This window comes from Meriones unguiculatus, chromosome 5 (assembly GCF_030254825.1).
Source record: "Meriones unguiculatus strain TT.TT164.6M chromosome 5, Bangor_MerUng_6.1, whole genome shotgun sequence".
In the NCBI taxonomy this organism is placed as follows: Eukaryota; Metazoa; Chordata; class Mammalia; order Rodentia; family Muridae; genus Meriones; species Meriones unguiculatus.
The window spans coordinates 56170488-56311293 of record NC_083353.1 but is presented as its reverse complement, the minus strand read 5'-3'; positions in this window follow the sequence as shown (position 1 = coordinate 56311293).

Genomic DNA, 140806 nt, shown 5'->3' with positions numbered 1-140806 from the left:
TTCCTGGATAATATCGTTGGAAGAGAATTTTTGTGTTCTCCGGTCTTTTCGATGGAAGCAAATTTTTGAAGTAGGGGGTCATTTCTTTGGAAGCGTGTTTTCTGTGCTCTGGAGTCATTTGGTCGGAAGCGATTTTTTTGTGTTCTGGGTAACTTCGTTGGAAGCGAATTTTTTGTGTTCTAGGGTGATTTCGTTGGAAGCGAATTTTTCGTACTCTGGGATGATATCTTTGGAAGCCAATATTTGTGTTCTCAGGAGATTTCATTGGAAAAGAATTTTTTGTCTTCTGGGGTAATCTCTTTGGAAGAGAATTTTTTTGTTCTCCGGTTTTTTCAACGGAGGCAAATTTTTGAAGTAGCGGGTCATTTCGTTGCAAGCGTGTTTTCTGTTCCCTGGATTCATTTTGTTGGAAGTGAATTTTTTGTGCTCTTGGGTGATTTCTTCGCAAGCGAATTTTTTGTGTTCTCCGGTTATTTCGTTGAAAGGGAATTTTTGTGTTCTAGGGTGATTTCATTGGAAGCGAATTTTTTTTTGCTCTGTGATGATATCTTTGGAAACGAATATTTGCGTTCTCAGGAGATTTCATTGGAAAATAATTTTTTGTATTTTTTTAAATATCGTTCTTGTCTTCTGGAGTAATTTCTAAGGAAGCGAATTTTTTGTGTTCTGGGTTAATTTTGTTGGAAGCAAATTTTTTGTGCTCGGGGGTGATTTCGTTGGAAGCGAATTTTTTGTGTTCTGGCGTGATTTCGTTGGAAGCGTGTTTTCAGTGTTCTGGAGTCATTTCGTTGGACGTGAAATTTTTGTGTTCTAGGGTGATTTCTTTGGAAGCAAATTTTTTGTGTTCTGGGGAGGTTTTGTTGGAAGCGAATTTTTGTGTTCTGGGGTAATTTTTTGGAAGCAAATTTTTTTGTTCTGGGGTGATTTCGATGGAAGATAATTTTTTATGTGCTCGGGTGATTTCTTTGGAAGCGAATTTTTTGTGCTTTGGGGTGATTTCGTTAGAAGCGAATGTTTGTGTTCCTGGGTGATTTTGTCGGAAGCGAATTTTTTGTGTTTTGAGGTAATTACGTTGGAAGCAAATTTTTTTGTATTCTCGGGTGATTTCGTAGAAAGCGAATTTTTTGTGTTCTACAATGATGTCGTTGGCAGCGAATTTTTTGTGTTCTGGGGTAATTTCTTTGGAAGCGAATTTTTTGTGTTCTCGGGTGATTTCGATGGAAGCAAATTTTTCAAGTAGGGGGTCATTTTTTTGGAAGCGTGTTTTCTGTGCTCTGGAATCGTTGCGTTGGAAGCGAATTTTTTGTGTTCTGGGATGATTTCTTTGGAAGCGAATTTTATGTGTTCTGGGGTAATTTCGTTGGAAGTCTATATTTGTGTTCTCGAGTGATTTTGGTGGAAGGGAATTTTTTGTGCTCTGGGGTTATTTCTTTGGAAGCGAATTTATTGTGTTTTCGGGTGATTTGATTAAAAGCGAATTTTTTGTGTTTTAGGGTTATTTCGTTGGAAACGAATTTTTTGTGCTTTGGTGTGACTTTTTGGAAGCGAATTTCTTGACTTCAGGGGTAATTTCTTTGGAAGCGAATTTTTTGTGTTCTCAGGTGATTTCGATGGAAGCGAATTTTTTATGTTTTAGGGGGATTTTGTTGGAGGCGAATTTTTTGTGCTCTGGGGTGATTTCATTGGAAGCAAATATTTGTGTTCCTGAGTAATTTTGTTGGAAGCGAATTTTTTGTGTTCTCCGGTTTTTTCGATGGAAGGAAATTTTTGAAGTAGGGGGTCATTTGGTTGGAAGCATGTTTTCTGTGCTCTAGAGTCGTTTGGTTGCAAGCGAATTTTTTATGTTCTCGGGGGATTTCGTTGCATGCAAATTTTTTGTGCTTTGTAGTGATTTTGTTGGAAGCAAATTTCTTGTGTTCTGGGGTAATTTCTTGGAAGCGAATTTTTTGTGTTCTGGGGTGATTTCGATGGAAGCAAATTTTTTCTGTTCTGGGGTAATTTCATTGGAAGCCAATATTTGTGTTCTCGGGTGATTTTGTTGGAAGGGAATTTTTTGTGCTCTGGGTTGATTTGGTTGGAAGTAAATTTTCTCTATTTGTGGTAATTTCTTTGGACGTGAATTTTTTTGTTCTCGGGTGATTTAGTTGAAAGGGAATTTTTTTGTGTTCTGGGGTGATTTCGTTGTAGGCGAATTTTTTTGTTTTCTCGGTGATTTCGTTGGAAGCAAATATTTGAAGTATGGGGTCATTTCGTTGGAAGCGTGTTTTCTGTGCTCTAGAGACATTTCGTTGGAAGCAAATTTTTTGTTCTCTGGGGTGATTTAGTTGTAAGCGAAATTTTTGTGTTCTAGGGTGATTTCTTTGGAAGCGAATTTTTGTGTTCTGGGGTGATTTCGTTGGAAGCGAATTTTTGTGTTCTGGGGTAATTTCTTTGGAAGCAAATTTTTTTGTTCTGGGGTGATTTCGATGGAAGCGAATTTTTTATGTTCTAGGGTGATTTCATTGGAAGCGAATGTTTTGTGCTCTTGGGTGATTTCGTTGGAAGCGAATGTTTGTGTTCCCGGGTGATTTTGTTGGAAGCGAATTTTTTGTGTTCTGGAGGGCTTTAGTTAGAAGCGTGTTTTCTGTGCTCTTTAGTCGTTTCTTTGGAAGGGTATTTTTCGTGCACTGGGGTGATTTCCTTCGAAGTGAATTTATTGTGTTCTCGGGTGATTTGGTCGAAAGCAAATTTTTTGTTTTTTAGGGTGATTTCGTAAGCAGCGAATTTTTTGTGCTTTGGTGTGATTTCGTTGGAAGCGAATTTCTTGTCTTCTGGGGTAATTTCGTTGGAAGCGAATTTTTTGTGTTCTCGGGTGATTTCTATGGAAGCGAATTTTCAATGTTCTAGGGGGATTTCGTTTGAAGCGAATATTTGTGCTCTGGGGTGATTTCATGGGAAGCGAATATTTGTGTTCTCAGGAGATTTCGTTGGAAAAGAATTTTTTGTCTTCTGGGGTAATATCGTTTGAAGAGAATTTTTTGTGTTCTCGGGTTTTTTTGATGGAAGCAAATTTTTGAAGTAGGGGGTCATTACATTGGAAGCATGTTTTCTTTGTTCTGGAGTCATTTCGTTGGAAGCAAATTTTTGGGGTTATGGGGTGATTTTGTTGGAAGCGAATTTCTTGTGTTCTGGGGTAGTTTTGTTGGAAGCAAATATTTTGGGTTCTGGGATGATTTCGTTGGAAGCGAATTTTTTGTATTCTGTTGTAATTAACTTGGAAGCCAATTTTTTGTGTTCTCGGTTGATTTCGTTGAAAGAGAATTTTTTGTGTTCTAGGGTGATTTCGTTGGAAGCCAATTTTTTGTCCTCTGGGATGATATCTTTGGAAGCAAATATTTGTGTTCTCAGGAGATTTCATTGGAAAATAATTTTTTGTCTTCTGGGGTAATATCGTTGGCAGCGAATTTTTTTGTGCTCGGCGGTCCTTTCGTTGGAAGCGTGTTTTCTGTGCTGGAGTCATTACGTTGGAAGCGAATTTTTTGTTTTCTGGGGTGATTTCATTGGAAGCGAATATTTGTGTTCTCAGATGATTTTGTTGCAAGCGAATTTTATGTGTTCTGGGGTAATTTCGTTGGAAGCGAATTTTTGGTATTCTCCGGTTTTTTTGATGGAAGAAAATTTTTGAAGTATGGGGTCATTTTGTTGGAAGCAAATTTTTTGTGCTTTGTGGTGATTTTGTTGGAAGCAAATTTCTTGTGTTCTGGGGTAATTTCTTTGGAAGCGAATTTTTTGTGTTCTGGGGTGATTTCTATGGAAGCAAATTTTTTCTGTCCTGGGGCAATTTCATTGGAACCCAATATTTGTGTTCTCGGGTGATTTTGTTGGAAGGGAATTTTTTGTGCTCTGGGTTGATTTGGTTGGAAGTAAATTTTCTCTATTTGTGGTAATTTCTTTGGACGCGAATTTTTTTGTTCTCGGGTGATTTCGTTGGAGGCGAATTTTTTGTGTTCTCGGGTGATTTCGTTGGAAGCAAATTTTTGAAGTATGGGGTCATTTCGTTGGAAGCGTGTTTTCTGTGCTCTAGAGACATTTCGTTGGAAGCAAATTTTTTGTTCTCTGGGGTGATTTAGTTGGAAGCGAAATTTTTGTGTTCTAGGGTGATTTCTTTGGAAGCGAATTTTTTGTGCTTTGGGGTGATTTCGTTGGAAGCGAATGTTTGTGTTCCCCGGTGATTTTGTTGGAAGCGAATTTTTTGTGTTCTCCGGTTTTTTCGATGGAAGCAAATTTTTCAAGTAGGGGGTCATTTCGTTGGAAGCGTGTTTTCTGTGCTCTGGCGTCGATGCGTTGGAAGCGAATTTTTTGTGTTCTGGGGAGATTTCTTTGGAAGCGAATTTTATGTGTTCTGGGGTCATTTCATTGGAAGTCTATATTTGTGTTCTCGAGTGATTTTGTTTTAAGGGAATTTTTTTGTGCTCTGGTGTAATTTCTTTGGAAGCGAATTTTTTTGTGTTCTGGGGTAATTTTGTTGGAAGCAAATTTTTTGTGTTCTGGGGTAATATTGTTGTAAGCGAATTTTTTGTGTTCTGGGATGATTTCGTTGGAACCCTGTTTTCTCTGTTCTGGATTCATTTCGATGGAATGAAAATTTTTGTTTTCTGAGGTAATTTCTATGGAAGCAAATTTTTTGTGTTCTGGGATGATTTCGTTGGAAGCGAATTTTTTGTATTCTGTTGTAATTAACTTGGAAGCCAATTTTTTTGTTCTCAGTTGATTTCGTTGAAAGAGAATTTTTTGTGTTCTAGGGTGATTTCGCTGAAAGGGAATTTTTGTGTTCTCGGGTGATTTCGTTGAAAGGGAATTTTTGTGTTCTAGGGTGAATTCGTTGGAAGCGAATTTTTTTGTGCTCTGGAATGATATCTTTGGAAGCGAATATTTGTGTTCTCAGGAGATTTCGTTGGAAAAGAATTTTTTGTCCTCTGGGGTAATATCGTTGGAACAGAATTTTTTGTGTTCTCCGGTTTTTTCGATGGAAGCAAATTTTTGAAGTAGGGGGTCATTTCGTTGGAAGCGTGTTTTCTGTGTTCTGGAGTCATTTCGTTGAAAGCGAATTTTTTGTGCTCTGGTGTGATTTCTTTGGAAGCGAATATTTGTGCTCTCAGGAGATTTCGTTGCAAGCGAATTTTTTGTCTTCTGGGGTGATTTTGTTGAAGAGAAATTTTTGTGTTCTCGGGTGATTTCGTTGAAGGGGAATTTTGGTGTTCTATGGTGATTTTGTTGAAAGCGAATTTTTTGTGCTCTGGCGTGATTTTGTTGGAAGCGAATTTTTTTGTTCTCAGGTGATTTTGTTGAAAGGGAAATTTTTTGTGTTCTGGGGTGATTTCGTTGGATGCGAATGTTTTGTGGTCTCGGGTGATTTAGTTGGAAGCAAATTTTTGAAGTAGGGGGTCATTTCGTTGGAAGCGTGCTCTGGGTTGATTTGGTTGGATGTAATTCTTTTCTATTCTGGGGTAATTTCGTTGAACGCGAATTTTTTGTGTTCTCTGGTGATTTCGTTGGAAGCAAATTTTTGAAGTAGGGGGTCATTTCGTTGGAAGCGTGTTTTCTGTGCTCTGGAGTAATTTCGTTGAAAGTGAATTTTTTGTGTTCTGGGGTGATTTTTTGGAAACGAATTTTTTGTGTTCTTGGGTGATTTCGTTGAAAGCGAATTTTTTATGTTCTAGGGTGATTTCTTTGGAAGCGAATTTTTTGTCTTCTATGGTGATTTCGATGGAAGCGAGTTTTTTATGTTTTAGGGTGATTTCGTTGGAAGGGAATTTTTTGTGTTCTGGGGTCATTTCATTGGAAGCGTTTTTTCTGTGTTCTGGAGTCATTTTGTTAGAAAGAATTTTTTTGTGCTCTGGGGTGATTTCACTGGAAGCGAATTTTTTCTCTTCTGGGGTAATTTCTTTGGAAGCCCATTTTTGTGTTCCTGGGTGATTTTGTTGGAAGGGAAGTTTTTTGTGCTCTGGGTTGATTTGGTTGGATGTAATTCTTTTCTATTCTGGGGTAATTTCGTTGAATGCGAATTTTTTATGTTCTTTGGTGATTTCGTTGAAAGCGAATTTTTTATATTCTCCGGTTTTTCTCAATGGAAGCAAATTTTTGAAGTATGGGGTCATTTGTTGCAAGCGTGTTTTCTGTGCTCTGGAGTCATTTCGTTGGAAGTGAAATTTTTTGTGCTCTGGGGTGATTTTGTTGGAAGCGAATTTTTTGTGTTCTGGGGTGATTTCATTGGAAGCGAATATTTGTGTTCCTGAGTAATTTTGTTGGAAGCGAACTTTTTGTGTTCTCCGGTTTTTTTGATGGAAGCAAATTTTTGAAGTAGGGGGTCATTTCATTGGAAGCGTGTTTTCTTTGCTCTGGAGTAATTTTGTTGGAAGCAAATTTGTGGGGTTCTGGGGTCATTTCGTTGGAAGCAAAATTTTTGTGTTCTGTTTTGTTTTGGATGGAAGCAAATTTTTCTTTTATGGGATAATTACGGTTTTTTCGATGGAAGCAAATTTTTGAAGTATGGAGTGATTTCATTAGAAGCGTGTTTTCTGTGCTCTGGAGGCGTTTAGTTGGAAGTAAATTTTTTGTGTTCTCTGGTGATTTCGTTGGTAGCGTGTTTTCTGTGTTCTGGATTCATTTCGTTGGAAGCGAAATTTTTGTGTTCTGGGGTGATTTCTTTGGAAGCGAATTTTTTGTGTTCTGGGGTGATTTCTTTGGAAGCAAATTTTTTGTGTTCTGTTTTGTTTTGGATGGAAGCAAATTTTTCTTTTATGGGATAATTACGTTGGAAGCCAATTTTTTGTGTTCTGGGGTGATTTCTTTGGATGCGAATTTTTTGTGTTCTCGGGTGATTTCGTTGGAAGCAAATTTTTGAAGTATGGGGTCATTTCGTTGGAAGCGTGTTTTCTGTGCTCTGGAGTCATTTCGTTGGAAGCGAATTTTTTGTGTTTTGGGGTGATTTCGTTGGAAGTGAATTTTTTGTGTTCTGGGGTGATTTCCTTGGAAGCGTGTTTTCTGTGCTCTGGAGTCATTTCGTTGGAAGCGAATTTTTTGTGTTCTGGGGTGATTTCGTTGGAAGGGAATTTTTTGTCTTCTGGGTTAATTTCGTTGGAAGTGAATTTTTTGGTTCTGGGGTGATATCCTTGGATGCGTGTTTTCTGTGCTCTGGAGTCATTTAGTTGTAAGCTAAATTTTTGTGCTCTGGGGTGATATCGTTGGAAGCGAATATTTGTGTTCTTAGGAGATTTCGTTGGAAAAGAATTTTTTGTCTTCTGGGGTAATGTCGTTGGAAGTGAATTTTTTGTGTTCTGGGGTGATTTCCTTGGAAGCGTGTTTTCTGTGCTCTGGAGTCATGTCATTAGAAGCTAAATTTTTGTGTTCTGCGGTGATTTCTTTGCAAGCAAATATTTGTGTTCACCGTTGATTTCGTTGGAAGCGAATTTTTTGTGTTTTGTGGTAATTTCGTTGGAAGCGAAAGTTTTGATTTCTGGGGCTATTTCGTTGGAAGTGAATTTTTGTGTTCTGGGGTAATTTCTTTGGAAGCGAATTTTTTTGTGTTCTGGGGTGATTTCGATGGAAGGCAATATTTGTGTTCTCTGGTGATTTTGTTGGAAGCGAATATTTGTGTTTCCGGTAATTTTGTTGGAAGCGAATTTTTTGTGTTCTCGCGTGATTTCGATGGAATCAAAATTTGGAAGTATGGGGTCATTTCGTTGGAAGCGTGTTTTCTGTGCTCTGGAGACATTTCGTTGGAAGCGAATTTTTTGTTCTCTGGGGTGATTTCGTTGGAAGCGAATTTTTTGTTCTCTGGGGTGATTTCGTTGGAAGCGAATATTTGTGTTCTCAGGAGATTTCGTTGCAAGCGAATTTTTTGTGTTCTGGGGTAATTTCGTTGGAAGCGAATTTTTTGTGTTCGCCGTTTTTTTCGATGGCAGCAAATTTTTGAAGTAGGGGGTCATTTCGTTGGAAGCGTGTTTTCTGTGCTCTGGAGTCATTTCGTTGGAAGCAAATTTTTTGTGCCCTGGTGTGATTTATTTGGAAACGAATTTTTTGTTTTCTTGGGTGATTTCATTGAAAGCGAATTTTTTGTGTTCGAGGGTGATTTCATTGGAAGCGAATTTTTTGTGCTCTGGAGTGATTTCATTGGAAGCGATTTTCTTGTCTTCTGGGGTAATTTCGTTGGAAGCGAATTTTTTGTGTTCTCGGGTAATTTCGTTGGAAGCGAATTTTTTGTGTTCTCAGGTAATTTCGATGGAAACAAAGTTTTGAAGTATGGGGTCATTCCGTTGGAAGCGTGTTTTCTGTGCTCTGGAGACATTTCGTTGGAAGCGAATTTTTTGTTCTCTGGGGTGATTTCGTTGGAAGCGAATTTTTTGTTCTCTGGGGTGATTTCGTTGGAAGCGAATATTTGTGTTCTCAGGAGATTTCGTTGCAAGCGAATTTTTTGTGTTCTGGGGTAATTTCGTTGGAAGCGAATTTTTTGTGTTCGCCGTTTTTTTCGATGATAGCAAATTTTTGAAGTAGGGGGTCATTTCGTTGGAAGCGTGTTTTCTGTGCTCTGGAGTCATTTCCTTGGAAGCAAATTTTTTGTGCCCTGGGGTGATTAATTTGGAAACGAATTTTTTGTTTTCTTGGGTGATTTCATTGAAAGCGAATTTTTTGTGTTCGAGGGTGATTTCATTGGAAGCGAATTTTTTGTGCTCTGGGGTGATTTCATTGGAAGCGATTTTCTTGTCTTCTGGGGTAATTTCGTTGGAAGCGAATTTTTTGTGTTCTGGGGTAATTTCGTTGGAAGCGAATTTTTTGTGTTCTCAGGTAATTTCGATGGAAACAAAGTTTTGAAGTATGGGGTCATTTCGTTGGAAGCGAATTTCTTGTGTTCTGGGGTAATTTCGTTGGAATTGAATTTTTCTGTGTTCTCTGGTGATTTCGATTGAAGCGAATTTTTTCTGTTCTCAGGTGATTTCAATGGAAGGAAATTTTTTTGTTTTCTGGATTGATTTCGTTGGAAGCGAATTTTTTGTGTTCTGGGGTAATTTCCTTGGAAGAGAATTTTTTGTGTTCTGGGGTGATTTCGTTGGAAGCGTGTTTTCAGTGTTATGGATTCATTTCGTTGGAAGAGAAATTTTTGTGTTCTAGGGTGATTTCTTTGGAAGCGAATTTTTGTGTTCTGGGGTAATTTCTTTGGAAGCAATTTTTTTTTCTGCGGTGATTTCGTTGGAAGCGAATGTTTGTGTTCCCAGGTGATTTTGTTGGAAGCGAATTTTTTGTGTTCTCCATTTTTCTCGATGAAAGCAAATTTTTGAAGTAGGGGGTCATTTCGTTGGAAGCATGTTTTCTGTGCTCTGGATTCATTTCGTTGGAAGCAAATTTTTGGGATTCTGGGGTCATTTCGTTGGAAGCAAATTTTTTTGTTCTGGGGTGATTTCGATGGAAGATAATTTTTTATTTTCTAGGGTGATTTCTTTGGAAGCGAATTTTTTGTGTTCTGGGGTAATTTCTTTGGAAGCGAATTTTTTGTGTTCTCGGGTGATTTCGATGGAAGCAAATTTTTCAAGTAGGGGTTCATTTTGTTGGAAGCATGTTTTCTGTGCTCTGGAGTCATTGCGTTGGGAGCGAATTTTTTGTGTTCTGGGGTGATTTCTTTTGAAGCGAATTTTATGTGTTCTGGGGTAATTTCGTTGGAAGTCTATATTTGTATTCTCGAGTGATTTTGTTGGAAGAGAATTTTTTTTGCTCTGGGGTGATTTCTTTGGAAGCGAATTTATTGTGTTTTCGGGTGATTTGTTTGAAAGCAAATTTTTTATGTTTTAGGGTTATTTCGTTGGAAGCGAATTTTTTGTGCTTTGGTTTGATTTTGTTGGAAGCGAATTTCTTGACTTCTGGGGTAATTTCTTTGGAAGTGAATTTTTTGTGTTCTCGGGTGATTTCGATGGAAGCGAATTTTTTATATTCTAGGGGGATTTCGTTGGAAGCGAATTTTATGCTTTGGGTTGATTTCGTTGGAAGCGAATATTTGTGTTCATGAGTAATTTTGTTGGAAGCGAATTTTTTGTGTTCTCCGGTTTCTTCGATGGAAGCAAATTTTTGAAGTTGGGGGTCATTTCGTTGGAAGCATGTTTTCTGTGCTCTAGAGTCGTTTCATTGCAAGCGAATTTTTTATGTTCTCGGGGGATTTCATTGCAAGCGAATTTTTTGTGCTCTGGCGTCATTTCGTTGGAAGCGAATATTTGTGTTCCTGAGTAATTTTGTTGGAAGCGAATTTTTTGTGTTCTCCATTTTTTTCGATGGAAGCAAATTTTTGAAGTTGGGGTCATTTCGTTGGAAGCGAATAATTTGTGATCTGGGGTGATTTCATTGGAAGCGAATTTCTTGTCTTCTGGGGTAATTTCTAAGGAAGCGAATTTTTTTGTGTTCTGGGTTAATTTCGTTGGAAGCAAATTTTTTTGTTCTGGGGTGATTTCGATGGAAGATAATTTTTTATTTTCTAGGGTGATTTCTTTGGAAGCGAATTTTTTGTGTTCTCGGGTGATTTCGATGGAAGCAAATTTTTCAAGTAGGGGTTCCTTTTTTTAGAAGCATGTTTTCAGTGTTCTGGAGTCATTTTGGTGGATGCGAAATTTTTGTGTTCTAGGGTGATTTCTTTGGAAGCAAATTTTTTGTGTTCTGGGGAGGTTTCGTTGGAAGCGAATTTTTGTATTCTGGGGTAATTTTTTGGAAGCAAATTTTTTTGTTCTGGGGTGATTTCGATGGAAGATAATTTATTATTTTCTAGGTTGATTTCTTTGGAAGCGAATTTTTAGTGTTCTGGGGAAATTTCTTTGGAAGCGAATTTTTTGTGTTCTCGGGTGATTTCGATAGAAGCGAATTTTTTGTGTTCTACAATGATGTCGTTGGCAGCGAATTTTTTGTGTTCTGGGGTAATTTCTTTGGAAGCGAATTTTTTGTGTTCTCGGGTGATTTCGATGGAAGCAAATTTTTCAAGTAGGGGGTCATTTTGTTGGAAGCGTGTTTTCTGTGCTCTGGAGTCGTTGCGTTGGAAGCGAATTTTTTGTGTTCTGGGGTGATTTCGTTGGAAGCATGTTTTTAGTGTTCTGGAGTCATTTGTTGAATGCGAAATTTTTGTGTTTTAGGGTGATTTCTTTGGAAGCAAATTTTTTGTGTTCTGGCGAGGTTTCGTTGGAAGCGAATTTTTGTGTTCTGGGTAATTTTTTGGAAGCAAATTTTTTTGTTCTGGGGTGATTTCGATGGAAGATAATTTTTTATGTTCTAGGGTGATTTCTTTGGAAGCGAATTTTTTGTGCTTTCGGTGATTTCGTTAGAAGCGAATGTTTGTGTTCCCAGGTGATTTTGTCGGAAGCGAATTTTTTGTGTTCTGAGGTAATTACGTTGGAAGCAAATTTTTTTGTATTCTCGGGTGATTTCGTTGAAAGCGAATTTTTTGTGTTCTACAATGATGTCGTTGGCAGCGAATTTTTTGTGTTCTGGGGTAATTTCTTTGGAAGCGAATTTTTTGTGTTCTCGGGTGATTTCGATGGAAGCAAATTTTTCAAGTAGGGGGTCATTTTGTTGGAAGCGTGTTTTCTGTGCTCTGGAGTCGTTGCGTTGGAAGCGAATTTTTTGTGTTCTGGGGTGATTTCGTTGGAAGTCTATATTTGTGTTCTCGAGTGATTTTGTTGGAAGGGAATTTTTTTTTGCTCTGGGGTGATTTCTTTGGAAGCAAATTTATTGTGTTTTTGGGTGATTTGATTGAAAGCGAATTTTTTTGTTTTAGGGTTATTTCGTTGGAAGCGAATTTTTTGTGCTTTGGTGTGATTTTGTTGGAAGCGAATTTCTTGACTTCTGGGTTAATTTCGTTGGAAGCGAAATTTTTGTGTTCTCTGGTGATTTCGATGGAAACGAATTTTTTATGTTCTAGGGGGATTTCGTTGGAAGCGAATTTTTTTGCTTTGGGGTGATTTCGTTGGAAGCGAATTTCTTGTGTTCTTGCGTAATTTCGTTGGAAGCGAATTTTTTGTGTTCTCGGTTGATTTCGATGGAAGCGATTTTTTTATGTTTTAGGGGGATTTCGTTGGAGGCGAATTTTTTGTGCTCTGCGGTGATTTCATTGGAAGCGAATATTTGTGTTCCTGAGTAATTATGTTGGAAGCGAATTTTTTGTGTTCTCCGGTTTCTTCGATGGAAGGAAATTTTTGAAGTAGGGGGTCATTTCGTTGGAAGCATGTTTTCTGTGCTCTAGAGTCGTTTCGTTGCAAGCGAATTTTTTATGTTCTCGCGGATTTTTTCGGAAGCGAATTTTTTGTGTTTTCGGGTGATTTGATTGAAAGCGAATTTTTTGTGTTTTAGGGTGATTTCTTTGGAAGCGAATTTTTTGTGCTTTGGTGTGATTTTGTTGGAAGCGAATTTCTTGTCTTCTGGGATAATTTCGTTGGAAGCGAATTTTTGTGTTCTTGCGTAATTTCGTTGGAAGCGAATTTTTTTGTTCTCGGTTGATTTCAATGGAAGTGAATTTTTATGTTCTAGGGGGATTTCGTTGGAGGTGAATTTTTTGTGCTCTGGGGTGATTTCATTGGAAGCGAATATTTGTGTTCCTGAGTAATTTTGTTGGAAGCGAATTTTTTGTGTTCTCCGGTTTTTTTGATGGAAGCAAATTTTTGAAGTAGGGGGTCATTTCATTGGAAGCGTGTTTTCTTTGCTCTGGAGTAATTTTGTTGGAAGCAAATTTGTGGGGTTCTGGGGTCATTTCGTTGGAAGCAAAATTTTTGTGTTCTGGGGTAATTTTGTTGGAAGCGAATTTTTTGTGTTCTTAGGTGATTTCGATGGACGCAAATTTTTGAAGTATGGGGTCATTTCGTTGGAAGCGAATAGTTTGTGCTCTGGGGTGATTTCGTTGGAAGGGAGTTTCGTGTGTTCTGGGGTAATTTCTATGGAAGCGAATTTTTTTGTGTTCTGGGGTAATTTTGTTGGAAGGGAATTTTTTGTGCTCTGGGTTGATTTGGTTGGAAGTAAATTTTCTCTATTTGTGGTAATTTCTTTAGAAGTGAATTTTTTTGTTCTCGGGTGGTTTTGTTGAAAGGGAATTTTTTGTGTTCTGGGGTGATTTCTTTGGAAGCGATTTTTTGTGTTCTGGGGTGATTTCGTTGGAAGCAAATTTTTGTGTTCTGGGGTAATTTCTTTGGAAGCAAATTTTTGTGTTCTGGGGTGATTTCGATGGAAGCGAATTTTTTATGTTCTAGGGTGATTTCTTTGGAAGCAAATTTTTTGTGCTCTGGGGTGATTTCGTTGGAAGCGAATGTTTGTGTTCCCGGGTGATTTTGTTGGAAGCGAATTTTTTGTGTTCTGGAGGGCTTTAGTTATAAGCGTGTTTTCTGTGCTCTTTAGTCGTTTCGTTGGAAGGGAATTTTTTGTGCTCTGGAGTGATTTCCTTGGAAGTGAATTTATTGTGTTCTCGGGTGATTTGGTTGAAAGCAAATTTTTTGTGTTTTAGGGTGATTTCGTAAGCGGCGAATTTTTTGTGATTTGGTGTGATTTCGTTGGAAGCAAATTTCTTGTCTTCTGGGGTAATTTCGTTGGAAGCGAATTTTTTGTGTTCTCGGGTGATTTCGATGTAAGCAAGTTTTTTATTTTCTAGGGGGATTTCGTTGGAAGTGAATTTTTTGTGCTTTGGGGTGATTTCGTTGGAAGCAATTTTCTTGTGTTCTGGGGTAATTTCGTTGGAAGCGAATTTTTTGTGTTCTCGGGTAATTTCGATGGAAGCGAACTTTTTATGTTCTAGGTGGATTTCGTTTGAAGCGAATATTTGTGCTCTGGGGTGATTTCATGGGAAGCAAATATTTGTTTTTTCAGGAGATTTCGTTGGAAAAGAATTTTTTGTCTTCTGGGGTAATATCGTTGGAAGAGAATTTTTTGTGTTCTCCGGTTTTTTCGATGGAAGCAAATTTTTGAAGTAGGGGGTCATTTCATTGGAAGCATGTTTTCTTTGCTCTGGAGTTATTTCGTTGGAAGGAAATTTTTGGGGTTCTGGGGTGATTTCGTTGGAAGCGAATTTCTTGTGTTCTGGGGTAGTTTTGTTGGAAGCAAATTTTTTGTGTTCTGGGGTAATATTGTTGGAAGCAAATTTTTTGTGTTCTGGGATGATTTTGTTGGAAGCCTGTTTTCTCTGTTCTGGATTCATTTTGATGGAATGGAAATTTTTGTGTTCTGGGGTGATTTCTTTGGAAGCAAATTTTTTGTGTTCTGGGATGATTTCGTTGGAAGCGAATTTTTTGTATTCTGTTGTAATTAACTTGGAAGCCGATTTTTTGTGTTCTCGGTGTATTTCGTTGAAAGAGAATTTTTTGTGTTCTAGGGTGATTTCGTTGAAAGGGAATTTTTGTGTTCTGGGGTGATTCCTTTGGAAGCAAATTTTTTGTGTTTCGGGATGATTTCGTTGGAAGCGAATTTTTTGTGTTTTACGGTGATTTTGTTGGCAGCGAATTTTTTCGTGCTCGGCGGTCATTTCGTTGGAAGCCTGTTTTCTGTGCTCTGGAGTCATTACGTTGGAAGCAAATTTTTTGTGTTCTGGGGTGATTTCGTTGGAAGCGAATATTTCTGTTCTCAGAAGATTTCGTTGCAAGCGAATTTTATGTGTTCTGGGGTCATTTTGTTGGAAGCAAATTTTTTTGTGCTTTGTGGTGATTTTGTTGGAAGCAAATTTCTTGTGTTCTGGGGTAATTTCTTGGAAGCGAATTTTTTGTGTTCTGGTGTGATTTCGATGGAAGCAAATTTTTTCTGTTCTGGGGTTATTTCATTGGAAGCCAATATTTGTGTTCTCGGGTGATTTTGTTGGAAGGGAATTTTTTGTGCTCTGGGTTGATTTGGTTGGAAGTAAATTTTCTCTATTTGTGGTAATTTCTTTGGACGTGAATTTTTTTGTTCTCGGGTGATTTAGTTGAAAGGGAATTTTTTTGTGTTCTGGGGTGATTTCGTTGGAGGCAAATTTTTTGTGTTCTACAATGATGTCGTTGGCAGCGAATTTTTTGTGTTCTGGGGTAATTTCGTTGGAAGCGTGTTTTCTGTGCTCTGGAGTCATTTCGTTGGAAGCAAATTTTTGGTGTTCTGGGGTGATTTCGTTGGAAGCGAATTTCTTTTGTTCTTGGGTAATTTCTTTGGAAGCGAATTTTTTTGTGTTCTCTGGTAATTTTGTTGAAATCAAATTTTTTGTGTTCTGGGGTAATATTGTTGGAAGCGAATTTTTTGTGTTCTGGGATGATTTCGTTGGAAGCCTGTTTTCTCTGTTCTGGATTCATTTCGATGGAATGGAAATTTTTGTGTTCTGTGGTGATTTCTTTGGAAGCAAATTTTTTGTGTTCTGGGATGATTTCGTTGGAAGCGAATTTTTTGTGTTCTGGGATGATTTCGTTGGAAGCCTGTTTTCTCTGTTCTGGATTCATTTCGATGGAATGGAAATTTTTGTGTTCTGGGGTGATTTCTTTGGAAGCAAATATTTCTGTTCTGGGATGATTTCGTTGGAAGGGAATTTTTTGTATTCTGTTGTAATTAACTTGGAAGCCAATTTTTTGTGTTCTTGGTTGATTTCGTTGAAAGAGAATTTTTTGTGTTCTAGGGTGATTTCGTTGAAAGGGAATTTTTGTGTTCTGGGGTGATTTCTTTGGAAGCAAATTTTTCTGTTCTGGGATGATTTCGTTGGAAGCGAATTTTTTGTATTCTGTTGTAATTAACTTGGAAGCCAATTTTTTGTGTTCTCGGTTGATTTCGTTGAAAGGGAATTTTTGTGTTCTGGGGTAATTTCTTTGGAAGTGAATTTTTTGTGTTCTGGTGTGATTTCGATGGAAGCAAATTTTTTCTGTCCTGGGGTAATTTCATTGGAAGCCAAAATTTGTGTTCTCGGGTGATTTTGTTGGAAGGAAATTTTTTGTGCTCTGGGTTGATTTGGTTGGAAGTAAATTTTCTCTATTTGTGGTAATTTCTTTGGATGCGAATTTTTTTGTTATCGGGTGATTTTGTTGAAAGGGAATTTTTTGTGTTCTGGGGTGATTTCCTTGGAGGCGAATTTTTTGTGTACTCGGGTGATATCGTTGGAAGCAAATTTTTGAAATATGGGGTCATTTCTTTGGAAGCGTGTTTTCTGTGCTCTAGAGACATTTCGTTGGAAGCGAATTTTTTGTTCTCTGGGGTGATTTAGTTGGAAGCGAAATTTTTGTGTTCTAGGGTGTTTGCTTTGGAAGCGAATTTTTGTGTTTTGGGGTAATTTCTTTGGAAGCAAATTTTTTTGTTCTGGGGTGATTTCGATGGAAGCGAATTTTTTATGTTCTAGGGTGATTTCTTTGGAAGCGAATTTTTTGTGCTCTGGGGTGATTTCGTTGGAAGCGAATATTTGTGTTCCCGGGTGATTTTGTTGGAAGCGATTTTTTGTGTTCTGGAGGGCTTTAGTTAGAAGCGTGTTTTCTGTCCTCTTTAGTCGTTTCGTTGGAAGGGAATTTTTTGTGCTCTGGGGTGATTTTCTTGGAAGTGAATTTATTGTGTTCTCGGGTGATTTGGTTGAAAGCAAATATTTTGTGTTTTAGGGTGATTTCGTAAGCAGCGAATTTTTTGTGCTTTGTTGTGATTTTGTTGGAAGCGAATATTTGTGTTCTCAGGAGATTTTTTTGCAAGCGATTTTTTTGTGTTCTGGGGTAATTTCGTTGGAAGCGAATTTTTTGTGTTCTCAGGTGATTTCGATAAAAACAAATTTTTGAAGTAGGGGGTCATTTCGTTGGAAGCATGTTTTCTGTGCCCTGGAGTCATTTCGTTGGAAACAAGTTTTTTGTGCTCTGGGGTGATTTCCTTGGAAACGAATATTTGTGTTCTCAGGAGATTTCATTGGAAAAGATATTTTTGTCTTTTGGGATAATTTTGTTGAAATCGAATTTTTTGTGTTCTCGGGTGATTTCGTTGAAAGCGAATTTTTTATATTCTAGGGTAATTTTGTTGGAAGCGAATATTTTGTGCTCTGGGGTGATTTGGTTGGAAGCGAATATTTTGTCTTCTGTGGTGATTTCGATGGAAGGGATTTTTTTATGTTCTAGGGTGATTTCTTTGGAAGGGAATTTTTGTGCTCTGGGGTGATTTCCTTCGAAGTGAATTTATTGTGCTCTCGGGTGATTTGTTTGAAAGCAAATTTTTTGTGTTTTAGGGTGATTTCGTAAGCAGTGAATTTTTTGTGCTGTGTTGTGATTTCGTTGGAAACGAATATTTGTGTTCTCAGGAGATTTTTTTGCAAGCGAATTTTTTGTGTTCTGGGGTAATTTCGTTGGAAGCGAATTTTTTGTGTTCTCAGGTGATTTCGATAAAAACAAATTTTTGAAGTAGGGGGTCATTTCGTTGGAAGCATGTTTTCTGTTCCCTGGAGTCATTTCGTTGGAAACAAGTTTTTTTGTGCTCTGGGGTGATTTCTTTGGAAACGAATATTTGTGTTCTCAGGAGATTTCATTGGAAAAGAAATTTTTGTCTTTTGGGATAATTTCGTTGGAATCGAATTTTTTGTGTTCTCGGGTGATTTCGTTGAAAGCGAATTTTTTATATTCTAGGGTGATTTCGTTGGAAGCGAATTTTTTGTGTTCTGGGGTCATTTCATTGGAAGCGTGTTTTCTGTGCTCTGGAGTCATTTCGTTGGAAGTGAATTTTTTGTGCTCTGGGGTGATTTCATTGGAAGGGAATTTTTGTGTTCTCGGGTGATTTCGTTGAAAGGGATTTTTGTGTTCTCAGGAACACAAAAAGAATTTTTTGTCTTCTGGGGTAATTTCTTTGGAAGCGAATTTTTTGTGTTCTCGGGTGATTTCGATGGAAGCAAATTTGTGAAGTATGGGATCATTTCGTTGGAAGCTTGTTTTCTGTGCTCTGGATTCATTTCGTTGGACGCCTATTTTTTGTGTTCTTGGATGATATCTTTGGAAGCGAATATTTGTGTTCTCAGGAGATTTCCTTGGAAAAATTTTTTTGTCTTCTGGGTTAATTTCTTTGGAAGCGAATTTTTTGTGTTCTCGTGTGATTTCGATGGAAGCAAATTTTTGAAGTATCTGATCATTTTGTTGGAAGCATGTTTTCTGTGCTCTGGAGTCATTTCATTGAAAGCTAATTTTTTGTGTTGTGGGGTGATTTCGTTGGAATCAAATTTTTGAAGTATGGGGTCATTTCGTTGGAAGCGTGTTTTTTGTGCTCTGGAGTCATTTCAGTGAAAGCGAATTTTTTGTGTTCTGGTGTGATTTTTTGGAAGTGAATTTTTGTGTTCTCCGGTGATTTCGTTGAAAGCGAATTTTTTATGTACTAGGGTGATTTCTTTGGAAGCGAATTTTTTGTCTTCTATGGTGATTTAAATGGAAGCGAGTTTTTTATGTTCTAGGGTGATTTCGTTGGAAGGGAATTTTTTGTGTTCTGGGGTGATTTCTTTGAAAGCAATTTTTTGTGCTCTGGGGTCATTTCGTTGGAAGCGAATTTTTTGTGTTCTGGGGTGATTTCGTTGAAGGAAGCAAATTTTTTCTGTCGGGGTAATTACGTTGGAAGTGAATTTTTTGAAGAATGGGGTATTTTCGTTACAAACGTGATTTTTTGTGCTATGGAGTCATTTCGTTGGAAGCGAAATTTTTGTGTTCTGGTCTGATTTTTTTGGATGTGAATTTTTGTGTTCTGGTGTGATTTCATTGGAAGGGAATTTTTGTGTTCTCGGCTAATTTCTTTGGAAGCAATTGTTTTGTGTTCTGGGGTGATTTCGATGGAAGCAATTTTTTTCTGTTCTGGGGTAATTTCGTTGGAAGCCAATATTTGTGTTCCTCGATGATTTTGTTGGAAGGGAATTTTTTGTGCTCTGGTGTGATTTCTTCGGGGCAAATTTTTACTATTCTGTTGATTTCGTTGGACACAAATTTTTTGTGTTCTAGGGTGATTTTGTTGAAAGCGAATTTTTTGTGCTCTACGGTGATTTCGTTGGAAGTGAATTTTTTGTGCTCTGGGGTGATTTCGGTGGAAGCAAATTTTTTCTGTTCTGGGGTAATTTCATTGGAAGCAATTCTTTTGTGTTCTGGTGTGATTTTGATGGAAGCAATTTTTTTCTGTTCTGGGGTAATTTCCTTGGAAGCCAATATTTGTGTTCCTGCGTGATTTTGTTGGAAGGGATTTTTTTTTTTTGCCCTGGGTTGATTTGGTTGGAAGTAATTTTTTTCTATTCTGGGGTAATTTCGTTGGACACGAATTTTTTTTGTTCTCAGGTGATTTGGTTGAAAGGGAATTTTTTGTGTTCTAGGGTGATTTCGTTGGAAGCTAATTTTTTGTGCTCTGATGTGATTTCCTTTGGAAGCAAATTTTTTGTCTTCTCTGGTGATTTCGATGGAAGCAAAATTTTTATGATCTAGGGTGATTTCGTTGGAAGCGAAACTTTTGTGTTCTCGGGTGATTTTGTTGAAAGCGAATTTTTTTTTTCTGGGGTGATTTTGTTGGAAGCGAATTTTTTTGTGTTCTGGGGTGATTTTGTTGGAAGTGAATGTTTTTGTTCCCGGGTGATTTTTTTGGAATCTAATTTTTTGTGCTCTGGCGTGATTTCTTTGGAAGCGCATATTTTTGTTCTGGGTGATTTTTTTGGAAGCAAAATTTTTGTGTTCTGGGGTGATTTCTTTGAAAGGGAATTTTTGTGCACTAGGGTGAGTTCGTTGGAAGTGAATTTTTTGTGCTCTGGGGAGATTTCGTTGCAAGCAAATTTTTTGTGTTCTGGGGTAATTTCGTTGGAAGAGAATATTTGTGTTTGCGTGTTTTCTGTGCTTTGAAATCACCCGAGAACACAAAAAAATTCGCTTGCAACGAAATCTCCTAAGAACACCAATATTCGCTTCCAACCAAATCCCCCAGAGCACAAAAAATTCGCTTCCAACGAAATCACCCTAGAATATAAAAAATTCGCTTTCAACGAAATCACCCGAGAACAGAAAAAATTCGCTTCGAACGAAATTACCCCAGAAAACAAAAAATTTGCTTCCAACGAAATGTCCTGAGAACACAAATATTCGCTTCCAAAGAAATCATCCCAGAGCACAAAAAAATTCACTTCCAACGAAATCACCCTAGAACACAAAAAATTCCCTTTCAAAGAAATCACCCGAGAACACAAAAAATTCACGTCCAACGAAATTACCACAGAACAGAAAAAATTTGCTTGCAAAGAAATCTTCTGAAAACACATATATTCGCTTCCAAAGAAATCACCCCAGAACACAAAAAATTCGCTTCCAAGGAAATGACTCCAGAGCACAGAAAACACAATTCCAACAAAATGACCCCCTATTTCAATAATTTGCATCCATGGAAAAAACCGGAGAACACAAAAAATTCGCTTCCAACGAAATTACCCAGAAAACAAAAATTTCTTTTCCAATGTATTCTCCTGAGAACACAAATATTCGATTCCATCGAAATCACTCCAGAGTACAAAAAACTCGTTTCCAACGAAATGACTCCAGGGCACAGAAAACACGCTTCCAAGGAAATGACCCCCTACTTCAAAAATTTGTTTCCATCGAAATCACCTGAGAACACAAAAAAATTGCTTCCAACGAAATTACCCCTGAACACAAAAAATTCGCTTGCAACGAAATCTACTGAGAACACAAATATTTGCTTCCAACGAGATCACCCCAGAGCACAATAAACTCGCTTCCAACGAAATGACTCCAGAGCACAGAAAAAACGCTTCCAAAGAAATTACCCCATACTTCAAAAATTTGCTTCCATCGAAAAAAACGGACAACACAAAAAATTCACTTCCAATGAAATTACCCCAGAAGAGAAAAAATTCGTTTGCAACGAAATCTTCTGAGAACACAAATATTCGCTTCCAACAAAATCACCCCAGAACACAAAAAATTCCCTTCCAAACAAATCACACTATAACACCAAAAAATTCCCTTTCAAAGAAATCACCCGAGGACACAAAAAATTCGATTCCAACGAAATTACCTCAGAACACAAGAAATTCCTTCCAACGAAATCACCCCAAAGCACAAAAAATTTGCTTCCAACGAAATGACCCCAAACTTCAAAAATTTGCTTCCATCGAAGTCACCCGAGAACACAAATATTCGCTTCCAAAGATATCATCCCAGAACACAAAAAATTCACTTCCAACGAAATCACCCTAGAACATAAAAAAATCACTTCCATCGAAATCACCACAGAAGACAAAAAATTTGCTTCCAACCAAATCACCCCAGAGCACAAAAAATTCGCTTCCAATGAAATCAACCTAGAACATAAAAAATTCGCTTTCAAAAAAATTACCCCAGAACACAAAATATTCGCTTCCAACAAAATTATCCCAGAACACAAAAAATTCGCTTCCTCCGAAATCACCACAGAGCACAAAAAATTCGCTTCCAACAAAATTAACCCAGAATACAAAAAATTCGCTTCCAACAAAATCACCCCAGAGCACAAAAAACTCGTTTCCAACGAAATGACTCCAGGGCGCAGAAAACGCGCTTCCAATGAAATGACCCCCTACATCAAAAATTTGTTTCCATCGAAATCACATGAGAACACAAAAAATTTACTTGCAACGAAATCTCCTGAGAACACAAATATTCGCTTCCAACAAAATCACCCCAGAGCACAAAAAACTCATTTCCAACGAAATGACTCCAGGGCACAGAATACACGCTTCCAAGGAAATGACCCCCAATTTCAAAAATTTGTTTCCGTCAAAATCACCTGAGAACACAAAAAAATCGCTTCCAAAGAAATTACCCCTGAACACAAAAAATTCACTTGCAACAAAATTTCCTCAGAACACAAATATTCGCTTCCAACGAAATCACCCCAGAGCGCAAAAAATTTGCTTCCAAAGAAATGACTCCAGAGCACAGAAAAGACGCTTCCAATGAAATGACCCCAGAACACAAAAAATTCCCTTCCAACGAAATCACCCTAGAACATAAAAAATCGCTTTCATCGAAAACACCACAGAAGACAAAAAATTTGCTTCCAACCAAATCACCCCAGAGCACAAAAAATTTGCTTGCTATGAAATCTCCTGATAACACAAATATTCGCTCCCAAAGATGTGATCCCAGAGCACAAAAAATTCGCTTCCAACCAAATCACCCCAGAGCACAAAAAATTCGATTCCAACGAAATCACCCTAGAACATAAAAAATTCGCTTTCAACGAAATCACCCGAGAACAGAAAATATTCGCTTCGAACGAAATTACCCCAGAACACAAAAAATTTGCGTCCAATGAAAAGTCCTGAGAACACAAATATTCGCTTCCCAGGAAATCATCCCAGAGCACAAAAAAATTCACTTCCAACGAAATCACCCTAGAACACAAAAAATTCCCTTTCAAAGAAATCACCCGAGAACACAAAAAATTCACGTCCAACGAAATTACCACAGAAGAGAAAAAATTTGCTTGCAAAGAAATATTATGAGAACACATATATTCGCTTCCAACGAAATCACCCCAGAACACAAAAAATTCGCTTCCAAAGAAATGACTACAGAGCACAGAAAACACGATTCCAAAAAAATGCCCCCCTAGTTCAATAATTTGCTTCCATCGAAAAAACCGGAGAACACAAAAAATTTGCTTCCAACGAAATTACCGAGAAAACAAAAATTTCTTTTCCAAAGTATTCTCCTGAGAACACAAATATTCGCTTCCAACGAAATCACCCCAGAGCACAAAAAACTCGTTTCCAACTAAATGACTCCAGGGCACAGAAAACACGCTTCCAATGAAATGACCCCCTACTTCAAAAATTTGTTTCCATCGAAATCACATGAGAACACAAAAAATTTACTTGCAACGAAATCTCCTGAGAACACAAATATTCGCTTCCAACGAAAGCACCCCAGAGCACAAAAAATTTGCTTGCAACGAATTGACTCCAGCGCACAGAAAACAAGCTTCCAATGAAATGACCCCAAACACAAAAAATTCGCTTTCAATGAAATCACCCTAGAACATAAAAAAATCGCTTCCATCGAAATCACCACAGAAGACAAAAAATTCGCTTCCAACCAAATCACCCCAGAGCACAAAAAATTCGCTTCCAACGAAATCACGCTAGAACCCAAAAATTAGCGTTCAACGAAATCACGCTAGAACACAAAATATTCGCTTCCAAAGAAATTACCCCAGAGCACAAAAAACTCGTTTCCAACGAAATGACTCCAGGGCACATAAAACACGCTTCCAAGGAAATGACCCCCTACTTCAAAAATTTGTTTCCATCGAAATCACCTGAGAACACAAAAAATTCGCTTCCAACGAAATTACCCCTGAACACAAAAAATTCGCTTCCAACCAAATCACCCCAGAGCACAAAAAAATTTTCTTCCAACGAAATCACCCTAGAACATAAAAAATTTGCTTTCAATGAAATCACCCGAAAACAGAAAAAATTCGCTTCCAACGAAATTACCCCGAAAGACAAAAAAATTGCTTCCAAAGAAATGTCCTGAGAACACAAATATTCGCTTCCAAAGAAATCATCCCAGAGCACAAAAAAATTCACTTCCAAAGAAATCACCCTAGAACACAAAAAATTCCCTTTCAAAGAAATCACCCGAGAACACAAAAATTTCGCTTCCAAAAAAATCACCCCAGAGCACAAAATATTCACTGCCAAAGAAATGACTCCAGAGCACAGAAAACACGCTTCCAATGAAATGACCCCCTACTTCAAAAATTTCTTTCCATCGAAATCACATGAGAACACAAAAAATTTACTTGCAACGAAATCTCCTGAGAACACAAATATTCGCTTCCAACGAAATCACCCTAGAACACAAAAAATTCCCTTTCGATGAAGTCACCGAGAAAACAAAAAATTCATGTCCAACGAAATCACCCTAGAACACAAAAAATTTCCTTTCAACGAAATCAAACTAGAACACAAAAAAATTCACTTCCAACGAAATCACCCCAAAGCACAAAAAATTTCCTTCCAACGATCTGACTCGAGAGCACAGAAAACAAGCTTCCAACGAAATGTCACCCTACTTCAAAAATTAGCTTCCATCAAAATGACCCCGGAACACAAAAAATTCGCTTCCAAAGAAATGACTCCACAGCACAGAAAACACGCTTCCAACGAAATGACCCCCTGCTTCAAAAATTTGCTTCCAACAAAAAAACCGGAGAAAACCAAAAATTCAGGTCCAACAAAATTACCACAGAACAAAAAAAATTTGGTTCCATCGAAATCACCACAGAGCACAAAAAATTTGCTTCCAACAAAATCACCCTAGAACACAAAAAATTCCCTTTCAACGAAATCACACTAGAACACAAAAAATTCGCTTCCAACGAAATCAGCCCAAAGCACAAAAAATTCCGTTCCAACGAAATTACTCCAGAGCACAAAAAACAAGCTTCCAACGAAATGACCCCCTACTTCAAAAATTTGCTTCCATCGAAAAAACCTGAGAACACAAAAAATTCACTTCCAACGAAATTACCCCAGAACACAAAAAATTCGCTTCCAACGAAATGACTCTAGAGCATAGAAAACACACTTCCAACGAAATGACCCCATAACACAAAAAATTTACTTCCAATGAAATGACCCCAGAACACAAAAAATTTACTTCCAACGAAATGACCCCAGAACACAAAAAATTGCTTCCAACGAAATTACCCCAGAACACAAAAAATTTGCTTCCATGAAATCACCCCAAAACACAAAAAATTCGCTTCCAACGAAATGACTCCAGAGCATAGAAAACACACTTCCAACGAAATGACCCCCGGCTTCAAAAATTTGCTTCCATTGAAAAAACCGGAGAAAACAAAAAATTCGCTTCCAACGAAATCTTCTGAGAACACGAATATTCCCTTCCAACGAAATCACCCCAGAACACAAAAAATTCGCTTTTAAACGGAATGACTCCAGAGCACAAAAAATTAGTTTCCAACATAATGACTTCAGAGCAGAGAAAACACGGTCCAACGAAATGACCCCATATTTCAAAAATTTGTTTCTATCGAAATCACTCGAAAACACAAAAAATTCGCTTCCAACGAAATTACCCCAGAACAAAATAAATTCGCTTCAAACGATCTCTCCTGAGAACACAAATATTTGCTTCCAAAGAAATCGTCCCAGAGCACAAAAAAATTCGCTTCCAACGAAATCACCCTGGAACAAAAAAAATTCCCTTTCAACGAAATCACCCGAGAACACAAAAATTTCGCTTCCAAAAAAATCACCCCAGAGCACAAAATATTCACTGCCAAAGAAATGACTCCAGAGCACAGAAAACACGCTTCCAACGAAATGACCCTCTATTTAAAAAATTTGCTACCACCGAAAAAACCGGAGAACAAAAAAAATTCGCTTCCAACGAAATCACCCCAGAACACAAAAAATTAGTTTCCAACATAATGACTCCAGAGCAGAGAAAACACGGTTCCAACGAAATGACCCCATATTTCAAAAATTTGCTTCTATCGAAATCACCCGAAAACACAAAAAATTCGCTTCCACGAAATTACCCCAGAACACAATAAATTCGCTTCAAACGATCTCTCCTGAGAACACAAATATTTGCTTCCAAAGAAATCATCCCAGAGCACAAAAAAATTCGCTTCCAACGAAATCACCCTGGAACACAAAAAATTCCCTTTCAACGAAATCACCCGAGAACACAAAAATTTCGCTTCCAACAAAATCACCCCAGAGCACTAAATATTCACTGCCAAAGAAATGACTCCAGAGCACAGAAAACACGCTTCCAACGAAATGACCCTCTATTTAAAAAATTTGCTTCCATCGAAAAAACCGGAGAACACAAAAAATTCGCTTCCAACGAAATTACCCCAGTACACAAAAAATTTGCTTGCAATGAAATATCCTGAGAACACAAATATTAGCTTCCAATCAAATCACCCCAGAGCACCAAAAATTTGCTTCCAACGAAATCACCCCAGAACACAAAAAATACGCTTCCAACGAAATGACTCCAGAGCACAGAAAACACGCTTCCAACAAAATGACACCCTGCTTCAAAAATTTGCTTCCATCAAAAAAACCGGAGAAAACCAAAAATTCATGTCCAACCAAATTACCACAGAACAGAAAAAAATTGCTTCCATCGAAATCACCACAGAACACAAAAAATTTGCTTCCAACAAAATCACCCTAGAACACAAAAAATTCCCTTTCAACGAAATCACACCAGAACACAAAAAATTCCCTTCTTACGAAATCAGCCCAAAGCACAAAAAATTCCCTTCCAACGAAATTACTCCAGAGCACAGAAAACGAGCTTCCAACGAAATGGCCCCTACTTCAAAAATTTGCTTCCATCGAAAAAACCGGAGAACACAAAAAATTCGCTTGCAACGAAATCGTCTGAGAACACAAATATTCGCTTCCAACGAAATGACTCCAGAGCACAGAAAACACGCTTCGAATGAAATGATACCATACTTCAAAAATTTGCTTCCATTGAAATGACCCGAGAACACAAAAAATTCACTTCCAACGAAATTACCCCAGAACACAAAAAAATTGCTTCCAACGAAATGACCCCAGAACACAAAAAATTCGCTTCCAATGAAATTACCCCAGAACACAAAAAATTTGCTTCCATGAAATCACCCCAGAACACAAAAAATACGCTTCCAATGAAATCAACCCAGAACACAAAAAATTTGCTTCCAAAGAAATGACTCCAGAGCACAGAAAACACGCTTTCAACGAAATCACCCCATACTTCCAAAAAAATTCGCTTCCAACAAAATTGCCCCAGAACACAAAAAATTCGCTTCAATCGATCTCTCCTGAGAACACAAATATTTGCTTCCAAAGAAATCATCCCAGAGCACAAAAAAATTAGCTTCCAACGAAATCATCCTGGAACACAAAAAATTCCCTTTCAACGAAATCACCCGAGAACACACAAAATTCACGTCCAAGGAAATTACCACAAAACAGAAAAATTTTGTTTCCATCGAAGTCACCCCTGAATACAAAAAATTCGCTGCCAACAAAATAACCCTAGAACACAAAACATTCCCTTTCAACGAAATCACCCGAGAACACAAAAAATTAGCTTCCAACGAAATCACCCCAGAACACAAAAAATTCGCTTCCAAAAAAATGACTCTAGAGCACAGAAAACAGGCTTCCAACGAAATGACCCCAGAACACAAAAAATTCCCTTTCAACGAAATCACACGAGAACACAAAAAATTCACTTCCAACGAAATCACCACAGAGTACAAAAAATTCACTTCCAACAAAATGACTCCATAGCAAAGAAAACACGCTTCCAACGAACTGACCCGAGAACACAAAAAATTCATGTCCAACGAAATTACCACAGAACAGAAAAAATTTGCTTCCATAGAAATCACCACAGAACACAAAAAATTCGCTTCCAACGAAATTACCCAGAAAACAAAAATTTCTTTTCCAACGTATTCTCCTGAGAACACAAATATTCGATTCCAATGAAAACACCCCAGAGCACAAAAAACTCGTTTCCAACGAAATGACTGCAGGGCACAGAAAACACGCTTCAAATGAAATGACCCCCTACTTCAAAAATTAGTTTCTATCGAAATCACGAGAACACAAAAAATTTGCTTCCAACGAAATTACCCCTGAACACAAAAAATTCGCTTGCAACGAAATCTACTGAGAACACAAATATTTGCTTCCAACGAGATCACCCCAGAGCACAAAAAATTCGCTTCCAACGAAATCACCCCAGAACACAAAAAATTCGCTTCCAAACAAATCACAATATAGCACAAAAAAAATTCCCTTTCAACGAAATCACCCGAGAACACAAAAAACTCGATTCCAACAAAATTACCTCAGAACACAAGAAATTCCTTCCAACGAAATCACCACAGAGCAAAAAAATTTGCTTCCAACGAAATCACCCCAAAGCACAAAAAATTCGCTTCCAACGAAATGACCCCACACATCAAAAATTTGCTTCCATCGAAGAAAACCCGAGAACAAAAATATTCGCTTCCAAAGATATCATCCCAGAACACAAAAAATTCGCTTCCAACAAAATCACCACGGAAGACAAAAAATTTGCTTCCAACCAAATCACCCCAGAGCACAAAAAATTCGCTTCCAATGAAATCACCCTAGAACATAAAAAATTCTCTTTCAACAAAATCACCCCAGACACAAAATATTCGCTTCCAACAAAATTATCCCAGAACACAAAAAATTCGCTTCCTCCGAAATCACCACAGAGCACAAAAAATTCGCTTCCAACGAAATTAATCCAGAATACAAAAAATTCGCTTCCAACAAAATCACCCCAGAGCACAAAAAACTCGTTTCCAACGAAATGATTCCAGGGCGCAGAAAACACGCTTCCAATGAAATGACCCCCCTACTTCAAAAATTTGTTTCCATCGAAATCACATGAGAACACAAAAAATTTACTTGCAACGAAATCTCCTGAGAACACAAATATTCGCTTCCAACGAAATCACCCTAGAACACAAAAAATTCCCTTTCGATGAAATCACCCGAGAAAACAAAAAATTCATGTCCAACGAAATCACCCTAGAACACAAAAAATTTCCTTTCAACGAAATCACACTAGAACACAAAAAATTCGCTTCCAACGAAATCACCCCAAAGCACAAAAAATTCCCTTCCAACGATCTGACTCGAGAGCACAGAAAACAAGCTTCCAACGAAATGTCCCCCTACTTCAAAAATTTGCTTCCATCGAAATGACCCCAGAACACAAAAAATTTGCTTGCAATGAAATATCCTGAGAACACAAATATTAGCTTCCAATCAAATCACCCCAGAGCACCAAAAATTCGCTTCCAACGAAATCACCCCAGAACACAAAAAATTCGCTTCCAACGAAATGACTCCAGAGCACAGAAAACACGCTTCCAACGAAATGACACCCTGCTTCAAAAATTTGCTTCCATCAAAAAAACCGGAGAAAACCAAAAATTCATGTCCAACCAAATTACCACAGAACAGAAAAAAATTGCTTCCATCGAAATCACCACAGAACACAAAAAATTCGCTTCGAACGAAATCACCCTAGAACACAAAAATTCCCTTTCAACGAAATCACCCGAGAACACAGAAAATTCGCTTCCAACGAACACACCCCAGAACACAAAATATTCGCTTGCAACGAAATCTCCTGAGAATACAAATATTCGCTTTCATCGAAATCACCCCAGACCACAAAAATTCGCTTATAACGAAAAAACTCCAGAGCACAGAAAACACACATCCAATGAAATGACCCCCTACTTCAAAAATTTGCTTCCATCGAAAAGTCCGGAGAACAAAGAAAATTCTCTTCCAACAATATTACCCCAGAACACAAAAAATTCGCTTCCAACGAAATCTCCTGAGAACACAAATATTCGCTTCCAAAGATATCATCCCAGAGCACAAAAAATTCGCTTCCAAGGAAATCACAGTAGAACAAAAAAAAATTCACTTTCAGCGAAATCACCCGAGAACACAAAAAATTCACGTTCAACGAAATTACCACAGAAGAGAAAAAATTTCCTTCCATCGAAATTACCCCAGAACACAAAAAAATTTGTTTCCAAAGAAATCATGCTAGAACACAAAAAATTACCTTTCAACGAAATCACCTGAGAACACAAAAAATTCGCTTCCAACTAAATTACCCCAGAAGACAAAAAATTCGCTTCCAAAGAAATCACCCCAGAACACAAAAAATTCACTTCCACCGAAATGACTCCAGAGCACAGAAAACATGCTTCCAACGAAATGATCCCATACTTCAAATATTTGCTTCCATCGAAATCACCTGAGAACAGAAAAAATTTGCTTCCAACGAAATTACCCCAGAACACAAAAAATTCGCTTCCAAGGAAATCACCCTAGCACACAAAAAATTTGCTTCCAACGAAATGACTCCAGAGCACAGAAAACACGCTTCCAACGAAATGACCCCATACTCCAAAAATTTGCTTCCATCGAAAAGACTGGAGAACACAAAAAATTCTCTTCTAACGATATTACCCCAGAAGACAAAAATTCTTTTTCAACGAAATCTCCTGAGAACACAAATATTCGCTTCCAAAGATATCATCCCAGAGCACAAAAACTTTGCTTCCAACGAAATCACCCTAGAACACAAAAATTCCCTTTCAAAAAATCACCCGAGAACACAAAAAATTAGCTTCCAAAGAAATGACTCCAGAGCACAGAAAACACGCTTCCAACGAAATCACCTGAGAACACAGAAAAATTGCTTCTATTGAAATCACCACAGAAGACAAAAAAATTCGCTTCCAAACAAATCACCCCAGAGCACAAAAAAGTTGCTTCCAACGAAATCACCCTAGAACATAAAAAATTTGCTTTCAACGGAATCACCCGAGAACACAACAAATTCGCTTCCAACGAAATTACCCCAGAACATAAAAAATTTGCTTCCAACGAAATCATACTAGAACATAAAATACTCGCTTCAAACAAAATCACCCGAGAACACAAAAAATTCGCTTCCAACGCAATCACGCCAGAGCACAAAAAATTCGCTTCCAACGAAATGTCTCCAGAGCACAGAAAACACGCTTCCAACGAAATCACCCGGGAACACAGAATATTCGCTTCTATTGAAATCACCACAGAAGACAAAAAATTCGCTTCCAAACAAATCAACCCAGAGCACAAAAAATTCGCTTCCAACGGAATCACCTTAGAATATAAAAAATTTGCTTTCAACGAAATCACCCAAGAACACAACAAATTCGCTTCCAAAGAAATTACCCCAGAACACAAAAAATTCGCTTCCAACGAAATTCCCCCAGAACACAAAAAATTCACTTCCAACGAATTGACTCCAGAGCACAGAAAACACGCTTCCAATGAAATGATCCCATACTTCAAAAATTTGCTTCCATCAAAAAAACCGGAGAAAACAAAAAATTCGCTTCCAACCCAATTGCCCCAGAACACAAAAAATTTGCTTCCAACGAAATGACTCCAGAGCACAGAAAACACGCCTCCAAAGAAATAACCCCCTACTATCAAAATTTGCTTCCATCGAAAAAACTGGAGAACACAAAAAATTCTCTTCCAAGGATATTACCCCAGAAGACAAAAACTTCTTTTCCAACGAAATCTCCTGGGAACACAATTATTTGCATCCAAAGATATCATCCCAGAGCACAAAAAATTCGCTTCCAACTAAATGACCCTAGAACACAGAAATTTCCTTTCAACAAAATCACCCGAGAACACAAAAAATTCGCTTCCAATGAAATCAGCCCAGAGCACAAAATATTCACTTCCAAAGAAATGACGCCTGAGCACAGAAAACACGCTTCCAACGAAATGATCCGATACTTCAAAAATTTGGTTACATCGAAATCAACCAAGAACATAAAAAATTCGCTTGCAACAAAATTACCCCAGAAGACAAAAAATTCTTTTAGAATGAAATCTCATGAGAACACAAATATTCGCTTCCAACGAAATCACCCTAGAAAACAAAAAATTCGCTTCCAACGACATTACCCAGAACCCAAAAAATTCGCTTCCCACGAAATGACTCCAGAGCAAAGAAAACATGCTTCCAAAGAAATGACTCCAGAGCACAGAAAACACGCTTCCAACGAAATGACCCCCTACTTCAAAAATTTGCTTCCATCGAAAAGACCGGAGAACACAAAAAATTCTCTTCCAACGATATTACCCCAGAAGACAAAAAATTCTTTTCCAACGAAATCTCCTGAGAACACAAATATTCGCTTCCAAAGATATCATTCCAGAGCAGAAAAAATTCGCTTCCAACGAAGTCACCCGAGAACACAAAAAATTCGCTTTCAACGAAATGACTCCAGAGCACAGAAAATACGCTTCCAATGAAATGACCCCAGAACACAAAAAATTCCCTTCCAACGAAATCACCCTAGAACATAAAAAAATCTCTTCCATTGAAATCACCACAGAAGACAAAAAATTCGCTTCCAACCAAATCACACCAGAGCACAAAAAATTCGCTTCCAACGAAATCACCCTAGAACATAAAAAATTCGCTTCCAACGAAATCACCGGAGAACACAAAATATTCGGTTCCAACGAAATTACCCCAGAACACAAAAAATTCGCGTGCAACGATATGACTCCAGAGCACAGAAAACACGCGCATATTTGTGTTATCAGGAGATTTCATTGGAAGCGAATTTTTTGTGTTCTGGGGTAATTTCGTTGGAAGCGAATTTTTTGTGTTCTTGGGTGATTTCGATGGAAGCAAATTTTTGAAATACGAGGTCATTGCGTTGGAAGCGTGTTTTCTGTGCTCTGGAGTCATTTCGTTGGAAGCGAATTTTTTGTGCTCTGTGGCGATTTCTTTGGATGCGAATTTTTTGTGTTCTCAGGGTATTTCGCTGGAAGCAAATATTTGTGTTCTCAGAAGATTACGTTGCAAGCGAATTTTTTGTGTTCTGGGGTAATTTGGTTGGAATCGAATTTTTTGTGTTCTCTGGTTTTTTCAATGGAAGCAAATTGTTGAAGTAGGGGGTCATTTCATTGGAATCGTGTTTTCTGTGCTCTGGAGTCATTTCGTTGGAAGGGAATTTTTTGCGCTCTGGGGTGATTTCATTGGAAGCAAATTTTTTTTGTGCTCTGAGGTGATTTCTTTGGAAGCGAATATTTGTGTTCTCAGGAGATTTCGTTGGAAGCGAATTTTTTGTGTTCTGGGGTAATTTTTGTTGAAAGTGATTTTTTTGTGTTCTCGGGTGATTTCGATGGAAGCAAATTTTTGAAATATCGGGTCATTTCTTTGAAAGCGTGTTTTCTGTGCTCTGGAGACATTTCGTTGGAAGCGAAATTTTGTGTCCTGGGTTGATTTCGTTGGAAGGAAATTTTTTTTTAAATATGGGGTGATTTTGTTGGAAGCGTGTCTTCTGTTCTCTGGAGTAATTTTTTGGAAGCAAATTTTTTGTGTTCTGGTGTAATTTATTTGGAAGCGAATTTTTTGTGTTCTTGGGTGATTTCGATGGAAGCAAACTTTTTCTGTTCTGGGGTAATTTATTTGGAAGCCAATATTTGTGTTCTCGGGTGATTTTGTTGGAAGGGAAATTTTTGTGCTCTGGGTTAATTTGGTTGGATGTAAATTATTTCTATTCTGGGATAATTTCGTAGGATGCAAATTTTTTTGTCTTTTCATGTAATTTCGTTGAAAGAGAATTTTTTGTGTTCTAGGGTGATTTCGTTGGAAGCGAATTTTTTGTGCTCTGGGGTGATTTCTTTTGAAACGAATATTTGTGTTCTCAGAAGATTTCGTTGGAACGAATTTTTTGTGTCTGGGGTCATTTCGATGGAAGCAAATTTTTTGTGTTCTCCAGTATTTTCGATGAAAGCAAATTTTTGAAGTAGGGGTTCATTTCGTTGGAAGCGTGTTTTCTGTGCTCTGGAATCATTTCGTTGGAAGCAATTTTTTTGTGTTCTGGGGTAATTTCTTTGGAAGAAAATTTTTCTGTTCTGAGGTAATTTCGTTGGAAGCCAATATTTGTATTCTCGGTTGATTTCGTTGGAAGCAAATTTTTGTGTTCTGGGGTGATTTTGTTGGAAGGGAAGTTTTTGTGCTCTTGGTTGATATCTTTGGAAGCAAATTTTTTCTCTTATGGGGTAATTTCGTTGGAAGCCAATATTTGTGTTCTCGAGTGATTTCGTTGTAAGGGAATTTTTTGTGCTCTAGGGTGATTTCGTTGGAAGCTAATTTTTTGTGCTCTGGGGTGATTTCCTTGGTAGCGAATATTTGTGTTCCTGGGTGATTTTGTTGGAAGCAATTTTTTTTGTGTTCTGGGGTAATTACTTTGGAAGCGAATTTTTTTTGTTTTCGTGTGATTTCGTTGAAAGCGAATTTTTTGTGTTCTAGGGTGATTTGATTGGGAGCGAATTTATTGTGATCTGGGGTGATTTCTGTGGAAGCGAATATTTGTGTACTCAGGAGATTTCGTTGCAAGCGAATTTTTTTGTGTTCTGGGGTAATTTCGTTGGAAGCGAAATTATTGTGTTCTCTGGTTTTTTCGATGGAAGCAAATTTTTGAAGTAGGCGGTTGTTTCGTTGGAACCGTGTTTTGGTGCTCTGGAGTCATTTTGGTGGAAGCGAATTTTTTGTGTTCTGGGGTGATTTATTTGGAAGCGAATTTTTTGTGTTCTTGGGTAATTTCTTTGGAAGCAAATTTTTTTGTGTTCTCAGGTGATTTCGATGGAAGCCAATTTTTGAAGTATGGGGACATTTTGTTGGAAGCAAATGTTTTGTGCTTTGGGGTGATTTCGTTAGAAGCGAATTTTTTTTGTGCTCTGGTGTGATTTCTTTGGAAGTGAATATTTGTGTTATCAGGAGATTTCGTTGCAAGCGAATTTCTTGTGTACTGGGGTAATTTCGTTGGAAGCGATTTTTAATGTGTTCTCGGGTGATTTCGATGGAAGCGAATTTTTCATGTTCTAGGGTTATTTCTTTGGAAGCACATATTTGTGATCCTGAGTGATTTAGATGGAAGCAAATTTCTTCCGTTCTGGGGAAATTTCTTAGGAAGCCAATATTGTAGTTCTCGGGTGATTTTGTTGGAAGGGAATTTTTTGTGCTCAGGGTTGATTTGGTAGGAAGTACATATTTTCTGTTCTGGGGCAATTTCATTGGACACGAATTTTTTGTGTTCTAGGGTGATTTCTTTGGAAGAGAATAGTTGTGTTCTCAGGAGATTTCGTTGGACACGAATTTTATGTGTTCTCGTGTAATTTCGTTGGAAAAGAATTTTTTGTGTTTTCTGGGCTTTTCGAAGGAAGGAAATTTTTGAAGTATGGGGTCATTTCATTGGAAGCGTGTTTTCTGTTCTGTGGAGTCATTTTGTTAGAAGCGAATTTTTTGTACTCTGGGGTGATTTCGTTGGAAGCGAATTTTTTGTGTTCTCGGGTGATTTCTTTGAAAGGAATTTGTGCGTTCTAGGGTGATTTGGTTGAAATGATTTTTTTGTGCTCGGGGATGATATCTTTGGAAGCGAATCTTTGTGTTCTCAGGAGATTTCGTTGGAAAAGAAATTTTTGTCTTCGGGGGTAATTTCGTTGGAAGCGAATTTTTTCTGTTCTGGGGTGATTTCGTTGGAAGCGAATTTTTTGTGCTCTGGGATGATTTCGTTGGAAGCGAATATTTGTGTTCTCAGGAGTATTCATTGTATGCGAATTTTTGGTGTTCTGGGGTGATTTCGTTGGAAGGGAATTTTTGTGTTCTAGGGTGATTTCTTTGGAAGCGAATTTTTTGTGCTCTGGGATGATATCCTTGGAAGCGAATATTTGTATTCGCAGGAGATTTTGTTGGAAAAGAATTTTTTGTCTTCTGGTGTAATATCCTTAGAAAAGAATTTTTTGTGTTCTCCCGTCTTTTCGATGGAAGCAAATATTTGAAGTAAGGGGTCATTTCGTTGGAAGCCTGTTTTCTGTGCTCTGGAGTCATTTCTTTGGAAGCAAATTTTTTGTGCTCTGGGGTGATTTCGTTGGAAGCGAATATTTGTGCTCTCAGGAGATATCATTGCAAGCGAATTTTCTGTGTTCTGGGGTGATTTTGTTGGAATCGAATTTTTTGTGTTCTCTGGTGATTTCGTTGAAAGGGAATTTTTGTGTTCTAGGGTGATTTCTTTGGAAGCGAAGTTTTTGTGCTCTGGGATGATATCTTTGGAAGCGAATATTTGTGTTCTCGGGACATTTCGTTGGAAGCGAATTTTTTGTGTTCTGGTGTAATTTCGTTAGAAACGAATTTTTTGTGTTTTCCAGTCTTTTCGATGGAGCAAATTTTTGAAGTAGGGGGTCATTTCGTTGGAATCATGTTTTCTGTGCTCTGGAGTCATTTTGTTGGAAGCGAATTTTTTGTACTCTGTGGTAATTTCGTTGGAAGCGAACATTTGTGTTCTCAGGAGATTTCGTTGCAAGCGAATTTTTGGTATTCTGGGGTGATTTCGTTGGAAGAGAATTTTTGTGTTCTAGGGTGATTTCTTTGGAAGCGAATTTTTTGTGCTCTGGGATGATAAGATTGGAAGCCAATACTTGTGTTCTCAGGAGATTTCATTGGAAAAGAATTTTTTGTCTTCTGGGGTAATATGGTTGGAAGAGAATTTTTTGTGTTCTCCGATTTTTTCGATGGAAGCAAATTTTAGAAGTAGGGGGTCATTTCGTTGGATGGGTGTTTTCTGTGTCCTGTAGTCATTTCTTTGGAAGCGAATTTTTTGTGCTCTGGGGTGATTTCGTTGGAAGCGAATTTTTTGTGTTCTCGGGTGATTTCTTTGAAAGGGAATTTTTGTGTACTAGGGTGATTTCATTGGAAGCGAATTTTTGGTGCTGTGGGATGATATCCTTTGAAGCGAATATTTGTGTTCTCAGGAGATTTCGTTGCAAGCTAATTTTTTGTGTTCTGGAGTAATTTCCTTGGAAGCGAATTTTTCGTGTTCTCGCGTGATATCTTTAAAAGGGAATTTTTGCGTTCTTGGGTGATTTCGTTGGAAGCGAATTTTTTGTGCTCTGGGATGATATCTTTGGAAGCAAATATTTGTGTTCTCAGGAGATTTCGTTGGAAAAGAATTTTTTGTCCTCTGGGGTAATGTCGTTGGAAGAGAATTTTTGTGTTCTCCGTTTTTTTCGAGGGAAGCAATTTTTTGAAGTATGGGGTCATTTCGTTGGAAGCGTGTTTTATGTGCTCTGGAGTCATTTCATTGGAAGCGAATTTTTTGTGCTCTGGGGTGATTTGGTGCTAGCGAATATTTCTGTTCTCAGGACATTTCGTTGCAAGCGAATTTTTTGTGTTCTTCGGTTTGTTCGATGGAAGCAAATTTTTGAAGTACGTGGTCATTTCGTTGGAAGCGTGTTTTCTGTGCTCAGGAGTCATTTCGTTGGAAGCGAATATTTTGTGCTCTGGGGTGATTTCGTTGTAAGCGAATTTTTTGGGTTCTCGGGTGATTTCGTTGAAAGGGAATTTTTGCGTTCTAAGGTGATTTTGTTGAAATGATTTTTTGTGCTCTGGGATGATATCTTTGCAAGTGAATATTTGTGTTCTCAGGAGATTTCGTTGGAAAAGAATTTTTTGTCTTCTGGGGTAATGTCGTTGGAAGCGAATTTTTTTGTGCTCTGGGATGATATCTTTGGAAGCGAATATTTGTGTTCTCAGGAGATTTCGTTGGAAAAGAATTTTTTGTCTTCTGGGGTAATGTCGTTGGAAGAGAATTTTTTGTGTTCTCCGGTTTTTTCGATGCAAGCAATTTTTTGAAGTAGGGGGTCATTTCTTTGGAAGCATGTTTTCTGTGCTCTGGAATCATTTCGTTGGAAGCGAATATTTGTGTTCTCAGGAGATTTCGTTGCAAGCGAATTTTTTGTGTTCTTTGGTTTATTCGATGGAAGCAAATATTTGAAGTAGGGGGTCATTTCGTTGTAAGTGTGTTTTCTGTGCTCAGGAGTCATTTCGTAGTAAGCGAATTTTTTGTCCTCTGGGATGATATCTTTGGAATCGAATATTTGTGTTGTCAGGTGATTTCCTTGGAAAAGAATTTTTTGTCTTCTGGGGTAATGTCATTGGAAGAGAATTTTTTGTGTTCTCCGATTTTTTCGATGGAAGCAATTTTTTGAAGTAGGGGGTCATTTCGTTGGAAGCATGTTTTCTGTGCTCAGGAGTCATTTCGTTGGAAGCGAATTTTTTGTGTTCTCGAGTGATATCGTTGAAAGGGAATTTTTGTGTTCTAGGGTGATTTCGTTGGAAGCGAATTTTTTGGGTTCTCGGGTGATTTCGTTGAAAGGAAATTTTTGCGTTCTAAGGTGATTTTGTTGAAATGATTTTTTTGTGCTCTGGGATGATATCTTTGGAAGTGAATATTTGTGTTCTCAGGAGATTTCGTTGGAAAAGAATTTTTTGTCTTCTGGGGTAATATCGTTGGAAGCGAATTTTTTGTGCTCTGGGATGTTATCTTTGGAAGCGAATATTTGTGTTCTCAGGAGATTTCGTTGGAAAAGAATTTTTTGTCTTCTGGGGTAATGTCGTTGGAAGAGAATTTTTTGTGTTCTCTGGTTTTTGCGATGCAAGCAATTTTTGGAAGTAGGGGGTCATTTCCTTGGAAGCGTGTTTTCTGTGCTCTGGAGTCATTTCGTTGGAAGCCAATATTTGTGTTCTCAGGAGATTTCGTTGCAAGCGAATTTTTTGTGTTCTGGGGTGATTTCGTTGGAAGCGAATTTTTTGTGTTCTCGGGTGATTTCCTTGAAAGGGAATTTTTGCGTACTAGGGTGATTTCGTTGGAAGCGAATTTTTTGTGTTCTGGGATGATATCTTTGGAAGCGAATATTTGTGTTCTCAGGAGATTTCGGTGGAAAAGAGTTTTTTGTGTTCTCCGATTTTACGATAGAAACAAATTTTTGAAGTAGGGTGTCATTTCGTTGGAAGCGTGTTTTCTGTGTTCTGGAGTCATTTCGTTGGAAGCGAATTTTTTTGTTCTCGGGTGATTTCTTTGAAAGGGAATTTTTGTTTTCTGAGGTGATTTCGTTGGAAGCGAATTTTTTGTGTTCTCGGGTGATTTCCTTGAATGGGAATTTTTGTGTTCTAGGGTGATTTCTTTGGAAGCGAAGTTTTTGTGCGCTGGGATGACATCTTTGGAAGCAAGTATTTGTGTTATCAGGAGATTTCGTTGGAAAAGAATTTTTTGTCTTCTGGGGTAATATCGTTGGAAGAGAATTTTTTGTGTTCTCCAGTCTTCTCGATGGAAGCAAATTTTTGAAGTAGGGGGTCATTTCGTTGGAAGCGAGTTTTCTGTTCTCTGGAGTCATTTCTTTGGAAGCGAATTTTTTGTGTTCTGGGGTAATTTCTTTGGAAGGGAATTTTTTCTGTTCTCGGGTGATTTCGATGGAAGCAAATTTTTGAAATATTGGATCATTTCGTTGGAAGCAAATTTTTCGTGTTCTAAGGTGATTTCGTTGGAAGAGAATTTTTTGTGTTTTCGGGTGATTTCGTTGAAAGGAAATTTTTGTGTTCTCGGATGATTTCGTTTGAAACGAGTTTTTTATGGTCTAGGGTGATTTCGTTGCAAGCGAATTTTTTTGTATTCTGCGGTAATTTCTTTGGAAGCGAATTTGTTGTGTTCTCGGGTGATTTCGTTGAAAGCAAATTTTTTCTGTTCTCGGGTGATTTCGTTGGAAGCGTATTTTCTGTGCTCTGGAGTCATTTCGTTGGAAGCGAATTTTTTGTGTTCTGGGGTGATTTCGTTAGAAGCGAATATTTGTGTTCTCAGGAGATTTCGTTGGAAGCGAATTTTTGTGTTCTGGGGTGATTTCGTTGGAAGCGAATTTTTTTGTGTTCTGCGGTAATTTCTTTGGAAGCGAATTTGTTGTGTTCTCAGGTGATTTCGTTGAAAGCAAATTTTTTATATTCTAGGGTGATTCGGATGGAAGCGAATTTTTTGTGCTCTAGGGTGATTTGTTTGGAAGCGAATTTTTTGTCTTCTATTTTGATTTCAATAGAAGCGAATTTTCTGTGTTCTCGGGTGATTTCGTTGGAAGCGTGTTTTCTGTGCTCTGGAGTCATTTCGTTGGAAGCAAATTTTTTGTGCTCTGGCGTGATTTCGTTGGAAGCGAATTTTTTGTGTTCTCGGGGGATTTTGTTTGAAGCGAGTTTTTTATGTTCTAGGGTGATATCGTTGCAAGCGAATTTTTTGTGTTCTGGGGTAATATCGTTGGAAGTGAATTTGTTGTGTTCTCGGGTGATTTGGTTGAAAGCAAATTTTTTCTGTTCTCGGGTGATTTCGTTGGAAGCGTGTTTTCTGTGCTCTGGAGTCATTTCGTTGGAAGCGAATTTTTTGTACTCTGGGGTGATTTCGTTGGAAGCGAATATTTGTGTTCTCAGGAGATTTCGATGGAAGCGAATTTTTGTGTTCTGGGGTGATTTCGTTGGAAGCGAATTTTTTTTGTTCTCGGGTGATTTCTTTGAAAGGGAAATTTTGTTTTCTGAGGTGATTTCGTTGGTAGCGAATTTTTCCTGCTTTGGGATGATATCTTTGGAAGCGAATATTTGTGTTCTCAGAAGATTTCGTTGCAAGCGAATTATTTGTTCTGGGCTGATTTCGTTGGAAGCGAATTTTTTTGTGTTCTCTTGTGATTTCGTTTAAAGGGAATTTTTGTGTTCTAGGGTGATTTCGTTGGAAGCGAATTTTTTGTGCTCTGGGATGATATCTTTGGAAGTGAATATTTCTGTTCTCAGGAGATTTCGTTGGAAAAGAATTTTTTGTCTTCTGGGGTAATATCGTTGAAAGCGAATTTTTTGTATTCTCCGGTTTTTTCGATGGAATCAAATTTTGAAGTACGGTGTCATTTCATTGGAAGCATGTTTTCTGTGGTCTGGAGTCATTTCATTGGAAGCGAATTTTTTGTGCTCCGGGGTGATTTCGTTGGAAGCGAATTTGTCTTCTGGTGTAATGTCGTTGGAAGAGAATTTTTTGTGTTCTCAGTTGATTTTTTTTGAAAGGGAATTTTTTTGTTCTAGGGTGATTTCGTTGGAATCGAATTTTTTGTTCTCTGGGATGATATCTTTGGAAGCGAATATATGTGTTCTCAGGAGATTTCGTTGGAAAAAATTTTTTGTCTTCTAGGGTAATATTGTTGGAAGAAAATTTTTTGTGTTCTCCGTTTTTTTTTCGATGGAAGCAAATTTTTGAAATAGGGGGTCATTTCGTTGGAAGCGAATTTTTTTGTGCTCTGGGGTGATTTCGTTGGAAGCGAATATTTGTGTTCTCAGGAGATTTCGTTGCAAGCGAATTTTTTGTGTTCTGGGGTGATTTCGTTGGAAGCGAATTTTTTGTGTTCTGGGATGATATCTTTGGAAGCGAATATTTGTGTTCTCAGGAGATTTCGGTTAAAAAGAGTTTTTTGTGTTCTCCGGTTTTACGATAGAAGCAAATTTTTGAAGTAGGGGGTCATTTCGTTGGAAGCGTGTTTTCTGTGTTCTGGAGTCATTTCGTTGGAAGCGAATTTTTTTTGTTCTAGGGTGATTTTGTTGGAAGCGAATTTTTTTGTTCTCTGGGATGATATCTTTGGAAGCGAATATTTGTGTTCTCAGTAGATTTCGTTGGAAGCGAATTTTTTGTGTTCTGGGGTAATTTCTTTGGACGCAAATTTTTTGTGTTCTTGGGTGATTTCAATGGAAGCAAATTTTTGAAATATTGGGTCATTTCGTTGGAAGCGTGATTTCTGTGCTCTGGAGTCATTTCGTTGAAAGCGAATTTTTTGTGCTCTGGGGTGATTTCGTTCGAAGCGAATTTTTTGTGCTCTGGGGTGATTTGGTTGGAAGCGAATTTTTTGTCTTCTGTGGTGATTTCGATGGAAGCGAATTTTTTATGTTTTAGGGTGATTTCGTTGGAGGCGAATTTTTTTGTGTTCAGGGGTCATTTCATTGGAAGCATGCTTTCTGTGCTCAGGAGTCATATTTTTGGAAGCGAATTTTTTGTGCTCTGGGGTGATTTCGTTGGAAGCAAATTTTTTGTGTTCTCGGGGGATTTCGTTGAAAGGGAATTTTTGTGTTCTAGGGTGATTTCTTTGGAAGCGATTTTTTTCTACTCTGTGATGATATCTTTGGAAGCGAATATTTGTGTTCTCAGGAGATTTCGTTGGAAAAGAATTTTTTCTCTTCTGGGGTAATATTGTTGGAAGATTTTTTTGTGTTCTCCGGTTTTTTTGATGGAAGCAAATTTTTGAAATAGGGGGTCATTTCGTTGGAAGCGTGTTTTCTCTGCTGTAGAGTCATTTTGTTGGAAGCAAATTTTTTGTGCTCTGGGGTGATTTCGTTCGTAGAGAATATATGTGTTCGCAGGAGATTGCGTTGAAAGCGAATTTTTTGTGTTCTAGGGTGATTTCGTTGGAAGCGAATTTTTTGTGTTCTTGGGTGATTTCGATTGTAGGATATTTTTGAAGTATGTGATCATTTTTTGGAAGTTTGTTTTCTGTGCTCTGGAATCATTTCTTTTGAAGCGAATTTTTTGTGTTCTGGGGTGAGTTCGATGGAAGCAAATATTTGTCTTCTCAGAAGATTTCTTTGCAAGCGACTTTTTTGTAGTCTGGGGTAATTGGTTTGGAAGCGAATTTTTTGTGTCCTCATGTGATTTCAATGGAAGCAAATTTTTGAAGTATACGGTCATTTCGTTGGAAGCAAATTTTTTCTGCTTTGGGGTGATTTTGTTGGAAGCGAATTTATTGTGCTCTGGGGTGATTTCGTTGGAAGCAAATTTTTTGTCTCTGTGTTGATTTCGATGGAAGCGATTTTTTATGTTCTAGGGTGATTTCGTTGGAAGGGAAAATTTGTGTTCTCGGGTCATTTCATTCGAAGTGTGTTTTCTGTGCTCTGGAGTCATTTCGTTGGAAACGAATTTTTTGTGCTCTGGGGTGATTTCGTTGGAAGCGAATTTTTTGTGTTCTCAGGAGATTTCATTGCAAGCGAATTTTCTGTGTTCTGGGGTGATTTCTTTGGAAGCGAATTTTTTGTGTTCTCGGGGGATTTCAATGAAAGGGAATTTTTGTGTTGTAGGGTGATTTCTTTGGAAAAGAAATTTTTGTGCTCTGGGATGATATCTTTGAGAACGAATATTTGTTTTCTCAGGAGATTTCGTTGCAAAAGAATTTTTTGTCTTCTGGGGAAATTTCGTTGGAAGCAAATTGTTTGTGTTCTGGGGTGATTTCGATGGTAGCAAATTTTTGAAGTATGGGGTCATTTTGTTGGACGCGTGTTTTCTATGCTCTGGAGTCATTTTTTTGGAAGCGAATTTTTTGTGCTCTGGGGTGATTTTGTTGGAAGCGAATATTGGTGTTCTCAGGAGATTTCGTTGCAAGCGAATTTTTTGTTTTCTGGGCTAATTTTTTTGGTGCGAATTTTTGGTGTTCTCAGGTGATTTCAATGGAAACAAATTTTTGAAGTAGGGAGTCATTTCATTGGAAGCCTGTTTTCTGTGCCCTCGAGTCATTTTGTTGGATGCGAATTTTTTGTGCTCTGGGTTGATTTCTTCGGAAGCGAATTTTTTGTGTTCTCGGGTGATTTAGATGGTAGCAAATTTTTGAAGAATGGGGTCATTTCGTTGGAAGCAATTTATTTGTGTTCTGAGGTGATTTCGTTGGAAGAGAAATTTTTGTGTGCTCAGGATTTTTCGATGGAAGCAAATTTTTGAAGTAGGGGGTCATTTCGTTGGAAGCGTGTTTTCTGTGCTCTGGAGTCATTTCGTTGGAAGTAAATTTTTTGTGTTCTTTGGTGATTTCGTTGGAAGCGAATTTTTTGTGTTCTGGGGTAATTTCGTTGGAAGTGAATTTTTTGTGTTCTCCGGTGATTTCGTTGAAAGGGAATTTTTTTTGTGTTCTAGGGTGATTTCTTTGGAATCGAATATTTTGTGTTCTGCTTTGATTTCAATGGAAGCAAATATTTTCCGTTCTGTAGTAATTTCGTTGGACGTAACCTTTTTGTGTTCTCTGGTGATTTAGTTGAAAGGGAATTTTTTGTGTTCTAGGGTGATTTCGTTGGAAGCGAATATTTGTGTTCTCAGGAGATTTCTTTGGAAAAGAATTTTTTGTCTTCTGGGGTAATATGGTTGGAAGAGAATTTTTTGTGTTCTCCGGTTTTTTCGATGGAAGCAAATTTTTGAAGTAGGGGGTCATATCGTTGGAAGCGTGTTTTCTTTGCTCTGAAGTCATTTCATTGGAAGTAAATTTTTTGTGCTCTGGGGTGATTTCGTTGGAAGCGAATTTTTTGTTTTCTCGGGTGATTTCTCTAAAAGGGAATTTTTGTGTTCTGGGGTGATTTCGTTGGAAGCGAATTTTTTGTGCTCTGGGATGATATCTTTGGAAGCGAATATTTGTGTTCTCATGAGATTTCGTTGGAAAAGAATTTTTTCTCTTCTGGGGTAATATCGTTGGAAGAGAATTTTTTGTGTTCTCCGGTTTCTTCAATGGAAGCAAATTTTTGAAATATGGGGTCATTTCGTTCATAACGAGTTTTCTGTGCTCTGGAGTCATTTCTTTGGAAGCGAATTTTTTGTGTTCTCAGATGATTTCAACGGAAACAAATTTTTGAAGTATGGTATCATTTCGTTCGAAGCGTATTTTCTGTGCTCTGGAGTCATTTCGTTGGAAGCGAATATTTTGTGTTCTGGGGAGATTTCGTTGGAAGCGAATATTTGTGTTCTCAGAATATTTCGTTGCAAGCGAATTTTTCTGTTCTCCGGTTTTTTCGATGGAAGTAAATTTTTGAAGTAGGAGGTCATTTCGTTGGAAGCATGTTTTCGGAGCTCTGGAGTAATTTCTTTGGAAGAGAATTTTTTGTGCTCTGGGTTGATTTCGTTGGAAGCGAATTTTTTGTGTTCTGGGGTGATTTCGTTGAAAGGGAAATTTTGGTGTTCTGGGGTGATTTCGTTGGAAGTGAAATTTTTGTGCTCTGGGATGTTTTCTTTGGAAGCGAATATTTGTGTTCTCAGGAGATTTCGTTGGAAGCGAATGTTTTGTGTTCTGGGGTAATTTCATTGAAAGGGAATTTTTTATGTTCTAGGGTGATTTCGTTGGAAGCAAATTTTTTGTGCTCTGGAGTGATTTGTTTGGAAGTGAATTTTTTGTCTTCTATGGTGATTTCGATGGAAGCGAATATTTTATGTTCTAGAGTGATTTCGTTGAAAGTGAATTTTTTGTGTTCTGGAGTCATTTCATTGGAAGCGTGTTTTCTGTGCTCTGGAGTCATTTTGTTAGAAGCGAATTTTTTGTGCTCTGTGATGTTTTCTTTGGAAGCGAATATTTGTGTTCTCAGGAGATTTCGTTGTGTTCTGGGGTAATTTCGATGGAATAGAAATATTTATGCTCTCAAGATTTTTTGATGGAAGCAAATTGTTGAAGTAGGGAGTCATTTCGTTGGAAGCGTGTTTTCTGTGCTCTGGAGTAATTTTGTTTGAAGCGAATTTTTTATGCTCTGGGGTGATTTCGTTGGTAGCGCATTTTCTGTGTTCTGGGATAATTTCGTTGGAAGTGTATTTTTTGTGTTCTCGGGTGATTTCGATGGGAGCCAATTTTTGAAGTATTGTATCATTTCCTTGGAATCGTGTTTTCTGTGCTCTTTAGTCATTTCGTTGGAAGCGAATTTTTTGTGTTCTGGGGTGATTTCGTTGGAAGCGAATATTTTGTGTTCTCAGGAGATTTCGTTGCAAGCGAATTTTTTGTGTTCTCCGTTTTTTTCGATGGAAGTAAATTTTTGAAGTAGGAGGTCATTTCTTTGGAAGCATGTTTTCAGAGCTCTGGAGTCATTTCGTTGGCAGCGAATTTTTTGTGCTCTGGGATGTTTTCTTTGGAAGCGAATATTTGTGTTCTCAGGAGATTTCGTTGCAAGCGAATTTTTTGTGTTCTGGGTAATTTAATTGAAAGGGAATTTTTTGTCTTCTATGGTGATTTCGATGGAAGTGAATATTTTATGTTCTAGGGTGATTTCGTTGAAAGCGAATTTTTTGTGTTCTGGGGTCATTTCATTGGAAGCGTGTTTTCTGGGCTCTGGAGTCATTTTGTTGGAAGTAAATTTTTTGTGCTCTGGGTTGATTATGTTGGAACCGAATTTTTTGTATTCTCGGGTGATTTCGTTGAAAGAGAATTTTTTGTGTTCTAGGTTGATGTTGTTGGAAGCGAATTTTTTGTGCTCTGGGATGATTTTTTAGAAGTGAATTTTGTGTTCTCAGAAGATTTCATTGGAAGCGAATTTTTTTGTGTTCTGGGGTCATTTCTTTGGAAATGAATTTTTTGTTTTCTCTGGTTTGTTTGATGGAAGCAAATTTTTGAAGGAGGGGGTCATTTCATTGGAAGCATATTTTCTGTGCTCTGGAGTCATTTCATTAGAAGTGAATTTTTTCTCCTCAGGAGAGATTTCGTTGGAAGCGAATTTTTTGTGTTCTCGGGTGATTTCCTTGAAAGGGAATTTTTTGTGTTCTGGGGTCATTTAGTTGGAAGCGAATTTTTTGTGTTCTGGGGTGATTTCGTTGGAAGCGAATGTTTTGTGTTCTGGAGTCACTTCATTGGAAGCGTGTTTTCTGTGCTCTGGAGTCATTTTGTTGGAAGCGAATTTTTTGTGCTCTGGGGTAATTTCGATGGAATCGAAATTTTTGTACTCTCAGGACTTTTTGATGAAAGCAAATTTTTGAAGTAGGGAGTCATTTCATTGGAAGCGAATTTTTTGTGCTCTGGGATGCTTTTTTTTGGAAGCGAATATTTTTGTTCTCAGGAGATTTCGTTGGAAGCGAATTTTTTGTGTTCTGGGGTAATTTCGATGGAATAGAATTTTTGTGCTCTCAGGACTTTTCGATGGAAGCAAAGTTTTGAAGTAGGGAGTAATTTCGTTGGAAGCGTGTTTTCTGTGCTCTGGAGTCATTTCGTAGGAAGCGATTTTTTTGTGCTCTGATGTGATTTCGTTGGTAGCGCATTTTCTGTGTTCTGGGATAATTTCGTTGGAAGTGAATTTTTTGTGTTCTCGCGTGATTTCGATGGAAGCCAATTTTTGAAGTATGGGATCATTTCCTTGGAAGCATGTTTTCTGTGCTCTGGAGTCATTTCGTTGGTAGAGAATTTTTTGTGGTCTGGGGTGATTTTGTTGGAAGCGAATATTTTGTACTCTGGAGTGATTTGGTTGGAAGCGAGTTTTTTGTCTTCTATGGTGATTTCGATGGAAGCGAATTTTTTATGTTCTAGGGTGATTTCCTTGAAAGCGAATGTTTTGTGTTCTGGAGTCACTTCATTGGAAGCGTGTTTTCTGTGCTCTGGAGTCATTTTGTTGGAAGAGAATTTTTTGTGCTCTGGGATGTTTTCTTTGGAAGCGAATATTTGTGTTCTCAGCAGATTTCGTTGGAAGCGAATTTTTTTTGTTCTGGGGTAACTTCGATGGAATAGAAATTTTTGTGCTCTCAGGACTTTTTGATGGAAGCAAATTTTTGAAGTAGGGAGTCATTTCATTGGAAGCGAATTTTTTGTGTCCTGGGATGCTTTTTTTTGGAAGCGAATATTTTTGTTCTCAGGAGATTTCGTTGGAAGCGAGTTTTTTTGTGTTCTGGGGTAATTTCGATGGAAAAGAAATTTTTGTGCTCTCAGGACTTTTCGATGGAAGCAAATTTTTGAAGTAGGGAGTCATTTTGTTGGAAGCGTGTTTTCTGTGCTCTGGAGTCATTTCGTTGGAAGCGAATTTTTTGTGCTCTGATGTGATTTCGTTGGTAGAGCATTTTCTGTGTTCTGGGATAATTTCGTTGGAAGTGAATATTTGTGTTCTCGGGTGATTTCGATGGAAGCCAATTTTTGAAGTATGGGATCATTTGCTTGGAAGCGTGTTTTCTGTGCTCTGGAGTCATTTCTTTGGAAGATAATTTTTTGTGGATGGGGTGATTTCGTTGGAAGCAAATTTTTTGTGTCGTGTGGCAATTTCTTGGGAAGCAAATTTTTTGTGTCTTGGTGTTTTTTTGTTGGAAGCGAATTTTTGGTGGTCTGGGGTGATTTCGTTGGAAGCGTGTTTTCTGTGGTCTGGAGTGATTACTTTGGAAGCGAATATTTGTGTTCTCAGGAGATTTCATTGGAAAAGAATTTTTTGTCTTCTGGGGTAATATGGTTCGAAGAGAATTTTTTGTGTTCTCCGTTTTTTTCCATGGAAGCTAATTTTTGAAGTAGGGGGTCATATCGTTGTTAGCATGTTTTCTGTGCTCTGAAGTCTTTTCATTGGAAGCGAATTTTTTGTGCTCTGTGGTGATTTCGTTGAAAGCAAATATTTGTATTCTCAGGAGATTTCGTTGCAAGCTAATTTTTTGTGTTCTAGTTTGATTTCGTTGGAAGCAAATTTTTTGTGCTCTGGGATGATATCTTTGGAAGCGAATGTGTTCTCAGGAGATTTCGTTGGAAAAGAATTTTTTCTGTTTTGGGGTAATATCGTTGGAAGAGAATTTTTTGTGTTCTCCGGTTTCTTCGATGGAAGCAAATTTTTGAAGTAAGGGGTCATTTCGTGAAAGGGTGTTTTCTGTGCTCTGGAGTCATTTCTTTGGAAGCGAATTTTTTGTGTTCTCGGGTGATTTCAATGGAAACAAATTTTTGAAGTATGGTATCATTTCATTCGAAGCGTGTTTTCTGTGCTCTGGAGTCATTTTGTTGGAAGCGAATTTTTTGTGTTCTGGGGAGATTTCGTTGGAAGCGAATATTTGTGTTCTCAGAAGATTATGTTGCAAGCGAATTTTTTCTGTTCTCCGGTTTTTTCGACGGAAGTAAATTTTTGAAGTAGGAGGTCATTTCATTGGAAGCATGTTTTCGGAGCTCTGGAGACATTTCTTTGGAAGCGAATTTTTTGTGCTCTGGGATGATATCTTTGGAAGCGAATATTTGTGTTCTCGGGTGATTTCGTTGAATGGGAATTTTTTGTGTTCTGGGGTCATTTCGTTGAAAGAAATTTTTGGTGTTCTGGGGTGATTTCGTTGGAAGCGAATTTTTTGTGCTCTGGGATGTTTTCTTTGGAAGCGAATATTTGTGTTCTCAGGAGATTTCGTTGGAAGCGAATTTTTTGTGTTCTGGGGTAATTTCATTGAAAGCGAATTTTTTATGTTCTAGGGTGATTTCGTTGGAAGCAAATTTTTTGTACTCTGGAGTGATTTGGTTGGAAGCGAACTTTTTATCTTCTATGGTGATTTCGATGGAAGCGAATTTTTTATGTTCTAGGGTGATTTCATTGAAAGCGAATTTTTGGTGTTCTGGGGTCATTTCATTGGAAGGGTATTTTCTGTGCTCTGGAGTCATTTTGTCGGAATCGAATTTTTTGTGCTCTGTGTTGATTATGTTGGAAACGAATTTTTTGTATTCTCGGGTGATTTCGTTGTAAGGGAATTTTTTGTGTTCGAGGGTGATTTCGTTGGAAGCGAATTTTTTGTGCTCTGGGATGTTTTCTTTGTAAGCGAATATTTTTGTTCTCAGGTGATTTCGTTGGAAGCGAATTTTTTGTGTTCTGGTGTAATTTCGTTGGAATAGTAATTTTTGTGCTCTCAGGATTTTTCGATGGAAGCAAATTTTTGAAGTAGGGAGTCATTTCGTTGGAAGCGTGTTTTCTGTGCTCTGGAGTCATTTCGATGGAAGCGAATTTTTTGTGCTCTGGGGTGATTTCGTTGGAAGCACATTTTTAGTGTTCTGGGATAATTTCGTTGGAAGTGAATTTTTTGTGTTCTCGGGTGATTTCGATGGAAGCCAATTTTTGAAGTATGGGATCATTTCCTTGGAAGCGTGTTTTCTGTGCTCTGGTGTCATTTCGTTGGAAGACAATTTTTTGTGCTATGGGGTGATTTTGTTGGAAGCGAAATTTTTGTCTTCTGTGGTAATTTCGATGGAAGCGAATTTTTTATGTTTTAGGGTGATTTCGTTGGAAGCGAATTTTTTGTGCTCTGGGATGATATCTTTGGAAGCGAATATTTGTGTTCTCAGGAGATTTCGTTGGAAAAGAATTTTTTCTTCTGGTGTAATATCGTTGGAAGAGAATTTTTTTGTTCTCCTTTTTCTTCGATGGAAGCAAATTTTTGAAGTAGGGGGTCATTTCGTTGGAAGCGTGTTTTCTGTGCTCTGGAGTCACTTCGTGGGAAGGGAATTTTTGGTGCTCAGGTGTGATTTCGTTGGAAGCACATTTTTTGTGTTCTCGGGTGATTTATTTTACAGAGAATTTTTTGTGTTCTAGGGTGATTTCGTTGGAAGCGAATTTTTTGTGTTCTCGGGTGATTTCGTGGGAAAACAATTTTTTGTCTTCTTGGGTAATATCTTTGGAAGAGAATTTTCTGTGTTCTTATATTATTTCAATGGAAGAAAATTTTTGAAATATGGGGTCATTTCGTTGGAAGTGTGTTTTCTGTGCTCTAGAGGCATTTCTTTGGAAGCAATTTTTTTTGTTCTGGGGTAATATCGTTGGAATGGAAATTTTTGTGTTCTCAGGATTTTTCGATGGACGCAAATTTTTGAAGTAGGGAGTCATTTCGTTGGAAGCGTGTTTTCTGTGCTCTGGAGTCACTTCTTTGGAAACAAATTTTTTGTGCTCTGGGGTGATTTCATTGGAGACACATTTTTTGTGTTCAGGGATAATTTCGTTGAAAGTGAATTTTTTGTGTTCTCGGGTGATTTCGATGGAAGCCAATTTTTGAAGTAATGGATCATTTCCTTGAAAGCGTGTTTTCTGTGCTCTGGAGTCATTTCGTTGGAATCGAATTTTTTGTGCTCTGGATGTGATTTTGTTGGAAGCGAAATTTTTTTTGTTCTCGGGTAATTTCGTTGGAAGCGATTTTCTTGTGTTCTGGGGTAATTTCGTTGGACGTGAATTTTTTGTGTTCTAGGGTGATTTTTTTGGAAGCGAATTTTTTTGTGCTCTGGGATGATTTCTTTGGAAGCGAATATTTGTGTTCTCAGAAGATTTCCTTGCAAGCGAATTTTTTTTGTTCTGGGGTGATTTCGTTGGAAGCGAATATTTTGTGTTCTCGGGTGATTTCAATGGAAACAAATTTTTGAAGTATGGTATCATTTCGTTCGAAGCGTGTTTTCTGTGCTCTGGAGTCATTTCGTTGGAAGCAAATTTTTTGTGTTCTTGGGTGACTTCCTGGAAGCGAATATTTGTGTTCTCAGAAGATTTCGTTGCAAGCGAATTTTTTTGTGTTCTGGGGTAATGTTGTTGGAAGCGAATTTTTTGTGTTCTCAGGTTTTTTCCATGGAAGCAAATTTTTGATGTAGGGGGTCATTTCGTTGGAAGCGTGTTTTCTGTGCTCTGGATTCACTTCGTTGGAAGGGAATTTTTGTTGCTCTGGGGTGATTTCGTTGGAAGCGAAATTTTTGTGTTCTCGGGAGATTTCGTTAAAAGGGAATTTTTTGTGTTCTGGGGTCATTTCGTTGGAAGCATGTTTTCTGTGCTCTGGAGTCATTTCGTTGGAAGCGTGTTTTCTGTGCTCTGGAGTCATTTCGTTGGAAGCGAATTTTTTGTTTTCTCGGGTGAATTTGTTAAAAGGGAATTTTTGTGTTCTATGGTCATTTCGTTGGAAGCCTGTTTTCTGTGCTCTGGAGTCATTTCGTTGGAAGCAAATTTTTTGTGTTCTGGGGTGATTTCGTTGTAGGCGAAGTTTTTGTGTTCTGGGGAAATTTCGTCGGACGTGAATTTTTTGTGTTCTAGGGTGATATCGTTGAAAGGGAATTTTTGTATTCTAGGGTGATTTCGATGGAAGCGAATTTTTTGTGGTCTGGGATGATATTGTTGTTAGCGAATTTTTTGAAGTATGGGGTGATTTATTTGGAAGCGTGTTTCCTGTGCTCTGGAGTCAATTTGATGGAAGCGAATTTTTGTGTTCTGGGTTGATTTCTATCGAAGCGATTTTTTTGTGTTCTGGGGAGGTTTCTGTGGGAGCGAATTTTTGGTGTTCTGGGGTAATTTAGTTGGAAGAGGGTTTTATGTCCTTTGTAGTCATTTCATTGGAAGCGAATTTTTCTCTGTTCTGGTGTGATTTTGTTGGAAACGCATTTTTTTTTTTTGCTCTGGAATGTTTTTGTAGTAAGAGAATGTTTTGCGTTCTGGGGTAATTTCATTGGAAGCAAATTTTTTTTGTGTGTGTGTTCTGGGGTGATTACATTGGAAGGGAATTTTTTGTGATCTGGGGTAATTTCGTTGGAAGCAGGTTTTATGTCCTTTGGAGTCATTTCGTTAAAAGCGAATTTTTCTCTGTTCTGGTGTGATTTCGTTGGAAATGAAGATTTTGTGATCTGGGGTGATTTCGTTGGTAGCGAATTTTTTGTGGTCTGGTGTGATTTCTTTGGAAACAAACTATTTGTGTTCTAGGGTGATTTTGATGGAAGCGAATTTTTTGTGTTCTGGGGTCATTTCGTTGGTAGCGTGTTTTCTATGCTCAGGAGTCATTTCGTTGGAAGCGAATTTTTTGTGTTCTCGGTTGATTTCGATGGAAGCAAATTTTTGAAGTATGGTATCATTTTATTCGAAGCTTGTTTTCTGTACTCTGGAGTCATTTCGTTGGAAGCGAATTTTTTGTGTTCCAGGGTGATTTCGAGGAAGTGAATTTTTTTGTGCTCTGGGATGATTTCGTTGGAAGCGTATATTTGTGTTCTCAGGATATTTCGTTGGAAGCGAATTTTTTGTGTTCTTGGGTAATTTCGTTGGAAGCAAATTTATTTTGTGTTCTATGGTGATTTTGATGGAAGCAAATTTTTGAAGTAGGGGGCCATTTTGTTGGAAGCGTGTTTTCTGTGCTCTGGAGTCATTTCGTTGGAAGTTAATTTTTTGTGCTCTGGGGCAAGTTTGTTGGAAGCGAATATTTTGTGTTCTCGGGTGATTTCGTTGGAAGCGAATTTTTTGTGTTATTGGGTGATTTCGTTGGAAGCGAATATTCATGTTCTCAGAAGATTTCATTGCAAGCAAATTTTTTTTGTGTTCTGGGGTAATTTCGTTGGAAGCGAATTTTTTGTGTTCTCCGTTTTTTTCGATGAAAGCAAATTTTTGAAGTAGGGGGTCATTTCCTTGGAAGCGTGTTTTCTGTGCTCTGGAGTCACTTCATTGGAAGGGAATTTTTGGTGCTTTGGTGTGATTTCTTTGGAAGCGAATTTTTTGTTTTCTGGGGTAATTACGTTGGAAGCGAATTTTTTGTGTTCTAGGGTGATATCGTTGAAAGGGAATTTTTAGTGTTCTGGTGTCATTTCGTTGGAAGCGTGTATTCTGTGCTCTGGATTCATTTCTTTGGAAGCAAATTTTTTGTGTTCTGGGGTGATTTCGTTGGAAGCGAATTTTTGGTGGTCTGGGGTGATTTCGTTGAAAGGGAATTTTTTGTGTTCTGGGGTCATTTCGTTGGAAGCGTGTTTTCTGTGCTCTGGAGTCATTTTGTTGGAAGCGAATTTTTTGTGTCCTGGGGTGATTTCGTTAGAAGCGAATTTTTGTGTTCGGGGGTAATTTCGTTGGAAGCGAATTTTTTGGAAGTATGGGGTGATTTTGTTGAAAGCGTGTTTTCTGTGCTCTGGAGTCATTTCATTGGAAGCAAATTTTTTGTGTTCTGGGTTGATTTCATTGGAAGCAAATTTTTTGTGTTCTGGGGTGATTTCGTTGGAAGGGTGTTTTCTGTGCTCTGGAGTCATTTCGTTGGAAGCGAATTTTTTGTGTTCTGCGGTGATTTCGATGGAAGGAAATTTTTTCCGTTCTGGGGTAATTTTGTGGGAAGCCAATATTTTTGTTCTCAGGTGATTTATGGGAAGGGAATTTTTTGTGCTCTGGGGTGATTTCGTTGGAAGCAAATTTTTTCTATTCTGGGGTAATTTCGTTGGACGTGAATTTTATTGTTCTCAGGTGATTTATTGGAAGGGAATTTTTTGTCTTCTGTGGTTATTTCAATGGAAGCCAATTTTTTATGTTCTAGGGTGATTTCTTTTGAAGCGGATTTTTTGTGTTCTCGGGTCATTTCATTGGTAAATTGTTTTCTGTAATCTGGAGTCATTTCGTTGGAAGCGAATTTTTTGTGCTCTCGGGTGATTTTTTTGGAATCGATATTTTTGTGTTCTCGGGTGATTTCGTTGAAAGAGAATTTTTTGTGCTCTGGCATGATATCTTTGGAAGCGAATATTTGTGTTCTCATGAGTTTTCGTTGGAAAAGAATTTTTTTGTCTTCTAGGGGTAATATCGTTGGAAGAGAATTTTTTCTGTTCTCCGGTCTTTTCGATGGAAGCAAATTTTGAAATAGTGTGTCATTTCATTGGAAGCATGTTTTCTGTATTCTGGAGTCATTTTGTTGGAAGCGAATTTTTGGTACTTTGTGGTGATTTCGTTGGAAGTGAATTTTTTGTGTTCTCGGGTGATTTCGTTGAAAGGGAATTTTTTGTATTCTGGGGTCATTTCTTTGGCCGCGAATTTTTAGTGTTCTGGGGTCATTTAGTTGGAAGCGTGTTTTCTGTGCTCTGGAGTCATTTCGATGGAAGCGAATTTTTGTGTTCTCGGGTGATTTCTTTGGCCGCGAATTTTTAGTGTTCTGGGGTCATTTAGTTGGAAGCGTGTTTTCTGTGCTTGGAGTCATTTCGATGGAAGCGAACTTTTTGTGCTCTGGGGTGATTTCGTTGGAAGCCAATTTTTTGTGTTCTGGATGATTTTGTTGGAAGCGAATTTTTTGTGTTCTGGGGTAATTTCGTTGGAAGCGAATTTTTTTGTTCTCGGGTGATTTCGATGGAAGCAAATTTTTGAAGTATGGTATCAATTCGTTCGAAGCGTGTTTTCTGTGCTCTGCAGTCATTTCGTTGGAGCGAATTTTTTGTGTTCTAGGGTGATTTCGTTTAAAGGGAGTTTTTCTGTTCTAGGGTGATTTCGTTGGAAGCGAATTTATTGTGTTCTGGGGTGATTTCGATGGAAGCAAATTTTTTCTGTTCTGTGGTAATTTCTTTGGACGTGAATTTTTTGTGTTCTTGGTGATTTCGTTGAAAGGGAATTTTTTGTGTTCTTTTGTGATTTCGTTGGAAGCTAATTTTTTTGTGCTCTGTGATGATTTCTTTCGAAGCGAATATTTGTGTTCTCAGGAGATTTCGTTGGAAGCAAATATTTTGTCTTCTGGGGTAATATCGTTGGAAGAGAATTTTTTGTTTTCTCCAGTTTTTTCGATTGAAGCAAATTTTTGAAGTATGGTATCATTTCGTTCGAAGCGTGTTTTCTGTGCTCTGGAGTCATTTCGTAGGAAGCAAATTTTTTGTGTTCTGGGGTGATTTCGTTGGAAGCTAATTTTTTGTGTTCTCGGGTGATTTCGTTGAAAAGGAATGTTTTGTGTTCTAGGGTGATTTCGTTGGCAGCGAATTTTTTTGTGCTCTGGGATGATTTCTTTGGAAGCAAATATTTGTGTTCTCAGGAGATATCTTTGGAAGCTAATTTATTGTGTTCTGGGGTAATTTCGTTGGAAGCAAATTTTTTGTGTTCTGGGGTGATTTCATTGGAAGCGTGTTTTCTGTGCTCTGGAGTCATTTCGTTGGAAGCGAATTTTTTGTGTTCTGCGGTGATTTCGATGGAAGGAAATTTTTTCCGTTCTGGGGTAATTTTGTCTGAAGCCAATATTTTTGTTCTCAGGTGATTTATTGGAAGGGAATTTTTTGTGCTCTGGGGTGATTTTGTTGGAAGCAATTTTTTTCTCTTCTGGGGTAATTTCTTTAGAAGCCAATATTTTTGTTCTCGGGTGATTTTGTTGGAAAGGAATTTTTTGTGCTCTGGGTTGATTTGGTTGGAAGTAAATTTTTTCTATTCTGGGGTAATTTCGTTGGACGTGACTTTTTTTGTTCTCAGGTGATTTCGTTGAAAGTGAATTTTTTTTGCTTTAGGGTGATTTCATTGGATGCGGATTTTTTGTGCTCTGGGGTGATTTCTATGGAAGCGAATATTTGTGTCCTCAGGAGATTTTGTTGGAAGTGAATTTTTTGTGTTCTGGGGTAATTTCGTTGGAAGCAAATTTTTTTGTGTTCTCTGGTTTTTTTGATGGAAGCAAATTTTTATGGTAGGGGGTCATCTCGTTGGAAGTGAAATTTTTTGTGTTCAGGGGTTATTTCGTTGGAAGCGAATGTTTTGTGTTCTGGGGTAATTTGTTTGGAAGCGAATTATTTTGTGTTCTCAGGTGATTTCGATGGAAGCAAATTTTTGAAGTATGGGGACATTTCGTTGGAAGCTATTTTATGTGCTTTGGGGTGATTTCGTTGGAAGCGAATTTCTTGTGTTCAGGGGTAAGTTCGTTTGAAGCAAATTTTTTGTGTTCTCGGGTGATTTCGTTGAAAGGGAAGTTTTTGTTTTTGAGGGTGATTTCGTTGGAAGAGAATTTTCTCTGTTCTGGGGTGACTTCGATGGAAGTGAATTTTTTGTGTTCTCCAGTTTTTTCGATGGAAGCAAATTTTGAAGTAGGGTGTCATTTCATTGGAAGCATGTTTTCTGTGCTCTGGAGTCATTTCGTTTGAAGCGAATTTTTTGTGCTCTGGGGTGATTTGGTTGTAATCGAATATTTGTGTTTTCAGGAGATTTCGCTGGAAAAGAATTTTTTGTCTTATGTTGTAATGTCGTTGGAAGAGAATTTATTGTGTTCTCCGGTTTTTTCGATGGAAGCAATTTTTTAAGTAGGGGGTCATTTCGTTGGAAGCATGTTTTCGGTGTTTTGCAGTCATTTCGTTGGAAGTTAATTTTTTGTGTTCTCGCGAGATTTCTTTGAAAGGGAATTTTTGTGTTCTAGTGTGATTTCTTTGGAAGCGAATTTTTTGTGCTCTGGGATGATATCTTTGGAAGCAAATATTTGTGTTCTCAGGAGATTTCGTTGGAAAAGAATTTTTTGTCTTCTGGGGTAATGTCGTTGGAAGAGAATTTTTTGTGTTCTCCGCTTTTTTTGATGGAAGCAAATTTTTTAGTTGTGGGTCATTTCTTTGGAAGCATGTTTTCTGTGCTCTGGAGTCATTTTGTTGGAAGCGAATTTTTTGTACTCTGGGGTGATTTCATTTGAAGCGAATATTTGTGTTCTCAGGAGATTTCTTTGAAAGTGAAGTTTTTGTGTTCTGGGGTAATTTCGTTGGAAGCGTATTTTTTGTGTTCTCTCGTGATTTCTTTGAAAGGGAATTTTTGTGTTCTGGGGTGATTTCGTTGAAATGATTTTTTTTGTGCTCTGGGATGATATCTTTGGAAGCAAATATTTGTGTTCTCAGGAGATTTCGTTGGAAAAGAATTTTTTGTCTTCTGGGGTAATAACGTTGGAAGAGAATTTTTTGTGATCTACGGTTTTTTCGATGGAAGCAATTTTTTGGAGTAGGGTGTCATTTCGTTGTAAGCGAATTTTTTTGTGCTCTGGGGTGATTTCGTTGGAAGCGAATTTTTTGTGTTCTCGGGTGATATCGTTGAAAGGGAATTTTTGTGTTCTGGGGTGATTTCGTTGGAAGCGAATTTTTTTTGCTCTGGGATGATAACTTTGGAAGCAAATATTTGTGTTCTCAGGAGATTTCGTTGCAAAAGAATTTTTTGCCTTCTGGGGTAATGTCGTTGCAAGAGAATTATTTGTGTTCTCCGGTTTTTTCGATGGAAGCAAATTTTGAAGTAGGGGGTCATTTCGTTGGAAGCATGTTTTCGGTGCTCTGGACTCATTTCGTTGGAAGCGAATTTTTTGTGTTCTCAGGTGATTTCATTGAAAGGGAATTTTTGTGTTCTAGGGTAATTTCGTTGGAAGCAAGTTTTTTGGTTTCTCGGGTGATTTTGTTGAAAGGGAATTTTTGCTTTCTAGGGTGATTTTGTTGAAATGATTTTTTTGAGCTCTGGGATGATATCTTTGGAAGCGAATATTTGTGTTCTCAGGAGATTTCGTTGGAAAGATTTTTTTTTCTTCTGGGGTAATATCGTTGCAAGAGAATTTTTTGTGTTCTCTGGTTTTTTCGATGGAAGGAAATTTTTGAATTAGGAGGTCATTTCGTTGGAAGCATGCTTTCTGTGCTCTGTAGTCATTTCGTTGGAAGCGAATTTTTTGTGTTCTCATGTGATTTCGTTGGAAGCTAATTTTTTGTGTTCTCGGGTGATATCGTTGCAAGCGAATTTTTTGTTTTCTGGGGTAATTTCTTTGGAACCGAATTTTTTGTGTTCTAGCGTGATTTCGTTGAAATGGAATTTTTGTGTTCTGGGGTGATTTCGTTGGAAGCGAATTTTTTGTGCTCTAAGATGATATCTTTTGAAACGAATTTTGTTTTCTCAGGAGATTTCGTGGGAAAATAATTTTTTGTCTTCTGGGGTAATATCGTTGGATACAATTTTTTGTGTTCTCCTGTTTTTTCGATGGAAGCAAATTTTGAAGTAGGGTGTCATTTCATTGGAAGCATGTTTTCTGTGCTCTGGAGTCATTTCGTTTGAAGCGAATTTTTTGTGCTCTGGGGTGATTTGGTTGTAATCGAATATTTGTGTTCTCAGGAGATTTCGCTGGAAAAGAATTTTTTGTCTTATGGTGTAATGTCGTTGGAAGAGAATTTATTGTGTTCTCCTGTTTTTTCGATGGAAGCAAATTTTGAAGTAAGGTGTCATTTCATTGGAAGCATGTTTTCTGTGCTCTGGAGTCATTTCGTTTGAAGCGAATTTTTTGTGCTCTGGGGTGATTTGGTTGTAATCGAATATTTGTGTTCTCAGGAGATTTCGCTGGAAAAGAATTTTTTGTCTTATGGTGTAATGTCGTTGGAAGAGAATTTTTTGTGTTCTCCGGTTTTTTCGATGGAAGCAATTTTTTAAGTAGGGGGTCATTTCGTTGGAAGCATGTTTTCGGTGCTTTGCAGTCATTTCGTTGGAAGTTAATTTTTTGTGTTCTCGCGAGATTTCTTTGAAAGGGAATTTTTGTGTTCTAGTGTGATTTCTTTGGAAGCGAATTTTTTGTGCTCTGGGATGATATCTTTGGAAGCAAATATTTGTGTTCTCAGGAGATTTCGTTGGAAAAGAATTTTTTGTCTTCTGGGGTAATGTCGTTGGAAGAGAATTTTTTGTGTTCTCCGCTTTTTTTGATGGAAGCAAATTTTTGAAGTTGTGGGTCATTTCTTTGGAAGCATGTTTTCTGTGCTCTGGAGTCATTTTGTTGAAAGCGAATTTTTTGTACTCTGGGGTGATTTCATTTGAAGCGAATATTTGTGTTCTCAGGAGATTTCTTTGAAAGTGAATTTTTTGTGTTCTGGGGTAATTTCGTTGGAAGCGTATTTTTTGTGTTCTCACGTGATTTCTTTGAAAGGGAATTTTTGTGTTCTGGGGTGATTTCGTTGAAATGATTTTTTTGTGCTCTGGGATGATATCTTTGGAAGCAAATATTTGTGTTCTCAGGAGATTTCGTTGGAAAAGAATTTTTTGTCTTCTGGGGTAATAACGTTGGAAGAGAATTTTTTGTGATCTACGGTTTTTTCGATGGAAGCAATTTTTTGGAGTAGGGTGTCATTTCGTTGTAAGTGAATTTTTTGTGCTCTGGTGTGATTTCGTTGGAAGCGAATTTTTTGTGTTCTCGGGTGATATCGTTGAAAGGGAATTTTTGTGTTCTGGGGTGATTTCGTTGGAAGCGAATTTTTTTTTGCTCTGGGATGATAACTTTGGAAGCAAATATTTGTGTTCTCAGGAGATTTCGTTGCAAAAGAATTTTTTGCCTTCTGGGGTAATGTCGTTGGAAGAGAATTATTTGTGTTCTCCGGTTTTTTCGATGGAAGCAAATTTTGAAGTAGGGGGTCATTTCGTTGGAAGCATGTTTTCGGTGCTCTGGACTCATTTCGTTGGAAGCGAATTTTTTGTGTTCTCGCGTGATATCGTTGAAAGGTAATTTTTGCATTCTAGTGTGATTTCGTTGGAAGAGAATTTGTTGTGCTCTGGGATGATATCTTTGGAAGCAAATATTTGTGTTCTCAGGAGAATTCGTTGCAAGCAAATGTTTTGTGTTCTGGGGTAATTTCGTTGGAAGCGAATTTTTTGTGTTCTGGGGTGATTTCGAAGGAAGGAAATTTTTTCTGTTCTGTGGTAATTTCTTTGCACGTGAATTTTTTGTGTTCTCGGGAGAATTCGTTGAATGGGAATTTTTTGTGTTCTAGGGTGATTTTGTCGGGAGTGAATTTTTTTGTGCTCTGCGATGATTTTTGGAAGCAAACTATTGTGTTTTCAGGAGATTTCTTTGGAAATGAATTTTTTGTGTTATGGGGTAATATTGTTGAAAGAGAATTTTTTGTGTTCTCCGGACTTTTCAATAGAAGCAAATTTTTGAAGTATGGGGTCATTTCGTTGGAAGCGTGTTTTCTGTGCTCTGGAGTCATTTCGTTTGAAGCAAATTTTTTGTGCTTTGTGGTGATGTCGTTGGAAGCGAATATTTTGTGTTCTGGGGTGATTTCGAAGGAAGGAAATTTTTTGTGTTCTCGGGAGATTTCGTTGAAAGGGAATTTTTTGTGCCCTGGGATGATATCTTTGGAAGTGAATATTTGTGTTCTCATGAGATTTCTTGGGAAAAGAATTTTTGTCTTCTGGGGTAATATCGTTGGAAGAGAATTTTTTGACTTCTCCGGTTTTTTCGATGGAAGCAAATTTTTGAAGTATGGGGTCATTTCTTTGGAAGCATATTTTCTGTGCTCTGGGGTGATTTCATTGGAAGCGAATTTTTTGTGTTCTCGGGTGATTTCTTTGAAATCAAATTTTTGTGTTCTAGGGTGATTTCGTTGGAAGGGAATTTTTTGTGCTCTGGGATGATATCTTTGGAAGCGAATATTTGTGTTCTCAGGAGATTTCGGTGGAAAAGAGTTTTTTGTGTTCTCCGGTTTTACGATAGGAGCAAATTTTTGAAGTAGGGGGTCATTTCGTTGGAACCGTGTTTTCTGTGTTCTGGAGTCATTTTGTTGGAAGCGAATTTTTTTTGTTCTCGGGTGATTTCTTTGAAAGGGAATTTTTGTTTTCTGAGGTGATTTCGTTTGAAGCGAATTTTTTCTGCTCTGGGATGATATCATTGGAAGCGAATATTTGTGTTCTCAGGAGATTTCGTTGCAAGCGAATTTTTTGTTCTGGGGTGTTTTCGTTGGAAGCGAATTTTTTGTGTTCTCTTGTGATTTCGTTTAAAGGGAATTTTTGTGTTCTAGGGTGATTTCATTGGAAGCGAATTTTTTGTGCTCTGGGATGATATCTTTGGAAGCGAATATTTGTGTTTTCAGGAGATTTCGTTGCAAAAGAATTTTTTGTCTTTTGGGGTAATGTCGTTGGAAGAGAATTTTTTGTGTTCGCCGGTTTTTTCGATGGAAACAAATTTTTGAAGTAGGGGGTCATTTCGTTGGAAGCGTGTTTTCTGTGCTCTGGAGTCATTTCGTTGGAAGCGAATTTTGTGTGCTCTGGGGTGATTTCGTTCGAAGCGAATTTTTTGTGTTCTCGGGAGATTTCGTTGAAAGGGAATTTTTTGTGTTCTAGAGTGATTTCGTTGGAAGGAAATTTTTTTGTGCTCTGGGATGATTTTTTGGAAGCAAACATTTGTGTTCTCAGGAGATTTCGTTGGAAGCGAATTTTTTGTGTTCTGAGGTAATATTGTTGGAAGAGAACTTTTTGTGTTCTCCGGACTTTTCGATGGAAGCAAATTTTTGAAATAGGGGGTCATTTCATTGGAAGCGTGTTTTCTGTGCTCTGGAGTCATTTCGTTGGAAGCAAATTTTTTGTGCTCTGTGGTGATTTCGTTGGAAACGAATATTTGTGTTCTCAGGAGATTTCGTTGCAAGTGAATTTTTTGTGTTCTGGGGTAAGTTCGTTGGAAGCGTATTTTTTGTGTTCTCACGTGATTTCTTTGAAAGGGAATTTTTGTGTTCTGGGGTTATTTCATTGAAATGATTTTTTTGTGCTCTGGGATGATATCTTTGGAAGCGAATATGTGTGTTCTCAGGAGTTTTCTTTGGAAAAGAATATTTTGTCTTCTGGGGTAATATTGTTGGAAGAGAATTGTTTGTGTTCTCCGGTTTTTTCGATGGAAGCAATTTTTTGAAGTATGGGGTCATTTCGTTGGAAGCGTGTTTTCTGTTCTCTGGAGTCATTTCGTTGGAAGCGAATTTTTTGTGCTCTGGGGTGATTTCGTTGGAAGCGAATTTTTTGTGTTCTCGGGTGATATCATTGAAAGGGAATTTTTGTGTTCTAGGGTGATTTCGTTGGAAGCAAATTTTTTTGCTCTGGGATGATATCTTTGGAAGCGAATATTTGTGTTCTCAGGAGATTTCTTTGTAAAAGAATTTTTTGTCTTTTGGGGTAATGTCGTTGGAAGAGAATTTTTGTGTTCTCCGGTTTTTTGATCGAAGCAAATTTTTGAAGTAGGTGGTCATTTCGTTGGAAGCGTATTTTCTGTCCTCTGGAGTCATTTTGGTGGATTCGAATTTTTTGTGCTCTGGGATGATTTCGATGGAAGTGAATATTTGTGTTCCCAGGAGATTTCGTTGCAAGTCAATTTTTTGTATTCTGGGGTAATTTCATTGGAAGAGAATTTTTTGTGTTCTCGGGTGATTTCGTTGGAAGGGAATTTTTGAGTTATAGGGTGATTTCGTTGAAATGATTTTTTTGTGCTCTGGGATGATATCTTTGGAAGCGAATATTTGTGTTCTCAGGAGATTTCGTTGGAAAAGAATTTTTTGTCTTCTGGGGTAATATCGTTGGAATACAATTTTTTGTGTTCTCCTGTTTTTTCGATGGAAGCAAATTTTGAAGTAGGGTGTCATTTCATTGGTAGCATGTTTTCTGTGCTCTGGAGTCATTTCGTTGGAAGCGAATTTTTTGTGCTCTGGGGTGATTTCGTTATAATCGAATATTTGTGTTCTCAGGAGATTGCGCTGGAAAAGAATTTTTTGTCTTATGGGGTAATGTTGTTGGAAGAGAATTTTTTGTGTTCTCCGGTTTTTTCGATGGAAGCAATTTTTTAAGTAGGGGGTCATTTCGTTGGAAGCATGTTTTCGGTGCTTTGGAGTCATTTCGTTGGAAGCTAATTTTTTGTGTTCTCGCGTGATTCCGTTGAAAGGGAATTTTTGTGTTCTAGTGTGATTTCTTTGGAAGCGAATTTTTTGTGCTCTGGGATGATATCTTTGGAAGCGAATATTTGTGTTCTCAGGAGATTTCGTTGGAAAAGAATTTTTTGTCTTCTGGGGTAATGTCGTTGGAAGAGAATTTTTTGTGTTCTCCGGTTTTTTCGATGAAAGCAAATTTTAGAAGTCGTGGGTCATTTCTTTGGAAGCATGTTTTCTGTGCTCTGGAGTCATTTTGTTGGAAGCGAGTTTTTTGTTCTCTGGGGTGATTTCATTTGAAGCGAATATTTGTGTTCTCAGGAGATTTCGTTGCAAGTGAATTTTTTGTGTTCTGGGGTAATTTCGTTGGAAGCGTATTTTTTGTGTTCTCACGTGATTTCTTTGAAAGGGAATTTTTGTGTTCTGGGGTGATTTCGTTGAAATGATTTTTTTGTGCTCTGGGATGATATATTTGGAAGCGAATATTTGTGTTCTCAGGAGATTTCGTTGGAAAAGAATTTTTTGTCTTCTGGGGTAATATCGTTGGAAGAGAATTTTTTGTGATATCCGGTTTTTTCGATGGAAGCAATTCTTTGAAGTAGGGGGTCATTTCGTTGTAAGCGAATTTTTTGTGCTAAGGGGTGATTTCGTTGGAAGCGAATTTTTTTTGCTCTGGGATGATAACTTTGGAAGCGAATATTTGTGTTCTCAGGAGATTTCGTTGCAAAAGAATTTTTTGCCTTTTGGGGTAATGTCGTTTGAAGAGAATTATTTGTGTTCTCCGGTTTTTTCGATGGAAGCAAATTTTGAAGTAGGGGGTCATTTCGTTGGAAGCATGTTTTCGGTGCTCTGGACTCATTTCGTGGGAAGCAATTTTTTTGTACTCTGGGGTGATTTCGTTGGAAGCGAATATTTGTGTTCTCAGGAGATTTCGTTGCAAGTGAATTTTTTGTGTTCGGGGGTAATTTCGTTGGAAGCGTATTTTTTGCGTTCTCACGTTATTTCTTTGAATGGGAATTTTTGTGTTCAGTGGTGATTTTGTTGAAATGATTTTTTTTTGCTCTGTGATGACATTTTTGGAAGCGAATATTTGTTTTCTCAGGAGATTTCGTTGAAAAAGAATTTTTTGTCTTCTGGGGTAATGTCGTTGGAAGAGAATTTTTTGTGTTCTCGGGTGATTTCCTTGAAAGGGAATTTTTGTGTTCTGGGGTGAATTCTTTGAAATGATTTTTTTGTGCTCTGGGATAATATCTTTGGAAGCGAATATTTGTGTTCTCAGGAGTTTTCGTTGGAAAAGAATTTTTTGTCTTCTGGGGTAATATCGTTGGAAGAGAATTTTTTGTGATCTCCGGTTTTTTCGATGGAAGCAATTTTTTGAAGTAGGGGGTCATATCGTTGGAAGCGACTTTTTTGTGTTCTCGGGTGATATCGTTGAAAGGGAATTTTTGTGTTCTGGGGTGATTTCGATGGAAGCGAATTTTTTTTGCTCTGGGATGATAAGTTTGGAAGCGAATATTTGTGTTCTCAGGAGATTTCGTTGCAAAAGAATTTTTTGTCTTTTGGGGTAATATCGTTGGATACAATTTTTTGTGTTCTCCTGTTTTTTCGATGGAAGAAAATTTTGAAGTAGGGGGTCATTACGTTGGAAGCATGTTTTCTGTGCTCTGGAGTCATTTCGTTGGAAGCGAATTTTTTGTGTTCTCGGGTGATTTCATTGAAAGGGAATTTTTGTGTTCTAAGGTAATTTCGTTGGAAGCAAATTTTTTGGTTTCTCGGGTGATTTTGTTGAAAGGGAATTTTTGCTTTCTAGGGTGATTTTGTTGAAATGATTTTTTTGAGCTCTGGGATGATATCTTTGGAAGCGAATATTTGTGTTCTCAGGAGATTTCGTTGGAAAGAATTTTTTTTCTTCTGGGGTAATATCGTTGGAAGAGAATTTTTTGTGTTCTCTGGTTTTTTCGATGGAAGGAAATTTTTGAATTAGGAGGTCATTTCGTTGGAAGCGTGCTTTCTGTGCTCTGGAGTCATTTCGTTTGAAGCGAATTTTTTGTGCTCTGGGGTGATTTGGTTGTATTCGAATATTTGTGTTTTCAGGAGATTTCGCTGGAAAAGAATTTTTTGTCTTATGTTGTAATGTCGTTGGAAGAGAATTTATTGTGTTCTCAGGTTTTTTCGATGGAAGCAATTTTTTAAGTAGGGGGTCATTTCGTTGGAAGCATGTTTTCGGTGTTTTGCAGTCATTTCGTTGGAAGTTAATTTTTTGTGTTCTCGCGAGATTTCTTTGAAAGGGAATTTTTGTGTTCTAGTGTGATTTCTTTGGAAGCGAATTTTTTGTGCTCTGGGATGATATCTTTGGAAGCAAATATTTGTGTTCTCAGGAGATTTCGTTGGAAAAGAATTTTTTGTCTTCTGGGGTAATGTCGTTGGAAGAGAATTTTTTGTGTTCTCCGGTTTTTTTGATGGAAGGAAATTTTTTAGTTGTGGGTCATTTCTTTGGAAGCATGTTTTCTGTGCTCTGGAGTCATTTGGTTGGAAGTGAATTTTTTGTACTCTGGGGTGATTTCATTTGAAGCGAATATTTGTGTTCTCAGGAGATTTCTTTGAAAGTGAAGTTTTTGTGTTCTGGGGTAATTTCGTTGGAAGCATATTTTTTGTGTTCTCACGTGATTCCTTTGAAAGGGAATTTTTGTGTTCTGGGGTGATTTCGTTGAAATGATTTTTTTTGTGCTCTGGGATGATATCTTTGGAAGCAAATATTTGTGTTCTCAGGAGATTTCGTTGGAAAAGAATTTTTTGTCTTCTGGGGTAATAACGTTGGAAGAGAATTTTTTGTGATCTACGGTTTTTTCGATGGAAGCAATTTTTTGGAGTAGGGTGTCATTTCGTTGTAAGCGAATTTTTTGTGCTCTGGGGTGATTTCGTTGGAAGCGAATTTTTTGTGTTCTCGGGTGATATCGTTGAAAGGGAATTTTTGTGTTCTGGGGTGATTTCGTTGGAAGCGAATTTTTTTTGCTCTGGGATGATAACTTTGGAAGCAAATATTTGTGTTCTCAGGAGATTTCGTTGCAAAAGAATTTTTTGCCTTCTGGGGTAATGTCGTTGCAAGAGAATTATTTGTGTTCTCCGGTTTTTTCGATGGAAGCAAATTTTGAAGTAGGGGGTCATTTCGTTGGAAGCATGTTTTCGGTGCTCTGGACTCATTTCGTTGGAAGCGAATTTTTTGTGTTCTCAGGTGATTTCATTGAAAGGGAATTTTTGTGTTCTAGGGTAATTTCGTTGGAAGCAAATTTTTTGGTTTCTCGGGTGATTTTGTTGAAAGGGAATTTTTGCTTTCTAGGGTGATTTTGTTGAAATGATTTTTTTGAGCTCTGGGATGATATCTTTGGAAGCGAATATTTGTGTTCTCAGGAGATTTCGTTGGAAAGAATTTTTTTTCTTCTGGGGTAATATCGTTGCAAGAGAATTTTTTGTGTTCTCTGGTTTTTTCGATGGAAGGAAATTTTTGAATTAGGAGGTCATTTCGTTGGAAGCGTGCTTTCTGTGCTCTGTAGTCATTTCGTTGGAAGCGAATTTTTTGTGTTCTCGTGTGATTTCGTTGGAAGCGAATTTTTTGTGTTCTCGGGTGATATCGTTGCAAGCGAATTTTTTGTTTTCTGGGGTAATTTCTTTGGAACCGAATTTTTTGTGTTCTAGCGTGATTTCGTTGAAATGGAATTTTTGTGTTCTGGTGTGATTTCGTTGGAAGCGAATTTTTTGTGCTCTAAGATGATATCTTTTGAAACGAATTTTGTGTTCTCAGGAGATTTCGTGGGAAAATAATTTTTTGTCTTCTGGGGTAATATCGTTGGATACAATTTTTTGTGTTCTCCTGTTTTTTCGATGGAAGCAAATTTTGAAGTAGGGTGTCATTTCATTGGAAGCATGTTTTCTGTGCTCTGGAGTCATTTCGTTTGAAGCGAATTTTTTGTGCTCTGGGGTGATTTGGTTGTAATCGAATATTTGTGTTCTCAGGAGATTTCGCTGGAAAAGAATTTTTTGTCTTATGGTGTAATGTCGTTGGAAGAGAATTTTTTGTGTTCTCCGGTTTTTTCGATGGAAGCAATTTTTTAAGTAGGGGGTCATTTCGTTGGAAGCATGTTTTCGGTGCTTTGCAGTCATTTCGTTGGAAGTTAATTTTTTGTGTTCTCGCGAGATTTCTTTGAAAGGGAGTTTTTGTGTTCTAGTGTGATTTCTTTGGAAGCGAATTTTTTGTGCTCTGGGATGATATCTTTGGAAGCAAATATTTGTGTTCTCAGGAGATTTCGTTGGAAAAGAATTTTTTGTCTTCTGGGTTAATGTCGTTGGAAGAGAATTTTTTGTGTTCTCCGCTTTTTTTGATGGAAGCAAATTTTTGAAGTTGTGGGTCATTTCTTTGGAAGCATGTTTTCTGTGCTCTGGAGTCATTTTGTTGAAAGCGAATTTTTTGTACTCTGGGGTGATTTCATTTGAAGCGAATATTTGTGTTCTCAGGAGATTTCTTTGAAAGTGAAGTTTTTGTGTTCTGGGGTAATTTCGTTGGAAGCGTATTTTTTGTGTTCTCACGTGATTTCTTTGAAAGGGAATTTTTGTGTTCTGGGGTGATTTCGTTGAAATGATTTTTTTGTGCTCTGGGATGATATCTTTGGAAGCAAATATTTGTGTTCTCAGGAGATTTCGTTGGAAAAGAATTTTTTGTCTTCTGGGGTAATAACGTTGGAAGAGAATTTTTTGTGATCTACGGTTTTTTCGATGGAAGCAATTTTTTGGAGTAGGGTGTCATTTCGTTGTAAGTGAATTTTTTGTGCTCTGGTGTGATTTCGTTGGAAGCGAATTTTTTGTGTTCTCGGGTGATATCGTTGAAAGGGAATTTTTGTTCTGGGGTGATTTCGTTGGAAGCGAATTTTTTTTGCTCTGGGATGATAACTTTGGAAGCAAATATTTGTGTTCTCAGGAGATTTCGTTGCAAAAGAATTTTTTGCCTTCTGGGGTAATGTCGTTGGAAGAGAATTATTTGTGTTCTCCGGTGTTTTCGATGGAAGCAAATTTTGAAGTAGGGGGTCATTTCGTTGGAAGCATGTTTTCGGTGCTCTGGACTCATTTCGTTGGAAGCGAATTTTTTGTGTTCTCGCGTGATATCGTTGAAAGGTAATTTTTGCATTCTAGTGTGATTTCGTTGGAAGAGAATTTGTTGTGCTCTGGGATGATATCTTTGGAAGCAAATATTTGTGTTCTCAGGAGAATTCGTTGCAAGCAAATGTTTTGTGTTCTGGGGTAATTTCGTTGGAAGCGAATTTTTTGTGTTCTTGGGTGATTTCCTTGAAAGGGAATTTTTGTGTTCTAGGGTGATTTCTTTGGAAGCGAATTTTTTGTGGTCTGGGATGATATCTTTGGAAGCGAATATTTGTGTTCTCAGGAGATTTCGTTGGAAAAGAATTTTTGTCTTCTGGGGTAATATCGTTGGAAGAGAATTTTTTGTGTTCTCTTGTTTTTTCGATGGAAACAAATTTTTGAAGTAGTGTTTCATTTCGTTGGAAGCGTGTTTTCTGTGCTCTGGAGTCATTTCGTTGGATGCAAATTTTTTGTACTCTGGGGTGATTTAGTTGGAAGCGAATATTTGTGTTCTCAGGAGATTTCGTTGCAAGTGAATTTTTTGTGTTCTGGGGTAAGTTCGTTGGAAGCGTATTTTTTGTGTTCTCACGTGATTTCTTTGAAAGGGAATTTTTGTGTTCTGGGGTGATTTGATTGAACTGACTTTTTTGTGCTATGGGATGATATCTTTGGAAGTGAATATGTGTGTTCTCAGGAGTTTTCTTTGGAAAAGAATATTTTGTCTTCCTGAGTAATATTGTTGGTAAAGAATTGTTTGTGTTCTCCGGTTTTTTCGATGGAAGCAATTTTTTGAAGTATGCGGTCATTTCGTTGGAAGCGTGTTTTCTGTGCTCAGGAGTCATTTCGTTGGAAGCGAATTTTTTGTGCTCTGGGGAAATTTTGTTGGAAGCGAATATTTGTGTTCTCAGGAGATTTCGTTGCAAGTGAATTTTTTGTGCTCTGGGGTGATTTCGTTGGAAGCGAATTTTTTGTGTTCTCGGGTGATATCGTTGAAAGGGAATTTTTGTGTTCTAGGGTGATTTCGTTGGAAGCAAAGTTTTGTGGTCTGGGATGATATCTTTGGAAGCGAATATTTGTGTTCTCAGGAGATTTCTTTGGAAAAGAATTTTTTGTCTTTTGGGGTAATGTCGTTGGAAGAGAATTTTTGTGTTCTCCGGTTTTTTCGATCGAAGCAAATTTTTGAAGTAGGTGGTCATTTCGTTGGAAGCATATTTTCTGTCCTCTGGATTCATTTCGGTGGATTAGAATTTTTTGTGCTCTGGGATGATTTCGATGGAAGTGAATATTTGTGTTCTCAGGAGATTTCGTTGCAAGTGAATTTTTTGTATTCTGGGGTAATTTCATTGGAAGAGAATTTTTTGTGTTCTCAGGTGATTTCTTTGGAAGGGAATTTTTGAGTTCTAGGGTGATTTCGTTGAAATGATTTTTTTTGTGCTCTGGGACGATATCTTTGGAAGCGAATATTTGTGTTCTCAGGAGATTTCATTGGAAAAGAATTTTTTGTCTTCCGGGGTAATGTCGATGGAAGAGAATTTTTTGTGTTCTCCGGTTTTTTCGATTGAAGGAAATTTTTGAAGAAGGGGGTCATTTCGTTGGAAGCGTGTTTTCTGTGCTCTGGAGTCATTTCGGTGGAAGCGAATTTTTTGTGCTCTGGGGTGATTTCGATGGAAGCGAATATTTGTGTTCTCAGGAGATTTCATTGCAAGCGAATTTTTTGTTTTCTTGGGTCATTTCGTTGGAAGCGAATTTGTTGTGCTCTGGGATGATATCTTTTGAAACAAATTTTGTGTTCTCAGGAGATTTTGTGGGTAAAGAATTTTTTGTCTTCTGGGTTAATATCTTTGGAATAGAATTTTTTGTGTCCTCGGCTTTTTCGATGGAAGCAAATTTTTGAAGTAGGGGTCATTTCATTGGAAGCATGTTTTCTGTGCTCTGGAGTCATTTCGTTGGAAGCGAATTTTTTGTGTTCTGGGGTGATTTCGTTGTAATCGAATATTTGTGTTCTCAGGAGATTTCGCTGGAAAAGAATTTTTTGTCTTATGGGGTAATGTCGTTGGAAGAGAATTTTTTGTGTTTTCCGGTTTTTTCGATGGAAGAAAATTTTGAAGTAGGGGGTCATTACGTTGGAAGCATGTTTTCTGTGCTCTGGAGTCATTTCGTTGGAAGCGAATTTTTTGTGTTCTCGGGTGATTTCATTGAAAGGGAATTTTTGTGTTCTAGGGTAATTTCGTTGGAAGCAAATTTTTTGGTTTCTCGGGTGATTTTGTTGAAAGGGAATTTTTGCGTTCTAGGGTGATTTCGTTGAAATGATTTTTTTGTGCTCTGGGATGATATCTTTGGAAGCGAATATTTGTGTTCTCAGGACATTTCGTTGGAAAGAATTTTTTTTCTTCTGGGGTAATATCGTTGGAAGAGAATTTTTTGTGTTCTCCGGTTTTTTCGATGGAGGGAAATTTTTGAAGTATGGGGTCATTTCGTTGGAAGCGTGTTTTCATTGCTCTGTAGTCATTTTATTGGAAGCGAATTTTTTGTGCTCTGGGGTGATTTCGTTAGAAGCGAATTTTTTGTGTTCTCGGGTGATATCGTTGAAAGGGAATTTTTGTGTTCTAGGGTGATTTCGTTGGAAGGAAATTTTTTGTGCTCTGGGTTGATATCTTTGGAAGCGAATATTTGTGTTCTCATGAGATTTCATTGGAAAAGAATTTTTTGTCTTCTGGGGTAATGTCGTTGGAAGAGAATTTTTTGTGTTCTCCGGTTTTTTCGATCGAATCAAAATTTTGAAGTAGGGGGTCATTTCGTTGGAAGCATGTTTTCTGTGCTCTGGAGTCATTTCGGTGGAAGCGAATTTTTTGTATTCTGGTGTGATTTCGATGGAAGCAAATATTTGTGTTCTCAGGAGATTTCATTGCAAGCGAATTTTTTGTGTTCTGGGGTAATTTCGTTGGAACCTAATTTTTTGTGATCTCGAGTTATTTCGTTGAAAGGGAATTTTTGTGTTCTTGTGTGATTTCGTTGGAAGCGAATTTGTTGTGCTCTGGGATGGTATCTTTAGAAGCGAATATTTGTGTTCTCAGGAGATTTCGTTGGAAAAGAAATTATTGTCTTCGGGGGTAATTTCGTTGGAAGCGAATTTTTGTGTTCTTGGGTGATTTCGATGGAAGCATATTTTTGAAGTATGGGATCATTTCGTTGGAAGCATGTTTTCTGTGCTCTGGAGTCATTTCGTTGGAGGTGAATTTTTTGTGTTCTGAGGTGATTTCTTTGGAAGCGAATTTTTTGTCTTCTGCGGTAATTTCTTTGGAAGCGAATTTTTTGTGTTCTTCGGTTATTTCGTTGAAAACTGATTTTTTGTGTTCTAGCATGATTTCCTTGGAAGCGAATTTTTTGTGTTCTGGGGTGATTTCGATGGAAGGAAATTTTTTCTGTTCTGTGGTAATTTCGTTGGACGTGAATTTTTTGTGTTCTCGGGAGATTTCATTGAAAGGGAATTTTTTGTGTTCTAGGGTGATTTCGTTGGAAGCAAATTTTTTTGTGCTCTGGTATGATTTTTTGGAAGCAAACATTTGTGTTCCCAAGAGAATTCGTTGGAAACGAATTTTTTGTGTTCTGGGTAATATTGTTGGAAGAGAATTTTTTGTGTTCTGCGGACTTTTCGATGGAAGCAAATTTTTGAAGTAGGGGGTCAGTTCGTTGGAAGCGTGTTTTCTGTGCTCTGGAGACATCGTTGGAAGCAAATTTTTTGTGCTCTGAGGTGATTTCGTTGGAAGTGATTTTTTGGGTTCTCGGGTGATTTTGTTGAAAGGGAATTTTTGTGTTCTGGGGTGATTTCTTTGAAATGATTTTTTTGTGTTCTGGCATGATATCTTTGGAAGAGAATATTTGTGTTCCCAGGAGATTTCGTTGGAAAAGAATTTTTTGTCTTCTGGGGTAATGTCGTTTGAAGCGAATTTTTTGTGTTCTCCGGTTTTTTGGATGGAAGCAAATTTTGAAGTAGGGTGTCATTTCCTTGGACGCATGATTTCTATGCTCTGGAGTCATTTCATTGAAGCCAATTTTTTGTGTTCTCGGGTGATTTCCTTGAAAGGGAATTTCTGCGTTCTAGGGTGATTTCGTTGAAATGATTTTTTTTTGCTCTAGGATGATTTCTTTGGAAGCGAATATTTGTGTTCTCAGGAGATTTCGTTGCAAAAGAATTTTTTGTTTTCTGGGGTAATATCTTTGGAAGAGAATTTTTGTGTTCTCCGGTTTTTTCGAAGGAAGCTAATTTTTGAAGTAGGGGGTCATTTCTTTGGAAGCATGTTTTCTGTACTCTGGAGTCATTTCGTTGAAAGCGAATTTTTTGTACTCTGTGGTGATTTCGTTGGAAGCGAATTTTTTGTGCTCTAGGGTGATTTCGATGGAAGCGAATATTTGTGTTCTCAGAAGATTTCATTGCAAGCGAATTTTTTGTGTTCTGGGGTAATTTTGGTGGAACCAAATTTTTTGTGTTCTCGCGTGATTGCGTTGAAAGGGAATTTTTGTGTTCTCGGGTGATTTCGTTGGAAGCGAATTATTTGTGCTCTGGGATGATATCTTTGGAAGCAAATATTTGTGTTCTCAGAAGATTTCGTTGGAAAAGAATTTTTTGTCTTCTGGTGTAATGTCGTTTGAAGCGAATATTTTGTGTTCTCTGGTTTTTTGGATGGGAGCAAATTTTGAAGTAGGGTGTCAATTCGTTGGAAGCATGATTTCTGTGCTCTGGAGTCTTTTCGTTGAAACGAATTTTTTGTGTTCTCGGGTGATTTCCTTGAAAGGGAATTTTTGCGTTCTAGGTTGATTTCATTGAAATGATTTTTTTGTGCTCTGGGATGATATCTTTGGAAGCGAATGTTTGTGTTCTCAGGAGATTTCGTTGGAAAAGAATTTTTTGTTTTCTGGGGTAATATCGTTGGAAGAGAATGTTTTGTGTTCTCCGGTTTTTTCGATGGAAGCAAATTATTGAAGTATGGGGTCATTTCTTTGGAAGCTTGTTTTCTGTGGTCTGGAGTCATTTTGTTCGAATCAAATTTTTTGTGCTCTGGGGTGATTTCGTTGGAAGTGAATATTTTTGTTCTTAGGATATTTCGTTGCAAGTGAATTTTTTGTCTTCTGGGGTAATGTTGTTGGAAGAAAATTTTTTGTGTTTCTCTGTTTTTTCGATGGAAGCAAATTTTGAAGTAGGGTGTCATTTCGTTGGAAGCGAATTTTTTGTGTTCCTGGGTGATTTCGTTGAAAGGGAATTTTTGTGTTTTAGGGTGATTTCGTTGGAAGGGAATTTTTGTGTTCTAGGGTGATTTCGTTGGAAGCGAACTTATTGTGCTCTGGGATGATATCTTTGGAAGTGAATATTTGTGTTCTCGGGAGATTTCTTTGGAAAAGAATTTTTTGTCTTCTGGGGTAATATCGTTGGAAGTAAATTTTTTATTTTCTCCGGTTTTTTCGATGGAAGCAAATTTTTGAAGTAGGGGGTCCTTTCGTTGGAAGCGTGTTTTCTGTGCTCAGGAGTCATTTCGTTGGAAACGAATTTTTCGTGCTCTGGGCTGATTTCTTTGGAAGCGGTTTTTCTTGTGTTCTCGGGTGATTTCAATGGAAGCGAATTTTTCATGTTTTAGGGTTATTTCTTTAGAAGCACATATTTGTGATCCCGAGTGATTTAGATGGAAGCAAATTTCTTCCGTTCTGGGGAAATTTCTTAGGAAGCCAATATTTTAGTTCTAGGATGATTTTTTTGGAAGGGAATTTTTTGTGCTCTGGTTTGATTTGGTGGGAAGTACATATTTTCTGTTCTGGGGCAATTTCGTTGGACACGAATTTTTTGTGTTCTAGGGTGATTTCTTTGGATGAGAATAGTTGTGTTCTCAGGAGAATTCGTTGGACACGAATTTGTTGTGTTCTCATGTAATTTCGTTGGAAAAGAATTTTTAGTGTTTTCTGGTCTTTTCGACGGAAGGAAATTTTTGAAGTATGGGGTCATTTCGTTGGAAGCGTGTTTTCTGTGCTGTGGAGTCATTTTGTTAGAAGCGAATTTTTTGTACTCTGGGCTGATTTCGTTGGAAGCGAATTTTTTGTGTTCTCGGTTGATTTTGTGAAAGGGAATTTTTGTGTTCTAGGGTGATTTCGTTGGAAGCGAATTTTTTGTGCTCTGGGATGTTTTCTTGGGAAGCGAATTTTGTGTTCTCAGGAGATTTCGTTGGAAAAGAAATTTTTGTCTTCGGGGGTACTTTCGTTGGAAGCGAATTTTTTCTGTTCTGGAGTGATTTCGTTGGAAGTGAATTTTTTGTCTACTGGGGTAATTTCATAGGATGCGAATTTTTTGTGTTCTCGGGTGATTTCGTTGAAAGCTAATTTTTTGTGTTCTAGCATGATTTCGTTGGAAGCGAATTTTTTGTGTTCTGGGGTGATTTCGATGGAAGGAAATTTTTTCTGTTCTTTGGTAATTTCGTTGGAAGCGTGTTTTCTGTGCTCAGGAGTCATTTCGTCGGAAGCTAATTTTTTGTGCTCTGGGGTGATTTCGTTGGAAGCTAATATTTGTGTTCTCAGGAGATTTCATTGCAAGAAAATTTTTTGTGTTCTGGGGTGATTTTTTTGGAAGCGAATTTTTTGTGTTTTCGGGTGATTTCGTTGAAAGGGAATTTTTGTGTTCTAGTGTGATTTCGTTGGATGCGAATTTTTTGTGCTCTGGGATGATTTCATTGGAAGCGAATATTTGTGTTCTCAGGAGTATTCGTTGTATGCGAATTTTTGGTGTTCTGGGGTGATTTCGTTGGAAGGGAATTTTTTGTGTTCTAGGGTGATTTCTTTGAAAGCGAATTTTTTGTGCTCTGGGATGATATCTTTGGAAGCGAATATTTTTTTTCTCAGGAGATTTCATTGGAAAAGAATTTTTTGTCTTCTGGAGTAATATCGTTGGAAGAGAATTTTTTGTGTTCTCCGGTTTTTTCGATGGAAGCAAATTTTAGAAGTAGGGGGTCATTTCCTTGGTTGCGTGTTTTCTGTGTTCTGAAGTCATTTCTTTGGAAGCTAATTTTTTGTGCTCTGGGGAGATTTCGTTGGAAGCAAATTTTTTCTGTTCTCGGGTGATTTCTTTGAAAGGGAATTTTTGTGTTCTAGGGTGATTTCGTTGGAAGCAAATTTTTTGTGCTCTGGGATGATATCCTTGGAAGCGAATATTTGTGTTCTCAGGAGATTTCGTTGGAAAAGAATTTTTTGTCTTCTGGTGTAATATACTTAGAAAAGAATTTTTTGTGTTCTCCGGTCTTTTCGATGGAAGCAAATATTTGAAGTATGGGGTCATTTCATTGGAAGCGTGTTTTCTGTGTTCTGAAGTCATTTCTTTGGAAGCTAATTTTTTGTGCTCTGGGGTGATTTCGTTGGAAGCGAATTTTTTGTGCTCTGGGATGTTTTCTTTGGAAGCAAATATTTGTGTTCTCAGGAGATTTCGTTGCAAGCGAATTTTTTGTGTTCTGGGGTAATTTCATTGAAAGGGAATTTTTTATTTTCTAGGTTGATTTCGTTGGAAGCAAATTTTTTGTGCTCTGGAGTGATTTGGTTGGAAGCGAATTTTTTGTCTTCTATGGTGATTTCGATGGAAGCGAATTTTTTATGTTCTAGGGTGATTTCGTTGAAACCAAATTTTTTGTGTTCTGGAGTCATTTCATTGGAAGCGTGTTTTCTGTGCTCTGGAGTCATTTTGTTGGAAGCGAATTTTTTGTGCTCTGGGTTGATTATGTTGGAAGCGAATTTTTTGTATTCTCGTGTGATTTCGTTGAAAGGGAATTTTTTGTGTTCTAGGGTGATTTTGTTGGAAGCGAATTTTTTGTGCTCTGGGATGATTTCTTTAGAAGTGAATATTTGTGTTCTCAGAAGATTTCATTGGAAGAGAATTTTTTGTGTTCTGGGGTCATTTCTTTGGAAATGAATTTTTTGTGTTCTCTGGTTTGTTTGATGGAAGCAAATTTTTGAAGGAGGGGGTCATTTCGTTGGAAGCGTGTTTTCTGTGCTCTGGAGTCATTTCGTTAGAAGCGATTTTTTGTCCTCTGGAGTGATTTCGTTAGAAGCGAATTTTTTGTGTTCTCGGGTGATTTCCTAGAAAGGGAATTTTTTGTGTTCTGGGGTCATTTCGTTGTAAGCGAATTTTTTGTGCTCTGGGGTGATTTCGTTGGTAGCGCATTTTCTGTGTTCTGGGATAATTTCGTTGGAAGTGAATTTTTTGTGTTCTCGGGTGATTTCGATGGAAGCCAATTTTTGAAGTATGGGATCATTTCCTTGGAAGCGTGTTTTCTGTGCTCTGGAGTCATTTCATTGGAAGAGAATTTTTTGTGCTCTGGGGTGATTTTGTTGGAAGCGAAATTTGTGTGTTCTAGGGTAATTTCGTTGGAAGCGAATTTCTTGTGTTCTGGGGGAATTTCGTTGGACGTGAATTTTTTGTGTTCTCGGGTGATTTCTTTGAAAGGAAATTTTTTATGTTCGAGGGTGATTTTGTTGGAAGCGATTTTTTTGTGCTCTGGGATGATTTCTTTAGAAGTGAATATTGGTGTTCTCAGAAGATTTCGTTGGAAGCGAATTTTTTTGTGTTCTGGGGTCATTTCTTTGGAAATGAATTTTTTTGTGTTCTCCGGTTTGTTTGATTGAAGCAAATTTTTGAAGGAGGGGGTCATTTCGTTGGAAGTGTGTTTTCTGTGCTCTGGAGTCTGTTTGTTGGTAGCGAATTTTTTGTGTTCTCGGGTGATTTCATTGAAAGGGAATTTTTGTATTCTAGGGTGATTTCGTTGGAAGCGAATTTTTTGTGCTCTAGGGTGATTTCGTTAGAAGCGAATTTTTTGTGTTCTCGCATGATTTATTTGAAAGGAAATTTTTGTGTTCTGGGGTGATTTCGTTGAAATGATTTTTATGAGCTCTGGGATGATATCTTTGGAAGAGAATATTTGTGTTCTCAGGAGATTTCTTTGGAAAAGAATTTTTGGTCTTCTGGGGTAATATCGTTGGAAGCGAATTTTTTATGTTCTCCGGTTTTTTCGATGGAAGCAAATTTTTGAAGTAGGGGGTCATTTCGTTGGAAGCGTGTTTTCTGTGCTCAGGAGTCATTTCGTTGGAAGCGAATTTTTTGTGCTCTGGGGAAATTTTGTTGGAAGCGAATTTTTGTGTTCTCACGTGATTTCTTTGAAAGGGAATTTTTGTGTTCTAGGGTGATATCGTTGGAAGCGAATTTTCTGTGCTCTGGGATGATATCTTTGGAAGCGAATATTTGTGTTCTCAGGTGATTTCGTTGGAAAAAAATTTTGTCTTCTGGGGTAATATCGTTGGAACAGAATTTTTTGTGTTCTCCGGTTTTTACGATGGAAGCAATTTTTTGAAGTACGGGGTCATTTCGTTGGAAGCGCGTTTTCTGTGCTCAGGAGTCATTTCGTTGGGAGGAAATTTTTTGTGCTCTGAGGTGATTTCGTTGGAAGCGAATTTTTTGGGTTCTCGGGTGATTTTGTTGAAAGGGAATTTTTGTGTTCTGGGGTGATTTCGTTGAAATGATTTTTTTTTGTGTTCTGGGATGATATCTTTGGAAGAGAATATTTGTGTTCCCAGGAGATTTCTTTGGAAAAGAATTTTTTGTCTACTGGGGTAATGTCGTTTGAAGCGAATTTTTTGTGTTCTCCGGTTTTTTGGATGGAAGCAAATTTTGAAGTAGGGTGTCATTTCGTTGGAAGCATGATTTCTGTGCTCTGGAGTCATTTCGGTGAAGCGAATTTTTTTGTGTTCTCGGGTGATTTCCTTGAAAGGGTATTTTTGCGTTCTAGGTTGATTTCGTTGAAATGATTTTTTTGGGCTCTGGGATGATATCTTTGGAAGCGAATATTTGTGTTCTCAGGAGATTTCGTTGGAAAAGAATTTTTTGTTTTCTCGGGTAATATCATTGGAAGAGAATGTTTTGTGTTCTCCGGGTTTTCGATGGAAGCAAATATTTGAAATAGGGGGTCATTTCTTTGGAAGCGTGTTTTCTGTGCTCAACAGTCATTTCATTGGAAGCAAATTTTTTGTGCTCTGGGGTGATTTCGTTGGAAGCCAATTTTTTGGGTCTCGGGTGATTTCGTTGAAAGGGAATATTTGCTTTCTAGGGTGATTTCGTTGGAAGCGAATTTTTTGGGTCTCCGGTGATTTCGTTGAAAGGGAATATTTGCGTTCTAGGGTGATTTCATTGGAAGCGAATTTTTTGTGCTCTGGAGTCATTTCGTTGGAAGTGAATTTTTTGTGCTTTTTTGTGCTTTCGTTGGAAGCGAATATTTGTGTTCTCAGGAGATTTCGTTGCAAGTGAATTTTTTGTGTTCTGGGGTAATTTCGTTGGAAGCGAATTTTTTGTGTTCTCGGGTGATTTCGTTGAAAGGGAATTTTTGCATTCTTGGGTGATTTCGTTGGAATCGAATTTTTTGTGCTCTGTGATGATATCTTTGGAAGCGAATATTTGTATTCTCAGGAGATTTCGTTGCAAGCGAATTTTTTGTGTTCTGGGGTAATATCGTTCGAAGCGAATTTTTTGTGTTCTCTGGTGTTTCCGATGAAAGCAAATTTTTTAAGTAGGGGCTCATTTGTTTGGAAGCATGTTTTCTGTGCTCTGGAGTCATTTCGTTGGAAGCAAATTTTTTGTGCTCTGAGATGATATCGTTGAAAGCGAATATTTGTGTTCTCCGGATATTTCATTGGAAAAGAATTTTTTGTCTTCTGGGGTAATATCGTTGGAAGAGAATTTTTTGTGTTCTCCAGTTGTTTCGATGGAAGGAAATTTTTGAAGTATTGGGTCATTTCGTTGGAAGCGTGTTTTCTGTGCTCTGCAGTCATTTCGTTGGAAGCGAATTTTTTGTGCTCTGTTGTGATTTCGTTGGAAGCGAATATTTGTGTTCTCAGGAGATTTCGTTGCAAGTGAATTTTTTGAGTTCTGGGGTAAGTTCGTTGGAAACGAATTTTTGTGCTCTGAGATGATATCGTTGGAAGCGAATATTTGTGTTCTCAGGAGATTTCGTTGCAAGCGAATTTTTTGTGTTCTGGAGTAATTTCTTTGGAAGCGAATTTTTTCTTTTCTCGGGTGATTTCGTTGAAAGGGAATTTTTGTGTTCTAGGGTGATTTCGTTCAAAGAGAATTTTTTGTGCTCTGAGATGATATCTTTGGAAGCGAATATTTGTGTTCTCAGGAAATTTCGTTGGAAGCGAATTTTTTGTGTTCTGGGGTAATTTCATTGGAAGCGAATTTTTTCTGTTCTCGGGTGATTTCCTTGAAAGGGAATTTTTGCGTTCTAGGGTGATTTCATTGGAAGCGAATTTTTTGTGCTCTGGGATGATATCTTTGGAAGCGAATATTTGTGTTCTCAGGAGATTTCGTTGGAAAAGAATTTTTTGTCTTCTGGGGTAATATCGTTGGAAGAGAATTTTTTGTGTTCTCCTGTTTTTTCGATGGAAACAAATTTTTGAAGTAGGGGGTCAGTTCGTTGGAAGCGTGTTTTCTGTGCTCTGGAGACATCGTTGGAAGCAAATTTTTTGTGCTCTGAGGTGATTTCGTTGGAAGTGATTTTTTTGGGTTCTCGGGTGATTTTGTTGAAAGGGAATTTTTGTGTTCTGGGGTGATTTCTTTGAAATGATTTTTTTGTGTTCTGGCATGATATCTTTGGAAGAGAATATTTGTGTTCCCAGGTGATTTCGTTGGAAGCGAATTTTTTGTGCTCTAGGGTGATTTCGATGGAAGCGAATATTTGTGTTCTCAGAAGATTTCATTGCAAGCGAATTTTTTGTGTTCTGGGGTAATTTTGGTGGAACCGAATTTTTTGTGTTCTCGGGTGATTTCGTTGAAAGGGAATTTTTGTGTTCTAGTGTGATTTCGTTGGAAGCGAATTTTTTGTGTTCTCGGGTGATTTTGTGAAAGGGAATTTTTGTGTTCTAGGGTGATTTCGTTGGAAGCGAATTTTTTGTGCTCTGGGATGTTTTCTTTGGAAGCGAATTTTGTGTTCTCAGGAGATTTCGTTGGAAAAGAAATTTTTGTCTTCGGGGGTAATTTCGTTGGAAGCGTGTTTTCTGTGCTCAGGAGTCATTTCGTCGGAAGCTAATTTTTTGTGCTCTGGGGTGATTTCGTTGGAAGCTAATATTTGTGTTCTCAGGAGATTTCGTTGGAAAAGAATTTTTTGTCTTCTGGTGTAATATACTTAGAAAAGAATTTTTTGTGTTCTCCGGTCTTTTCGATGGAAGCAAATATTTGAAGTATGGGTTCATTTCGTTGGAAGCGTGTTTTCTGTGCCCTGGAGTCATTTCGTTGGAAGCAAATTTTTTGTGCTCTGGGGTGATTTCGTTGGAAGCGAATATTTGTGCTCTCAGGAGATTTCATTGCAAGCTAATTTTTTCTGTTCTGGGGTGATTTCTTTGGAATCGAATTTTTTGTTTTCTCTGGTGATTTCGTTGAAAGGGAATTTTTGTGTTCTAGGGTGATTTCTTTGGAAGCGAAGTTTTTGTGCTCTGGGATGATATCTTTGGAAGCGAATATTTGTGTTCTCGGGACATTTCTTTGGAAGCGAATTTTTTGTGTTCTGGTGTAATTTAGTTAGAAACGAATTTTTTGTGTTTTCCAGTCTTTTCGATGGAGCAAATTTTTGAAGTAGAGGGTCATTTCGTTGGAAGCATGTTTTCTGTGCTGTGGAGTCATTTTGTTGGAAGCGAATTTTTTGTACTCTGTGGTGATTTCGTTGGAAGCGAACATTTGTGTTCTCAGGAGATTTCGTTGCAAGCGAATTTTTGGTGTTCTTATGTGATTTCATTGGAAGAGAATTTTTTTGTTCTAGGGTGATTTCTTTGGAAGCAAATTTTTTGTGCTCTGGGATGATAAGATTGGAAGCCAATATTTGTGTTCTCAGGAGATTTCATTGGAAAAGAATTTTTTGTCTTCTGGGGTAATATCGTTGGAAGAGAATTTTTTGTGTTCTCCGATTTTTTCGATGGAAGCAAATTTTAGAATTACGGGGTCATTTCGTTCGATGGGTGTTTTCTGTGTTCTGGAGTCATTTCTTTGGAAGCTAATTTTTTGTGCTCTGGGGTGATTTCGTTGGAAGCGAATTTTTTGTGTTCTCGGGTGATTTTTTTGAAAGGGAATTTTTGTGTTCTAGGGTGATTTCATTGGAAGCGAATTTTTTGTGTTCTCTGGTGATTTTTTTGAAAGGGAATTTTTGTGTTCTAGTGTGATTTCATTGGAAAAGAATTTTTTGTCTTCTGGGGTAATATCGTTAGAAGAGAATTTTTTGTGTTCTCCGGTCTTTTCGATGGAAGCAAATTTTGAATTATGGGGTCATTTTGTTGGAAGAGTGTTTTCTGTGCTCTGGAGTCATGTCGTTGGAAGCGAATTTTTTGTGCTCTGGGGTGATTTTGTTGGAAGCGAATATTTGTGTTCTCTGGAGATTTCGTTGCAAGCGAATTTTTGTGTTCTGGAGTAATTTATTTGGAAGCGAATTTTTTGGGTTCTCGGGTTATTTCTTTGAAAGGGAATTATTGTGTTCTAGGGTGATTTCGTTTGAAGCGAATTCTATGTGCTCTGGGATGATATATTTGGAAGCGAATATTCGTGTTCTCGGCATATTTCGTTGGAAAAGAATTTTTTGTTTTCTGGGGTAATATCGTTGGAAGAGAATTTTTTGTGTTCACCGGTTTTTTCGATGGAAGCAAATTTTGAAATAGGGTGTCATTTCGTTGGCAGCATCTTTTCTGTGCTCTGTAGTCATTTCATTGGAAGCGAATTTTTGGTGCTCTGTGGTGATTTCTTTGGAAGCGAATATTTGTGTTCTCAGGAGATTTCGTAGCAAGCAATTTTTTGTGTTCTGGTGTAATTTTGTTGGAAGCGAATGTTTTGTGCTCTGGGATGATATCTTTGGAAGCGAATATTGGTGTTCTCAGGAGATTTCGTTGGAAAAGGATTTTTTGTCTTCTGGGGTAATATCGTTGGAAGAGAATTTTTTGTGTTCTCCGGTTTTTTCGATGGAAGCAAATTTTTGAAGTAGGGGGTCATTTCGTTGGAAGTGTGTTTTCTGTGCTCTGGAGTCATTTCTTTGGAAATGAATTTTTTGTGCTCTGGGGTGATTTCTTGGGAAGCGAATATTTGTGTTCTCAGGAGATTTCATTGGAAAAGAATTTTTTGTCTTCTGGGGTAATGTCGTTGGAAGAGAATTTTTTGTGTTCTCCGTTTTTTTCGATGGAAACAAATTTTGAAGTAGCGTGTCATTTCGTTTGAAGCATGTTTTCTGTGCTCTGGAATAATTTCGTTGGAAGCGAATTTTTGGTGCTCTGGGGTGATTTCTTTGGAAGCGAATATTTGTGTTCTCAGGAGATTTCATTGCAAGCGAATTTTTTGTGTTCTGGTGTAATTTTGTTGGAAGCGAATTTTTTGTGCTGTGGGATGATATCTTTGGAAGTGAATATTGGTGTTCTCAGGAGATTTTGTTGGAAAAGAATTTTTTGTGTTCTGGGGTAATGTCGTTGGAAGAGAATTTTTTGTGTTCTCCGGTTTTTTCGATGGAAACAAATTTTGAAGTAACGTGTCATTTATTTGGAAGCATGTTTTCTGTGCTCTGGAACAATTTCGTTGAAAGCGAATTTTTTGTGTTCTGGTGTAATTTTGTTGGAAGCGAATTTTTTGTTTTCTCGGGTGATTTCGTTGAAAGGGAGTTTTTGTGTTCTAGGATGATTTCGTTGGAAGCGAATTTTTTGTGCTCTGGGGTGATTTCTTTGGAAGCGAATTTTTTGGGTTATCGGGTGATTTCGTTGAAAGGGAATTTTTGCGTTATAGGGAGATTTCACTGAAATGATTTTTTGTGCTCTGGGATGATGTCTTTGGAAGCGAATATTTGTGTTCTCTGGAGATTTTGTTGCAAGCGAATTTTTTTTGTTCTGGAGTAATTTCTTTGGAAGCGAATTTTTTGGGTTCTTGGGTGGTTTCTTTGACAGGGAATTTTTGCATTCTAGGGTAATTTCATTGTAAGCAATTTTTTTTGCTCTGGCATGATATCTTTGGAAGCGAATATTTATATTCTCAGGAGATTTCCTTGGAAAAGAATTTTTTTGTCTTCTGGGGTAATATCGTTGGACGAGAATTTTTTGTGTTCTCCATTTTTTTCGATGGAAGCAAATTTTTGAAGTAGGGTGTCATTTCGTTGGAAGCGTGTTTTCTGTGTTCTGGAGTCATTTCGTTGGAAGAGAATTTTTTGTGCTCTGGGGTGATTTCATTGGAAGCGAATTTTTTTGTGCTCTGGGATGATATCTTTGGAAGCGAATATTTATATTCTCAGGAGATTTCGTTGGAAAAGAATTTTTTGTCTTCTGGGGTAATATCGTTGGACGAGAATTTTTTGTGTTCTCCATTTTTTTCGATGGAAGCAAATTTTTGAAGTAGGGGGTCATTTCTTTGGAAGCGTGTTTTCTGTGCTCTGGAGTCATATCGTTGGAAGCTAATATTTTGTGCTCTGGGGTGATTTCGTTGGAAGCGAATATTTGTGTTCTCAGGAGATTTCATTGCAAGCGAATTTTTTTGTATTCTGGAGTCATTTCTTTGGAAGCGAATTTTTTGTGTTCTCGGGTGATTTCGTTGAAAGGGCATTTTTGCGTTCTAGGGTGATTTCATTGGAAGCGATTTTTTTGTGCTCTGGGATGATATCTTTGGAAGCAAATATTTATGTTCTCAGGAGATTTCTTTGGAAAAGAATTTTTTGTCTTCTGGGGTAATGTCTTTGGAAGAGAATTTTTTGTGTTCTCCGGTTTTTTCGATGGAAGCAAATTTTTGAAGTAGGGGGTCATTTCATTGGAAGCATGTTTTCTGTGCTCTGGAGTCATTTCGTTGGAAGCGAATTTTTTGTGTTTTCGGGTGATTTTGTTGCAAGTGAATTTTTTGTGTTCTCAAGGGGATTTCTTTGGAAAAGAATTTTTGAAGTAGGGGGTCATTTCTTTGGAAGCGTGTTTTCTGTGCTCTGGAGTCATTTCGTTGGAAGCGAATTTTTTGTGCTCTGGGATGATATCTTTGGAAGTGAATATTGGTGTTCTCAGGAGATTTCTTTGGAAAAGAATTTTTTGTCTTCTGGGGTAATGTCTTTGGAAGAGAATTTTTTGTGTTCTCCGGTTTTATCAATTGAAGCAATTTTTTGAAGTAGTGGGTCATTTCGTTGGAAGCTTGTTTTCTGTTCTCTGGAGTCATTTTGTTCGAAGCGAATTTTTTGTTTTCTTGGGTGATTTCGTTGGAAGCGAATATTTGTGTTCTCAGGAGATTTCATTGCAAGCAAATTTTTTGTATTCTGGTGTCATTACGTTGGAAGCGAATTTTTTGTGTTCTCGGGTGATTTCGTTGAAAGGGAATTTTTTGTGTTCTCAGGAGATTTCTTTGGAAAAGAATTTTTGGTCTTCTGGGGTAATGTCTTTGGAAGAGAATTTTTTGTGTTCTCCACTTTTTTCGATGGAAGCAATATTTTGAAGTAGTGGGTCATTTCGTTGGAAGCGTGTTTTCTGTGATCTGGAGTCATTTGGTTGGAAGCGAATTTTTTGTACTCTGGGGTGATATCGTTGGAAGCGAATATTTGTCTTCTCAGGAGATTTCGTTGGAAAAGTATTGTTTGTCTTCTGGGGTAGTATCGTTGGAAGAGAATTTTTTGTTTTCTCTGGTTTTTTGATGGAAGCTAATTTTTAAGTAGGGGGTCATTTCATTGGAAGCATGTTTTCTGTGCTCTGGAGTCATTTCGTTGGAAGCGAATTTTCTGTGCTCTGGGGTGATTTCATTGGAAGCAAATTTTTTGTGCTCTGGGCTGATATCATTGGAAGCGAATCTATGTGTTCTCAGGAGATTTCGTTGGAAAAGAATTTTTTGTCTTCTGGGGTAATGTCTTTGGAAGAGAATTTTTTGTGATCTCCGGTTTTTTCGATGGAAGCAAATTTTTGAAGTGGGTCATTTCGTTGGAAGCGTGTTTTCTGTGCTCTGGAGTCATTTCGTTGGAATCAAATTTCTGGTGCTCTGGGCTCATTTCTTTGGAATCGAATATTTGTGTTCTCAGGAGATTTCGTGGCAAGTGAATTTTTTGTGTTCTGGAGTAATTTCCTTGGAAGCGAACTTTTTGTGTTTTCGCGTGATATCTTTAAAAGGGAATTTTTGCGTTCTTGGGTTATTTCGTTGGAAGCGAATTTTTTGTGCTCTGGCATGATAACTTTGAAAGCAAATATTTGTGTTCTCAGGAGATTTCCTTGGAAAAGAATTTTTTGTCCTATGGGGTAATGTCGTTGGAAGAGAATTTTTGTGTTCTCCGGTTTTTTCGATGGAAGCAAATTTTGAAGTAGGGTGTCATTTCGTTGGAAGCATTTTTTCTGTGCTCTGGAGTCATTTCTTTGGAAGCGAATTTTTTGTGTTCTCGGGTGATTTCGTTGGAAGTGAATTTTTGCATTCTAGGGTGATTTCGTTGGAAGCGAATTTTTTGTGCTCTGTGATGATATCTTTGGAAGCGAATATTTATATTCTCAGGAGATTTCGTTGGAAAAGAATTTTTTGTCTTCTGGGGTAATATCGTTGGACTGGAATTTTTTGTGTTCTACATTTTTTTCGATGGAAGCAAATTTTTGAAGTAGGGTGTCATTTCGTTGGAAGCGTGTTTTCTGTGTTCTGGAGATATTTCGTTGGAAGCGAATTTTTTGTGCTCTGCGGTGATTTCATTGGAAGCGAATTTTTTGTGCTCTGGGATGATATCTTTGGAAGCAAATATTTATATTCTCAGGAGTTTTCGTTGGAAAAGAATTTTTTGTCTTTGGGGGTAATATCGTTGGAAGAGAATTTTTTGTGTTCTCCGGTTTTTTCGATGGAAGCAAATTTTTGAAGTAGTCGGCCATTTCGTTGGAAGCGTGTTTTCTGTGCTCTGGAGTCTTTTCGTTGGAATCAAATTTCTGGTGCTCTGGGCTCATTTCTTTGGAAGCGAATATTTGTGTTCTCAGGAGATTTCGTTGCAAGCAAATTTTTTGTGTTCTGGAGTAATTTCCTTGGAAGCGAATTTTTTGTGTTCTCGCGTGATTTCTTTGAAAGGGAATTTTTGCGTTCTTGGGTGATTTCGTTGGAAGCGAATTTTTTGTGCTCTGTGATGATATCTTTGGAAGCGAATATTTGTGTGCTCAGGAGATTTCTTTGGAAAAAAATTTTTTGTCTTTTGGGGTAATATCGTAGGAAGAGAATTTTTGTGTTCTCCGGTTTTTTCGATGGAAGCAAATTTTGAAATAGTGTGTCATTTCGTTGGAAGCATGTTTTCTGTGCTCTGGAGTCATTTCTTTGGAAGGGAATTTTTTGTGTTCTCGGGGGATTTCGTTGGAAGTGAATTTTTGCATTCTAGGGTGATTTCGTTGGAAGCGAATTTTTTGTGCTCTGTGATGATATCTTTGGAAGCGAATATTTATATTCTCAGGAGATTTCGTTGGAAAAGAATTTTTGTCTTCTGGGGTAATATCGTTGGACGAGAATTTTTTGTGTTCTTCATTTTTTTCGATGGAAGCAAATTTTTGAAGTAGGGTGTCATTTCGTTGGAAGCGTGTTTTCTGTGTTCTGGAGTCATTTCGTTGGAAGCGAATTTTTTGTGCTCTGCGGTGATTTCATTGGAAGCGAATTTTTTGTGCTCTGGGATGATATCTTTGGAAGCAAATATTTATATTCTCAGGAGATTTCGTTGGAAAATAATTTTTTGTCTTTGGGGGTAATATCGTTGGATGAGAATTTTTTGTGTTCTCCATTTTTTTCGATGGAAGCAAATTTTTGAAGTAGGGCGTCATTTCTTTGGAAGAGTGTTTTCTGTACTCTGGAGTCATTTCTTTGGAAGCGAATTTTTTGGGTTCTCGGGTGATTTCGTTGAAAGGGAATTTGTGCGGTCTAGGGTGATTTTGTTGAAATGATTTTTTTGTGCTCTGGGATGATATCTTTGGAATCAAATATTTGTGTTCTCAGGAGATTTCGTTGGAAAAGAATTTTTTGTCTTCTGGGGTAATGTCGTTGGAAGAGAATTATTTGTGTTCTCCAGTTTTTTCGATCGAAGCAAATTTTTGAAGTTGGGGGTCATTTCGTTAGAAGCGGGTTTTCTGTGCTCTGGAGTCATTTCGGTGGAAGCGAATTTTTTCTTCTCTGGCGTGATTTCGATGGAAGCGAATATTTGTGTTCTCAGGAGATTTCATTGCAACCAAATTTTTGTGTTTTGGGGTAATTTCGTTGGTACCGAATTTTTGTGTTCTCGCGTGATTTCGTTGAAAGGGAATTTTTGTGTTCTGGGGTGATTTTGTTGGAAGTGATTTTTTTTGTGCTCTGGGATGATTACTTATGAAACGAATTTTGTGTTCTCAGGAGATTTCGTAGCAAGTGAATTTTTTGTGTTCTCAGGAAATTTCATTGAAAAAGAATTTTTTGTCTTCTGGGGTAATAACGTTGGAATAGAATTTTTTGTGTTCTCCGAATTTTCGATGGAAGCAAATTTTTGAAGTAGGGGTCATTTCATTGGAAGCATGTTTTCTGTGCTCTGGCGTAATTTCGTTGGAAGCGAATTTTTTGTGCTCTGGGGTGATTTCGTTGTAATGGAATATTTGTGTTCTCTGGAGATTTTGCTGCAAAAGAATTTTTTGTCTTATGGGGTAATGTCGTTGGAAGAGAATTATTTGTGTTCTCCGGTTTTTTCGATGGAAGCAATTTTTTGAAGTAGTATGTCATTTCGTTGGAAGCATGTTTTCTGTGCTCTGGAGTCATTTCATTGGAAGAGAATTTTTTGTGCTCTGGGTGATTTCGGTGGAAGCGAATTTTTTGTGTTCTCGGGTGATTTTGTTGAAAGGAAATTTTTGTGTTCTAGGGTGATTTTGTTGGAAGCGAAGTTTTTCTGCTTTGAGTTGTTTTGGTTGGAAGTAATTTTTTCTATCCTGGGGTAATTTTTTGGACGAGAATTTTTTGTGTTCTTGGGTGATTTCGTTGGGAGCGAATTTTTTGTGTTCTGGAGTATTACGTTGGAAGCCAATTTTTTGTGTTCTTGGTTGATTTCCTTGGCCGTGAATTTTTAGTGTTCTGGGGTCATTTTGTGGGAAGCGAATTTTTTGTGTTCTCAGGTGATTTCGATAGAAGCAAATTTTTGAAATATCGGTTCATTTCTTTGGAAGCGTGTTTTCTGTGCTCTGCTGTCATTTGGTTGGAAGCGAATATTTGTGTTCTCTGGAGATTTAGTTGCAAACGAATTTTTTGTGTTCTGGGGTAATTTCGTTGGAAGCGAATTTTTTGTGTTCTCAGATGATTTCGATGTAACCAATATTTGAAGTAGGGGGTCATTTCGTTAGAAGCTTGTTTTCTGTGCCCTGGAGTCATTTCGTTGCAAGCGAATATTTCTGCTCTGGATTGATTTCGTTGGAAGCGAATTCTTTGTGTTCTCGGGTGATTTCGTTGAAAGGAAATTTTTTGTGGTCTAGGATGATTTCGTTGGAAGCGAATTTTTTGTGCTCTGGGACGTTTTCTTTGGAAGCGAATATTTGTGTTCTCAGGAGATTTCGGTGGAAGCGAATTTTTTGTGTTTTGGGGTAATTTCGTTGGAAGAGTATTTTTTGTGTTCTTGGGTGATTTCGATGGAAGCAAATTTTGGAAGTATGGTATCATTTCGTTGGATTCGTGTTTTCAGTGCTCTGGATTCATTTCGTTGGAAACGAGTTTTTTGTGCTCTGGGGTGATTTCTTTGGAAGCGAACATTTGTGTTCTCAGATTTCGTTGGAAAAGAATTTTTGTGTTCTTGGGTAGTTTCTTTGGAAGCGAATTATTTGTGTTCTCGGGTGATTTCGATGGAAGCAAATTTTTGAAGTATGGGATCATTTCGTTGGAAGCGTGTTTTCTGTGCTCTGGAGTTATTTCTTTGAAAGCGAATTTTTTGAGTTCTAGGGTGATATCGTTGGAAGCAAATATTTGTGTTCTCAGAAGATTTCGTTGCAAGCGAGTTTTTTCTGTTCTCCGGTTTTTTCGATGGAAGTAAATTTTTGAAGCAGGGGGTCATTTCTTTGGAAGCGTGTTTTCTGTGCTCTGGAGTCATTTCGTTGGAAGGGATTTTTTTGTGCTCTGGGTGATTTCATTGGAAGCGAATATTTTCTGTTCTGTGGTAATTTCGTTGGACGAAAAGTTTTTGTGTTCTCTGGTGATTTCGTTGAAAGGGATTTTTTTGTGTTCTAGGGTGATTTCGTTGGAAGCGATTTTTTGTGCTCTGGGTTTATTTTGTTGGAAATAATTTTTGCTATTCTGGGGTAATTTTGTTGGACAAAAATTTTTTGTGTTCTCTGGTGATTGCGTTGAAAGGGAATTTTTGGTGTTCTAGGGTGATTTCATTGGAAGCGAATTTTTTGTTCTCTGGGATGATATCTTTGGAAGCTAATATTTGTGTTCTCAGGAGATTTCGTTTGAAGCGAATTTGTTGTCTTCTGGGGTAATATCGTTGAAAGAGAATTTTTTGTGTTCTCCGGTTTTTTCGATGGAAGCAAATTTTTGAAGTAAGGGGTCATTTCGTTGGAAGCGTGTTTTCTGTGCTCTGGAGTCATTTCATTGGAAGCGAATTTTTGGTGCTCTGTGGTGATTTCTTTGGAAGCGAATATTTGTGTTCTCAGGAGATTTCGTTGCAAGCAATTTTTTGTGTTCTGGTGTAATTTTGTTGGAAGCGAATGTTTTGTGCTCTGGGATGATATCTTTGGAAGCGAATATTGGTGTTCTCAGGAGATTTCGTTGGAAAAGGATTTTTTGTCTTCTGGGGTAATATCGTTGGAAGAGAATTTTTTGTGTTCTCCGGTTTTTTCGATGGAAGCAAATTTTTGAAGTAGGGGGTCATTTTGTAGGAAGTGTGTTTTCTGTGCTCTGGAGTCATTTCTTTGGAAATGAATTTTTTGTGCTCTGGGGTGATTTCGTGGGAAGCGAATATTGGTGTTCTCAGGAGATTTTGTTGGAAAGAATTTTTTGTCTTCTGGGGTAATGTCGTTGGAAGAGAATTTTTTGTGTTCTCCGGTTTATTCGATGGAAACAAATTTTGAAGTAACGTGTCATTTAGTTGGAAGCATGTTTTCTGTGCTCTGGAACAATTTCGTTGAAAGCGAATTTTTTGTGTTCTGGTGTAATTTTGTTGGAAGCGAATTTTTTGTTTTCTCGGGTGATTTCGTTGAAAGGGAGTTTTTGTGTTCTAGGGTGATTTCATTGGAAGCGAAATTTTTGTGCTCTGGGATGATTTCGTTGGAAGCGAATTTTTTGGGTTATCGGGTGATTTCGTTGAAAGGGAATATTTGCGTTCTAGGGAGATTTCATTGAAATGATTTTTTGTGCTCTGGAATGATATCTTTGGAAGCGAATATTTGTATTCTCTGGAGATTTCGTTGCAAGCGAATTTTTTTTTGTTCTGGAGTAATTTCTTTGGAAGCGAATTTTTTGGGTTCTCGGGTGGTTTCTTTGACAGGGAATTTTTGTGTTCTAGGGTAATTTCGTTGTAAGCAAATTTTTTGTGCTCTGGGATGATATCTTTGGAAGCGAATATTTATGTTTTCAGGAGATTTCGTTGGAAAAGAATTTTTTGTCTTCTGGGGTAATATTGTTGGAAGAGAATTTTTTGTCTTCTCCGGGTTTTGCGATGGAAGCAAATTTTTGAAGTAGGGTGTCATTTCGTTGGAAGTATGTTTTCTGTTGTCTGGAGTCATTTCATTGGAAGCAAATTTTTTGTACTCTGGTGTGATTTTGTTGGAAGCGAATTTTTTGAGTTCTCGGGGGATTTCGTTGAAAGGGAATTTTTGCGTTCTAGGGTGATTTTGTTGGAAGCGAATTTTTTGTGCTCTGGGATGATATCTTTGGAAGCGAATATTTATATTCTCAGGAGATTTCATTGGAAAAGAATTTTTTGTCTTCTGGGGTAATATCGTTGGACGAGAATTTTTTGTGTTCTCCATTTTTTGCGATGGAAGCAAATTTTTGAAGTAGGGGGTCATTTCTTTGGAAGCGTGTTTTCTGTGCTCTGGAGTCATATCGTTGGAAGCTAATTTTTTGTGCTCTGGGGTGATTTCGTTGGAAGCGAATATTTGTGTTCTCAGGAGATTTCATTGCAAGCGAATTTTTTTGTATTCTGGAGTCATTTCTTTGGAAGCGAATTTTTTGTGTTCTCGGGTGATTTCGTTGAAAGGGAATTTTTGCGTTCTAGGGTGATTTCATTGGAAGCGATTTTTTTGTGCTCTGGGATGATATCTTTGGAAGCAAATATTTATGTTCTCAGGAGATTTCTTTGGAAAAGAATTTTTTGTCTTCTGGGGTAATGTCTTTGGAAGAGAATTTTTTGTGTTCTCCGGTTTTTTCGATGGAAGCAAATTTTTGAAGTAGGGGGTCATTTCATTGGAAGCATGTTTTCTGTGCTCTGGAGTCATTTCGTTGGAAGCGAATTTTTTGTGCTCTGGTGTGATTTCGTTGGAAACGAATTTTTTGTGTTTTCGGGTGATTTCGTTGCAAGTGAATTTTTTGTGTTCTCAGGAGATTTCTTTGGAAAAGAATTTTTTGTCTTCTGGGGTAATGTCGTTGGAAGAGAATTTTTTGTGTTCTCCGGTTTTATCAATTGAAGCAATTTTTTGAAGTAGTGGGTCATTTCGTTGGAAGCTTGTTTTCTGTGCTCTGGAGTCATTTCATTGGAAGCGAATTTTTTGTGCTCTGGGGTGATATCTTTGGAAGCGAATATTTGTGTTCTCAGGAGATTTCATTGCAAGCAAATTTTTTGTATTCTGGTGTCATTTCGTTGGAAGCGAATTTTTTGTGTTCTCGGGTGATTTCGTTGAAAGGGAATTTTTTGTGTTCTCAGGAGATTTCTTTGGAAAAGAATTTTTGGTCTTCTGGGGTAATGTCGTTGGAAGAGAATTTTTTGTGATCTCCGGTTTTTTCGATGGAATCAAATTTTTGAAGTGGGTCATTTCGTTGGAAGCGTGTTTTCTGTGCTCTGGAGTTATTTCGTTGGAATCAAATTTCTGGTGCTCTGGGCTCATTTCTTTGGAATCGAATATTTTTGTTCTCAGGAGATTTCGTGGCAAGCGAATTTTTTGTGTTCTGGAGTAATTTCCTTGGAAGCGAATTTTTTGTGTTTTCGCGTGATATCTTTAAAAGGGAATTTTTGCGTTCTTGGGTGATTTCGTTGGAAACGAATTTTTTGTGCTCTGGGATGATATCTTTGGAAGTGAATATTGGTGTTCTCAGGAGATTTCGTTGGAAAAGAATTTTTTGTCCTATGGGGTAATGTCGTTGAAAGAGAATTTTTGTGTTCTCCGGTTTTTTCGATGGAAGCAAATTTTGAAGTAGGGTGTCATTTCATTGGAAGGATTTTTTCTGTGCTCTGGAGTCATTTCTTTGGAAGCGAATTTTTTGTGTTCTCGGGTGATTTCGTTGGAAGTGAATTTTTGCATTCTAGGGTGATTTCGTTGGAAGCGAATTTTTTGTGCTCTGGGATGATATCTTTGGAAGCGAATATTTATATTCTCAGGAGATTTCGTTGGAAAATAATTTTTTTGTCTTCTGGGGTAATATCGTTGGACGAGAATTTTTTGTGTTCTACATTTTTTTCGATGGAAGCAAATTTTTGAAGTAGGGTGTCATTTCGTTGGAAGCGTGTTTTCTGTGTTCTGGAGATATTTCGTTGGAAGCGAATTTTTTGTGCTCTGGGGTGATTTCATTGGAAGCGAATTTTTTGTGCTCTGGGATGATATTTTTGGAAGCAAATATTTATATTCTCAGGAGATTTCGTTGGAAAAGAATTTTTTGTCTTTGGGGGTAATATCGTTGGAAGAGAATTTTTTGTGTTCTCCGGTTTTTTCGATGGAAGCAAATTTTTGAAGTAGTCGGTCATTTCTTTGGAAGCGTGTTTTCTGTGCTCTGGAGTCATTTCGTTGGAATCAAATTTCTGTTGCTCTGGGCTCATTTCTTTGGAAGCGAATATTTGTGTTCTCAGAAGATTTCGTTGCAAGCAAATTTTTTGTGTTCTGGAGTAATTTCCTTGGAAGCGAATTTTTTGTGTTCTCGCGTGATTTCTTTGAAAGGGAATTTTTGCGTTCTTGGGTGATTTCGTTGGAAGCGAATTTTTTGTGCTCTGTGATGATATCTTTGGAAGCGAATATTTGTGTGCTCAGGAGATTTCTTTGGAAAAAAATTTTTTGTCTTTTGGGGTAATATCGTAGGAAGAGAATTTTTGTGTTCTCCGGTTTTTTCGATGGAAGCAAATTTTGAAATAGTGTGTCATTTCGTTGGAAGCATGTTTTCTGTGCTCTGGAGTCATTTCTTTGGAAGGGAATTTTTTGTGTTCTCGGGGGATTTCGTTGGAAGTGAATTTTTGCATTCTAGGGTGATTTCGTTGGAAGCGAATTTTTTGTGCTCTGTGATGATATCTTTGGAAGCGAATATTTATATTCTCAGGAGATTTCGTTGGAAAAGAATTTTTGTCTTCTGGGGTAATATCGTTGGACGAGAATTTTTTGTGTTCTTCATTTTTTTCGATGGAAGCAAATTTTTGAAGTAGGGTGTCATTTCGTTGGAAGCGTGTTTTCTGTGTTCTGGAGTCATTTCGTTGGAAGCGAATTTTTTGTGCTCTGCGGTGATTTCATTGGAAGCGAATTTTTTGTGCTCTGGGATGATATCTTTGGAAGCAAATATTTATATTCTCAGGAGATTTCGTTGGAAAATAATTTTTTGTCTTTGGGGGTAATATCGTTGGATGAGAATTTTTTGTGTTCTCCATTTTTTTCGATGGAAGCAAATTTTTGAAGTAGGGCGTCATTTCTTTGGAAGAGTGTTTTCTGTACTCTGGAGTCATTTCTTTGGAAGCGAATTTTTTGGGTTCTCGGGTGATTTCGTTGAAAGGGAATTTGTGCGGTCTAGGGTGATTTTGTTGAAATGATTTTTTTGTGCTCTGGGATGATATCTTTGGAATCAAATATTTGTGTTCTCAGGAGATTTCGTTGGAAAAGAATTTTTTGTCTTCTGGGGTAATGTCGTTGGAAGAGAATTATTTGTGTTCTCCAGTTTTTTCGATCGAAGCAAATTTTTGAAGTTGGGGGTCATTTCGTTAGAAGCGGGTTTTCTGTGCTCTGGAGTCATTTCGGTGGAAGCGAATTTTTTCTTCTCTGGCGTGATTTCGATGGAAGCGAATATTTGTGTTCTCAGGAGATTTCATTGCAACCAAATTTTTGTGTTTTGGGGTAATTTCGTTGGTACCGAATTTTTGTGTTCTCGCGTGATTTCGTTGAAAGGGAATTTTTGTGTTCTGGGGTGATTTTGTTGGAAGTGATTTTTTTTGTGCTCTGGGATGATTACTTATGAAACGAATTTTTTGTTCTCAGGAGATTTCGTAGCAAGTGAATTTTTTGTGTTCTCAGGAAATTTCATTGAAAAAGAATTTTTTGTCTTCTGGGGTAATAACGTTGGAATAGAATTTTTTGTGTTCTCCGAATTTTCGATGGAAGCAAATTTTTGAAGTAGGGGTCATTTCATTGGAAGCATGTTTTCTGTGCTCTGGCGTAATTTCGTTGGAAGCGAATTTTTTGTGCTCTGGGGTGATTTCGTTGTAATGGAATATTTGTGTTCTCTGGAGATTTTGCTGCAAAAGAATTTTTTGTCTTATGGGGTAATGTCGTTGGAAGAGAATTATTTGTGTTCTCCGGTTTTTTCGATGGAAGCAATTTTTTGAAGTAGTATGTCATTTCGTTGGAAGCATGTTTTCTGTGCTCTGGAGTCATTTCATTGGAAGAGAATTTTTTGTGCTCTGGGTGATTTCGGTGGAAGCGAATTTTTTGTGTTCTCGGGTGATTTTGTTGAAAGGAAATTTTTGTGTTCTAGGGTGATTTTGTTGGAAGCGAAGTTTTTCTGCTTTGAGTTGTTTTGGTTGGAAGTAATTTTTTCTATTCTGGGGTAATTTTTTGGACGAGAATTTTTTGTGTTCTTGGGTGATTTCGTTGGGAGCGAATTTTTTGTGTTCTGGAGTATTACGTTGGAAGCCAATTTTTTGTGTTCTTGGTTGATTTCCTTGGCCGTGAATTTTTAGTGTTCTGGGGTCATTTTGTGGGAAGCGAATTTTTTGTGTTCTCAGGTGATTTCGATAGAAGCAAATTTTTGAAATATCGGTTCATTTCTTTGGAAGCGTGTTTTCTGTGCTCTGCTGTCATTTGGTTGGAAGCGAATATTTGTGTTCTCTGGAGATTTAGTTGCAAACGAATTTTTTGTGTTCTGGGGTAATTTCGTTGGAAGCGAATTTTTTGTGTTCTCAGATGATTTCGATGTAACCAATATTTGAAGTAGGGGGTCATTTCGTTAGAAGCTTGTTTTCTGTGCCCTGGAGTCATTTCGTTGCAAGCGAATATTTCTGCTCTGGATTGATTTCGTTGGAAGCGAATTCTTTGTGTTCTCGGGTGATTTCGTTGAAAGGAAATTTTTTGTGGTCTAGGATGATTTCGTTGGAAGCGAATTTTTTGTGCTCTGGGACGTTTTCTTTGGAAGCGAATATTTGTGTTCTCAGGAGATTTCGGTGGAAGCGAATTTTTTGTGTTTTGGGGTAATTTCGTTGGAAGAGTATTTTTTGTGTTCTTGGGTGATTTCGATGGAAGCAAATTTTGGAAGTATGGTATCATTTCGTTGGATTCGTGTTTTCAGTGCTCTGGATTCATTTCGTTGGAAACGAGTTTTTTGTGCTCTGGGGTGATTTCTTTGGAAGCGAACATTTGTGTTCTCAGATTTCGTTGGAAAAGAATTTTTGTGTTCTTGGGTAGTTTCTTTGGAAGCGAATTATTTGTGTTCTCGGGTGATTTCGATGGAAGCAAATTTTTGAAGTATGGGATCATTTCGTTGGAAGCGTGTTTTCTGTGCTCTGGAGTTATTTCTTTGAAAGCGAATTTTTTGAGTTCTAGGGTGATATCGTTGGAAGCAAATATTTGTGTTCTCAGAAGATTTCGTTGCAAGCGAGTTTTTTCTGTTCTCCGGTTTTTTCGATGGAAGTAAATTTTTGAAGCAGGGGGTCATTTCTTTGGAAGCGTGTTTTCTGTGCTCTGGAGTCATTTCGTTGGAAGGGATTTTTTTGTGCTCTGGGTGATTTCATTGGAAGCGAATATTTTCTGTTCTGTGGTAATTTCGTTGGACGAAAAGTTTTTGTGTTCTCTGGTGATTTCGTTGAAAGGGATTTTTTTGTGTTCTAGGGTGATTTCGTTGGAAGCGATTTTTTGTGCTCTGGGTTTATTTTGTTGGAAATAATTTTTGCTATTCTGGGGTAATTTTGTTGGACAAAAATTTTTTGTGTTCTCTGGTGATTGCGTTGAAAGGGAATTTTTGGTGTTCTAGGGTGATTTCATTGGAAGCGAATTTTTTGTTCTCTGGGATGATATCTTTGGAAGCTAATATTTGTGTTCTCAGGAGATTTCGTTTGAAGCGAATTTGTTGTCTTCTGGGGTAATATCGTTGAAAGAGAATTTTTTGTGTTCTCCGGTTTTTTCGATGGAAGCAAATTTTTGAAGTAAGGGGTCATTTCGTTGGAAGCGTGTTTTCTGTGCTCTGGAGTCATTTCATTGGAAGCGAATTTTTGGTGCTCTGTGGTGATTTCTTTGGAAGCGAATATTTGTGTTCTCAGGAGATTTCGTTGCAAGCAATTTTTTGTGTTCTGGTGTAATTTTGTTGGAAGCGAATGTTTTGTGCTCTGGGATGATATCTTTGGAAGCGAATATTGGTGTTCTCAGGAGATTTCGTTGGAAAAGGATTTTTTGTCTTCTGGGGTAATATCGTTGGAAGAGAATTTTTTGTGTTCTCCGGTTTTTTCGATGGAAGCAAATTTTTGAAGTAGGGGGTCATTTTGTAGGAAGTGTGTTTTCTGTGCTCTGGAGTCATTTCTTTGGAAATGAATTTTTTGTGCTCTGGGGTGATTTCGTGGGAAGCGAATATTGGTGTTCTCAGGAGATTTTGTTGGAAAGAATTTTTTGTCTTCTGGGGTAATGTCGTTGGAAGAGAATTTTTTGTGTTCTCCGGTTTATTCGATGGAAACAAATTTTGAAGTAACGTGTCATTTAGTTGGAAGCATGTTTTCTGTGCTCTGGAACAATTTCGTTGAAAGCGAATTTTTTGTGTTCTGGTGTAATTTTGTTGGAAGCGAATTTTTTGTTTTCTCGGGTGATTTCGTTGAAAGGGAGTTTTTGTGTTCTAGGGTGATTTCATTGGAAGCGAAATTTTTGTGCTCTGGGATGATTTCGTTGGAAGCGAATTTTTTGGGTTATCGGGTGATTTCGTTGAAAGGGAATATTTGCGTTCTAGGGAGATTTCATTGAAATGATTTTTTGTGCTCTGGAATGATATCTTTGGAAGCGAATATTTGTATTCTCTGGAGATTTCGTTGCAAGCGAATTTTTTTTTGTTCTGGAGTAATTTCTTTGGAAGCGAATTTTTTGGGTTCTCGGGTGGTTTCTTTGACAGGGAATTTTTGTGTTCTAGGGTAATTTCGTTGTAAGCAAATTTTTTGTGCTCTGGGATGATATCTTTGGAAGCGAATATTTATGTTTTCAGGAGATTTCGTTGGAAAAGAATTTTTTGTCTTCTGGGGTAATATTGTTGGAAGAGAATTTTTTGTCTTCTCCGGGTTTTGCGATGGAAGCAAATTTTTGAAGTAGGGTGTCATTTCGTTGGAAGTATGTTTTCTGTTGTCTGGAGTCATTTCATTGGAAGCAAATTTTTTGTACTCTGGTGTGATTTTGTTGGAAGCGAATTTTTTGAGTTCTCGGGGGATTTCGTTGAAAGGGAATTTTTGCGTTCTAGGGTGATTTTGTTGGAAGCGAATTTTTTGTGCTCTGGGATGATATCTTTGGAAGCGAATATTTATATTCTCAGGAGATTTCATTGGAAAAGAATTTTTTGTCTTCTGGGGTAATATCGTTGGACGAGAATTTTTTGTGTTCTCCATTTTTTGCGATGGAAGCAAATTTTTGAAGTAGGGGGTCATTTCTTTGGAAGCGTGTTTTCTGTGCTCTGGAGTCATATCGTTGGAAGCTAATTTTTTGTGCTCTGGGGTGATTTCGTTGGAAGCGAATATTTGTGTTCTCAGGAGATTTCATTGCAAGCGAATTTTTTTGTATTCTGGAGTCATTTCTTTGGAAGCGAATTTTTTGTGTTCTCGGGTGATTTCGTTGAAAGGGAATTTTTGCGTTCTAGGGTGATTTCATTGGAAGCGATTTTTTTGTGCTCTGGGATGATATCTTTGGAAGCAAATATTTATGTTCTCAGGAGATTTCTTTGGAAAAGAATTTTTTGTCTTCTGGGGTAATGTCTTTGGAAGAGAATTTTTTGTGTTCTCCGGTTTTTTCGATGGAAGCAAATTTTTGAAGTAGGGGGTCATTTCATTGGAAGCATGTTTTCTGTGCTCTGGAGTCATTTCGTTGGAAGCGAATTTTTTGTGCTCTGGTGTGATTTCGTTGGAAACGAATTTTTTGTGTTTTCGGGTGATTTCGTTGCAAGTGAATTTTTTGTGTTCTCAGGAGATTTCTTTGGAAAAGAATTTTTTGTCTTCTGGGGTAATGTCGTTGGAAGAGAATTTTTTGTGTTCTCCGGTTTTATCAATTGAAGCAATTTTTTGAAGTAGTGGGTCATTTCGTTGGAAGCTTGTTTTCTGTGCTCTGGAGTCATTTCATTGGAAGCGAATTTTTTGTGCTCTGGGGTGATATCTTTGGAAGCGAATATTTGTGTTCTCAGGAGATTTCATTGCAAGCAAATTTTTTGTATTCTGGTGTCATTTCGTTGGAAGCGAATTTTTTGTGTTCTCGGGTGATTTCGTTGAAAGGGAATTTTTTGTGTTCTCAGGAGATTTCTTTGGAAAAGAATTTTTGGTCTTCTGGGGTAATGTCGTTGGAAGAGAATTTTTTGTGATCTCCGGTTTTTTCGATGGAATCAAATTTTTGAAGTGGGTCATTTCGTTGGAAGCGTGTTTTCTGTGCTCTGGAGTTATTTCGTTGGAATCAAATTTCTGGTGCTCTGGGCTCATTTCTTTGGAATCGAATATTTTTGTTCTCAGGAGATTTCGTGGCAAGCGAATTTTTTGTGTTCTGGAGTAATTTCCTTGGAAGCGAATTTTTTGTGTTTTCGCGTGATATCTTTAAAAGGGAATTTTTGCGTTCTTGGGTGATTTCGTTGGAAACGAATTTTTTGTGCTCTGGGATGATATCTTTGGAAGTGAATATTGGTGTTCTCAGGAGATTTCGTTGGAAAAGAATTTTTTGTCCTATGGGGTAATGTCGTTGAAAGAGAATTTTTGTGTTCTCCGGTTTTTTCGATGGAAGCAAATTTTGAAGTAGGGTGTCATTTCATTGGAAGGATTTTTTCTGTGCTCTGGAGTCATTTCTTTGGAAGCGAATTTTTTGTGTTCTCGGGTGATTTCGTTGGAAGTGAATTTTTGCATTCTAGGGTGATTTCGTTGGAAGCGAATTTTTTGTGCTCTGGGATGATATCTTTGGAAGCGAATATTTATATTCTCAGGAGATTTCGTTGGAAAATAATTTTTTTGTCTTCTGGGGTAATATCGTTGGACGAGAATTTTTTGTGTTCTACATTTTTTTCGATGGAAGCAAATTTTTGAAGTAGGGTGTCATTTCGTTGGAAGCGTGTTTTCTGTGTTCTGGAGATATTTCGTTGGAAGCGAATTTTTTGTGCTCTGGGGTGATTTCATTGGAAGCGAATTTTTTGTGCTCTGGGATGATATTTTTGGAAGCAAATATTTATATTCTCAGGAGATTTCGTTGGAAAAGAATTTTTTGTCTTTGGGGGTAATATCGTTGGAAGAGAATTTTTTGTGTTCTCCGGTTTTTTCGATGGAAGCAAATTTTTGAAGTAGTCGGTCATTTCTTTGGAAGCGTGTTTTCTGTGCTCTGGAGTCATTTCGTTGGAATCAAATTTCTGTTGCTCTGGGCTCATTTCTTTGGAAGCGAATATTTGTGTTCTCAGAAGATTTCGTTGCAAGCAAATTTTTTATGTTCTGGAGTAATTTCCTTGGAAGCGAATTTTTTTTGTTCTCGCGTGATTTCTTTGAAAGGGAATTTTTGCGTTCTTGGGTGATTTCGTTGGAAGCGAATTTTTTGTGCTCTGTGATGATATCTTTGGAAGCGAATATTTGTGTGCTCAGGAGATTTCTTTGGAAAAAAATTTTTTGTCTTTGGGGGTAATATCGTTGGATGAGAATTTTTTGTGTTCTCCGGTATTTTCGATGGAAGCAAATTTTGAAATAGTGTGTCATTTCGTTGGAAGCATGTTTTCTGTGCTCTGGAGTCATTTCGTTGGAAGCGAATTTTTTGTACTCTGTGGTGATTTCATTGGAAGTGAATTTTTTGTGTTCTCGGGTGATTTCGTTGAAAGGGAATTTTTTGTGTTCTGGGGTCATTTCTTTGGAAGCCTGTTTTCTGTGCTCTGGAGTCATTTCGTTGGAAGCGAATTTTTTGTGTTCTGGGGTGATTTCGATGGAAGCAAATTTTTTGTGTTCTCGGGTGATTTCGATGGAAGCAAATTTTTGAAGTATGTTATCATTTCGTTCGAAGCGTGTTTTCTGTGCTCTGGAGTCATTTCGTTGGAAGCGAATTTTTTGTGTTGTTGGGTGATTTCGTTGAAAGAGAATGTTTAGTGTTCAGGGTGATTTCGTGGAAGCGATTTTTTGTGTTCTGAGTTGATTTCGTTGGAAGCGAATTTTTTGTGTTCTGGGATGATTTCAGTGGAGGCTAATTTTTTGTGTTCTAGGGTGTTTTTGTTGGAAGCGTATTTTTTGTGTTCAGGTTTTCTCGATGGAAGCAAATTTTTGAAGTAGGGTGTCATTTCGTTGGAAGCGTGTTTTCTGTGTTTTGGAGTCATTTCGTTGGAAGCGAATTTTTTTGTGCTCTGGGGTGATTTCTTTGGAAGCGAATTTTTTGTGTTCTCGGGTGCTTTTGTTGAAAGGGAATTATTGTGTTCTAGGGTGATTTCGTTGGAAGCAAATTTTTTGTGCTCTGGGATGATATCTTTGGAAGCGAATATTTGTTTTCTCAGAAGATTTCATTGGAAAAGAATTTTTTGCCTTCTGGGGTAATATCGTTGGAAGAGAATTCTTTGTGTTCTCCGGTTTTGTCGATGGAAGCAAATTTTTGAAGATGGGGGTTATTTCGTTGGAAGCGTGTTTTTGGTGCTCTGGAGTCATTTCATTAGAATCGAATTTTTTGTGCTTTGGGATGATATCTTTGGAAGCGAATATTTGTGTTCTCATGAGATTTCGTTTGAAAACAATTTTTTGTCTTCTGGGGTAATATCGTTGGAAGCGAATTTTTTGTGTTCTCAGGTCATTTCGTTGAAAGGGAAATTTTGTGTTCTAGGATAATTTTGTTGGAAGCCAATTTTTGTGCTCTGAGTTGATTCCGTTGGAAGTGAATTTTTTGTATTCTCGGGTGATTTCATTGCAAGTGAATTTTTGTGTTCTAGGGCGATTTCGTTGGAAGCGAATTTTTTGTGCTCTGGGATGATATCTTTGGAAGTGAATATTTGTTTTCTCAGGAGATTTCGTTGGAAAAGAATTTTTTGCCTTCTGGGGTAATGTCGTTGGAAGAGAATTTTTTGTGTTCTCCGGTTTTATCAATGGAAGCAATTTTTTGAAGTAGTGGGTCATTTCGTTGGAAACTTGTTGTCTGTGCTCTGGAGTAATTTTTTTCGAAGCGAATTTTTTGTGTTCTGGGGTGATTTCGTTGGAAGCGAATATTTGTGTTCTCAGGAGATTTCGTTGCAAGTGAATTTTTTGTGTTCTCAGGAGATTTCGTTGGAAAAGAATTTTTGGTCTTCTGGGATAATGTCGTTGGAAAAGAATTTTTTGTGTTCTCCACTTTTTTCGATGGAAGCAATATTTTGATGTAGTGGCTCATTTCGTTGGAAGCGTGTTTTCTGTGATCTGGAGTCATTTAGTTGGAAGCGAATTTTTTGTACTCTGGGGTGATTTCGTTGGAAGCGAATATTTGAGTTCTCAGAAGATTTCTTTTCAAGCGTATTTTTTGGGTTCTTGAGTAATTTCCTTGGAAGCGAATTTTTTGTGTTCTCGCGTGATTTCTTTGAAAGGGAATTTTTGCGTTCTTGGGTGATTTCGTTGGAAGCGAATTTTTTGTGCTCTGGGATGATATCTTTGGAAGGGAATATTTGTGTTCTCAGGAGATTTCGTTGGAAAAGAATTTTTTGTCTTCGCGGGTAATGTCGTTGGAAGAGAATTTTTTGTGTTCTCCGGTTTTTTCGATGGAAGCAATTTTTTGAAGTAGGGGGTCATTTCGTTGGAAGCGTGTTTCCGGTGCTCAGGAGTCATTTCGTTGGAAGCGAATTTTTTGTGCTCTGGGGTGATTTCGTTGGAAGCGAATTTTTTGTGTTCTCGCGTGATTTCTTTGAAAGGGAATTTTTGCATTCGAGGGTGATTTCGTTGGAAGCGATTTTTTTGCACTGGGATGATATCTTTAGAAACTAATATTTGTGTTCTCAGGAGATTTCGTTGGAAAAGAATTTTTTGTCTTCTGGGGTAATGTCGTTGGAAGAGAATTTTTTGTGCTCTGGGGTGATTTCGTTGGAAGCGAATTTTTTGGGTTCTCAGGTGATTTCTTTGAAAGGGAATTTTTGCATTCTAGGGTAATTTGGTTGGAAGCGAATTTTTGTGCTCTGGGATGATATCTATAGAAGAGAATATTTGTGTTCTCAGGAGATTTCGTTGGAAAAGAATTTTTTGTCTTCTGGGGTAATATCGTTGGAAGCGAATTTTTTGTGTTCTCCGGTTTTTTCGATGGAAGCAAATTTTTGAAATAGGGGATCACTTCGTTGGAACCGTGTTTTCTGTGATCTGGAGTCATTTCGTTGGAACCGTGTTTTCTGTGCTCAGGAGTCATTTCGTTGGAAGCGAATTTTTTGTGTTCTGGGGTGATTTCGTTGGAAGCGAATATTTGTGTTCTCAGGAGATTTCGTTGCTAGCGAATTTTTTGTGTTCTAGGGTGATTTCGTTGGAAGCGAATTTTTTGTGCTCTTGGGTGATTTGGTTGGAAGGGCATTGTTTGTCTTCTGTGGTGATTTCGAACGAAGCGAGTGTTTTATGTTCTAGGGTGGTTTTCTTGGAAGGGAATTTTTTGTGGTCTGGGGTCATTTCATTGGAAGCGTGCTTTCTGTGCTCTGGAGTCATTTCGTTGAAAGCGAATATTTTATGTAATAGGGTGATTATAGTGGAAGCGAATTTTTTGTGTTCTAGGGTCCTTTCATTGGAAGCGTGTTTTCTGTGCTTTGGAGTCATTTCATTGGAAGCGAATATTTTGTGATCTGTGGTGATTGCATTGGAAGCGAATTTTTTGTGTTCTGGGATGATTTCGATAGAAGCAATTTTTTTCTGTTCTGTAGTAATTTCGTTGGATGTTAACTTTTTGTGTTTTCGGGTGATTTCGTTGAAAGGGAATTTTTTGTGTTCTGGGGTAATTTCGTTGGAAGCGAATTTTTTGTGTTCTTGGGTGATTTCGATGGAAGCAAATTTTTGAAATATCGGGTCATTTCGTTGGAAGCGTGTTTTCTGTGCTCTGGAGTCATTTCATTGGAAGCGAATTTTTTGTGTTCTGAGTTGATTTCGTTGGAAGCGAATATATGTGTTTTTCGGAAGATTTTGTTGCAAGCGAATTTTTTGTATTCTGGGGTAATTTCGTTGGAAGCAAATTTTTTGTGTTCTCGAGTGATTTCGTTGAAATCGATTTTTTTTTTGTTCTAGGGTGATTTCGTTGGAAGGGAATTTTTTGTGCTCTTGGGTGATTTGGTTGGAAGCGAATTTTTTGTCTTCTGTGGTGATTTCGAAGGCAGCGAGTGTTTTATATTCTAGGTTGATTTCGTTGGAAGGGAATTTTTTGTGTTCTGGGGTCATTTCATTGGAAGCGTGTTTTGTGTGCTCTGGAGTCATTTCATTGGAAGGAAATTTTTTTGTGCTCTGGGGTGATTTCGTTGGAAGCGAATATTTGTGTTCTCAGGAGATTTCGTTGCGAGGGAACTTTTTGTGTTCTGCGGTGATTTCGTTGGAAGCGAATTTTTTGTGTTCTCGGGTGATTTTGTTGAAAGGGTATTTTTTTGTTCTTGGGCGATTTCTTTGGAATCGAATTTTTTGTGCTCTGTGATGATATCTTTGGAAGCGAATATTTGTGTTCTCAGGAGATTTCGTTGGAAAAGAATTTTTTGTCTTCTGGGGTAATATCGTTGGAAGAGAATTTTTTGTGTTTTCCGAATTTTTTTGAAGTATGGGGTTATTTCATTGGAAGCGTGTTTTCTGTGCTCTGGAGTCATTTCGTTGGAAACGAATTTTTTGTGCTCTGGGGTGATTTCGTTGGAAGCGAATTTTTTGTGTTCTCAGGAGATTTCATTGCAAGCGAATTTTCTGTGTTCTGAGGTGATTTCTTTGGAAGCGAATTTTTTGTGTTCTCGGGGGATTTCAATGAAAAGGAATTTATGTGTTGTAGGGTGATTTCTTTGGAAGAGAAATTTTTGTGCTCTGGGATGATATCTTTGAGAACGAATATTTGTTTTCTCAGGAGATTTCGTTGCAAAAGAATTTTTTGTCTTCTGGGGAAATTTCGTTGGAAGCAAATTTTTTGTGTTCTGGGGTGATTTCGATGGTAGCAAATTTTTGAAGTATGGCGTCATTTTGTTGGACGCGTGTTTTCTATGCTCTGGAGTCATTTCGTTGGAAGCGAATTTTTTGTGCTCTGTGGTGATTTCGTTCTAAGCGAATTTTTTGTGCTCTGGGGTGATTTGGTTGGAAGCGAATTTTTTGTCTTCTGTGGTGATTTCGATGGAAGCGAATTTTTTATGTTTTAGGGTGATTTCATTGGAGGCGAATTTTTTGTGTTCAGGGGTCATTTCATTGGAAGCGTGCTTTCTGTGCTCTGGAGTCATATCTTTGGAAGCGAATTTTTTGTGCTCTGGGGTGATTTCGTTGGAAGCAAATTTTTTTATGTTCTCGGGGGTTTCGTTGAAAGGGAATTTTTGTGTTCTAGGGTGATTTCGTTGGAAGCAATTCTTTTCTACTCTGTGATGATATCTTTGGAAGCGAATATTTATGTTCTCAGGAGATTTCGTTGGAAAAGAATTTTTTGTCTTCTGGGGCAATATTGTTGGAAGATTTTTTGTGTTCTTCGGTTTTTTCGATGGAAGCAAATTTTTGAAATAGGGGGTCATTTAGTTGGAAGCGTGTTTTCTGTGCTGTAGAGTCATTTTGTTGGAAGCGAATTTTTTGTGTTCTGGGGTAACTTCGTTGGAAACGAATTTTTTGTGTTCTGGGGTGATTTCGATTGTAGGAAATTTTTGAAGTATGGGATCATTTCGTTGGAAGTGTGTTTTCTGTGCTCTGGAGTCATTTCTTTTGAAGCGAATTTTTTGTGTTCTGGGGTGAGTTCGATGGAAGCAAAGATTTGTGTTCTCAGAAGATTTCGTTGCAAGCGACTTTTTTGTGGTGTGGGGTAATTGGTTTGGAAGCGAATTTTTTGTGTCCTCATGTGATTTCAATGGAAGCAAATTTTTGAAGTATACGGACATTTCTTTGGAAGCAAATTTTTTCTGCTTTGGGGTGATTTTGTTGGAAGCGAATTTATTGTGCTCTGGGGTGATTTGGTTGGAAGCGAATTTTTTGTCTCTGTGGTGATTTCGATGGAAGCGATTTTTTTATGTTCTAGGATGATTTCGTTGGAAGGGAAAATTTGTGTTCTCGGGTCATTTCATTCGAAGCATATTTTCTGTGCTCTGGAGTCATTTCATTGGAAACGAATTTTTTGTGCTCTGGGGTGATTTCGTTGGAAGCGAATTTTTTGTGTTCTCAGGAGATTTCATTGCAAGCGAATTTTCTGTGTTCTGAGGTGATTTCTTTGGAATCGAATTTTTTGTGTTCTCGGGGGATTTCAATGAAAAGGAATTTATGTGTTGTAGGGTGATTTCTTTGGAAGAGAAATTTTTGTGCTCTGGGATGATATCTTTGAGAACGAATATTTGTTTTCTCAGGAGATTTCGTTGCAAAAGAATTTTTTGTCTTCTGGGGAAATTTTGTTGGAAGCAAATTTTTTGTGTTCTGGGGTGATTTCGATGGTAGCAAATTTTTGAAGTATGGCGTCATTTTGTTGGACGCGTGTTTTCTATGCTCTGGAGTCATTTCTTTGGAAGCGAATTTTTTGTGCTCTCTGGTGATTTTGTTGGAAGCGAATATTTGTGTTCTCAGGAGATTTCGTTGCAAGCAAATTTTTTGTTTTTTGGGCTAATTTTTTTGGTGCGAATTTTTGGTGTTCTCAGTTGATTTCGATGGAAACAAATTTTTGAAGTAGTGGTTCATTTCGTTGGAAGCCTGTTTTCTGTGCCCTGGAGTCATTTTGTTGGATGCGAATTTTTTGTGCTCTGGGTTGATTTCTTCGGAAGTGAATTTTTTGTGTTCTCAGGTGATTTAGATGGAAGCAAATTTTTGAAGAATGGGGTCATTTCGTTGGAAGCAAATTTTTTGTGTTCTGGGGTGATTTCGTTGGAAGAGAAATTTTTGTGTGCTCAGGATTTTTTAATGGAAGCAAATTTTTGAAGTAGGGGGTCATTTCGTTGGAAGCATGTTTTCTGTTCTCTGGAGTCATTTTGTTGGAAGCGAATTTTTTGTGCTCTGGGGTGATTTCATTGGAAGCGAATATTTGTGTTCTCAGGAGATTTCGTTGCAAGCAAATTTTTTGTGTTCTAGGGTGATTTCGTTGGAAGCGAATTTTTTGTGCTCTTGGGTGATTTGGTTGGAAGCGCATTTTTTGTCTTCTGTGGTGATTTCGAAGGAAGCGAGGGTTTTATGTTCTAGGGTAATTTTCTTGGAAGGGAATTTTTTGTGTTCTGGGGTCTTTTCATTGGAAGCATGTTTTCTGTGCTCTGGAGTCATTTCGTTGGAAGCGAATTTTTTATGTTCTCCGGTGATTTCGTTGAAAGGGAATTTTTTGTGTTCTAGGGTGATTTCTTTGGAATCGAATATTTTGTGTTCTGCTTTGATTTCAATGGAAGCAAATATTTTCTGTTCTGTAGTAATTTCGTTGGACATAATCTTTTTGTGTTCTCTGGTGATTTCGTTGAAAGGGAATTTTTTGTGTTCTAGGGTGATTATGTTCGAAGCGAATATTTTTGTTCTCAGGAGATTTCTTTGGAAAAGAATTTTTTGTCTTCTGGGGTAATATGGTTGGAAGAGAATTTTTTGTGTTCTCCGGTTTTTCGATGGAAGCAAATTTTTGAAGTAGGGGGTCATATCGTTGGAAGCGTGTTTTCTTTGCTCTGAAGTCATTTCATTGGAAGCGAATTTTTTGTGCTCTGGGGTGATTTGGTTGGAAGCGAATATTTTGTTTTCTGGGGAGATTTCGTTGTAAGCGAATATTTGTGTTCTCAGAAGATTTCGTTGGAAAAGAATTTTTTTTCTTTAGGGGTAATATCGTTGGAAGAGAATTTTTTGTGTTCTCCGGTTTCTTCAATGGAAGCAAATTTTTGAAGTAAGGGGTCATTTCGTTAAAAACGAGTTTTCTGTGCTCTGGAGTCATTTCATTGGAAGAGAATTTTTTGTGCTCTGGGATGATATCTTTGGAAGCAAATATTTGTGTTCTCACGAGATTTCGTTGCAAGCGAATTTTTTGTGTTCTGGAGTAATTTTGTTGGAAGCCAATTTTTTGTGTTCTCGGGTGATTTCCTTGAAAGGGAATTTTTTGTGTTCTATGGTGATTTTGTTGGAAGCGAATTTTTTGTGCTCTGGGATGATTTCTTTAGAAGTGAATATTTGTGTTCTCAGAAGATTTCATTGGAAGAGAATTTTTTGTGTTCTGGGGTCATTTCTTTGGAAATGAATTTTTTGTGTTCTCTGGTTTGTTTGATGGAAGCAAATTTTTGAAGGAGGGGGTCATTTCATTGGAAGCGTGTTTTCTGTGCTCTGGAGTCATTTCATTAAAAGCGAATTTTTTGTCCTCTGGAGTTATTTCGTTAGAAGTGAATTTTTTGTGTTCTCGGGTGATTTCCTAGAAAGGGAATTTTTTGTGTTCTGGGGAGATTTCGATGGAAGCCAATTTTTGTGCTCTCAGGATTTTTCGATGGAAGCAAATTTTTGAAGTAGGGAGTCATTTTTTTGGAAGCGTAATTTCTGTGCTCTGGAGTCATTTCATTGGAAGCGAATATTTTGTTCTCTGGGGTGATTTCGTTGGTAGCGCATTTTCTGTGTTCTGGGATCATTTCGTTGGAAGTGAATTTTTTGTGTTCTCGGGTGATTTCGATGGAAGCAAATTTTTGAAGGAGGGGTCATTTCGTTGTAATCGTGTTTTCTGTGCTCTGGAGTCATTTCGTTAGAAGCGAATTTTTTGTCCTCAGGAGTGATTTCGTTGGAAGCGAATTTTTTGTGTTCTGGGGTGATTTTGTTGAAAGGGAAATTTTAGTGTTCTGGGGTGATTTCGTTGGACGTGAATTTTTTGTGCTCTGGGATATTTTCTTTGGAAGCGAATATTTGTGTTCTCAGGAGATTTCGTTGCAAGCGAATTTTTTGTGTTCAAGGGTAATTTCATTGAAAGGGAATTTTTTATGTTCTAGGGTGATTTCGTTGGAAGCAAATTTGTTGTGCTCTGGAGTGATTTGTTTGGAAGCAAAATTTTTGTCTTCTATGGTGATTTCGATGGAAGCGAATTTTTTATGTTCTAGGGTGATGTCGTTGAAAGCAAATTTTTTGTGTTCTGGAGTCACTTCATTGGAAGCGTGTTTTCTGTGCTGTGGAGTCATTTTGTTGGAAGCGAATTTTTTGTGCTCTGGGATGTTTTCTTTGGAATCGAATGTTTGTGTTCTCAGGAGATTTTCTTGGAAGCGAATGTTTTGTGTTCTGGGGTAATTTCGATGGAATAGAATTTCTTGTGCTCTCAGGACTTTTCGATGGAAGCAAATTTTTGAAGTAGGGAGTCATTTTGTTGGAAGCATGTTTTCTGTGCTCTGGAGTCATTTCGTTGGAAGCGAATTTTTTGTGCTCTGATGTGATTTCGTTGGTAGCGCATTTTTTGTGTTCTGGGATAATTTCGTTGGAAGTGAATTTTTTGTGTTCTCGGGTGATTTCGATGGAAGCCAATTTTTGAAGTATGGAATCATTTCCTTGGAAGCATGTTTTCTGTGCTCTGGAGTCATTTCGTTGGAAGAGAATTTTTTGTGGTCTGGGGTGATTTTGTTGGAAGCGAAATTTTTGTGTTCTAGGGTAATTTCGTTGGAAGCGAATTTCTTTTGTTCTGGGGTAATTTCGTTGTACATGAATTTTTTGTGTTCTCGGGTGATTTCTTTGAAAGGAAAGTTTTTATGTTCTAGGGTGATTTTCTTGGAAATGAATTTTTTGTGCTCTGTGGTGATTTTGTTGGTAGCGCATTTTCTGTGTTCTGGGATAATTTCGTTGGAAGTGAATTTTTTGTGTTCTCGGGTAATTTCGATGGAAGCCAATTTTTGAAGTATGGGATCATTTCCTTGGAAGCGTGTTTTCTGTGCTCTGGAGTCATTTCGTTGGAAGAGAATTTTTTGTGGTCTGGGGTGATTTTGTTGGAAGCAAAATTTTCGTGTTCTAGGGTAATTTCGTTGGACGTGAATTTTTTGTGTTCTCGGGTGATTCCTTTGAAAAAAAAAATTATGTTCTTGGGTGATTTTATTGGAAACGAATTTTTTTGTGCTCTGGGATGATTTCTTTAGAAGTGAATATTTGTGTTCTCAAAAGATTTTGTTGGAAGCGGATTTTTTTGTGTTCTGGGGTCATTTCTTTGGAAATGAATTTTTTGTGTTCTCCGGTTTGTTTGATGGAAGCAAATTTTTGAAGTAGGGAGTCATTTCGTTGGAAGCGAATTTTTTGTATTCTGGAGTGATTTCGTTGGAAGCGAATATTTTGTGTTCTGGGGAGATTTCGTTGGAAGCGAATATTTTGTGTTCTGGGGAGATTTCGTTGGAAGCGAATATTTGTGTTCTCAGAATATTTCGTTGCAAGCGAATTTTTTCTGTTCTCCGTTTTTTTCGATGGAAGTAAATTTTTGAAGTAGGAGGTCATTTCGTTGGAAGCATGTTTTCGGAGCTCCGGAGTCATTTCGTTGGAAGCGAATTTTTTGTGCTCTGGGTTGATTTCGTTGGAAGCGAATTTTTTGTGTTCTGGGGTGATTTCGTTGGAAGCGAATTTTTTGTGATCAGGGATGTTTTCTTTGGAAGTGAATATTTGTGTTCTCAGGAGATTTCGTTGCAAGTAAATTTTTTCTGTTCTGGGGTAATTTTATTGAAAGGGAATTTTTTATGTTCTAGGGTGATTTTGTTGAAAGCGAATTTTTTGTGTTCTGGGGTCATTTCATTGGAAGCGTGTTTTCTGGGTTCTGGAGTCATTTTGTTGGAAGTGAATTTTTTGTGCTCTGGGTTGATTATGTTGGAACCAAATTTTTTGTATTCTCGGGTGATTTCATTGAAAGAGAATTTTTTGTGTTCTAGGTTGATGTTGTTGGAAGCGAATTTTTTGTGCTCTGGGATGATTACTTTAGAAGTGAATATTTGTGTTCTCAGAAGATTTCATTGGAAGCAAATTTTTTTGTGTTCTGGGGTCATTTCTTTGGAAATGAATTTTTTGTGTTCTCTGGTTTGTTTGATGGAAGCAAATTTTTGAAGGAGGGGGTCATTTCGTTGGAAGCTTGTTTTCTGTGCTCTGGATTCATTTCATTAGAATTTTTTGTCCTCAGGAGAGATTTCGTTGGAAGCAAATTTTTTGTGTTCTGGGGTAATTTCGATGGAATAGAAATTTTTGTGCTCTCAGGACTTTTTGATGGAAGCAAATTTTTGAAGTAGGGAGTCATTTCATTGGAAGCGAATTTTTTGTGCTCTGGGATGCTTTTTTTTTGGAAGCGAATATTTTTGTTCTCAGGAGATTTCGTTGGAAGCGAATTTTTCATGTTCTAGGGTAATTTCGATGGAATAGAATTTTTGTGCTCTCAGGACTTTTCGATGGAAGCAAAGTTTTGAAGTAGGGAGTCATTTTGTTGGAAGCGTGTTTTCTGTGCTCTGGAGTCATTTCGTTGGAAGCGAATTTTTTGTGCTCTGATGTGATTTCGTTGGTAGCGCATTTTCTGTGTTCTGGGATAATTTCGTTGGAAGTGAATTTTTTGTGTTCTCGCGTGATTTTGATGGAAGCCAATTTTTGAAGTGTGGGATCATTTCCTTGGAAGCATGTTTTCTGTGCTCTGGAGTCATTTCTTTGGAAGAGAATTTTTTGTGGTCTGGGGTGATTTTGTTGGAAGCGAATATTTTGTGCTCTGGAGTGATTTGGTTGTTAGCGAGTTTTTTGGTCTTTTATGGTGATTTCGATGGAAGCGATTTTTTTATGTTCTAGGGTGATTTCTTTGAAAGCGAATGTTTTGTGTTCTGGAGTCACTTCATTGGAAGCGTGTTTTCTGTGCTCTGGAGTCATTTTGTTGGAAGCGAATTTTTTGTGCTCTGGGATGTTTTCTTTGGAAGCGAATATTTGTGTTCCCAGGAGATTTCGTTGGAAGCGAATTTTTTTGTGTTCTGGGGTGATTTCGTTGGAAGCGAATTTTTGGTGGTCTGGGGTGATTTCGTTGGAAGCGTGTTTTCTGTGGTCTGGATTGATTACTTTGGAGGCGAATATTTGTGTTCTCAGGAGATTTCGTTGGAAAAGAATTTTTTGTCTTCTGGGGTAACATGATTGGAAGAGAATTTTTTGTGTTCTCTGTTTTTTTCCATGGAAGCAAATTTTTGAAGTAGGGGGTCATATCGTTGTAAGCATGTTTTCTGTGCTCTGAAGTCTTTTCATTGGAAGCGAATTTTTTGTGCTCTGGGGTGATTTCGTTGAAAGCAAATATTTGTATTCTCAGGAGATTTCGTTGCAAGCTAATTTTTTGTGTTCTAGTTGGATTTCGTTGGAAGCGAATATTTGTGTTCTTAGAAGATTACGTTGCAAGCGAATTTTTTCTGTTCTCCCGTTTTTTCGACGGAAGTAGGAGGTCATTTCGTTGGAAGCATGTTTTCGGAGCTCTGGAGATATTTCGTTGGAAGCGAATTTTTTGTGCTCTGGGATGATATCTTTGGACGTGAATATTTGTGTTCTCGGGTGATTTCGTTGAAAGGGAATTTTTTGTGTTCTGGTGTAATTTCATTGAAAGCGAATTTTTTACGTTCTAGGGTGATTTCGTTGGAAGCGAATTTTTTATGTTCTAGGGTGATTTCATTGAAAGAATTTTTGGTGTTCTGGGGTCATTTCATTGGAAGCGTATTTTCTGTGCTCTGGAGTCATTTCGATGGAAGCGAATTTTTTGTGCTCTGGGGTTATTTCGTTGGAAGCGCATTTTTTGTGTTCTGGGATAATTTCGTTGGAAGTGAATTTTTTGTGTTCTCGGGTGATTTCGATGGAAGCCAATTTTTGAAGTATGGGATCATTTCCTTGTAAGCGTTTTTTCTGTGCTCTGGAGTCATTTCGTTGGAAGACAATTTTTCGTGCTATGGGGTGATTTTGTTGGAAGCGAAATTTTTGTCTTCTGTGGTGATTTCGATGGAAGCGAATTTTTTATGTTTTAGGGTGATTTCGTTGGAAGCGAATTTTTTGTGCTCTGGGATGATATCTTTGGAAGCGAATATTTGTTTTCTCAGGGATTTCGTTGGAAAAGAATTTTTTCTTCTGGGGTAATATCGTTGGAATGGAATTTTTGTGTTCTCCTTTTTCTTCGATGGAAGCAAATTTTTGAAGTAGGGGGTCATTTCGTTGGAAGCGTGTTTTCTGTGCTCTGGAGTCACTTCGTTGGAAGGGAATTTTTGGTGCTCAGGTGTGATTTCGTTGGAAGCACATTTTTTTGTGTTCTCGGGTGATTTCTTTTAAAGAGATTTTTTGTGTTCTAGGGTGATTTCGTTGGAAGCGAATTTTTTGTGTTCTCGGGTGATTTTGTGGGAAAACAATTTTTTGTCTTCTTGGGTAATATCTTTGGAAGAGAATTTTCTGTGTTCTTATATTATTTCAATGGAAGCAAATTTTTGAAATATGGGGTCATTTCGTTGGAAGAGTGTTTTCTGTGCTCTAGAGGCATTTCTTTGGAAGCGAAATATTTTTGTTCTGGGGTAATATCGTTGGAATAGAAATTTTTGTGTTCTCAGGATTTTTCGATGGAAGCAAATTTTTGAAGTAGGGAGTCATTTCGTTGGAAGCGTGTTTTCTGTGCTCTGGCGTCACTTCGTTGGAAGCAAATTTTTTGTGCTCTGGGGTGATTTCGTTGGAGGCGCATTTTTTGTGTTCAGGGATAATTTCGTTGGAAGTGAATTTTTTGTGTTCTCGGGTGATTTCGATGGAAGCCAATTTTTGAAGTATTGGATCATTTCCTTGAAAGCGTGTTTTCTGTGCTCTGGAGTCATTTCGTTGGAATCAAATTTTTTGTGCTCTGGGGTGATTTTGTTGGAAGCTAAATTTTTGTGTTCTCGGGTAATTTCGTTGGAAGCGATTTTCTTGTGTTCTTGGGTAATTTCGTTGGACGTGAATTTTTTGTGTTCTAGGGTGATTTTTTTGGAAGCGAATTTTTTTGTGCTCTGGGATGATTTCTTTGGAAGCGAATATTTGTGTTCTCAGGATATTTCGTTGGAAGCTAATTTTTTGTGTTCTTGGGTAATTTCGTTGGAAGCAAATTTTTTGTGTTCTAGGGTGATTTTGATGGAAGCAAATTTTTGAAGTAGGGGGCCATTTTGTTGGAAACGTGTTTTCTGTGCTCTGGAGTAATTTCGTTGGAAGTTAATTTTTTGTGCTCTGGGGCAATTTCGATGGAAGCGAATATTTTGTGTTCTCGGGTGATTTCGTTGGAAGCCAATTTTTTGTATTTTTGGTGATTTCCATGAAAGCAAATTTTTTGTGTTCTGGGGTAATTTCGTTGGAAGCGAATTTTTTGTGTTCTCGGGTGTTTTCAATGGAAGCAAATTTTTGAAGTATGGAATCATTTTCGTTGGAAGCGTGTCTTCTGTGCTCTAGAGTCATTTCGTTGGAAGCGAATTTTTTGTGTTCTTGGGTGATTTCGTTGGAAGCGAATATTCATGTTCTCAGAAGATTTCATTGCAAGGGAATTTTTTTGTGTTCTGGGGTAATTTCGTTGGAAGCAAATTTTTTGTGTTCTAGGGTGATTTCGTTGAAAGGGAATTTTTTGTGTTCTGGGGTAATTTCGTTGGAAGCAAATTTTTTGTGTTCTCGGGTGATTTCGTTGAAAGGGAATTTTTAGTGTTCTGGCGTCATTTCGTTGGAAGCGTGTTTTCTGTGCTCTGGATTCTTTTCGTTGGAAGCGAATTTTTTGTGCACTGGGGTGATTTCGTTGGAAACAAATTTTTTGTGTTCTGTGGTGATTTCGTTGAAAGGGAATTTTTTGTGTTCTGGGGTCATTTCATTGGAAGCGTGTTTTCTGTGCTCTGGAGTCATTTTGTTGGAAGCAGATTTTTTGTGTCCTGGGGTGATTTCGTTAGAAGCGAATTTTTGTGTTCGGGGGTAATTTCGTTGGAAGCGAATTTTTTGTGTTCTCAGGTGATTTCGATGGAAGCAAATTTTTGAAATATGGTATCATTTCGTTCGAAGCGGGTTTCCTGTGCTCTGGAGTCATTTCGTTGGAAGCGAATTTTTTGTGTTCTCCGGTGATTTCGTTGGAAGCGTGTTTTCTGTGCTCTGGAGTCATTTCGTTGGAAGCAAATTTTTTGTGTTCTGCGGTGATTTCGATGGAAGGAAATTTTTTCAGTTCTGGGGTAATTTTGTGGGAAGCCAATATTTTTGTTCTCAGGTGATTTATTGGAAGGGAATTTTTTGTGCTCTGGGGTGATTTCGTTTGAAGCAAATTTTTTCTATTCTGGGGTAATTTCGTTGGACGTGAATTTTTTTGTTCTCAGGTGATTTATTGGAAGGGAATTTTTTGTCTTCTGTGGTTATTTCAATGGAAGCCAATTTTTTATGTTCTAGGGTGATTTCTTTGGAAGCGAATTTTTTTGTGTTCTCGGGTCATTCCATTGGTAAATTGTTTTTTGTGCTCTGGAGTCATTTCGTTGGAAGCGAATTTTTTGTGCTCTCGGGTGATTTCATTGGAAGCGATATTTTTGTGTACTCGGGTGATTTCGTTGAAACGGAATTTTTTGTGTTCTCGGGTGATTTCGTTGAAAGGAAATTTTTTGTGTTCTGGGGTCATTTCGTTGGACGCCTGTTTTCTGTGCTCTGGAGTCATTTCGTTGGAAGCGAATTTTTTGTGTTCTGCGGTGATTTCGATGGAAGGAAATTTTTTCCATTCTGGGGTAATTTTGTGGGAAGCCAATATTTTTGTTCTCAGGTGATTTATTGGAAGGGAATTTTTTTTGCTCTGGGGTGATTTCGTTGGAAGCAAATTTTTTCTATTCTGGGGTAATTTCGTTGGACGTGAATTTTTTTGTTCTCAGGTGATTTATTGGAAGGGAATTTTTTGTCTTCTGTGGTTATTTCAATGGAAGCCAATTTTTTATGTTCTAGGGTGATTTCTTTGGAAGCGAATTTTTTGTGTTCTCGGGTCATTCCATTGGTAAATTGTTTTTTTGTGCTCTGGAGTCATTTCGTTGGAAGCGAATTTTTTGTGCTCTCGGGTGATTTCATTGGAAGCGATATTTTTGTGTACTCGGGTGATTTCGTTGAAACGGATTTTTTTGTGCTCTGGGATGATATCTTTGGAAGCGAATATTTGTGTTCTCAGGAGTTTTCGTTGGAAAAGAATTTTTTGTCTTCTGGTTTAATATCGTTGGAAGAGAATTTTTTCTGTTCTCCGGTCTTGTCGATGGAAGCAAATTTTGAAATAGTGTGTCATTTCATTGGAAGCATGTTTTCTGTATTCTGGAGTCATTTTGTTGGAAGCGAATTTTTGGTACTCTGTGGTGATTTCGTTGGACGTGAATTTTTTGTGTTCTCGGGTGATTTCGTTGAAAGGGAATTTTTTGTGTTCTGTGGTCATTTCTTTGGCCGCGAATTTTTAGTGTTCTGGGGTCATTTAGTTGGAAGCGTGTTTTCTGTGCTCTGGAGTCATTTCGATGGAAGCTAATTTTTTGTGTTCTCGGGTGATTTCTTTGGCCGCAAATTTTTAGTGTTCTGGGGTCATTTAGTTGGAAGCGTGTTTTCTGTGCTCTGGAGTCATTTCGATGGAAGCAAATTTTTTGTGCTCTGGGGTGATTTCGTTGGAAGCAAATTTTTTGTGTTCTGGGTGATTTCGTTGGAAGCGAATTTTTTGTGTTCTGGGGTAATTTCGTTGGAAGCGAATTTTTTTGTTCTCGGGTGATTTCGATGGAAGCAAATTTTTGAAGTATGGTATCAATTCGTTCGAAGCGTGTTTTCTGTGCTCTGCAGTGATTTCGTTGGAGCGAATTTTTTGTGTTCTAGGGTATTTCGTTTAAAGGGAGTTTTTCTGTTCTAGGGTGATTTCGTTGGAAGCGAATTTATTGTGTTCTAGGGTGATTTTGTTGGAAGCTAATTTTTTTGTGCTCTGTGATGATTTCTTTCGAAGCGAATATTTGTGTTCTCAGGAGATTTCGTTGGAAGCAAATATTTTGTCTTCTAGGGTAATATCGTTGGAAGAGAATTTTTTGTTTTCTCCAGTTTTTTCGATTGAAGCAAATTTTTGAAGTATGGTATCATTTCGTTCGAAGCGTGTTTTCTGTGCTCTGGAGTCATTTCGTTGGAAGCAAATTTTTTGTGTTCTGGGGTGATTTCGTTGGAAGCTAATTTTTTGTGTTCTCGTGTGATTTCGTTGAAAGGGAATGTTTTGTGTTCTATGGTGATTTCGTTGGCAGCGAATTTTTTTGTGGTCTGGGATGATTTCTTTGGAAGCAAATATTTGTGTTCTCAGGAGAAATCGTTGGAAGCGAATTTATTGTGTTCTGGGGTAATTTCGTTGGAAGCGAATTTTTTGTGTTTTCAGGTGATTTCGATGGAAGCAAATTTTTGAAATATGGGGTCTTTTCGTTGGATGTGTGTTTTCTATACTCTGGAGTCATTTCGTTGGAAGCGAATTTTTTGTGTTCTGGGGTGATTTCATGGAAGCAAATTTTTTGTGTTCTGGGGTAATTTCGTTGGAAGCAAATTTTTTGTGTTCTCCGGTCATTTCGTTGGAAGCAAATTTTTTGTGTTCTGGGCTAATTTTGTTGGAAGCGAATTTTTTGTGTTCTCGGGTCATTTCAAAATGGAAGCAAATTTTTGAAGTATGGTATCATTTCGTTCGAAGCGTGTTTTCTGTGCTCTGGAGTCATTTCGTTGAAAGCGAATATTTGTGTTCTCAGACGATTTCGTTGCAAGCGAATTTTTTGTGTTCTCTGGTTTTATCGATGGAAGCAAATTTTTGAAGTAGGTGGTCATTTCATAGGAAGTTGTTTTCTGTGCTCTGGAGTAATTTCATTGGAAGGGAATTTTTTGTGCTTTGGGCTGATTTCGTTGGAAGCGAATTTTTTGTGTTTTAGTGTGATTTCGTTGAAAGGGAATTTTTTGTGTTCTAGGGTGATTTTTTTGGAAGCGAATTTTTTGTGTTCTGTGGTGATTTCGATGGAAGCGAATTTTTGTGTTCGGGGGTAATTTCGTTGGAAGCGAATTTTTTGTGTTCTCAGGTGATTTCGATGGAAGCAAATTTTTGAAGTATGGTATCATTTCGTTCGAAGCGGGTTTCCTGTGCTCTGGAGTCATTTCGTTGGAGCGAATTTTTGGTGTTCTTCGGTGATTTAGATGGAAGCAAACTTTTTCTGTTCTCTGGTAATTTCGTTTTAGGTGAATTTTTTGTGTTCTCGGGTGATTTCTTTGAAAGGGAATTATTTGTGTTCTAGGGTGATTTCTTTGGAAGCGAATTTTTTTTGTGCTCTGGGATGATTTCTTTCGAAGCGAATATTTGTGTTCTCAGGAGATTTCGTTGGAAGCGAATTTTTTGTGTTCTCCGGTTTTTTCAATGGAATCAAATATTTGAAGTAGGGGGTCATATCGTTGGCAGCGTGTTTTCTGTGCTCTGGAGTCATTTCGTTGGAAGCGAATTTTTTGTTTTCTCGGGTGATTTTGTTAAAAGGGAATTTTTTGTGTTCTGTGGTCATTTCGTTGGAAGCCTGTTTTCTGTGCTCTGGAGTCCTTTCGTTGCAAGCGAATTTTTTGTGTCCTGGGGTGATTTCGTTGCAGGCGAAGTTTTTGTGTTCTGGGGAAATTTCGTTGGAAGCAAATTTTTTGTGTTCTCGGGTGATTTCGATGGAAGCAAATATTTGAAGTATGGTATCATTTCGTTCGAAGTGTGTTTTCTGTGCTCTGGAGTCATTTCTTTGGCAGTGAATTTTCTGTGCTCTGGGGTGATTTCGTTGGAAGCACATTTTTTGTTTTCTGGGGTAATTACGTTGGAATCGAATTTTTTTTGTTCTGGGGTAATTTCGTTGGAAGCAAATTTTTTGTGTTCTCCGGTTTTTCGAAGGAAGCAAATTTTTTAAGTAGAGGGTCATTTCGTTGGAAGCGTGTTTTCTGTGCTCTGGAGTCATTTCTTTGGCAGTGAATTTTTTGTGCTCTGGTGTGATTTCGTTGGAAGCGAATTTTTTCTATTCTCGGGTGATTTCGTTGAAAGCGTATTTTTTATGTTCTAGGGTGATTTCGTTGGAAGCGAATTTTTGTGCTCTGGGGTGATTTCGTTAGAAGGGAATTTTTTGTCTTCTGTGGTTATTTCGATGGAAGCCAATTTTTTATGTTCTAGGGTGATTTCGTTGGAAGCGAATTTTTTGTGTTCTGGGATGATATCTTTGGAAGCGAATCTTTGTGTTCTCAGGAGTTTTCGTTGGAAAAGAATTTTTTGTCTTCTAGGGTTATATCGATGGAAGAGAATTTTTTTGTGTTCTCCGGTCTTTTCGATGGAAGCCTTTTTTCTGTGCCCTGGAGTCATTTCGTTGGAAGGGAATTTTTTGTGCTCTAGGGTGATTGCGTTGGAAGCGAATTTTTTTGTTCTCGGGTGATTTCGTTCAAAGGGAATTTTTTGTGTTCAAGGTTGACTTCGTTGGAAGCGAATTTTTTTGTTCTGGGGTAATTACGTTGGAAGCGAATTTTTTGTGTTCTTGGGTGATTTCTTTGGCCGCGAATTTTTAGTGTTCTGGGGTCATTTAGTTGGAAGCGTTTTTTCTGTGTTCTGGAGTCATTTCGATGGAAGCGAATTTTTTGTGCTCTGGGGTGATTTCTTTGGAAGCAAATTTTTTGTGTTCTGGGTGATTTCGTTGGAAGCGAATTTTTTGTGTTCTGGGGTAATTTCGTTGGAAGCAAATTTTTTGTGTTCTGGGGTCATTTCATTGGAAGCAAATTTTTTGTGTTCTGGGGTATTTTCGTTCGAAGGGAATTTTTTGTGTTCTCGGGTCATTTCAATGGAAGCAAATTTTTGAAGTATGGTATCATTTCGTTCGAAGCGTGTTTTCTGTGTTCTGGAGTCATTTCGTTGGAACGAATTTTTTGTGTTCTAGTGTGATTTCTTTTAAAGGGAGTTTTTCTGTTCTAGGTTGATTTCGTTGGAAGTGAATTTATTGTGTTCTGGGGTGATTTCGATGGAAGCAAATTTTTTCTGTTCTGTGGTAATTTCGTTGGACGTGAATTGTTTGTGTTCTCGGGAGATTTCGTTGAACGGGAATTTTTTTGTGCTCTGGGATGATTTCTTTCGAAGCGAATATTTGTGTTCTCAGGAGATTTCTTTGGAAGCCAATATTTTGTCTTCTGGGGTAATATCGTTGAAAGAGAATTTTTTGTTTTCTCCGGTTTTTTCGATTGAAGCAAATTTTCGAAGTATAGTATCATTTCGTTGGAAGCGTGTTTTCTATGCTTTGGAGTCATTTCGTTGGAAGCGAATTTTTTGTGTTCTGGGGTGATTTCATTGGAAGCGGATTTTTTGTGCTCTGGGGTGATTTGATTGGAAGCTAATATTTGTGTTCTCAGGATATTTCGTTGCAAGCGAATTTTTTGTGTTCTGGGGTAATTTCGTTGGAAGCGAATTTTTTGTGTTCTCCGGTTTTTTCGATGGAAGCAAATTTTTTAAGTAGAGGGTCATTTCGTTGGAAGCGTGTTTTCTGTGCTCTGGAGTCATTTCTTTGGCAGTGAATTTTTTGTGCTCTGGCGTGATTTCGTTGGAAGCGAATTTTTTCTATTCTCGGATGATTTCATTGAAAGCGAATTTTTTATGTTCTAGGGTGATTTTGTTGGAAGCAAATTTTTTGTGCTCTGGGGTGATTTCTTTAGAAGGGAATTTTTTTTCTTCTGTGGTTATTTCGATGGAAGCCAATTTTTATGTTCTAGGGTGATTTCTTTGGAAGCGAATTTTTTGTGTTCTCGGGTCATTTCATTGCTTCATTGTTTTCTGTCTTCTGGAGTCATTTCGTTGGAAGCGAATTTTTTGTGCTCTCGGGTGATTTCATTGGAAGCGATATTTTGGTGTTCTCGGGTGATTTCTTTGAAAGGGAATTTTTGTGTTCTTGGGTGATTTCGTTGGATGCGAATTTTTTGTGCTCTGGGATGATATCTTTGGAAGCGAATATTTGTGTTCTCAGGAGTTTTCGTTGGAAAAGAATTTTTTGTCGTCTGGGGTAATATCGTTGGAAGAGAATTTTTTCTGTTCTCCGGTCATTTCGATGGAAGCAAATTTTGAAATAGTGTGTCATTTTGTTGGAAGCATTTTTTCTGTGCTCTGGAGTCATTTCGTTGGTAGCGAATTTTTTGTACTCTGTGGTGATTTCGTTGGAAGTGAATTTTTTGTGTTCTCGGGTGATTTCGTTGAAAGGGAATTTTTTGTGTTCTGGGGTCATTTCTTTGGAAGCCTGTTTTCTGTGCTCTGGAGTCATTTCGTTGGAAGCAAAATTTTTGTGTTCTGGGGTGATTTCATTGGAAGCGAATTTTTAGTGTTCTGTGGAAATTTTCTTGGAAGCGAATTTTTTGTGTTCTCCGGTTTTTTCGATGGAAGCAAATTTTTGAAGTAGGGGGTCATTTTGTTGGAAGCGTGTTTTCTGTGCTCTGGAGTCCCTTGGTTGGAAGAGAATTTTTGGTGCTCTGGCGTGATTTCGTTGGAAGCGAATTTTTTGTGTTCTCGGGTGATTTCATTTAAAGGGATTTTTTTGTGATCTGGGGTGATTTCGTTGGAAGCGCATTTTTTGTATTCTGGGGTAATTACTTTGGAAGCGAATTTTTTGTGTTCTCGGGTGATTTCATTGAAAGGAAATTTTTATTGTTCTGGCATCATTTCATTGGAAGCGTGTTTTCTGTGCTCTGGAATCATTTCGTTGGAAGCTAATTTTTTGTGCTCTTGGGTGATTTCGTTGGAAGCAATTTTTTTGCTTTCTAGGGTGATTTCGTTGAAAGGGAATTTTTTGCGTTCTGGGGTCATTTCGTTGGAAGGAATTTTTTTGTGCTCTGGGGTGATTGGGTTGGAAGCATGTTTTCTGTGCTCTGTAATCATTTCGTTGGAATCGAATTTTTTGCGTTCTGCGATGATTTCGATGGAAGGAAATTTTTTCCGTTCTGGGGTAATTTTGTGGGAAGCGAATATTTTTGTTCTCAGGTGATTTATTGGAAGGGAATTTTTTGTGCACTGGGGTGATTTCGTCGGAAGCAAATTTTTTCTATTCTGGGGTAATTTCGTTGGACGTGAATTTTTTTGTTCTCAGGTGATTTCATTGAAAGTGAATTTTTTGTGTTCTCGGGTCATTTCATTGCTACATTGTTTTCTGTGCTCTGGAGTAATTTCGTTAGAAGCGAATTTTTTGTGTTCTCGGTTGATCTCTTTGGCCGCGAATTTTTAGTGTTCTGGGGTCATTTCGTTGTAAGCGTGTTTTCTGTGTTCTGGAGTCATTTCGATGGAATCGAATTTTTTGTGCTCTGGGGTGATTTCGTTGGAAGCAAATTTTTTGTGTTCTGGGTGATTTCGTTGGAAGTGAATTTTTTGTGTTCTGGGGTCATTTCGTTGGAAGCCTGTTTTCTGTGCTCTGGAGTCATTTCGTTGGAAGCGAATATTTGTGTTCTCAGACGATTTCGTTGCAAGCGAATTTTTTGTGTTCTCCGGTTTTTTCGATGGAAGCAAATTTTTGAAGTAGGGGCCATTTCGTTGGAAGCTCGTTTTCTGTGCTCTGGAGTAATTTCGTTGGAAGGGAATTTTTGGTGCTTTGGGCTGATTTCGTTGGAAGCAAATTTTTTGTGTTCTGGTGTGATTTCGTTGGAAGCGAATTTTTGGTGCTCTGGGGTGATTTGATTGGAAGCTAATATTTGTGTTCTCAGGATATTTCATTGCAAGCAATTTTTTTGTGTTCTGGGGTAATTTCGTTGGAAGCGAATTTTTTGTGTTCTCCGGTTTTTTCGATGGAAGCAAATTTTTTAAATAGAGGGTCATTTCGTTGGAAGCGTGTTTTCTGTGCTCTGGAGTCATTTCTTTGGCAGTGAATATTTTGTGCTCTGGGGTGATTTTGTTGGAAGCGAAATTTTTGTGTTCTCGGGTGATTTCGTTGAAAGGGAATTTTTTGTGTTCCAGGGTGATTTCGTTGGAAGCGAATTTTTTTGTGCTCTGGGATGATTTCTTTGGAAGCAAATATTTGTGTTCTCAGGAGAGATCGTTTGAAGCGAATTTATTGTGTTCTGGGGTAATTTCGTTGGAAGCGAATTTTTTGTGTTTTCGGGTGATTTCGATAGAAGCAAATTTTTGGAATATGGGGTCATTTCCTTGGAACCGTGTTTTCTCTGCTCTGGAATCATTATGTTGGAAACTAATTTTTTGTGTTCTGGGGTGATTACGTTGGAAGCGAATTTTTTGTGTTCTCGGGTGATTTCAATGGAAGCAAATTTTTGAATTATGGGATCATTTCTTTGGGAGCGTGTTTTCTGTGCTCTGGAGTCATTCTGTTTAAAAGCGAATTTTTTGTGTTCTGGCGTGATTTCGTTGGAAGCGAATATTCGTGTTCTCAGAAGATTTCGTTGGAAGCGAATTTTTTGTTTTCTCTGGTTTTTTCAACGGAAGCAAATTTTTGAAGCCGGGGGTCATTTCGTTGGAAGTGTGTTTTCTATGCTCTGGAGTCATTTCGTTGGAAGCGAATTTTTTGTGTTTTGGGGTGATTTCATGGAAGCAAATTTTTTTTGTTCTGGTGTAATTTCGTTGGAAGCAATTTTTTGTGTTCTGGGGTCATTTCGTTGGAAGTAAATTTTTTGTGTTCTGGGGTCATTTCGTTGGAAGTAAATTTTTTGTGTTCTGGGGTCATTTCATTGGAAGTGTGTTTTCTATGCTCTGGAGTCATTTCGTTGGAAGCGAATTTTTTGTGTTCTGGGGTAATTTCGTTGGAAGTGAATTTTTTGTGTTCTCGGGTCATTTCAATGGAAGCAAATTTTTGAAGTATGGTATCATTTCGTTCGAAGCGTGTTTTCTGTGCTCTGGAGTCATTTCTTTGGAAGCGAATATTTGTGTTCTCAGACGATTTCGTTGCAAGCGAATTTTTTGTGTTCTCAGGTTTTTTCGATGGAAGCAAATTTTTGAAGTAGGGGGTCATTTCTTTGGAAGCTTGTTTTCTGTGCTCTGGAGTAATTTCGTTGGAACGGAATTTTTTATGCTTTGGGCTGATTTCGTTGGAAGCAAATTTTTTGTGTTCTAGTGTGATTTCGTTGAAAGGGAATTTTTTGTGTTCTAGGGTGATTTTGTTGGAAGCAAATTTTTTGTGCTCTGTGGTGATTTCGAAGGAACCAAATTTTTTCTGTTCTGTGGTAATTTTGTTGGACCTAAATTTTTGGTTTTCTCCGGTTTTTTTGATGGAAGCAAATTTTTGAAGCAGGGGGTCATTTCGTTGGAAGCGTGTTTTCTGTGCTCTGGAGTCATTTCGTTGGAAGCGAATTTTTGTGTTCTGGGGTGATTTCGTTGGAAGCAAATTTTTTGTGTTCTGGGGTAATTTCGTTGGAAGCGAATTTTTTGTGTTATGGGGTCATTTCGATGGAAGCCAATTTTTGAAATAGGGGGACATTTCGTTGGAAGCTTGTTTTCTGTGCTCTGGAGTCAGATCGTTGGAAGGGAATATTTTGTGCTTTGGGGTGATTTCGTTGGAAGCCAATTTTTTGTGTTCTAGTGTGATTTCGTTGAAAGGAAATTTTTTGTGTTCTAGGGTGATTTCGTTGGACATGAATTTTTTGTTTTCTCAGGTGATTTCATCGAAAGGGAATTTTTGGTGTTCTATGGTGATTTCGTTGGAAGCGAACTTTTTTTGCTCTGGGATGATTTCTTTGGAAGCGAATATCTGTGTTCTCAGGAGATTTCGTTGCAAGCGAATTTTTTTTGTTCTGGGGTAATTTCGTTGGAAGCGAATTTTTTGTATTCTCAAGTGATTTCGATGGAAGCAAATTTTTGAAATATGAGGTCATTTCGCTGGAAGCATGTTTTCTGTGCTTTGGAGTCATTTCTTTGGAAGCAAATTTTTTGTGCTCTGGGGTGATTTCTTTGGAAGCTAATATTTGTGTTCTCAGGACATTTCGTTGCAAGCGAATTTTTTGTGTTCTGGGGTAATTTCTTTGGAAGCGAATTTTTTGTGTTCTCTGGTGATTTCGATGGAAGCAAATTTTTGAAGTATGGTATCATTTAGTTGGAAGCGTGTTTTCTGTGCTCTGGAGTCATTTCGTTGGAAGCGAATTTTTTGTGTTCTGGGGTGATGTCATTGGAAGCGAATATTTGTGTTCTCAGAAAATTTCGTTGCAAGCGAATTTTTTGTGTTCTGTGGTAATTTCATTGGAAGCGAATTTTTTATGTTCTCCGGTTTTTCGGTGGCAGCAAATTTTTTAAGTAGGGGGTCATTTCGTTGGAATCGTGTTTTATGTGCTCTGGAGTCATTTCGTTGGAAGGGAATGTTTTGTGCTCTGGGGTGATTTCATTGAAAGCTAATTTTAATGTGTTCTAGCGTCATTTCGTTAGAAGCGAATTTTTTGTGTTGTGGGGTTATTTTGATGGAAGCAAATATTTTCTGTTCTGTGGTAATTTCGTTGGACGTGAATTTTTTGTGTTCTCAGGTGATTTCGTTGAAAGGGAATTTTTTGTGTTCTGGTGTGATTTCGTTGGAAGCGAATTTTTTTGTGCTCTGGGGTGATTTGATTGGAAGCTAATATTTGTGTTCTCAGGATATTTCATTGCAAGCAAATTTTTTGTGTTCTGGGGTAATTTCGTTGGAAGCGAATTTTTTGTGTTCTCCGGTTTTTTCGATGGAAGCAAATTTTTTAAATAGAGGGTCATTTCGTTGGAAGCGTGTTTTCTGTGCTCTGGAGTCATTTCTTTGGCAGTGAATATTTTGTGCTCTGGGGTGATTTTGTTGGAAGCGAAATTTTTGTGTTCTCGGGTGATTTCGTTGAAAGGGAATTTTTTGTGTTCCAGGGTGATTTCGTTGGAAGCGAATTTTTTTGTGCTCTGGGATGATTTCTTTGGAAGCAAATATTTGTGTTCTCAGGAGAGATCGTTTGAAGAGAATTTATTGTGTTCTGGGGTAATTTCGTTGGAAGCGAATTTTTTGTGTTTTCGGGTGATTTCGATAGAAGCAAATTTTTGGAATATGGGGTCATTTCCTTGGAACCGTGTTTTCTCTGCTCTGGAGTCATTATGTTGGAAACTAATTTTTTGTGTTCTGGGGTGATTACGTTGGAAGCAAATTTTTTGTGTTCTGGGGTGATTTCGTTGAAAGGGAAATTTTAGTGTTCTGGGGTTATTTTGTTGGAAGCGAATTTTTTGTACTCTGGTATGTTTTCTTTGGAAGCGAATATTTGTGTTCTCAGGAGATTTCGTTGGAAGCGAATTTTTTGTGTTCTGGGGTAATTTTGATGGAATAGAAATTTTTGTGCTCTCAGGATTTTTCGATGGAAGCAAATTTTTGAAGTAGGGAGTCATTTTTTTGGAAGCGTAATTTCTGTGCTCTGGAGTCATTTCGTTGGAAGCGAATATTTTGTTCTCTGGGGTGATTTCGTTGGTAGCGCATTTTCTGTGTTCTGGGATCATTTCGTTGGAAGTGAATTTTTTGTGTTCTCGGGTGATTTCGATGGAAGCCAATTTTTGAAGTATGGGATAATTTCCTTGGAAGCGTGTTTTCTGTGCTCTGGAGTCATTTCGTTGGAAGAGAATATTTTGTGGTTTGGGGTGATTTTGTTGGAAGCGAAATTTTTGTGTTCTAGGGTAATTTCGTTGGAAGCGAATTTCTTGTGTTCTGGGGTAATTTCGTTGGACGTGAATTTTTTGTGTTCTCGGGTGATTCTTTGAAAGGAAATTTTTTATGTTCTAGGGTTATTTTGTTGGAAGCGATTTTTTTTGTGCTCTGGGCTGATTTCTTTAGAAGTGAGTATTTGTGTTCTCAGAAGATTTCGTTGGAAGCGAATTTTTTTGTGTTCTGGGGTCATTTCTTTGGAAATGAATTTTTTGTGTTCGCCGGTTTGTTTGATGGAAGCAAATTTTTGAAGGAAGGGGTCATTTCGTTGGAAGCGTGTTTTCTGTGCTCTGGAGTCATTTCTTTGGAAGCGAATTTTTTGTCCTCTGGGGTGGTTTCGTTGGAAGCGAATTTTTTGTGTTCTCAGGTGATTTCCTTGAAAGGGAATTTTTTGTGTCCTGGGGTCATTTCGTTGGAAGCAAATTTTTTGTGTTCTGGGGTGATTTCGTTGGAAGCGAATATTTTGTGTTCTGGGGAGATTTCATTGGGGGCGAATATTTGTGTTCTCAGAAGATTTCGTAGCAAACAAATTTTTTCAGTTTTCCGGTTTTTTCGATGGAAGTAAATTTTTGAAGTAGGAGGTCATTTCGTTGGAAGAGAATTTTTTGTGTTCAGGGGTGATTTCGTTGGAAGCGAATATTTTGTGTTCTGGGGAGATTTCGTTGGAAGCGAATATTTGTGTTCTCAGAAGATTTCGTTGCAAGCGAATTTTTTCTGTTCTCCGGTTTTTTCGATGGAAGTAAATTTTTGAAGTAGGAGGTCATTTCGTTGGAAGCATGTTTTCGGAGCTCTGGAGACATTTCGTTCGACGTGAATTTTTTGTGCTCTGGGTTGATTTCGTTGGAAGCGAATTTTTTGTGCTCTGGGGTGATTTCGTTGGAAGCGAATTTTTTGTGTTCTGGGGTGATTTCGTTGAAAGGGAATATTTGGTGTTCTGGGGTGATTTCGTTGGAAGTGAATTTTTTGTGCTCTATGATGTTTTCTTTGGAAGCGAATATTGTGTTCTCAGGAGATTTCGTTGCAAGCGAAAGTTTTGTGTTCTGGGGTAATTTCATTGAAATGGAATTTTTTATGTTCTAGGGTGATTTCGTTGGAAGCAAATTTTTTGTGCTCTGGAGTGATTTGGTTGGAAGCGAATTTTTTGTCTTCTATGGTGATTTCGATGGAAGCGAATTTTTTATGTTCTAGAGTGATTTCGTTGAAAGCAAATTTTTTTGTTCTGGAGTCATTTCATTGGAAGCGTGTTTTCTGTGCTCTGGAGTCATTTTGTTGGAAGCGAATTTTTTGTGCTCTGGGTTGATTATGTTGGAAGCGAATTTTTTGTATGCTTGGGTGATTTCGTTGAAAGGGAATTTTTTGTGTTCTAGGGTGATTTTGTTGGAAGCGAATTTTTTGTGCTCTGGGATGATTTCTTTAGAAGTGAATATTTGTGTTCTCAGAAGATTTCATTGGAAGCGAATTTTTTTGTGTTCTGGGGTCATTTCTTTGGAAATGAATTTTTTGTGTTCTCCGGTTTGTTTGATGGAAGCAAATTTTTGAAGGAGGGGGTCATTTCGTTGGAAGCGTGTTTTCTGTGCTCTGGAGTCATTTCGTTGGAAGCGAATTTTTTGTCCTCTGGGGTGATTTCGTTGGAAGCGAATTTTTTGTGTTCTCAGGTGATTTCCTTGAAAGGGAATTTTTTGTGTTCTGGGGTCATTTCGTTGGAAGCGAATTTTTTGTGTTCTGGTGTGATTTCGTTGGAAGCGAATATTTTGTGTTCTGGGGAGATTTCATTGGAAGCGAATATTTGTGTTCTCAGAAGATTTCGTTGCAAGCGAATTTTTTCTTTTCTCCGGTTTTTTTGATGGAAGTAAATTTTTGAAGTGGGAGGCCATTTTGTTTAAAGCATGTTTTCGGAGCTCTGGAGTCATTTCGTTGGAAGCGAATTTTTTCTGCTCTGGGTTGATTTCGTTGGAAGCGAATTTTTTGTGTTCTGGGGTGATTTCGTTGAAAGGGAATTTTTGGTGTTCTAGGGTGATTTCGTTGGAAGCGAATTTTTTGTGCTCTGGGATGTTTTCTTTGGAAGCGAATATTTGTGTTCTCAGGAGATTTCGTTGCAAGCGAATTTTTTGTGTTCAAGGGTAATTTCATTGAAAGGGAATTTTTTATGTTCTAGGGTGATTTCGTTGGAAGCAAATTTTTTGTGCTCTGGAGTGATTTGGTTGGAAGCGATTTTTTTTGTCTTCTATGGTGATTTCGATGGAAGCGAATTTTTTATGATCTAGGGTGATTTCGTTGAAAGCGAATTTTTTGTGTTCTGGAGTCACTTCATTGGAAGCGTGTTTTCTGTGCTCTGGAGTCATTTTGTTGGAAGCGAATTTTTTGTGCTCTGGGATGTTTTCTTTGGAAGCGAATATTTTTGTTCTCAGGAGATTTCATTGGAAGCGAATTTGTTGTGTTCTGGGGTAATTTCGATGGAATAGAAATTTTTGTGCTCTCACGACTTTTGGATGGAAGCAAATTTTTGAAGTAGGGAGTCATTTCGTTGGAAGCGTGTTTTCTGTGCTCTGGAGTCATTTCGTTGGAAGCGAATTTTTTGTGCTCTAATATGATTTCATTGGTAGCGCATTTTCTGTGTTCTGGGATAATTTCGTTGGAAGTGAATTTTTTGTGTTCTCGGGTGATTTCGATGGAAGCCAATTTTTGAAGTATGGGATCATTTCCTTGGAAGCGTGTTTTCTATGCTCTGGAGTCATTTCGTTGGAAGCGAATTTTTGTGGTCTGGGGTGATTTTGTTGGAAGCGAAATTTTTGTGTTCTAGGGTAATTTCGTTGGACGTGAATTTTTTGTGTTCTCGGGGGATTTCTTTGAAAGGAAATTTTTTATGTTCTTGGGTGATTTTATTGGAAACGAATTTTTTTGTGCTCTGGGATGATTTCTTTAGAAGTGAATATTTGTGTTCTCAAAAGATTTCGTTGGAAGCAGATTTTTTTGTGTTCTGGGGTCATTTCTTTGGAAATGAATTTTTTGTGTTCTCCGGTTTGTTTGATGGAAGCAAATTTTTGAAGGAGGCGGTCATTTCGTTGGAAGCGTGTTTTCTGTGCTCTGGAGTCATTTAGTTGGAAGCGAATTTTTTGTCCTCTGGGGTGATTTCGTTGGAAGCGAATTTTTTGTGTTCTCGGGTGATTTCCTTGAAAGGGAATGTTTTGTGTTCTGGCTTCATTTCGTTGGAAGCGAATTTTTTGTGTTCTGGAGTGATTTCGTTGGAAGCGAATATTTTGTGTTCTGGGGAGATTTCGTTGGAAGCGAATACTTGTGTTCTCAGAAGATTTCGTTGCAAGCGAATTTATTCTGTTCTCCGTTTTTTTCGATGGAAGTAAATTTTTGAAGTAGGAGGTCATTTCGTTGGAAGCATGTTTTCGGAGCTCTGGTGTCATTTCGTTGGAAGCGAATTTTTTGTGCTCTGGGGTGATTTCGTTGGAAGCGAATTTTTTGTGTTCTAGGGTAATTTCATTGGAAGCGAATTTCTTGTGTTCTGGGGTAATTTCGTTGGACTTGAATTTTTTGAGTTCTCGGGTGATTTCTTTGAAAGGAAATTTTTTATGTTCTAGGGTGATTTTCTTGGAAACAATTTTTTTTGTGCTCTGGGATGATTTCTTTAGAAGTGAATATTTGTGTTCTCAAAAGATTTCATTGGAAGCGGATTTTTTTGTGTTCTGGGGTCATTTCTTTGGAAATGAATTTTTTGTGTTCTCCGGTTTGTTTGATGGAAGCAAATTCTTGAAGGAAGGGGTCATTTCATTGGAAGCGTGTTTTCTGTGCTCTGGAGTCATTTCGTTGGAAGCGAATTTTTTGTCCTCTGGGGTCATTTCGTTGGAAGCGAATTTTTTGTGTTCTCGGGTGATTTCCTTGAAAGGGAATTTTTTGTGTTCTGGGGTCATTTCGTTGGAAGTGAATTTTTTGTGTTCTGGAGTGATTTCTTTGGAAGCGAATATTTTGTTTTCTGGGGAGATTTCGTTGGAAGCGAATATTTGTGTTCTCAGTAGATTTCGTTGCAAGCGAATTTTTCTGTTCTCCGGTTTTTTCGATGGAAGTAAATTTTTGATGTAGGAGGTCATTTCATTGGAAGCATGTTTTCAGAGCTCTGGAGTCATTTCGTTGGAAGCGAATTTTGTGTGCTGTAGGTTGATTTCGTTGGAAGCGAATTTTTTGTGTTCTGGGGTGATTTCGTTGAAAGGGTATTTTAGGTGTTCTGGGGTGATTTCGTTGGAAGCGAATTTTTTGTGATCTGGGATGTTTTCTTTGGAAGCGAATATTTGTGTTCTCAGAAGATTTCCTTGCAAGCGAATTTTTTGTGTTCTGGGGTAATTTCATTGAAAGGGAATTTTTTATGTTCTAGGGTGATTTCTTTGGAAGCAAATTTTTGTGCTCTGGAGTCATTTCATTGGAAGCGTGTTTTCTGTGCTCTGGAGTCATTTTTTGGAAGCAAATTTTTTGTGCTCTGGGTTGATTATGTTGGAAGCGAATTTTTTGTATTCTCGGGTGATTTTGTTGAAAGGGAATTTTTTGTGTTCGAGGGTGATTTCGTTGGAAGCGAATTTTTTGCGCTCTGGGATGTTTTCTTTGGAAGTGAATATTTGTATTCTCAGGAGATTTCGTTGGAAGCGAATTTTTTGTGTTCTGGGGTAATTTCGTTGGAATAGAAATATTTGTGCTCTCAGGATTTTTCGATGGAAGCAAATTTTTGAAGAAGGGAGTCATTTCGTTGGAAGCATGTTTTCTGTGCTCTGGAGTCATTTCTTTGGAAGCGAATATTTTGTTCTCTGGGGTGATTTCGTTGGTAGCGCATTTTCTCTGTTCTGGGATATTTTCGTTGGAAGTGAATTTTTTGTGTTCCCCGGTGATTTCGATGGAAGCCAATTTTTGAAGTATGGGATCATTTCCTTGGAAGTGTGTTTTCTGTGCTCTGGAGTCATTTCGTTGGAAGCAAATTTTTTGTGTTCTGTGGTGATTTCTTTGGAAGCGAATATTTTGTGTTCTGGGGAGATTTCATTGGAAGCAAATATTTGTGTTCTCAGAAGATTTCTTTGCAAGCGAATTTTTTCTGTTCTCCGGTTTTTTTCGATGGAAGTAAATTTTTGAAGTAGGAGGTCATTTCGTTGGAAGCATGTTTTCGGAGCTCTGGAGTCATTTCGTAGGAAGCGAATTTTTTGTGCTCTGGGTTGATTTCGTTGAAAGTGAATTTTGGGTGTTTTGGGATGATTTCGTTGGAAGCGAATTTTTTGTGTTCTGGGGTGATTTCGTTGAAAGGGAATTTTGGGTGTTCTGGGGTGATTTCGTTGGAAGCGAATTTTTTGTGCTCTGGGATGTTTTCTTTGGAAGCGAATATTTGTGTTCTCAGGAGATTTCATTGCAAGCTAATTTTTTGTGTTCTGGGGTAATTTCATTGAAAGGGAATTTTTTATGTTCTAGGGTGATTTCATTGAAAGCAAATTTTTTGTGCTCAGGAGTGATTTGCTTGGAAGTGAATTTTTTGTCTTCTATGGTGATTTCGATGGAAGCGAATATTTTATTTTCTAGGGTGATTTCATTGAAAGCTAATTTTTTGTGCTCTTGGATGTTTTCTTTGGAATAGAATATTTTTGTTCTCAGGTGATTTCGTTGGAAGCGAATTTTTTGTGTTCTGGGGTAATATCATTGGAATAGAAATTTTTGTGCTTTCAGGATTTTTCGATGGAAGCAAATTTTTGAAGTAGGGAGTCATTTCGTTGGAAGCGTGTTTTCTGTGCTCTGGAGTCAATTCGATGGAAGCGAATTTTTGGTGCTCTGGGGTGATTTCGTTGGAAGCGCATTTTTTGTGTTCTGGGATCATTTCGTTGGAAGTGAATTTTTGTGTTCTCGGGTGATTTCGATGGAAGCCAATTTTTGAAGTATGGGATCATTTCCTTGGAAGCGTGTTTTCTGTGCTCTGGAGTCATTTCGTTGGAAGACAATTTTTTGTGCTCTGGAGTGATTTTGTTGGAAGTGAAAATTTGTCTTTTGTGGTGATTTCGATGGATGCGAATTTTTTATGTTTTAGGGTGATTTCGTTGGAAGCGAATTTTTTGTGCTCTGGGATGATATCTTTGGAAGCGAATATTTGTGTTCTCAGGATATTTCGTTGGAAAAGAATTTTTTCTTCTGGGGTAATATCGTTGGAAGTGAATTTTTTGTGTTCTCCTTTTTCTTCGATGGAAGCAAATTTTTGAAGTAGGGGGTCATTTCATTGGAAGCCTGTTTTCTGTGCTCTGGAGTCACTTCGTTGGAAGGGAATTTTTGGTGCTCAGGGGTGATTTCGTTGGAAGCACATTTTTTTGTGTTCTCGGGTGATTTCTTTAAAAGAGAATATTTTGTGTTCTAGGGTGATTTCGTTGGAAGCGAATTTTTTGTGTTCTCGGGTGATTTCGTGGGAAAACAATTTTTTGTCTTCTTGGGTAATATCTTTGGAAGAGAATTTTCTGTGTTCTTATATTATTTCAATGGAAGCAAATTTTGAAATATGTGGTCATTTCGTTGGAAGAGTGTTTTGTGTGCTCTAGAGGCATTTCTTTGGAAGCGAATTTTTTTTGTTCTGGGGTGATTTGGTTTTAAGCGAATATATGTATTCTCAGAAGATTTCATTGCAAGCGAATTTTTTTGATCTTGGGTAATTTCTTTGAAAGAGAATTTTTTATGTTCTAGGGTAATTTCGTTGGAAGAGAAGTTTTTGTGTTCTCAGGATTTTTCGATGGAAGCAAATTTTTGAAGTACGGAGTCATTTTGTTGGAAGTGTGTTTTCTGTGCTCTGGAGTCACTTCGTTGGAAGCAAATTTTTTGTGCTCTGGGGTGATTTCGTTGGAAGCGCATTTTTTGTGTTCAGGGATAATTTCGTTGGAAGTGAATTTTTTGTGTTCTCGGGTGATTTCGATGGAAGCCAATTTTTGAAGTATTGGATCATTTCCTCGGAAGTGTGTTTTCTGTGCTCTGGAGTCATTTCGTTGGAATCGAATTTTTTGTGCTCTGGGGTGATTTTGTCGGAAGCGAAATTTTTGTGTTCTCGGGTAATTTTGTTGGAAGCGATTTTCTTGTGTTCTGGGGTAATTTCGTTGGAAGCGAATTTGTTTGTGCTCTGGAATGATTTCTTTGGAAGCGAATATTTGTGTTCTCAGAAGATTTCCTTGCAAGTGAATTTTTTGTGTTCTGGGGTAATTTCGTTGGAAGCAAATTTTTTGTGTTCTGGGGTGATTTCGTTGGAAGCGAATATTTTGTGTTCTCGGGTGATTTCAATGGAAACAAATTTTTGAAGAATGGTATCATTTCGTTCGAAGCGTGTTTTCTGTGCTCTGGAGTCATTTCGTTGGAAGCGAATTTTTTGTGTTCTGGGGAGATTTCGTTGGAAGCGAATATTTGTGTTCTCAGAAGATTTCGTTGCAATCGAAATTTTCTGTTCTCCGGTTTTTTGATGGAAGTAAATTTTTGAAGTAGGAGGTCATTTCGTTGGAAGCATGTTTCGGTGCTCCGGAGTCATTTCGTTGGAAGCGAATTTTTTGTGCTCTGGGGTGATTTCAATGGAAGCGAATATTTTGTGTTCTGTGTTGATTTAATTGGAAATGAATATTTGTGTTCTCAGGAGATTTCGTTGCAAGCAAATTTTTTGTGCTCTGGGGTGATTTCGTTGGAAGGGAATTTTTTGTGTTCTGGGGTGATTCCGTTGAAAGGGAATTTTTTGTGTTCTGGGGTCATTTCGTTGGAAGCGTGTTTTCTGTGCTCTGGAGTCATTTCTTTGGAAGGGAATTTTTTGTGCTCTGGGGTGATTTCGTTGGAAGCGAATTTTTTGTGTTCTCAGGTGATTTCGTTGAAAGGGAATTTTTTGTGTTCTAGGGTGATTTCGTTGGAAGAGAATTTTCTCTGTTATGGGGTGACTTCGATGGAAGTGAATTTTTTGTGTTCTCCGGTTTTTTCGAAGTAGGGGGTGATTTCATTAGAATCGTGTTTTCTGTGCTTTGGAGGCATTTCGTTGGAAGGGAATTTTTTGTGCTCTGTGGTGATTTCGATGTAAGCAAATTTTTTCTGTTCTGTGGTAATTTCGTTGGACGTGAATTTTTTGTTTTCTCTGGTTTTTTTGATGGAAGCAAATTTTTGAAGCAGGGGGTCATTTCGTTGGAAGCGTGTTTTCTGTTCTCTGGAGTCATTTCGTTGGGAGCGAATTTTTTTGTGCTCTGGGATGATTTCTTTGGAAGCAAATATTTGTGTTCTCAGGAGGTATCGTTGGAAGCGAATTTATTGCGTTCTGGGGTAATTTCGTTGGAAGCAAATTTTTGAAGTATGGGATCATTTCGTTGAAAGCGTGTTTTCTCTGCTCTGGAGTCATTATGTTGGAAGCTAATTTTTTGTGTTCTGGGATGATTTCGTTGGAAGCGAATATATTGTTCTCAGAAGATTTTGTTGCAAACGAATTTTTTGTGTTCTGGCGTAATTTCGTTGGAAGCGATTTTTTTGTGTTCTCGGGTGATTTCGATGAAAGCAAATTTTTGAAGTATGGGATCATTTCGTTGGGAGCGTGTTTTCTGTGCTCTGGAGTCATTTCGTTGGAAGCGAATTTTTTGTGTTCTGGGGTGATTTCATTGAAGCAAATTTTTTGTGTTCTGGGGTAATTTCGTTGGAAGCGAATTTTTTGTGTTCTGGGGTCATTTCATTGGAAGCAAATTTTTTGTGTTCTGGGGTATTTTCGTTCGAAGGGAATTTTTTGTGTTCTCGGGTCATTTCAATGGAAGCAAATTTTTGAAGTATGGTATCATTTCGTTCGAAGCGTGTTTTCTGTGCTCTGGAGTCATTTCGTTGGAAGCGAATATTTGTGTTCTCAGACGATTTCGTTGCAAGCGAATTTTTTGTGTTCTCCGGTTTTTTTGATGGAAGCAAATTTTTGAAGTAGGGGGTCATTTCGTTGGAAGCTTGTTTTCTGTGCTCTGGAGTAATTTCATTGGAAGGGAATTTTTTGTGCTTTGGGCTGATTTCGTTGGAAGCAAATTTTTTGTGTTCTAGTGTGATTTCGTTGAAAGGGAATGTTTTGTGTTCTAGGGTGATTTTGTTGGAAGCGAATTTTTTGTGTTCTGTGGTGATTTTGATGGAAGCAATTTTTTTCTGTTCTGTGGTAATTTCGTTGGACGTGAATTTTTGGTTTTCTCCGGTTTTTTTGATGGAAGCAAATATTTGAAGCAGGGGGTCATTTCGTTGGAAGCGTGTTTTCTGTGCTCTGGAGTCATTTCGTTGGAAGCGAATTTTTTTGTGCTCTGGGGTGATTTGATTGGAAGCTAATATTTGTGTTCTCAGGATATTTCGTTGCAAGCGAATTTTTTGTGTTCTGGGGTAATTTCGTTGGAAGCGAATTTTTTGTGTTCTCCGATTTTTTCGATGGAAGCAAATTTTTTAAGTAGAGGTTCATTTCGTTGGAAGCGTGTTTTCTGTGCTCTGGAGTCATTTCTTTGGCAGTGAATTTTTTATGCTCTGTGGTGATTTCGTTGGAAGCGAATTTTTTCTATTCTCCCGTGATTTCATTGAAAGCGAATTTTTTATGTTCTAGGGTGATTACGTTGGAAGCGAATTTTTTGTGCTCTGGGGTGATTTGGTTAGAAGGGAATTTTTTTCTTCTGTGGTTATTTCGATGGAAGCCAATTTTTTATGTTCTAGGGTGATTTCTTTGGAAGCGAATTTTTTGTGTTCTCGGGTCATTTCATTGGTACATTGTTTTCTGTGCTCTGGAATCATTTCGTTGGTAGCGAATTTTTTGTGCTCTCGGGTGATTTCATTGGAAGCGTTATTTTTGTATTCTCGGGTGATTTCGTTGAAAGGGAATTTTTGTGTTCTAAGCTGATTTCGTTGGTAGCGAATTTTTTGTGCTCTGGGATGATATCTTTGGAAGCGAATTTTTGTGTTCTCAGGAGTTTTCGTTGGAAAAGAATTTTTTGTCTTCTGGGTTAATATCGTTGGAAGAGAATTTTTTCTGTTCTCCGGTCATTTCGATGGAAGCAAATTTTGAAATAGTGTGTCATTTCGTTGGAAGCATGTTTTCTGTGCTCTGTAGTCATTTCGTTGGAAGCGAATTTTTTGTACTCTGTGGTGATTTCATTGGAAGTGAATTTTTTTTGTTCTCGGGTGATTTCGTTGAAAGGGAATTTTTTGTGTTCTGGGGTCATCTCTTTGGAAGCCTGTTTTCTGTGCTCTGGAGTCATTTCGTTGGAAGCGAATTTTTTGTGTTCTGGGGTGATTTCGATGGAAGCAAATTTTTTGTGTTCTCGGGTGATTTCGATGAAAGCAAATTTTTGAAGTATGTTATCATTTCGTTCGAAGCGTGTTTTCTGTGCTCTGGAGTCATTTCGTTGGAAGCAAATTTTTTGTGTTCTTGGGTGATTTCATTGAAAGGGAATGTTTAGTGTTCAGGGTGATTTCGTGGAAGCGATTTTTTGTGTTCTGAGTTGATTTCGTTGGAAGCGAATTTTTTGTGTTCTGGGATGATTTCAGTGGAGGCGAATTTTTTGTGTTCTAGGGTGTTTTTGTTGGAAGCGTATTTTTTGTGTTCAGGTTTTCTCGATGGAAGCAAATTTTTGAAGTAGGGGGTCATTTCGTTGGAAGCATGTTTTCTGTGCTCTGGAGTCATTTCGTTGGAAGCGAATTTTTTGTGTTCTGGGGTGATTTCCTTGGAAGCGAATTTATTTTGTTCTGGGGTAATTTAGTTGGAAGCGAATTTTTTGTGTTCTCGGTTGATTTCGATGGAAGCAAATTTCTGAAGTATGGTATCATTTCATTCAAAGCGTGTTTTCTGTGCTCTGGAGTCATTACGTTGGAGCGAATTTTTTGTGTTCTAGGGTGATTTCGTTGAAAGGGAGTTTTTCTATTGTAGGGTGATTTCGTTGGAAGCGAATTTATTGTGTTCTGGGGTGATTTCAATGGAAGCAAATTTTTTCTGTTCTGTGGTTATTTCGTCGGACGTGAATTTTTTGTGTTCTCGGGTGATTTCGTTGAAAGGGAATTTTTTGTGCTCTATTGTGATTTCGTTGGAAGTGAATTTTTTTGTGCTCTGGGATGATTTCTTTCGAAACGAATATTTGTGTTCTCAGGAGATTTCGTTGGAAGCAAATTTTTTGTGTTCTGGGGTTATTTCGATAGAAGCGAATTTTTTGTGTTCTTCGGTTTTTCGATGGAAGCAAAATTTTTGAAGTAGGGGGTCATTTCGTTGGAAGCGTGTTTTCTGGAGTGCTCTGGAGTCATTTCGTTGGAAGGGAATTTTTTGTGCTCTTCGGTTATTTCGTTGCAAGCAAATTTTTTGTGTTCTCAGATGATTTCGTTTAAAGGGAATTTTTCGTGTTCTCGGTGATTTCGTTGGATGCGAATTTTTTGTGTTCTGGGGTCATTTCGTTGGAAGCGTGTTTTCTGTGCTCTGGAGTCAGTTAGTTGGAAGCGAATTTTTTGTACTCTGGTGTGATTTCGTTGGAAGCAAATTTTTTGTGTTCTCACGTGATTTCCTTTAAAGCTAATTTTTTGTGTTCTAGGGTGATTTCGTTGGCAGCGAATTTTTTGTGTTCAGGGGTGATTTCGATGGAAGCAAAATTTTTCTGTTCTGGGGTAATTTCGTTGGACGTGAATTTTTTGTGTTCTCGGGTGATTTGTTTGAAAGGGAATTTTTTGTGTTCCAGGGTGATTTCATTGGATACGAATTTTTTTGTGCTCTGGGATGATTTCTTTGGAAGCAAATATTTGTGTTCTTAGGAGGTATCGTTGGAAGCGAATTTATTGTGTTCTGGGGTAATTTCGTTGGAAGTGAATTTTTTGTGTTTTCGCGTGATTTCGATGGAAGCAAATTTTTGAAATATGGGGTCATTTCGTTGGAAGCGTGTTTTCTCTGCTCTGGAGTCATTATGTTGGAAGCTAATTTTTTGTGTTCTGGGGTGATTTCGTTGGAAGAGAATATATTGTTCTCAGAAGATTTTGTTGCAAGCAAATTTTTTGTGTTCTGGCATAATTTCGTTGGAAGCGAATTTTTTGTGTTCTCGGGTGATTTCGATGGAAGCAAATTTTTGAAGTAATGGATCATTTTGTTGGGAGCTGTTTTCTGTGCTCTGGAGTCATTCCTTTGAAAGCGAATTATTTGTGTTCTGGGGTGATTTCGTTGGAAGCGAATATTAGTGTTCTCAGAAGATTTCGTTGCAAGCGAATTTTTTTGTGTTCTAGGGTAATTTCGTTGGAAGCGAATTTTTTGTTTTCTCCGGTTTTTTCGATGGAAGGAAATTTTTGAAGCAGGGGGTCGTTTCATTGGAAGTGTGTTTTCTGTGCTCTGGAGTCATTTCGTTGGAAGCGAATTTTTTGTGTTCTAGGGTGATTTCATGGAAGCAAATTTTTTGTGTTCTGGGGTAATTTCGTTGGAAGCGAATTTTTTGTGTTCTGGGGTAATTTCGTTGGAAGCGAATTTTTTGTGTTCTGGGGTCATTTCGTTGGAAGCAAATTTTTTGTGTTCTGCGGTAATTTCGTTGGAAGTGAATTTTTTGTGTTCTCGGGTCATTTCAATGGAAGCAAATTTTTGAAGTATGGTATCATTTCGTTCGAAGCGTGTTTTCTGTGCTCTGGAGTCATTTCGTTGGAAGCGAATATTTGTGTTCTCAGACGATTTCGTTGCAAGCGAATTTTTTGTGTTCTCCGGTTTTTTCGATGGAAGAAAATTTTTGAAGTAGGGGGCCATTTCGTTGGAAGCTCGTTTTCTGTGCTCTGGAGTTATTTTGTTGGAAGGGAATTTTTTGTGCTTTGGGCTGATTTCGTTGGAAGCGAATTTTTTGTGTTCTAGTGTGATTTCGTTGAAAGGGAATTTTTTGTCTTCTAGGGTGATTTTGTTGGAAGCGAATTTTTTGTGTTCTGTGGTGATATTTCGATAGAAGCAATTTTTTTCTGTTCTGTGGTAATTTGGTTGGAAATGAATTTTTTGTTTTCTCCTGTTTTTTTGAAGGAAGCAAATTTTTGAAGCAGGGGGTCATTTCGTTGGGGGCGTGCTTTCTGTACTCTGGAGTCATTTCGTTGGAAGCGAATTTTTTGTGTTCTGGGTTGATTTCGTTGGAAGCGAATTTTTGGTGCTCTGGGGTGATTTGATTGGAAGCTAATATTTGTGTTCTCAGGATATTTCGTTGCAAGCAAATTTTTTGTGTTCTGGAGTAATTTCGTTGGAAGCGAATTTTTTGTGTTCTCCGGTTTTTTCGATGGAAGCAAATTTTTTAAGTAGAGGGTCATTTTGTTGGAAGCATGTTTTCTGTGCTCTGGAGTCATTTCTTTGGCAGTGAATATTTTGTGCTCTGGGGTGATTTCGTTGGAAGCGAAATTTTTGTGTTCTCGGGTGATTTCGTTGAAAGGGAATTTTTGCGTTCTAGGGTGATTTTGTTTGAAGCGAATTTTTTGTGCTCTGGGATGATATCTTTGGAAGCGAATACTTGTGTGCTCAGGAGTTTTTGTTGGAAAAGAATTTTTTGTCTTCTGGGGTAATATCTTTGGAAGAGAATTTTTTGTGTTCTCTGGTCTTTTCGATGGAAGCAAATTTTGAAATAGTGTGTCATTTCGTTGGAAGCATGTTTTCTGTGCTCTGGAGTCATTTCGTTGGAAGCGAATATTTTGTACTCTATGGTGATTTCGTTGGCAGTGAATTTTTTGTGTTCTCGGGTGATTTCGTTGAAAGGGAATTTTTTGTGTTCTGGGGTCATCTCTTTGGAAGCCTTTTTTCTGTGCTCTGGAGTCATTTCGTTGGAAGCGTATTTTTTGTGTTCTCTGGTGATTTCGTTGGAAGCGAATTTTTTGTGTTCTGTGGAAATTTTGTTGGAAGCGAATTTTTTGTGTTCTCCGGTTTTGTCGATGGAAGCAAATTTTTGAAGTATGGGGTCATTTTGTTGGAAGCGTGTTTTCTGTGCTCTGGAGTCACTTGGTTGGAAGAGAATTTTTGGTGCTCTGGAGTGATTTCGTTGGAAGCAAATTTTGTGAGTTCTGGGGTAATTTCGATAGAAGCGATTTTTTTGTTTCTGGGGTCATTTCGTTGGAAGAGAATTTTTTGTGTTCTTGGGTAATTTCGTTTTTTTGTGCTTTGGGCTGATTTCTTTGGAAGCGAATTTTTTGTGTTCTAGTGTGAATTCGTTGAAAGGGAATTTTTTGTGTTCTAGGGTGATTTTGTTGGAAGCAAATTTTTTGTGCTCTGTGGTGATTTCGATGGAAGCAAATTTTTTCTGTTCTGTGGTAATTTTGTTGGACCTGAATTTTTGGTTTTCTCCGGTTTTTTTGATGGAAGCAAATTTTTGAAGCAGGGGGTCATTTCATTGGAAGCGTGTTTTCTGTGCTCTGGAGTCATTTCATTGGAAGCAAATTTTTTGTTTTCTGGGGTGATTTCGTTGGAAGCAAATTTTTTGTGTTCTGGTGTAATTTCGTTGGAAGCGAATTTTTTGTGTTCTGGGGTCATTTCTATGGAAGCAAATTTTTGAAGTAGGTGGACTTTTCGTTGGTAGCTTGTTTTCTGTGCTCTGGAGTCAGATCGTTGGAAGGGAATTTTTTGTGCTTTGGGGTGATTTCGTTGGAAGCAAATTTTTTGTGTTCTAGTGTGATTTCGTTGAAAGGAAATTTTTTGTGTTCTAGGGTGATTTCGTTGGACATGAATTTTTTGTGTTCTCGGGTAATTTCATCGAAAGGGAATTTTTTGTGTTCTAGGGTGATTTCGTTGGAAGCGAACTTTTTTTTGCTCTGGGATGATTTCTTTGGAAGCGAATATCTGTGTTCTCAGGAGATTTTGTTGCAAGCGAATTTATTTTGTTCTGGGGTAATTTCGTTGGAAGCTAATTTTTTGTATTCTCAAGTGATTTCGTTGGAAGCAAATTTTTGAAATATGGGGTCATTTCGCTGGAAGCATGTTTTCT